Source organism: Mus caroli, unplaced genomic scaffold (genome assembly GCF_978045245.1).
Source record: "Mus caroli unplaced genomic scaffold, Mus_caroli_1 scaffold_15, whole genome shotgun sequence".
Taxonomy (NCBI): Eukaryota; Metazoa; Chordata; class Mammalia; order Rodentia; family Muridae; genus Mus; species Mus caroli.
Window position 1 is genome coordinate 59316310 of NW_028227270.1, and position 132317 is coordinate 59448626.

Genomic DNA, 132317 nt, shown 5'->3' on the forward strand with positions numbered 1-132317 from the left:
TAGAAGCTAAAACAACACACACTCCTTACCTCACAGGTTTTCATCTCTGGACTCTACCACAGCATCCTAGAACCTCAGCTCAAAGTCTCCCAAAGATGATGCAGGTATCTATGAGACTGAGTTTCATTTGGAGCCTCCAGGAAAGGACTCACATCTCAGTCCATTCTCCTTGACAATACTCAGTTCCTTCCAGTTAAAAGACAAAGGTCCTATTTTCTTCCTGTAAATTGGCCAGGGATTTTTTTTGTCAGTTTCAATGTGAACCTCTTCATTTCTAAGGAAAATTTTGGTGATGAAATATTTCATGTTTTTAAATTTCCTTTGCAGTTAATTTATTATTTGAGGATTTTATATGGGTACATGGTGCCTTGTGTCCTACTTAGCCTTTATTTCCTTTATCAAACGTCCTCTTCATGTTATACTTGTGTATAGAGCATTCTAGTCATACCTCCATCCTTCCTCATCCTTACCTTCCTCCTTACCCCTGTCAGTTGCAGATTTCCATTCATTTCATGGCCATCTTGCCATCTATCTGTCCTTTCCCACTCCTCAATTTTACACATGAATGTAGTGTATTATGTCACATGCACCCCGCACTCCCATCAACCCTTCCCCCTCCCACCTAGGCTCCATCCCACTGTTGTTCCAGAAGCACATGCTGCCTGGAAAGTAGGAATGGAATGTGCAAGGTCCAAAGCTGGAAAGATCACTGCTGCCTTTTCCCTGCCAGCTGCTTGCACAGCAACTTTTGGTCCTGTGTCAGCAGTGAGGACATTTCTAGGAGAGTTTCTGGATATTCGGCAACTAATTGTGAGGTTTCCTAAGAAACAGTCTGATCATCAAGTTTCAGTGGCCAACCAATGACCATGACCATAACTTTTATACCTTTGGCAGTTCTTTACTCATAACTCCAGGGGTGCTGCAACACCTCCGTCTTCTGGGAACAGCAGCATCGGGGCCACTCGCGTCTAGAAATTCCATCCAAATTCTTTTTTTAACTGTCTTTAAATGTGTTTATAATGTAGTGGGTTCCCACGTCCCTTTGAGCATCTGGTTTTGGATGACCCTTTCCCTACACCACAGCACATCACACTCTGGCCGTCCCACTCCTGCTGGCGATTTGTCACTCTGATGATGCCCTTCTTCTTTTGTAGCACATGTGTTCCACCATCCACACTCTGTCTTTTTTTTTTCCTTTTTTATTAGAATTTTATTTATTTACATTTCAAATGTTATCCCCGTTCCTAGTTTCCCCTCCAAAAATCCCCTATCCCCTCCCACCTCCCCATGCTCACCAAACCACCACAAAGGTCCAGGTTAGTCTTCTGGTGGAGTTCATATGCCCTTCATGGCCCATAATCCTTCCTCCTATTCTTCCATAAGAATCCCCAGATTCCATCCACTGTTTGGCTATGGGTGTCTGTATCTGAGTCAGCTGCTGAGTGGATCCACTCAGAGGACACGATGCTCCTGTCTGCAAGCATAACAACCTATCATTAATACTCTTAGGGGCTGGTATTCACAATGGGATGGGTCTCAAGTTGGGCAGGATTATTGTCTTGCCATTCCCTCGATCTCCGTTCCTTCCCCCATAACTGTATTTCTTGTAGATACGATAAATATTGAGTTGAAAGTTGTGTAGGTGGTTTGGTGTCTCTATGGCTCTATGGGGGTTCCTGACTGGCTACAGGTGGCCTCTTTAAGTTACATAGCGGGCTGGAGAATGGCTCAGTGGTTAAGAGCACTGACTGCTCTTCCAGAGGTCCTGAGTTCAAATCCCAGCAACCACATGGTGGCTCACAACCATCTGTAATGAGATCTGATGACCTCTTCTGCGGTTTCTGAAGACAGGTACAGTGTACTTACATATAATAAATAAGTAAATAAATAAATCTTTAAAAAAAAAAAGTTACATAGCCCCAATGTAGTGAGTCACAGCTAAGGTCACTCCCATTGACTCTTGGCACCTCTCTTATTCCAGATCTCTGACTCATCCTGGAGATACTCTTCACCTCCTTACCCCTGTCAGTTGCAGATTTCCATTCATTTCATGGCCATCTTGCCATCTATCTGTCCTTTCCCACACCTGATGCTGAACACCCCATTCCCCTCCTTATCCCCCATCATTCCAAGTTCCCTCTTATGACTATTGTATTCCCCCATTCTAAGTGAGACCCCAGTTTCCTCACTTAGGGTCTCCTTTGTCAGCTTCTTTGAGTTTGGGAAGTGTAACATGGTACCTGTATTTTAAGGTTAATATCCACTTACAAGTGAGTACATATCATGCATGTCCTTTTGGGACTAGGATATATCACTCAAGTTCTAGTCTCATGATTTGTTTGTAATCGCTGAATAGTATGCCATTGTATTCTTTATCCATTCTTCAGTTGAGGGACATCCAACTGAGGTTATTACCAGTTTCTGGCTATTATGAATAAAGCTGCTATGAACATAGCTGAGCACGTGTCTTTGTGAGATATTGGGACATTTTTTGGTATATGCCCAGGAGTGGTATAGCTGAGTCTTGAGATAGAACTATTCCAAGTTTTCTGAGAAAAGGCTACATTGATTTCCAAAGTGGTTGTTCAAGTTTGCACTCCCACCAGTAATGAAGGGTTCCCCTTGCTAACTGTGGAACTTTTTTGAGGTGAGGTAAAGTACACTGCACATGGGAAGAAGACAGAAAATCTAAATCTTTTAAAAATAAGAAATTTGCCCTTCCGGTCCAGCCAGCACCTGGGTAGCTAGGGCGCGAAGTCGGCTGATACCCGCCAATTACCCACAAGACCTGTCACGGGATCTTAAGACCTCTGGTGAGTGGAACAGAGCATCTGCTCCAAACCAATCGCGGGAGACCTGAGACTACATTAATTAGGGAAGCAAAAAACCCGGCCTGATCAGGGGGCACAAGTTCCTTCCGGTCCAACCAGTACAGGGGTACCTTGGGTATGGAGTCTGAGGACACCCATAAGGTATACACAGGACCCTCCATGGGATCTTAAGACCTCTGTGGGTGGATCAAAACTTCTGCCAGGAGGCAGGTTCGAACACCAGATATCTGGGCAACTTCTCTGCAAGAGGAGAGCCTACCTGTAGAGAATACTCTGAACACTGAAACTAAGGAGAGAGCTAGTCTCCCAGGTCTGCTGATAGAGGCTAACATAAACACCTGAGGAACAAGATCTAACCAGAGACAACTACAAAAACTAACTCCAGAGATTACCAGATGGCAAAAGGCAAATGTAAGAATCTTACTAACAGAAACCAAACCACTCACCATCATCAGAACGCAGCACTCCCACCCCACCCAGTCCTGTGCACCCCAACACACCTGAAAAACTAGACATGGATTTAAAAGCATATCTCATGATGATGGTAGAGGACATCAAGAAGGACTTTAATAACACACTCAAAGAAATACAGAAGAACACTGCTAAACAGATAGAAGAGGAAGCACAAAAATCCCTTAAAGAATTGCAGGAAAACACGACCAAACAGGTGATGGAATTGAATAAACCATCCAAGACATAAAAAGGGAAGTAGACACTATAAAGAAAACCCAAAGTGGGGCAACGCTGAAGATAGAAAACCTAGGAAAGAAATCTGGAACTATAGATGCAAGCATCAGCAAGAGAATACAGGAGATGGAAGAGAGAATCTCGGGTGCAGAAGATTCCATAGAGAACATTGGCAAAACAATCAAAGAAAATACAAAATGAAAAATGATCCTAACTCAAAACATCCAGGAAATCCAGGACACAATGAGAAGACCAAACCTACAGATAATAGGAGTAGATGAGAATGAAGATTTTCAACTTAAAGGGCCAGCAAATATCTTCAACAAAATTATAGAAGAAAACTTCCCAAACCTAAAGAAAGAGATGCCCATGAACATAAAGAATCCTACAGAACTCCAAATAGACTGGACCAGAAAAGAAATTCCTCCCAACACATAATAATCAGAACAACAAATAACCTAAATAAAGATAAAATATTAAAAGCTGGAAGGGATAAAGGTCAAGTAACATATAAAGGCAGGCCTATCAGAATTACACCAGACGTTTCACCAGAGACTATGAAAGCCAGAAGAGCCTGGACAGATGTTATACAGATACTAAAAGAACACAAATGCCAGCCCAGGCTACTATACCCAGCCAAACTTTCAATTACCATAGATGAAGAAACCAAAGTTTTCCACGACAAAACTAAATTCACACATTATCTTTCCATGAATCCAGCCCTTCAAAGGATAATAACAGAAAAAAAACAATACAAGGACAGAAACCATGCCCTAGAAAAAGCAATAAAGCAATCCCTCAACAAACCAAAAAGAAGACAGCCACAAAAACAGAATGCCAACTCTAAAAACAAAAATAATAGGAAGCAACAATTACTTTTCCTTAATATCTCTTAATATCAATGGACTCAATTCCCCAATAAAAAGACATAGACTAACAGACTGGCTACATAAAGAGGACCCAACATTCTGCTGCTTGCAGGAAACCCATCTCAGGGAAAAAGACAGACACTACCTCAGAGTGAAAGGCTGGAAAACAATTTTCCAAGCAAATGGTCTAAAGAAACAAGCTGGAGTAGCCATTCCAGCTTGGGATCGAATAAAATTGACTTCCAACCCAAAGTTATCAAAGGCATTATCCTGAGTGAGGTAACTCAATCACAAAAGAACTCAAATGATATGTACTCACTGATAAGTGGATATTAGCTCAGAAACTTAGAATACCCAAGATATAAGTTACAATTTGCAAAACACATGAAACTCAAGAAGAACGAAGACCAAAGTGTGGACACTTTGCCCCTTCTTAGAATTGGGAACAAACCAGCCATGGAAGGAGTTACAGAAACAAAGTTTGGAGCTGAGACAAAAGGATGGACCATCTAGACACTGCCATATTCAGCCCACCCCATAATCAGCCTCCAAACGCTGCCACCATTGCATACACTAGCAAGATTGTGCTGATAGGACCCTGATATAGCTGTCTCTAGTGAGACTATGCCGGGGCCTAGCAAACACATAAGTGGATGCTCACAGTCAGCTATTGGATGGATCACAGGGCCTCCAATGGAGGAGCTAGAGAAAATACCCAAGGAGCAAAAGGGATCTGCAACCCTATAGGTGGAACAACATTATGAACTAACCAGTAACCTGGAGCTCTTGACTCTAGCTGCACATGTATCAAAAGATGGCCTAGTCGGCCATCACTGGAAAGAGAGGCCCATTGGACTTGCAAACTTTATATGTCCCAGTACAGGGGAACGCCAGGGCCAAAAAGTGGGAGTGGGTGGGTAGGGAGTGGGGGAAGGGTATGGGGGACTTTTGGGATAGCATTGGAAATATAAATGAGGAGAATACCTAATAAAAAATAAGAAATTATAGATATTTTTCTCATATGGAAACCTCCATCACCTGAAGAAGCATACCCCTTGATGTCAGGAATAGCCTCTTCAGTCTTGTAGAAATGTCTCTTACCTAGCCATGGATATAGAGCATCAATGATATCCTAGTGCTATTAAGCACTTATTTAGCCTGTTCAGGGTTTTAGAGTGTGATGAATATTACATCTGGCTTTGCATAAAAAGAAGTTTACTTCTTGGCTCTATAAGATTTTGGAATTCAAAATTGTAAAAGCATAGACACTCTGGTTATTGTTATTACTGTGAGTTATAAATTTGCTTTCATCTCTAGAAAAAAAAAAGATGGGAAGTTTACTTGGGGGCATATACCTAATGAGTGATTTTTTTCACTGCCTGTAATTGACATGTGATGGTGGTATGCAGGAAAAAGAGCAGAAAATATACGTGAAAATGTATAGGAAATTCCCAACGGTGGTGTATAGAATCTGAAGAGACCACCTCAAATAGGTAGACATAGCCTCCAGTTGAGGGACAGGACCACCTACCCCATCTCAAAATTTTTGACCCAGAATTGTTCCTGTCTAAAGGAAATGCAGGTACAAAAATGGGGCAGAGACTGAAGGAAAAGCTATCCAGAGACCACTTCAAGTTGGGATCTATTCCATCTACAAATACCAAACCCCAACACTATTACTGATGCCATGTTGTGCTTGCAGACAGGAGCCTGTCCTCTGAGAGGCTCTACCAACATCTGATTAAGACAAATAAAGATACAGACAACTATTGGACTGAGCTCAGAGACCCTTATGGAAGAGTTAGAGGAAGAATTGAAGGAGCTGTAAGGGATTGCAGCCCCATAGGAAGAATAACAGTATCAACTAACCAGACCCCTCAGAGATTCCAGAGACTAAGCTACCAACCAAAGAGCCTACATGGGCTAGACTGTAGCTTCCACTACATATTGGCCTTGTATGGCCTCAGTGGGAGAGGATGAACTTGGTCCTTTGGAGGCTTGGTGCTCCAGAGAAGGGGCATACTAGAGGGATAATGTGGTGTGTGGTGGGGGAAGCACCTCTTAGAGGCAAAATGTAGTAGGAAGTTTGTGGAGGGGAGACTAGGAAGAGAGATAACATTTGAAATGTAAATAATCAGAATAATTAATACAAATATAAAGAAGAAAAAACTTCAATAAAGGACAATATTGAGATAACTGGCAAAACTGATGACATGGGTATTAAATAAAAGTAGTGATTCAGTAGAAAGAAAGGAAGAAACAAAGAAAGAAACTGTATAGGCAGATGAAATTGTATAGGCTCTTAGAGAAGGCTCAGTAACTCCTTATCTCTGTCTAAGCACACCTGGGTTGTTCTGACTCAACACGACAGATGTGTCCTTACCACAAGGTTTCTTTTCCTTTCGGCTATGCTGTTTCCTGTTGACAAGATTCTTCACTTTGGCCTCACAGAGTTCTTTCCCTCAGGGTTCAGTCTCATGGGTCATGGAAATTCCAAGTGGCAGATGGTGATGTATAGACCCCTGCAGATTAGTCTTCTTTGTCAGTACCCAAACCAATGCTGCCATTGTATTCTGACCAATTTCTCCTCATAACTAGAGTTACTCACAGGGGATACAATTCTGTATGGGGTAGAGTTTGGTGGTCATCTTTTGGAGCTGATGCCTGTATGTCTACATTGGGAAGACAGCAAAATAAAGAACATTTACATTCAGGGATGAGAAAGAGATATGAGAATAGAATATGGACTTAGTCATATGTAAGGAGCTACATGGATGGTACGTGAGTACAGATACAGTGTGACCAGGTCATCATATAGACATAGTTTTATGGTGAACAAGAGATCAGAACTTATTATTCTATCCTGCTCAGTGACCCTACTTTCTTATTCATTGGAGTGTGGGAGCTGGTGAGTGTTGTAGTAAAATTTAGCTGGTGTACATATATTCACAGAGTTGTGACAAATGGATTTTAACTACATAAAAAGGTAGGTTAAAACTTTAAGAGCCTCACCAATCTCTTATGAACTATTGGCTCTGGCTCTTCCACTGGGTTGGTAGTAGAGAAGACTGGAGAGTGGTAAGAGATAACAGGCCACAGAGATGTTCACCTACTCAGTGCTTCCAGGTTCTTGACACTGCCTGAGAAAAATTCTAGGAGTCAGGAGTAAAGGGTTTGAAGATGGAAAGACTCCCCATGCGCATGTATTGCTGAGATTAACTCTGCAAAAATCACCACTTGTCTTAGTTAGGGTTTTACTGTTGTTAACAGACCCCATGACCAAAGCAAGTCTTAAAAAGGACAACATTTAATTGGGGCTGGCTTACAGGTTCAGTCCATTATCATCAGGAACATAGCAGTGTTCAGGCAGGCATGATGCAGGAGGAGCTGAGAGTTCTACATCTTCATTTGAAGGCTGCAAGCACAATACTAGCTTCCAGGTAGCCAGGAGGAGGGTCTTAAAGCCCACCCTCACAATGACTCACCTACTTCAGCAAGGCCACACCTACTCCAACAGGGCCACACCTTCTAGTAATTCCACTCTCTAAGCTGAATATATACAAACAATCACACCACCCTACTAATAGTAATATATGACTTCTAGGATGCACCAATTAAAATTCCAGTGTCACTCTCCATAGACATAAAAATATTAAAGTTAATACTGAAACACCAAAGACCCTGGATAAACAAGGAAATTGAGAAGGGGAAAATTGCTGCTGGAGGTATCATCATCCCTGATTTGAATGTATACTACATAGCCATGGTAATAAAAAGAGCCTGGTACTGACACCAAAGCAAGACATATAGATCAATGGAATTGAATACATGGACTAGAGCAATCACTGGGTGCTTGTATTGGGGAGGTAATTTTCCTCAAAGATTAAGGAAAGACTGAGTTGCCCATGCTCTAGTATATAACTTCCCTCACTCATGCAAGAAGCTTTATTTAATCCCAATGAGTCTAATATTAATGTTAGTATTAATATTGTATTAATATTAAAAATAATGATAATAATAGGATTGGTTGCATGCTCAGTAGATAAAATTACTTACTGCTTAGTCTGACCATCTGAATTATTCCCTGAGATCCAAGTTATAGAAGAAGAGAAACAATTCCCACTGGTTTTCCTCTGACCTCCATACTTGGGCTGTCACACACACACACACACACACACACACACACTCTCTCTCTCTCTCTCTCTCTCACACACACACACACACAAATATATGTAACAAATTAAAAATATATGTTTTTAATAAGGCTTTTTCATAAGAAGGATTTGATTTTAAGTAGAACCAAGAGGTGAAGGAGAAAAGGTAATGGAAAGTAAAAAATAAACAGAATAATTGAGTACTATACATTTATAACAATGTCAAAGAATATACTTTTTTAAATTAAGAGATGCTTTATTGTATTGTATAGAGCAAAATACTCACCTAAGGAATAAGTGAGGGATCTTAAGACAATTTTCTTGGTGGACGTTATACAAAATCTTTGGAAAGTTGTTGAAAAGAGCAGGAGTTATTTATTGACTAGTATGACCTGCTAGAAAATACCTCATTTCAGTAATGTGTTGAGTGATGGCCAAAAGATAAGAAGTAATTTCCTGTCAACACAATCTCTGCATTGTGATCTCATATCAGGACCATATTTGATGTGTAGACTGGGTCCTGCCTTCACATTCCTTGTGATTTGTTGTGTCTTCCATTTTACCCCTACTTGTCTCTCTGGTGAGATCCAGTTTCAGGACTTACCTTGGAAGTACCTTACTTACCTGTAGTGTGCCACAGCCACACAGTATAGCCTTTTGTCCCCATATCTTTATTTGCAAATGTTCACTGCAGTGAGTCACTGGTCTGGATTGAGGCCTCTGGCTTCTGCTATACCATCAATATTGGATCCTCGCAGAGACTCTTCTTGAATATCCTATTGTTGCCCTATGTCATGGAGATCCTCCAGCTTTGCATCTGCAGGACCAGCCCTTTCACATGCTCTAGCAGTTCATAGATAGGGTAGATGTTTCAGTGTGGGTCTACTCAAAGCTCTCTATGTCTGATCTTTGTCTGAGGGGTTGCTGACTTGGTCAGCCTGCCAACTCTCCAGAAGCCACACCATAAATCTCTTCTGGTCTCATGCCCTCAGGGCTGACTCACCCTCACCTTCTCTACCAGGGTTAGGCTTTATCTTTTTAACAAGTGTTGTTAATTGAAATAAAATTACATCAGTTTCTCCCCCACACCTATTTCCTTACATCAGCCCCACCCAGTTACCTCCATAGATCCCCTCCCATCTTCCCTCAACTTGATAGCCTATTTATGTTTTATAATTGATATGTATATGTGTGTACACATATTTATGTGTGTATATGTATATTTGTGCATATACTGAATACATACATAATATACACACACATATACATATACTACTGAGATATTTTCTGTTGTTAGCGTGTGTATGGTTTCAAGGCTGATCACTTTGCATTGGACAAACAATAAGGGGTTTCATCCCAAGGATGAGTTAGTTCTCATTCTCCAAGCAGTCATTAGTAGCCTGTAGATCTTCATCTATAATGAGACCGTGGGAAATTTTCCCTTCTACATTAACATTTCTATTGATATTGCTATTTTCCACTATTGATTATTGAGCAATCTCTAGGAAAGACTGCTTCACAGCAGACATCCTGGTAGTCTGGCTCTTTTAATCTTTCAGTCCCCTCTTCTGTAGTGTTGTCTGGGCAATATGTGCAGGAAATGTGATGCAGATATATCTTTTGGGGCTGTGAGTTCCCACAATCTATTGATCTCTGCATTGTAGTTCTCTGTGATGGTCTCCATTTGCTATAAATAGATACTTCTTTGGTGAGAGTTGGTAGCTGCACTTATCTGTGGGTATAAGGATAAGATTTGAAATATAGTAAGGAATTATGCTGGTCTTTGGTTGTGAGCCTAGCCTTTAATGGCTGAAGCATCTTTCCAACCCAGTAGGTTGTTTTCTAAGGGCCAGGATCATACCAGCCCCCAAGAAGCTGCCTAGATTCCCAGTACCAGGCATAGTTTCTCTCCTCCTGAGTGGGTCTTAAATACAATTGAACAGCTGTTTTGGGCCACTGATGTGAATGTCAAACAATCCATGGTGTCATTAAATGATACAGTGTAGTTCATGGATAAGATACTATATTTGTGTTTCTACATTTGAAACAGAAGCACTGAGTTTCCAAGAGCTTTATAAACCCATGTGTCCTGTATTTTCATATAACTTATATATAATTTAATTCATAGTAACCTTAAAATGTAAAAGTTACATTAAAGCACATTAATACATTTAAGCATCATATTTTTATACAGTCACGATTTGGATAAATGTGATATTAAAGCAATAATACCTTGAAGTTTTAATTGTAATAGCTTTGAAAGTAAAACAACACCCCCAAAATATGGAAGTGACAATAAAAAATCACATTGACTTTTGTTTTTTAGTTTTTAATTTACTGTTTTTCTTTTATTGAAAATATTCTTTCCGCATACAACATATCCTGATTATAGTTTTCTCTTCCTCTACTTCTCCAAGTTTCCTGTCCTCCTCAGTTCCCCTGCAGATATATTTCATTTCTGTCTTTCATTACAAAAGAACGGGGTTTTAACAGATAGTAACAAAACAGAATTAAAATATAATAGATAAAAGTGATCACATTGAGGCTGGACAAGGCAACACAACAGAAGGAAAAGAGCCCCAAGAGCAACCACAAAAATCAGAGAATGACTCATTCATACAATGAGAAGTCCCATAGAAATAGTAAGCTGAAAGCTATCATAAATACTCATAAGACCTGATGCATAACCATGTGGGTCCTGTCCTTGCCCCGTCAATGTCTGGGAATTCATATGAGCCTTGCTTAGCTGATTCAGAGGGACTTGTTCTCCTGGTGTCTCCATCTCTCCAGGATCTTGCACTCTTTTTAACCTCCTCTCCAATGGGTTTCCCAGAGCTCTAAGGGGAGGAATTTGATAGAGACATCCCATTTAGAGCTGGGTTTTCTTTCCAAAGATTTTCTGTGTAATATCTAGCCATTGGTCTGCATTAATTCCTGTCTGCTGCAGTAGGAAGCTTCCCCAGTGCTGACTGAATAAGGTGCTGATCTATGAGTATATCGGAATACCTTTAGGAGACATTTTGTTGATACATTTTTAAGACCAGTAATTTTTTACTTTACCCTAGGTCTCTGGTCTATCTAGTCTCTTGTTATTGGTCTTCCAAGCAGTACTGGATATAGGTTTCATCTCATGGACTGGAACATCGGTTGGCTGTTAATTCATATACTGTTCCACAATTGCCTGAGCATATTTTGCAGGCATAACAGATTGTATATCAAAGGTTTTGTGGCTTAGGTGGTGTTTCTGTGTCTCTTTTGGTAGCCTGCAGAATATTTTCCATCAACAAGAATACTAGAAATTAGGAATGAAGGTTCCCTGTGAACACCAGTTTGACTTCTCCATATTCAATGAGTAGTGTGGGTGTTACCATCAGCAATGGGACCCTGCTGTCAGTTTGTGAAGACTGTCTTTGCAACACCTTGAGTTTTTAGCTATTTTCATGGAACACCATTAGCCAACATCTCAACTAAATGCAACCTAGTTCCAGTACTAGAAGCCCAATTTGGTGACAAGAGTTTGGCCTGTTGGTACTCCATATTCTCCAGTATTAGGATCACCACCATTTATTTTAGGATATTATCCAATGAACTTGTAACTTGAGCTGATTGTGGCTTTTAAAACCCTAGGGAAGGGCCTTGTGAATCTTGTAAGTTTCAGAAGTTTTCTGAACCTTGTAAATATCTCTTATTCCCCAAGTTTTGAAGGAAGTTCCAGGGATGCAATTCTTTAGGTTATTACCTAAGATGCTGTGGGATTTTTGGATGGTATATGGCTACTTAGAGTCTCTCATTCTCTGGGAAATAGCCCTTCATCCAAGCTTAAGTAATCAACCCAATAAACTTAATAGTTTGATATTCTTAGCTTAACTGTAATCATTTCTTTGATATGTTGCTGGTGCTCCATCAAGTACAATAGGCTTTGTCCTCCTGTTCATAGAAAAAGCACAGAGCATTTGTCCTGCAGGCTTCTGAAATATAAGTTGAATTTTAGCGTCTTCAGTGTCCACCTTCCATCTAACAATATCATTTGCTTTCCAAACACAATTCTAGGATCATGAGGAACCAGGGGAAGATCACAACTCTTGAAGTTATAGGAATTGAGGTTTCAGGATCACCCAGAACATGACCTTTTTTATTAAAGTGTCTGATTCTCTAGTGAATTACAGGCAAAAGAAAGGGTAGTGAACTATTCTTTAAGAGGAATTAGGTCATAATTTCTTAATAAAATAAATAGGAATTGAATAATTACTTATTTAAAATATCTAGGTAAGCTATACTCAAAGAGGAGGCTATAGCTACAGAAGTCATTTGTATGGAGTCCTACAGTAAGAGAAGAGAGTGTTTGATGTCATGTATAGATGGATATGTAAATTTTATTGCAGGGAGTAGACTGTTTCTCAGTAGATTGAAAATTGTTAAGAAGGAGATTATGAGTAAACAGACATACAGGAATCTTGCTGTTGGCCATGTGAGGAGACATAACCTAGGGCATAGGTGGAGAAAGAGACTCTTGATCACGTAGGGAGGATTAGCAGATAGTAAGGACAGAGGTTTATGCTAAACTGACATAATAGAATTGTTGGCTGAAACAGGATGATACAAAGACTTGCATAGACAGGCTACCAACTATATTTAGAGACCTTAATTAAGATTATATAAGTATAACTTAAAAATTTTGTTTAAACAAGTATCCCAATGACTTACAACAAGTCTCGAGCTTAAACATCCATCACTGTTTTATCTTGCATTACAAATTCTTTGGATCAAATTTAGTCTTTGTGCATATTTGGTATTGAAGGGGAGAAGGGATTATATCTTCTTTCTCCACTTACATGAAAAGCAACCAAATGTTCATGAAATATTATACAGAAAAAAATGGTGTTAAATGTTCATAAAATATTATACAAAACAATAATTGGTGTTTCTATGTGCATCAGTTACTATTCTGTTGATGTGATAAAACACCACGACCAAGGCAGCTTATAGAAGGAAGGGTTTATTTTGGCATATGATTCCAATGGATTAGGGTTCATAAGAAGGGAAGTATCATGGGAGATAGTGGGAAACATGACATCTGGAGCAGTGACTGAGAGCTTATATCTTAGAACACAAACAAGAATCAGAGAGGGCACACTAGAAATGAGTACATGGCTTTCAAATGCTCAAAGCCCACATTCAGTGGTATATTTCCTCCATATACGTGTGTGTGTGTGTATGTGTGTGTGTGTGTGTGTGTGTGTGTGTGTGTGTATACATGCACATACATGAGTGTGTGTATGTATGTATTTGTAATTTGGGGGAGGGCATGTGTGTGGAGGTCAGAGGACAGCACACAGGACTCGGTGGTTTACTTCCACCATTGAGTCACTTAACTTCAGGCCACCAGGCTTTGTGGAAGATGCCTTTACCTTGCAAGAATTATCTTTCAGGCCCACTGTTTATATGTTTTGATGGGCTTCTAAGATGCTAGTGTACCTAAGTGCCTTACCTACAATACTTAAAATGGGAACTTTCATCCAATGCATGTGTCACAGAATGAGAGTGAGAGGTCAAACAACACTCTGGGTGGTGCGCAAACAAGTTTCAATCAAAACAGTCTGTAAATAATGATATATATGAAATATGTAAATTTTGATTTAGTTTTTAGTGAATAGTAAAAGTATTCATTGAAAACATTGTGGAAGTGGCAAGGTAGTTGTATTTCCTGAAAAGGATTTCGATAATGAATATGTGTGGTATATATATATATATATATATATATATATATATATATATATATATACATACATATATAGGTGTTTATGGTATTGAGAAAATCACAATGGTTTGGAACATTTCTGAACCTTTTTTATTAATAGAAAATAGATTCTTCTCTCAAATAATATATCCAACCACAATTATTCTCCTCATTTCTCCCAGTTTCTCTCTACCTTCCCTCTGCCCTTATTCTCCATTTCCCTTCAAAAAAGATCAGGCCACCAAGAGATGATAGCCAGATAAGAAAAAACACATCACAGTAAGACAAGCCCAAAACCTTTGTATTGAGACTGGACAAGTCACCCCAAAAGGAGGAGAAATGTCTCCAAAACAGGCAAAAGAGTCAGAGATACACTTGCTCCCACTGTTGAGAGTCTTTCAAGAACACCAAGGTAACAGCCATAACTTACACACAGAAGGTCCCATACCCTGCTTGCTGCATCATTCTCTGTAAGCCCATATTAGCTCTACATAGTTGATTTGATGGTCCATGTTTTTCTCTATTTAAATCTTGGATTGTAGTAGTTAGTGGTTATGTTTATGTACCTGTGTTTTCTTCTACATGAAACCCTCTTACATTCTCCTTGTTTTACATTTTAACATTGAAGTTTAAGAAGTGTCCTAACTTAAACCTCAAGATGAACATGAGATTTCCATAAGGAAAACCCAGAAAGAGCAACTGAAGAAATTTCCATATTTCTCATTTTCCCTCACCCATTTATCAGCAAAGCCTTTTAGTAAATGATTCATATATCACAACTCAATCACTAAATCACTATGAAAGAATAAAATAACTCTGAGCAAGTAGACTAAAAGGAAGCATCAGCAGGGGAAGCATCTTAGGAGGCCTTCATCTATGCTTTTCAACCCCTGTCCTACCCAAGGATTTGCCTTTGACTATTCTTTGTATCAAGACAGGCTTGCCCTAACTATTGTCTTTTTATTATTACTATCATCATCATTATCATCATCATCATATCATCATCATTATTATTATTATTTAATCCTCTTTTATAGTACAGTCTTCATTCCCCTACTGACCTGGCCCATGACCACTCCCAATTTCCTCCCTCTTCCCCTCATCTCCAAGAGGATATCCCTACCACCCCACCCTCACCAAACAAGACCTCCCAACTCTCTGGGGCCTCAAATCTCTTCACAGCTAGGTGCATCTTCTCTCAAGTAGGCCAGATCAGGCAGTCCTCTGCTGTGTATGTGCCAGGGGCCTCATATCAGCTGGTGTATGCTGTCTGTTTGGCAGCTCCATGTCTGAGAGATCTCAGGGGTCCAGCTCAGTTAAGACTGCTGGTCATCTCATGGGGACATTCTCCTCCTCAGCTATTTCCACCTTTTCTAAACAACTTTTATTTAACTTCGTTTTACGTTTATGTGTGCTTTACCTGTTTCACTTGAGAGGCTAGTGCTCAAAGAGGCAAAACAATAGGACAGTGTATTCCCTGAAATTTTAGTTAAAGATAGTTGGGAGTTCCAAGTTGGTCCTGGGAACTAAATTCAGGTCTTCTACAAGGTCAGTAAGTGCTCTTAACTGAAAAGCCATTTATCTAGCACCTCCCCTAAGTATTTTTGTGAGATCTACCTGGATGCAAACCAGATATCAGAGAAGTATCCTGGGGTATGTATTTCCAAGAGACATTAGACTTGAATGAGCTGACTCATACTGCTCCAGGGTGTTTGATGCTCCACGTTAAAACCATAGTTGGACTAAAAAGCCTCTCAAAGTTAACTAAAGCCACTTCTTCTTCAGCATCCCACAAAACACAGCATTGAGGGTACTAATAAGCCAAGGACCTCAATGTTCATTTCCAACCTTCCTCTAAAACTGACTCATGCAAATCTCTCCCATAGTCCAATGCAGCAATCCACACTTCATCCTTCAATTTCGTAAATGCCTGGAGTCCTAGAGCCTGGGGCCCAATGGTGTCATCAACACAACCAATCATAAAAACTTTAGGACTTATGGGTGGTGCTTAGTAGCCAGAAATTAGGGATTTAAAGACTGAAGGGTATGCAGCTCAGCTAGATTCTGGATCTCCAGGGACCTCTGAAGAGCTGAACCACTGGAGTGCCCAGCACAGCATTGGACATCGCAGGTAAGGTCCTGACTCTGCCAGAGCAGATTGGGAACTTGAGGAGTGCTCTGAAGAAACTCCCTGGAGAATGAGGCACAAGAGAAAATCTGACCATCAGGAGCCTTGGTGTTGAGAAGCAAGGAGGATAAGTGGAAGATCCAAAGAAAAAACAGGCCCCTCATGCATAAAACTTTGTGCTAGATCCCTTTGAGTATAAGTCTGAGCCTTGTTACAGGGAGTTCCAGTTGGTGCCCTGAACAATGGCAACCATACCCAGTACTACTCAGTTAGGATCACTTTTTTCCATAACAACACAATTTAAATCCATTCCTGCAAAAGGAATACCAGGCAGCATGCTCCTTACTTGGTGTCTTGGGGGGAATTAAACAGAAGACCTAGAAAATCTTGACCTGAAAATCCTGGGAGTGTCTACTTTATACCAGACTGCATGACCTTGAGAAGACCACTTTCTCTGTGGCAGTGAGTAGAGACTCAGGAGCTACAGTGACAGTGGTGTGTCAGATGGATCAGCAGATCTTGTCATTCCTGCCTTCTCCAGGAAGGACAGACTAGACTGTTACCATTCAAAAGGGGAGAGTCCAAGACATATGGTAGTTCATGCTGTATAATAGGGAGGAAGATGATGTTCAGTGTCCTCACCTTTTGAAGTCTCATTAGTCTTTATAAATCCTAGACGAGATCTGCCTTAAGTCCTCAGTTACAGCAATAGCTTTTGGAATCTTGATGTACATGAATATCTGTCTGAAAGCTGAAATTCACACTGCTTAGCTATTATCATCACTAGAACCATGAACAGCTACTAACAAATACCTGAATATGTTTTCTGCAAATAAACCACATCCTTAGACTTTTCCACATTGTTTAGATAAATACTTGGAATATTTCAAACAATCTTGATCCATCATAGATGCCTTAATTTCTCAGTTTAAAAGAAAATAGTAACTTTGAAATATTTAGACAGAGATTTATCCTTTTTCCTCTAGGTACTTGAGACATGACTCCTACAATCTTCCTAGTCATCCTATGCCTGGGAGTGGCCTCAGCTGCTATAGTCCCTGATGCGCAGTTGGATGTTGAATTTCAAGAGCAGAAGGTAACATATGAGGAAACTGACAGGCTGGTTGGTCACATGGGAACTGTCCAAAGAGATCCCAAGGAGAATAGTCCTTGCTATTAGGAGTATATAGGCATAAAAGAGGTCTTAGTGGTCAACCAAGGAGATTCTTAAAATTGTGTACTATGAATACAAGGAGGCCAACATTTCCAAAATGCAGAGTGCACAGAAAGGATAGTTATAGTGTACAGTGATCCCTCCCCAGGACTCCTCTTCACCTCTCACTGTAAATCTACTTGTTCTGCTTGAGTGTAGAGTTAGTATGAAGGAAATGCTGTCACTTGTGTTCATTTATAGGATAAAGAAGTTCTCATAAAAGCAGTGTGGGGTAAGTTTATGAAGACTAACAAACTGCACAATAGCGAAAATGACCAGGAGATGGAAGGCTCCAACATAGAAATGAGTGCCTCCGGTCAGCTAGTAAGTTTGACTTGTACAGTTTAACTATTTCTTCACTTCAGAACTTTACAGTTAGTCTGTTAGTTTTCAACTTTTTGTTTGCTTTTCCTATGAAGACTGATGAAGAACTCATGAAAATAATGACTACTGTTTTACACCCAATGTTTAAAGAGGAGCAAAACAAACCACAGCCAGTTGGTCACGTCCCTGAATTTGAGGATTACGCAGAGAGTGGCGATGGGTTTTTTGTACCAAATCAGGTATGACAGTGTCACATTCCCACATGGAAGCTAAGAAGGAACTGAAGCCCTCATTTATATCCGCTGTGGGACAACATGCAGTCCACTGTCTAAGTGTTCTAATCCATGCAATGTGGCTGGAGTTGATAAGTGGTTGTAAGTGACTACCTTCCCTTCTTGCTCATGGTACATGTACTGCTTGCTGAGCTTTAGACATGGCTAATGCCCTTGAAGGGCAGACATTCCAGGAGATACTATGATAAATCCACTGAGCTACATTTTTTTTCTAATTGATGCAACATGTGCTTTACTTCTAGCCACGGTAACATGGACAGCAGTATGAAGTTAGGCAACGAGTGAAACAGCCACTGTGCCATTGTCTAAGAAATGTCTGCCCCAACATATGAACGGCCTGATGGTGAAAAAGAAGATCTGAACTGGGGCAAGGGCAAGCAAAAACAGCAGGAACTTCCCCAATTCAGTATCCTCTGACAAGTGGGATCCTGCACTCAAGTCCCTTAAATACATACTATGATATGAACTCCAAAGCATGTTCACACTAATAAAACCTTACCATTACCTTAATCCATGCTCTCAACTCATTTATATAAATGATCTTCAGAATCATTTTTAAATTTAAAATTTAAAAAGACGATGCAAGTCTATATCTTTAAAATAAAACTATTCAAAAGGCAGTGTTCTGGTTTCTTTCAGGTTTTGTGGAGGCAAATTGGTAGGTGGATAAGACATAGTTTGGAGCTGTGACGAAAGGATGGGCCATCTAGAGACTGCCATATCCAGGGATCCACCCCATAATCATCTTCCAAACGCTGACACCATTGCATACACTAGCAAGAGTTTGCTGATAAGACCCAGATATAGCTGTCTCAAGTGAGACTATGACGGGGCCTAGCAAACACAGAAGTGGATGCTCACAGTCAGCTATTGGATGGATCACAAGGCCCCCAATGGAGGAGCTAGAGAAAGTACCCAAGGAGCTAAAGGGATCCGCAACCCTATAGGTGGAACAACATTATGAACTAACCAGTACCCCGGAGCTCTTGACTCTAGCTGCATATGTATCAAAAGATGGCCTAGTCGGCCATCACTGGAAAGAAAGGCCCATTGGACACGCAAACTTTATATGCCCCAGTACAGGGGAACGCCAGGGCCAAAAAATTGGGAATGGGTGGGTAGGGAAGTGAGGGGGAAGGTATGGGGGACTTTTGGGATAGCATTGGAAATGTAATTGAGGAAAATACATAATAAAAATATTAAAAATTTTTAAAAAAGACATAAGTTCTGTGTGAAGGCATCATTGACTGTGCTGGTGTTCAGAGAAGAGTGTGAGTGGTCGTTTCCATATAGAATCAGTATTCCATCCTTGATTGTGTTTTGTTTCCAGGGTTTTAGGTACACTCTCTCAATAATTGTGTGAAAGTCTAATTAAAAATTTCAGGAATTCAATTATTTTAATTCCCATTAATATGATAGATTAAAATTGTTTGCATTCTCTGTAAAGTGATGGCTCCTTAATCTGTTAGACATCTCTGCACCTGTGCAGGGGAACTCTTTCTACTTCATTTTATGAGATTCTTTTTTTTCCTACTTTTTTTTTTTTGGTTTTTCGAATTCTATGAGATTCTAATTACATCATTTACCCCTCTCCTTTCCTCCCCACAAACTCTCCCATATACCTCTTCTTTCTCTCTCCCAAATTAACTGCCTCCTTTTTAAATTAAATGTTGTTTAATGTATTCCAAAGTATGTAAAAGCAAGGTGCTAAAGTCAGTATAATGGTAATTGTGTGTATGTTTTCAGATCTGAGTTTTTGTTATCAAATAACCAATTTTTGAGTTCTTTTTCTGGGGAAAAATATTTTTCTTATAGCATTCCTGAGTGGCCTAATTTTACTATATACTTTAATAAGTTTACAATCATTAATTTGAGAATAATGAATAGTATTTATAATTAAATTATTATCAAATATTACAAAACATAGCAGAATTCTTGCTGTTTATTAAGATGGTGTCTTAAATCTCTCAAGGTTCAAGATTCCCTTAGTCTGTGTTTTGAGTCAGATTAGACATACTGAAAAGGTTTTCAAGATCTGTGAAGAATTGTGTTAGAATTTTGATGGGGATTGCACTGAGTCAGTAGAGTGCTTTTGATGGGATAACCATGCTCACTATACAAATCCAAGCAATCCATTAGCACAGCACATCTTTTCATCTTCCAATGTTTTCTTGAATTTCGTCAACAATTGATAATTTTGATGATTTCCTGCCACCTACTCCTTTTGGGATTATATCTTCTTTTTATTCTAGAACTTTCAGGAGTAATATTTAATTATTAGAATAAGATTGTTGCGGGAAATATCTAGAGCTAGCCCCTGTGCCAGGTGATATCACTCACTTGGTCTCTCGGCCCACCAACTAGACAGCCCTGCTAGGCCACATAGCTCCCAAAAGGCAATCTCACAGACAGGGGCCCCCAAGTTCCTCTAGCTTTCACGTGATACCCCATATACCTCTGGTTAGCCATCTCAACACCTAATTAACCTCTGGAATCAAGACTCTTAATGCTTAATTAGCCTATCAGATTTATGTACCAATAATGACACAATTTACAAGATGCCAATACAGTAACTTCAGAGCCAAATGATAATCATAAAGCTTTAACATAATTATTCTAACCTTTTGATAACACCACATCAGCCTCCATTCTGGTTCTCCCTCTCCTCCTCAGACTCCCCCGCCTCTCTCTCTCTCTCTCTCTCTCTCTCTCTCTCTCTCTCTCTCTCTCTCTCTCTCTCTCCTCAACTCCTCCATCTGCCTCCCTTTTCCTGTCCAATCACAAGCCTCCCATGACCTAATATGATTGGATGGGGAAAACTGCAAAATAAGATCACTCAAAATTTTATGTAAGCACTTAGGGCTATGAGCTTAGATCTCTTAAACCCACCTTCATTTGTTTCCCATAACTTTGATTATGTCATGTAATTAATTTAAGTCTAACAATGTTTTGATCTCTTTTTTGATGTCTATCTTGACCCATTTTCATTCACTATGATTTTTTTTTCATTTCCAGGTGTTTATAAGCTTTCCATTGCTTTTGATATCCTGTGCTACTCCATGGTGCTCAGAAAGGATGGAGGTGTTATTTCAATTTTTTGTACATCAGTTGAGAATTGATTTATGTCCAAGGATATGGTCAGTTTTGAAGAATGTTCCATGAGTATCTTAAAGAATGTAGCAGAAAACGTGAACCAAAGGCTACTATACCTTGACCACAAATGTGAAGAGATTTCTATCATTTTAATTGTAATGTATAACTAAGCTGAGTTGCTGCTATCTGTGTACAATAATTCTCAACTTAGATTCCCAGTTTGACATGGAGAAGTCTATGCATGTTTTAGGAAATTATTCATCTATCCGTTCAATTCTTCCTGTAATACACATTCAATAATCTTCAAATCTCAATTATCAGGCAGACAAGAGTTTGGTACAACTCTGGAGAACATCAGAGGAAAATGGCCATGCATCGACTGACTTACCTTTCATATGTTATATCAAAATGGAAACAAACTTCTCGTCACATGTAGAAATTTGTATCCTCTGTATTTTCTCAGCCAAAGACACTGCAGTCTTTTCTGACTTTTGTTACATCTGCTTTGTAATCATAGGCTCAACAGTGCTTGTCAGAGTAACTGAGAAGTTCACACAGGAATATCCCCATGTCCAGTGAAACCCCTGCATGTCCAGTCAAACACTTCAGTTGCCCCATCAAACCCTGCAGGCCACATATGCATCAGGCATATTTTGTTTGGTTTGGGTAATTCTAGCACTTTTCCTAAACACTGTGAATCCCTGAGCTGAGACACTGATGTTCAGGGGAAGTGATAAGTGTTTCAGATGTCTCTGTTTATGAGTGGTTGTTTCATCCTCTCTGAAGGTGCTTCTGTCAGTCTTAGGCTCTGTTTTAAGCAAGACAGACATGGACAGGTACACACTGCTTGATGCTCTATCTACAGATGCAGAATCTGTAGCTCTCCCCACTGACTTCATCCTGCCATAATTGTGTTCTCTAATAATAGTTATCTATAAAAAAACAGACATCCTGGGAGTCTTGGCATTCTCAGAAAAGTTGCATCCTTGCTGTATGAGTCACCTTGTTCCTTGGGTCTGGTCAGTCTCTAGATGTTTTCCTGTCTGTAATAACTCCTTAGTGAAGCTGGCTTATGACATCTCCTCTGTGGGCCAGACCAGGGCTTCAGGAAAGAGTTACCCAGTGATCCAGGCAGGAAAAGGTGGAGCCACAGGCTGCTCTCCTTATATACCACCAGCCTCCTTTGTCAGTTGCTCTTCAGAGACCGTGGACAACAAAGTTATGGCTTCTATCTGTGAACAGAAGCTGCAGCACTTCAGGTGAGAGCAGAGAAAAGCAAGGTACACAGGCCCCCTACCTACTAACTCATTTTCAACAAACTTCCTCACAGCTCTACTCTGGTTACCTGAGACATCTCCTATTTTGTAGGTTTTATGCACTGTTTATTTTTGCTTTGTTTTCTTGTTTGTCTGTCTCTTACTTTTTTTGTGATAATAATAGGATTACATCTTTTCTCTCCTCTTTTTTCTGCCTCACATTCTCAGACATGCGCTTTCTGATACTTTTTAAATTCTGTCCTCTTTTTTCACTCATTGTTATTACATACATATATGCACATAGATATATATTGCTAAATAGAGCTTAGACAGTGTGTATAACATTACTTGTGTTTATCTTTTGGGGCTGACAATAGTATTGGACAACAACTCATTGTCTATGTTTTGGGAACCCAAATAGTGCTGTATTCCTGCTCATCCTCTGCTTGGGAATGATGTCAGCTGCTCCATCCTCTGATCCAAGTTTGGATAATGAGTGGGAAGAATGGAAGACGAAATTTGCAAAAACCTACAGTCTGGTTGGTAAAATGGGCACAGTCTAGAGGGATCTCAGAAAGAAGGACTCTTGCTCTTAGGAGTCTGTGGGCATAAATATGGCTGTGAAGACAAGCCATCACTAAGGACTTGCCTAAAGACATGCATTATGAACCCAAGGTGGGCAGCTTTGATGACCCTTTGGGTGAGGAGAATGGCTGACAACAGTGTCATAAGACCACATGCTATGGCTCCTCTGTCTCTACATACCATTACCGAAAATTGCATGTGGTGTTAAGATGAGAAATGCTATCTGTTGTACTCATTTTCAGGATGAAGAAAGACACAGAAGACTAGTGTGGGAGGAGAATAAGAAGAAAATTGAGGCGCACAATGCAGACTATGAGAAGGGCAAGACCAGCTTCTCCATGAGCCTGAATCAATTTAGTGACTTGGTGAGTGAGACACTGATCGTTAATTCTGTTTTTTCACTCCATTTCCTTACCGTTAGTCTCTTGGTTTTAATGTATTATTTGCTTATTTATAAAGACTTCAGAAGAATTCAGGACAAATTGCAATAGAAACTCAATGTATAGAGGAGAAATGGCTCCTGATTTGCCTAAATATGAAGATTTGGGAAAGAACGGCTATCTGACACCTGGAAGGGATCAGGTATGACAGAGTCACACTCCCACCCTCAGCTGCCCACAGAAAGCTGAGAAGGAACTGAAGTCCTCACTTGCTTTAGTAGTGAAACAACATGCAGTTCACTGTTTGACTAAGTGTTCAGCTCTTTGAAATGTGGGGAGAGTCTTTACTATGTTGTGGCTGACAACCTTTTCTTCCTGATTGATGTACTGTATTTTGGCATTGAACATGGTGAACATGAAAGCAATATATGTCAGGGTAGTATTGTGACAAAGCCACTGTACTGCAGCCATTCTAATTAATGTGATGTGTGCTTTTGTTCCAGCCAGAGTAACAGTTGTGGCTTGACTGGTAGCAATAGCATAGGCTAGGAGTGAAGCAAGCACTCTGCCATTGCCTTGGAAGTCTTCTGTCTCCTGGTATGAATGGAATGATGCTGGAGAGGTTCAACAGCAGGAGGCAACCCATCACAGCTTCCAGCACCTGCTGTGTGTAGTGCAACATTGAATTCATGTAAGATCAACACTGTGGTGTGAACTCTGAGGCACATTCATGCAATAAAACTATCAGTTTTGGCAGTCTCTAGATGGTCCATCCTTTCGTCTCAGCTCCAAATTTTGTCTCTGTAACTCCTTCCATGGGTGTTTTGTTCCCAATTCTAAGAAGGGGCAAAGTGTTCACAGTTTGGTCTTTGTTCTTCTTGAGTTTCATATGTTTTGCAAATTGTATCTTGTATCTTGAGTATTCTAAGTTTCTGGGCTAATATCCACTTATCAGTGAGTACATATCATGTGAGTTCTTTGGCCTGGCAAAACAGAAGTGGATGCTCACAGTCAGGTATTGGATGGATCACAGGGCCCCCACTGGAGGAGCTAGAGAAAGTACCCAAGGAGCTAAAAGGGGTCTGCAACCCTATAGGTGGAACAACATTATAAACTAACCAGTACCCCCAGAGCTCGTGTCTCTAGCTGCATATCTATCAGAAGATTGCCTAGTCGGCCATCACTGGGAAGAGAGGTCCCTTGGTCTTACAAACTTTATATGCCTCAGGACAGGGGGACGCCAGGGCCAAGAAGTGGGACTGGGTGGGTAGGGGAGTCGGGGGGGAGGGTCTGGGGGACTTTTGGGATACCATTTGAAATGTAAATGAAGAAAATACCTAATTTAAAAATAAATAAATAAATAAATAAACTACCAGTTTTTTGCCCAAGCCCTAAATTGTTTAAATGATTCTCATAATGATCTTTAATTTTCACTTTAGTAAAATGAATATATACTATGATGCCTTAAAATTAAAGCTAGGTATTAAATTAGTATTCTGCTTCTTTCCCATTTTGCTTCAGTAAGTTTTTATGTGTATAAACACGGGTATAAGGCATGGTGTTCTAACAGAAAGAATGCATGGTTCTCTCATTATGGGAGTCAGGTTTCCTTTTTGAGTTGATGCCATTAACCACCCCAGTTGGGTATGGGGCTCCCTTAAATAAGGGTCCTCAAAGCTAGGTGGGTCAGGATTCGGCAGTGAAAAACAGAAACAAACACACAGGCAGTTTGAATCTGAGTGTATTTTGCAGCTCTCAAGCAGGGGGTTTTATACATAAAAAAACCCAAATATTAAAACTCTTAGAAGATATGTTCATAGAAGCAATCACAAATACCATCGTTATTTGGAACATTAAAGCACAAAAATCAAGCAAGCATTACAACTCTGAAAAGATGTATTCAGTGAATCATAAACAGAACAGGTAACATCATTATTAATAGAAATCATCTTAATGTTAACACTCTGAAAGAACATATTCAGTGGAGTGGTCATCAAAGGCTAGTGGCATATTTCCAAGAGTAGGTTAATAAATCTTTATGAACAATTATTTTTAACATCTAATGCCTGTTTTTTTTATAAATCTTCAATGCATAAATTTAAACTATTTTTATTCTTTTTATTTAAGGCTTTGTTATCCATATACCAAAGCCTACTTCCAATGACACGCATGTAGCCATATGAAATTTTATTGTTTGGAAAGTTTTTATCTATCATAATACTATGATATAATTTTGTAAATGATTTATGAAGTAAAGCATTGGTTTCCCCGGAGATATGGTCATGTTAGTGACCCCCATCTCAAGGGATGGTGCCTTACCCATTATTCTCACCTAAGATTGTAGCCTAGGCTACCAGGAACATGTCATAAATAAGAAAAAGAGTAAGAGAAAACAAAACAGATAAATTGCCATGACAACTACAGATCAATATTTTGTGCCAGGCAAGAGTTCCACAACCAGTTCCAGAAGGCCTCCTTCATTTGAAGTATTCACCTCAGTCTGTAAATCTCGTCACACAGGTTCTACTGGAGTTGGTGTGGATTGTTGAACTTGTTCCAGGATGTTAGAGCCTACTTTTATCAATGATTTGAAAGTCTATATTGAATTTTCTCAGATTCCCAATTGCTAACTCCCATGGATTCACAAAGTATACTGGCAACAGGAAAGAAGATTAGTGCAGAGGTGTCTCTTACTGCCCCTCTGCTCTGTTCCTCCGCCATGAAAATTGTTTCATATGGACATACCACAGTTCTGTACCATGTACTGTGACCACATAGGATCCATTTACAGGATGATGTTTGTGGTAACTGAAGTGTAGTCTATGTTCCAGTGACCCTTTCACAACCCAACAGAGCCCAGTCATGCAAAATAGTACACAGCCATCTCTTGCTGCATATTGCTTTAGTACAAACCTCAAAAGTCATCATATTTCCAGAAGTGTTCAAACCTCCTGAGCTCATTCTTTTGCTTAGACGATTAACTGTGACTACCTGTAAAATTAAACAATAGTGAGTCACATCAGTATATTTGCTACAGTTCCTCTCTGGGATAGAATGTTATCAAGGATTGCCCTCTTTTACACAGAATACACGTTTCTGGCAAAGAATACAGAACTGAATTCTTTGCATACCTGTTCTTGCTAACTCCCCAAAGCTGTTTACAGGTCAGTCAACACTGCTTTCCTCGTGGTGCCAGTTGCATGCCAGAAAAGTATTGAACAAATACATCTCCAAAACCAGAAATTTCCTCAATCTTGGCACAATATCTTGCACTTTAGGCTGGACTGTACCTATTACCCAGCCCTCTGTCCTACCCCAGGGTTTTTAATAAACTATTCTTACTTTTATGGCCTAAAGTGTGAGCAAATCCACCACCCACAAATCCTTTTCTTGGTCTCCTAAATTGATGACACCTGTCTTCTATTTCAGTGTCTCCCTTCTCTGTCTTGACCCACCTGTGCCACCTTCACACACACACACACACACACACACACACACACACACACACTTAAATCCAAGTCCAACATATCATAATACTCATGCTTTTAGTCTTTAATACTCTGGTTTTATTTTCTCAACACAATAAACTTCTATGACTTTCCTAAAAAATGTCATGATGTAATTTTTTTAAAGTCTGGATGATAATCTATTGAGTAAATGCATTGCATTTTCTTTATTCATTCACCATCTGGGGACTAAATTGCTCCTGTGTCTTAGATTTTGTGAACAGTGCAGCACTACAAACAGGCATAAGAATGTATCAGATATGTTGACACAACATCTTATGGCTTCCTAAACTATATTTCAGTTGTCGTTTTGTTTCTTGAGAAACCTGCACACTGAATTCCCAGTGGCTGCAGGCTACAGTCCCAATAGCAGTGAACACTGACTCTTTCCTCAGACTTGTCACATGTCCTGCCCTTTGATTGCCTTGCAATAACCACAGTGACTCTGGTAGGAGGCTCAAAGGAGTTTGAATTTGCTAAGGACACTGAACATTTTTAACTATTTACAAACCTTCTCAGATAACTCATCAGTTCATTGGCCATATTTAAAGATTATATTTTTCAGGTCAGAGTGAGGACCACGGGGGCAGACAGCTTCTGGGACAGGCGGGAGCCACAGAGCTGCTGAGGCAGCACCCTTTAGGGGCCGCAGACATCCGGCACCCTCCCAGTCGGAGGACAGTGACCTGCCCTGCAGGGAGCACCATCTTGGCTCCGGGACTCCGCCGAACTTAGTCTGTACAGGTCAGAGTGAGGACCACAGAGGCAGACAGCTTCTGGGACAGGCGGGAGCCACAGAGCCGCTGAGGCAGCACCCTTTTGGGGCCGCAGACATCCGACACCCTCCCAGCGGGAGAACAGTGACCTGCCCTGCAGGGAGCGCCATCTTGGCTCTGGGACTCCGCCGAACTTAGTCTGTACAGGTTAGAGTGAGGACCACAGAGGCAGACAGCTTCTGGGACAGGCGGGAGCCACAGAGCTGCTGAGGCAGCACCCTTTTGGGGCCACAGACATCCAGCACCCTCCTAGCTGGAAGACAGTGGTCTGCCCTGCACAGGAGCCCTCTGCCTCAGGAGCAGGGAGCACATCTTGGATCCAGGACTCCACTGAACTTAGGAACTTAGTCTGCACAGCTGAGAGTGTGTACCACAGAAGCCTACAGCTTCTGTGACCTGCCAAAGCAACACAGCATCTGGGAAAGGTCCTGTTTTCCACCTTCTTCTTCGGCCAGGAGGAGGTCCAAACCCCAGATATCTGTACACCTTCCCTTTAAGAGGAAAGCTTGTCAGCAGGGAGTGCTCTAACCACTGAAACTCAGGGGAGAGAGCCTGTCTCCCAGGTCTGCTGACAGAGGATACTCAGAATCCCCAGAAGAACAACCTCTGAACAGAGACAACTATAACAACTCCAGAGATTACCAGATGGCGAGAGGTAAAGGTAAGAATCTTACTAACAGAAACCAAGACCACTCACCATCATCAGGACCCAGCACTCCCACTTCGCCCAGTCCAGGGCACCCCAACACACCTGAAAAACTAGACCTGGATTTAAAAGCATATCTCATGATGATGGTAGAGGACATCAAGAAGGACTTTAAAGAACTACAGGAGAACATGGCTAAAGAGTTACAAGTCCTTAAAGAAAAACAGGAAAACACAACCAAACTGGTAGAAGTCCTTAAAGAGAAACAGGAAAACACATCCAATCAGATGATGGAAATGAACAAAACCATACTAGACCTAAAAAGGGAAGTAGACACAATAAAGAAAAGCCAAAATGAGGCAACACTGGAGATAGAAACCCTAGGAAAGAAATCTGGAACCATAGATGCAAGCATCAGCAACAGAATACAAGAGATGGAAGAGAGAATCTCAGGTGCAGAAGATTGCATAGAGAACATCGGCACAACAATCAAGGAAAATGGAAAATGCAAAAAGATCCTAACTCAAAACATCCAGGAAATACAGGACACAATGAGAAGACCAAACCTACGGATAATAGGAGTGGATGAGAATGAAGATTTTCAACTCAAAGGACCAGCAAACATCTTCAACAAAATTATAGAAGAAAACTTCCCAAATCTAAAGAAAGAGATGCCCATGAACATACAAGAAGCCTACAGAACTCCAAATAGGCTGGACCAGAAAAGAAATACCTCCCGACACATAATAATCAGAACAACAAATGCACTAAATAAAGATAGAATACTAAAAGCAGTAAGAGAAAAAGGCCAAGTAACATATAAAGGCAAGCCTATCAGAATTACACCAGATTTTTCACCAGAGACTATGAAAGCCAGAAGATCCTGGACAGATGTTATACAGACACTAAAAGAACACAAATTCCAGCCCAGGCTACTATACCCAGCCAAACTCTCAATTAACATAGATGGAGAAACCAAAGTATTCCACGAGAAAACCAAATTCACACATTATCTCTCCACGAATCCAGCCCTTCAAAGGATAATAACAGAAAAAAACCAATACCAGGACAGGAACCACGCCCTAGAAACAACAAGAAGGTAATCCCTCAACAAACCTAAAAGAAGACAGCCACAAGAACAGAATGCCAACTTTAACAACAAAAATAACAGGAAACAACAATTACTTTTCCTTAATATCTCTTAATATCAATGGACTCAACTCCCCGATAAAAAGACATAGACTAACAAACTGGCTACACAAACAAGACCCAACATTTTGCTGCTTACAAGAAACTCATCTCAGAGAAAAAGATAGACACTACCTCAGAATGAAAGGCTGGAAAACAATTTTCCAAGCAAATGGTCTGAAGAAACAAGCTGGAGTAGCCATTCTAATATCAGATAAGATTGACTTCCAACCCAAAGTCATCAAAAAAGACAGGGAGGGGCACTTCATACTCATCAAAGGTAAAATCCTCCAAGAGGAACTATCAATCCTGAATATCTATGCTCCAAATACAAAGGCAGCCTCATTCATTAAAGAAACTTTAGTAAATCTCAAAGCACACATTGCACCTCATACAATAATAGTGGGAGACTTCAACACACCATTTTCACCAATGGACAGATCATGGAAACAGAAACTAAACAGGGACACAGTGAAACTAACAGAAGTTATGGATCAAATGGATCTGGCAGATATCTACAGAACATTTTACCCTAAAACAAAAGGATACACCTTCTTCTCAGCACCTCATGGTACCTTCTCTAAAATTGACCACGTAATTGGGCACAAAACAGGACTCAACAGATACAAAAACATTGAAATTGTCCCATGCATCCTATCAGATCACCATGGACTAAAGCTGATCTTCAATAACAAAATAAATAATAGAAAGCCAACCTTCACGTGGAAACTGAACAACACTCTTCTCAATGATACCTTGGTCAAGGAAGGAATAAAGAAAGAAATTAAGGACTTTTTAGAGTTCAATGAAAATGAAGCCACAACATACCCAAACTTATGGGACACAATGAAAGCATTTCTAAGAGGAAAACTCATAGCTCTGAGTGCCTCCAAAAAAAAAAAAATAGAGAGAGCACACATTAGCAGCTTGACAACACACCTAAAAGCACTAGAACAAAAGGAAGCAAATTCACCCAAGAGGAGTAGACGGCAGGAAATAATCAAACTCAGGGGTGAAATCAACCAAGTGGAAACAAGAAAAACTATTCAAAGAATCAACCAATCAAGGAGCTGGTTCTTTGAGAAAATCAACAAGATAGATAAACCCTTAGCCAGACTCACTAGAGGGCACAGGGAAAGCATCCTAATTAACAAAATCAGAAATGAAAAAGGAGACATAACAACAGATCCTGAAGACATCCAAAACACCATCAGATCCTTCTACCAAAGGCTATACTCAACAAAACTGGAGAACCTGGATGAAATGGAGAAGTTCCTAGACAGATACCAGGTACCAAAGTTGAATCAAGATCAGGTTAATGATCTAAACAGCCCTATATCCCCCAAAAAAATAGAAGCAGTCGTTAATAGTCTCCCAACCAAAAAAAGCCCAGGACCAGATGGGTTTAGTGCAGAGTTCTATCAGACCTTCAAAGAAGATCTAATCCCAGTTCTTCACAAACTATTCCACAAAATAGAAACAGAAGGTACTCTACCCAACTCATTCTATGAAGCCACAATTACTCTGATACCTAAACCACAAAAAGACCCAACAAAGATAGAAAACTTCAGACCAATATCCCTTATGAATATTGATGCAAAAATCCTCAATAAAATTCTTGCTAACCGAATCCAAGAACACATCAAAACAATCATCCATCCTGACCAAGTAGGTTTCATCCCAGGGATGCAGGGATGGTTCAATATATGGAAATCCATCAACGTAATCCAGTATATAAACAAACTCAAAGACAAAAACCACATGGTCATCTCGTTAGATGCGGAAAAAGCATTTGACAAGATCCAACACCCATTCATGATAAAAGTCTTGGAAAGATCAGGAATTCAAGGCCCATACCTAAACATGATAAAAGCAATCTACAGCAAACCAGTAGCCAACATCAAAGTAAATGGTGAGAAGCTTGAAGCAATCCCTCTAAAATCAGGGACTAGACAAGGCTGTCCACTTTCTCCATACCTATTCAACATTGTACTTGAAGTCCTAGCCAGAGCAATTCAACAACAAAAGGAGATCAAAGGGATACAAATTGGAAAAGATGAAGTCAAAATATCACTCTTTGCAGATGATATGATAGTATATATAAGTGACCCTAAAAATTACACCAGAGAACTCCTAAGCCTGATAAACAGCTTCGGTGAAGTAGCTGGATATAAAATTAACTCAAACAAATCAATGGCCTTTCTCTACACAAAGAATAAACAGGCTGAGAAAGAAATTAGGGAAACAACACCCTTCTCAATAGTCACAAATAATATAAAATATCTTGGCGTGACTCTAACTAAGGAAGTGAAAGATCTGTATGATAAAAACTTCAAGTCTCTGAAGAAAGAAATTATAGAAGATCTCAGAAGATGGAAAGATCTCCCATGCTCATGGATTGGCAGGATCAACATTGTAATAATGGCTATCTTGCCAAAAGCAATCTACAGATTCAATGCAATCCCCATCAAAATTCCAAATCAATTCTTCAACGAATTAGAAAGTGCAATCTGCAAATTCATCTGGAATAACAAAAAACCTAGGATAGCAAAAACTCTTCTCAAGGATAAAAGAACCTCTGGTGGAATCACCATGCCGGACCTAAAGCTCTACTACAGAGCAATTGTGATAAAAACTGCATGGTACTGGTATAGTGACAGACAAATAGACCAATGGAATAGAATTGAAGACCCAGAAATGAACCCACACACCTATGGTCACTTGATCTTCGACAAGGGAGCTAAAAACATCCAGTGGAAGAAAGACAGCATTTTCAACAAGTGGTGCTGGCACAACTGGTTGTTAACATGTAGAAGAATGCGAATCGATCCATTCCTATCTCCTTGTACTAAGGTCAAGTCTAAGTGGATCAAGGAACTTCACATAAAACCAGAGACACTGAAACTTATAGAGGAGAAAGTGGGGAAAAGCCTTGAAGATATGGGCACAGGGGAAAAATTCCTGAATAGAACAGTAATGGCTTGTGCTGTAAGATCGAGAATTGACAAGTGGGACCTCATGAAACTACAAAGCTTCTGCAAGGCTAAAGACACCATCAATAAGACAAAAAAACCACCAACAGATTGGGAAAGGATCTTCACCTATCCTAAATCAGATAAGGGACTAATATCCAATATATATAAAGAACTCAAGAAGGTGGACTCCAGAAAGTCAAATAACCCCATTAAAAAATGGGGCTCAGAACTGAACAAAGAATTCTCACCTGAGGAATACCGAATGGCAGAGAAACACCTGAAAAAATGTTCAACATCCTTAATCATCAGGGAAATGCAAATCAAAACAACCCTGAGATTCCACCTCACACCAGTCAGAATGGCTAAGATCAAAAATTCAGGTGACAGCAGTTGCTGGCGAGGATGTGGAGAAAGAGGAACACTCCTCCATTGTTGGTGGGATTGCAAGCTTGTACAACCACTCTGGAAATCAGTCTGGCGGTTCCTTAGAAAATTGGACATAGTACTACCAGAGGATCCAGCAATACCTCTCCTGGGCATATATCCAGAAGATGTCCCAACCGGTAAAAAGGACACATGTTCCACTATGTTCATAGCAGCCCTATTTATAATAGCCAGAAGCTGCAAAGAACCCAGATGTCCCTCAACAGAGGAATGGATACAGAAATTATGGTACATTTACACAATGGAGTACTACTCAGCTATTAAAAAGAATGAATTTATGAAATTCCTAGCCAAATGGATGGACCTGGAGGGCATCATCTTGAGTGAAGTAACACAATCACAAAAGAACTCACACAATATGTATTCACTGATAAGTGGATATTAGCCCAAAACTTAGGATACCCAAGATTTAAGATACAATTTGCTAAACGCATGAAACTCAAGAAGAATGAAGACCAAAGTGTGGACACTGTGCACCTTCTTAGAATTGGGAACAAAACACCCAGGGAAGGAGTTACAGAGACAAAGTTCGTAGCGGTGATGAAAGGATGGACCATTTAGAGACTGCCGTATCCAGGGATCCATCCCATAATCAACTTCTAAACGCTGACACCATTGCATACACTAGCAAGATTTTGCTGAAAGGACCCAAATATAACTGTCTCTTGTGAGACGATGCTGGGGCCTAGCAAACACAGGAGTGGATGTTCACAGTCAGCTATTGGATGTATCACAGGGCTCCCAATGGAGAAGCTAGAGAAAGTACCCAAGGAGCTAAAGGGATCTGCAACCCTATTGTTGGAACAACATGATGTACTAACCAGAACCCCGGAGCTCTTGTCTCTAGCTGCATATGTATCGAAAGATGGCCTAGTCAGCCATCAATGGAAAGAGAGGCCCATTGGACTCGCAAACTTTATATGCCCCAATATAGGGGAATGCCAGGGCCAAGTGAATGGGAATGGGTGGGTAGGGAAGTGGGGGGCGCTATGGGGGACTTTTGGGATAGCATTGGAAACGTAATTGAGGAAAATATGTAATAAAAATATTAAAAAAATAAATAAATAAAAAAAAGTTTAAAAAAAAAAGGAAAAAAAAAAAGAAATTTACCTGCCAAAAAAAAAAATAAATAAAGATTATATTTTTATTAAAATTATAGTATAACTATAACACTTCTCTCTTCCCTTTCCTTCCACCAAATTTCTAATACACTCCCCTGCTCTTTGTAATTTATCATCATTTTCGTTATTTGTTGTTATATACAATAGTATATGTGTATTCATAAATATATACATACAACTTGCTCAATTTGTATAATATTACTTATATGTTTGTTTTCAAGGCCCACCATTTCTAATTAAATAACCAGTTGATATGATTTTCCTTTGGAAAGACTATTTTCCCTGCTCTCCACATTCATTCGTTGCTGTAATACTGTGGGATTCCATCTTCAGTGTCTTTTCTGCATTTACTTTGCCATGTCTACTACTGTCATGCCTTTTAGGTCATGTTTAGGCAGCCATATTAGTGAAATTTTGTGGATATAACAATTGACATTTCTAGGAAACAGTCTCAAAAAAAAAAAATCCCTGTTTCTCTGCTTCTTACTTTCTTTCATCCCCCTGTTCTGAAATGATCTCTGATCCTTAAGAGCAAGTATTGTTTTAGAGGTATACCAGCTGGGATTAGGATTCAAAACTCTGCACATTGATTGCAGTTTTCTGTAATACTCCCTGTCTTTTGCAGGGAAAAGTTCCCTCGATGGGGGATAAAAAAAAATACACTTATAGGACTGTTTGGGTCTGTTGGTATAGGATAATTATTAAAATGTAGTTAGTAATCGTGCTGGCTTAGTAAATTACGATTTCAGATTCTCCCCTTATCCATCGTTTCCCCAGCCTTGGGTAGTTGACTACGTGTCCAGTACAAGGCGTGGTTTCATTCTTCTTGAGTGGATCTTAGGTTCAATTAGGGAGCAGCTGGGTATCCCCAATATATGTGTTCTACTAATGCACTCTCAGGATTATCTTGTCATCATGCCATATTATAGGTTACCACAGCAGATAAGCCTGCTTGTTGCTTGCCTCATTTGTAAGCTTGGATGTTCCCTTCTCATGCCATGAAAGCTAGTGCTCAGAGAAGTGGCACTATAGTCAGTGTCAGGTTAGGGGCCTTGGGGCCTTTTGTCTGAAGTGCATGGTGACTTCATAATATTTAACTTTAAAAAATTGAAATATTGAGTTTTGCAAGTAAATAAATGGAACTAGAAAAGACCATACTGACTGAGGTAACACAGACCCAGAAATATAGATGTGTTTTCTCTCTCATCAAAGAGAGAAGCTCTAAATCTTTCAATGTATTTAAATTACCTAGAGTAACTGTAGAGATCAGAAAAAGATAAAGATACCATTGTTGGTTAGGGTTTGGGAGGAAAAAGAAAGAGGAGACTAGTAAAAGAGAGATCAATATCTTTGTGTCAGTATCTGAAGAGGGAAATAGAAAAGCAGAGGGGTCAAATTAGGGAGAGAGACAGAGATAGGAAAGGAGGAAGAAGGTTAAGTAAAAGAAAGGATATCTGAAAAAGTCAAAAGAAGTTAAATATTATCTAAAAAATAGCTATGGTGCAAATAAGCTGGTGTATACATATATATATAGTTTAAGTAAAAATTTACCATCTGGACTGACAGTGTTCCCTCCAAGAGCCAAGATAATCTAACAAAAATCCAAAACACCAGATCGAGGAGTCTTTGTTGGACTTCTTGGTCAGGATTTCAAGAAACTCCCAAGACATTATAAGCTGTTTCTCTTGCTTTGGCTGCCCCCAGGAAGTGGAAAATAGCCAATATTTTGAGCAGCTGATTATCTCAAGGCTTACCTCTTGAAGTTGTATTGGGGTACTACTATTCTGCCTTACAATTGCTAGCAAAGAATTTTCCCATTCTGCATGCTGTATCTTCGGTCTGTTGATTGTCATCTTGGCTGTACAGAAGCTCATTAATGTTTTGCCATCAACTGTGTCCTTTTCTGCAGTGATATCCTGTGTTATCAGCCCTTTCAGATAGTCCAGCTCTGCTTGATCTTGGGGTGTTCTTCCATTACTGTGCAGTAGTTTAAAGTCTTGGCTATTACACTAAGGTCTTTGCTCCTGTTGAACTATCATTTGATTGTGTACTCACAGTGTGATCTACACAACTTGCTTCTATCATTTACAAATAGATATCGTACTTTCCCAGCACCATTTGTTGAAGAGGTTGTCATGTTTATAATACATGCTTTTAACAGTACTATTAAACATTAGAGGACTTGGGTTATATGTGAGACTTGAATTCCATTCCTTAAGTTCATAGGTTATTTGGTCTGATATGCTGATGTTGTCATTGTAGCCCTGTAATACAAGGTGATATAAGTGAATGTGATACTTTACCATTATTCAGTCCAAGAAACTTTTAGACTAATTATTTTTGTGCTTCCCCAAAAAATTTACAATTGACATTCAAAGGTTTTAGAAGATTGTCACTAAAATGTTAGGAAGAACATTACTAAACTTCTAGTAGTTTTCTGTTTTGTTTTGTTTTGTTTTGTATTTTATCTTTATCTTATTGCTGTATATTGTAAACCTTCTTGCTTTGAAATATGGCAAATCTTATATATTCTATTTGTAAATTACTTTTATTAGATAATTTCTTCATTTACATTTCAAATGCTATCCCCTTTCCTAGTGTCCTCTCCGAAAATCCCCTATACCCTCCCTCATCCCCCTGCTCCCCAACTCACCCACTCCCACTTCCTGGCCCTGGCTTTCCCCAATACTGGGGCATAGAATCTTAACAAAACCAAGGGCCTCTCTTCCCATTGATGGCTAGGCCATCCTCTGCTACATATGCAGCCAGAGACATGAGCTATACGGGTACGAATAAGTTCATATTTTTGTGCCTCCTATAGGGCTACTGACCCCTTCAGCTCCTTGGGTACTTTCTCTATCTCCTTCATTGGGGACCCTGTGTTTCATCCAATACATGACTGTGAGCATCCATGTCTGTATTTGGCAGGCATTGGCATAGCCCCACAGGAGACAACTATATCAGAGTCCTGTCAGTAAAATCTTGTTGGCATATGCAATATTATCTGTGAGACAGTCTCTGGATAGTCATTCCTTCAGTCTCAGCTCCACACTTTGTCTCTGTAACTCCTTCCATGGATATTTTGTTCCTCCTTCAAAGAAGGAACGAAGTATCCACACTTTGTCTTCCTTCTTCTTGAGTTTCATGTGTTTTGCAAATTGTATCTTTGGTATTCTAAGTTTCTGGGCACTATCTACTTATTAGTAAGTGCATATCATGTGTGTTCTTTTGTGATTGGGTTACTTCACTCAAGATGATATCCTCCAAAACCATCCATTTGCCTAAGAATTTCATAAATTTATTTTTTTCAATAAGCAATAATTGTACCTCAGATAAACCTGATTGGCTAGGACACTGCCACTGCGCAAAGCTATAAATTCATTTTCTTAACAGCTGAGTTAGTACTCCATTGTGTAAATGTACTACATTTTCTGTATCCATTACTCTGTTGAGGGACATCTGAGTTCTTTCCAGCTTCTGGCTATTATAAGTAAGGCTGCTATGAACATAGTGGAGCATGTGTTCTTATTACAAGTTGGAATATCTTCTGGGTATATGCGCAGGTGTGGTATTGCTGGATCCTTCTGTAGTACTATGTCCAATTTTCTCAGGAACCACCAAACTGATATCCAGAGTGGTTGTACAAGCTTGAAATCCCACCAGAAATGGAGGGGTGTTCATCTTTCTCCACATCCTCACCAGCACCTGAATTTTTGATCTTAGCCATACTGACTAGTGTGAGGTGGGATTTCAGGGTTGTTTTGAATGCATTTCCCTGATGATGAAGGATGTTGAACATTTTTTCAGGTGCTTCTCAGCCCTTCGGTATTCCTCAGTTGAGAATTTTTTGTTTAGCTCTGTACCCCATTTTTAATAGGGTTATTTGATTTTCTGGAGTTCAACTTATTGAGTTCTTTATATATATTGGCTATTAGACCCCTTTCAGATTTAGGATTGGTAAAGATATTTTCCCAATCAGTTGGTGGCCTTTTTATCTTATTGACAGTGTCCTTTACCTTATAGAAGCTTTGCAAATTTATGAGGTCCCATTTGTCTATTCTTGATCTTACAACACAAGCCATTGCTGAACAAAAGTTCAGGAATATTTGCTCTGTGCCCATATCTTCCAGGCTTTTCCCCACTTTCTCTTCTATAAGTTTCAGTGTCTCTGGTTTTATGTGGAGTTCCTTGATCCACTTAGACTTGAGCTTTGTACAAGGAGATAAGAATGGATCAATTTGCATTCTTCTACATGATAAAGGCCAGTTGACCTAGCACTATTTGTTGGAAAGTCTGTCTTATTTCCACTGGATGGTTTTAGCTCCTTTGTCAAAGATGAAATGACCATAGGTGTGTGCGTTCATTTCTGGGTCTTCTATTCTATTCCATTGACCTACCTGTTTGTTACTGTACCAGTACCATGCAGTTTTTTTTATCACAATTGCTCTGTAGTAGAGCTTGAGGTCAGATATAGTGATTCCACCAGAGGTTCTTTTATTGTTGAGAATAGTTTTTGCTATCCTAGGTTTTTTGTTATTCCAAATGAATTTGCAAATTTCCCTTTCTAACTCTGTAAATAATTGAGTTGGAATTTTGATGGGGATTGCATTGAATCTGTAAATTGCTTTCGGCAAGGTAGCCATTTTTACTACTATCCTGCTATTCCATGAGCATTGAAGATCTTTCCATCTTCTGAGATCTTCTTCGATTTCTTTCTTCAGAGGCTTAAAGTTCCTATCATACAGATCTTTGACTTAGTTATTTAGAGTCACACCAAGGTATTTTATATTATTTGTGACTATTGTGAAGGGTGTTCTTTCCCTAATTACTTTCTCAGCCTGTTTATCCTTTGTGTAGAGAAAGGCCACTGATTTGTTTGAGTTAATTTTATATCAAGCTACTTCACTGAAGTTTAGGAGTTCTCTGGTGAAATTTTTAGGGTCAGTGATATATACTATCATATCATCTGCAAATAGTGATATTTTAGCTTCTTCCTTTCCAATTTGTATCCCTTTGATCTCCTTTTGTTGTCTAATTGCTCTGGCCAGAACTTGAAGTACTATATTGAACAGGTAGGGAGAGAGTGGACAGCCTTGTCAAGCCCTGATTTTAGTGGGATTGCTTTGAGTTTCTCTCCATTTAATTTGATGTTGGCTACTTGTTTGGTGTATATTGCTTTTATTATGTTTAGGTATGAACATTGAATTCCTGATCTTTACAAGGCTTTTACCATGAAGGTGTTTTGGATTTTATCAAATGATTTCTCGGCATCTAACGAGATAATCATGTGGGTTTTTTTTCCTTTGAATTTGTTTATATAATGGATTACATTGATGGATTTCCATATGTTGAACCATCACTGTATCCCTGGGATGAAGCCGACTTGATCATGATGGATAATCATTTTGATGTGTTCTTGGATTTGGTTTGCGAGAATTTTACTGAGTACTTTTGGATTGATATTCATAAGGGAAATTGGTCTGAAGTTCTCTTTCTTTGTTAGGTCTTTGTGTGATTTAGGTATAAGAGTAATTGTGGCTTCATAGAGCAAATTGGGTAGAGTCCCTTCTGTTTGTCTTTTATGGAATAGTTTGAGGAAAATTGGAAATAGCTTTTCTTTGAAAATCCATCTGGTCCTGGACTTTTTTTAGTCAGTAGACTATTGATGAGTTTTTCTATTTCTTTGGGGGATATGGGATTGTTCATATCATTAATCTGATCCTGATTTAACTTTGGTACTTGGTATCTGTATAGAAAATTGTTCATTTCATCCGGGTTTTCCAGGTTTTTTGAGTATAGGCTTTGTAGTAGAATCTGATGATTTTTTGGATTTCCTCAGATTCTATTGTTATGTCTCCTTTTTCATTTCTGCTTTTGTTAATTAGGATACTGTCCCTGTGCTTCTAGTTAGTTTGGTTAAGGATTTATATTTTGATTTTCTCAAAGAAAAAGCTTCTGGTTTGGTTGATTCTTTGTATAGTTCTTTTTGTTTCTACTTGATTGATTTCAGCCCCGAGTTTGATTATTTCCTACAGTCCACTCTTTGGTGAATTTCCTTCTTTTTGTTCTGGAGCTTCCAGGTGTGTGGTCAAGCTGGTAGTGTGTGCTCTCTCCAGTTTCTTTTTGGAGGCACTCAGAGCTATGAATTTTCCTCTTACCACTGCTTCATTGTGTCCCATAAGTTTGGGTATGTTGTGGCTTCATTTTCATTAAGCTCTAAAATGTCTTTGACTTCTTTCTTTATTTCTTCCTTGACCAAGTTATTATTGAGTAGAGTGTTGTTCAGCCTTTCTAGTGTATGTTGTTATTGAAGATCAGCCTTCATCCATGGTGATCTGATAAAATGCATGGGATTATTTTAATATTTTTGTGTCTGTTGAAGCCTGTTTTGTGACAAATTATATGGTCTTTGGAGAAGGTACTACAGGGTGCTGAGAAGGTATAGCCTTTTTGTTTTAGGATAAAATGTTCTATAGATATCTGTTAAATCCATTTGTTTCATCACTTCTGATAGTTTCACTGTGTCTCTGTTTAGTTTCTGCTTACAGAATCTGTCCATTGCTGAGAGTTGGGTGTCCTTTGAGCTTTAGTAAAGTTTCTTTAATGACTGTGAATGTCTTTGCATTTGGAGCAAAGATGTTCAGAATTGAGAGTTCATCTTGGTAGATTTTACCTTTGATGAATATGAAATGTCTCTCCTTGTCTTTTTTGATACCTTTAAGTTGAAAGTCGATTTTATTCTATATTAGAATGGCTACTCCAGCTTGTTTCTTGAAACCATCTGCTTGGAAAATTGTTTTCCAGCCTTTTACTCTGAGGTAGGGTCTGTCTTTTCCCCTGAGGTTGGTTTCCTGTATGCAGCAAAATTTTGGGTCCTGTTTATGTAGCCAGTCTGTTAGTGTGTTTTTTCTTTATTTGAGAATTGAGTCTATTGATTTTAAGAGATATTAAGAAAAATAATTGTTCCTTCCTGTTATTTTTGTTGTTAGATTTTGTTCATGTGGCTATCTTCTTTTAGGTTTGTTGCAGAATTACTTTCTTGCTTTTTCTAGGGCATAGTTTCCCTCCTTGTGTTGGAGTTTTCCCTTTATTATTCTTTGAAGGGATGGATTAATGGAAAGATATTGTGTGAATTTGGTTTTGTCATGGAATACTTAGATTTCTCTATCTAAGGTAATTGAGAGTTTTGCTGGGTATATTAGCCTAGGCTGGCATTTGTGTTCCCTTAGGGTCTGCTTGACATATTTCCAGGATCTTCTGGCTTTCATATCTCTGGTGAGAAGCCTGGTATAATTCTAATAGGTCTGCCTTTATGTTGCTTGACCTTTTTCCCTTACTGCTTTTAATATTCTTCTCTTTTTTTGTGCAGTTGGTGTCTTGATTATTATGTGGTGGGAGGAATTTCTTTTCTGGTCCAAACTATTTAGAGTTCTGTAGGTTTCATGTATGTTCATGGGCATTTCTTTCTTTATGTTAGGGAAGTTTGCTTCTATAATTTTGTTAAAAGTATTTACTGGCCGTTTAAATTGAAAATCTTCATTCTCATCTATACCTATTATCTTTAGGTTTGGTCTTCTCATTGTGTCCCGGATTTCCTGGATGTTTTGTGTTAGGATATTTTTCCATTTAACATTTTCTTTGATTCTTGTGTCAATGTTTGCTATGGAATCTTCAACACCTAAGATTGTCTCTTCTATCTCATGTATTCTGTTGTTGATGCTTGCATCTATGGCTCCGGATTTCTTTCCTAGGTTTTCCATCTCCAGATTTGTCTCCCTTTGTGATTTCTTTATTGTTTCTACTTTCATTTTTAGATCCTGCATGGTTTTTTTCAATTCCTTCACCTGTTTGGTTGTGATTCCCTGTAAATTTTAAGGGATTTTTTCTGTTTCCTCTTTAAGGGCTTCTACTTGTTTAGCTATATTCTCTTGTATTTGTTTAAGGGAGTTATTAATGTCCTTCTTACAATCCTCTACCAGCATCATGAATTATGATTTCAAATCTGAATTTTGCTTTTCCAGTGTTTTGGGGTTCCAGCACTTGCTGTGGTCAGAGCACTGGATTCTGATAATGCCAAGGTGTATTGGTTTCTGTTGGCACGATTCTTATGTTTGCCTTTCACCATCTGGTAATCTCTGGTGTTAGATATTCTTAATGTCTCTGGCTTGAGCTTGTTTCTCCTGTGAGTCTGTAAGCCTGTACCAGCACTCCTGGGAGACCAGCTTTCCCCTGGCAAGAACAGTGCACAGAGGGCTGGGTGCAGATGTAGGCCTATAGGACCTTGTCCCAGCTGTTCTGCCACTCCTGTGGCCTATGTGCTCCTGAGTGGACCTGCCTTAGAGTGTCACTGGAGAGAAAATGACTATCTCCCCCGAGTCCCTGGGTCATAGCATTCCCTGGAGGCAAGCTCTCCTCTGGCAGGAAAGGTGCACAGAGGACTGTGGAATAGCCCCACCTCCTGGATGCAGATGTAGGTCTATAGGACCCTGTCCCAGCTGTTCTGCTGCTTCTGTGGCCTGTGTGCTACTGAGTGGACCTGCCTTAGAGAGTCACCAGAGTGAAAAATCCTTGAATGTATTCTTAATAGCTATTTTTAAGTTTTAGACTGTAGTTTATCTTTATTGAATTTCTAGTGCCTACTGTAGTAGGATTGCTGGGTTCTGGTAGAGACATACTATTTTTTTATTTTAATTTTTCCATATTTTATTGGTTATGTTATTTATTTACATTTCAAATGTTATCCCCTTCCCAGTTTCCCCTCCAAAAACCCCCATCACCTCCCCATCCCCTGCCTTTATGAGGGTGCTCCCTCACCCACTCACCCACTCACCCACTCCCCCACTCCCCCTCAGAAACCTAATATTCTACTACACTGGGCCATGAAGCCTCCACAGGACCAATGGTCTCCCCTCCTGTATTGGCTGGTTTTGTGTGTCAACTTGACACAGCTGGAGTTATGACAGAGAAAGGAGCTTCAGTTGAGGAAATGCCTCCATGAGATCCAACTGTAAGGCATTTTCTCAATTAGTGATCAAGGGGGAAAGGCCCCTTGTGGGTGGGACAATCTTGGGGCTGGTAGTCTTGGTTCTATAAGAGAGTAGGCTGAGCAAGCCAGAAGCAAGCAAGCCAGTAAGGAACATCCCTCCATGGCCTCTGCATCAGCTCCTCCTTTCTGACCTGCTCAAGTTCCAGTCCTGACTTCCTTGGTGATAAACAGCAGTATGGAAGTGTAGATCAAATAAACCCTTTTCTCCCCAACTTGCTTCTGGTCATGATGTTTGTGCAGGAATAGAAACCCTGACTAAGACACCTCCCATTGATGACAGATAAGGCAATCCTCTGCTACACATTCAGCTGGAGCCATGGGGCCCCCATGTGTACTCTGTGCTTGGTGGTTTAGTCCCTGGGAGTTCTGGGGGACCAGATTAGTTGATATTTTTGTTCCTCCTAGGAGTTTACAAATCCATTCAGCTCCTTCAGTCCTTACCTGAACTCTTCAATTGGAGTCCCTGTGTTGAGTTTGATGGGAATATAGGAGCTGGTTCTTTTAGAAAATCAACAAGATAGATAAATCCTAAGCCAAACTAACTAGAGAGCACAGAGAGAGTATCCAAATTAACAAAATCAGAAATGAAAAGGAAGACATAACACCAGAAACTGAGGAAATGTAAAAAATTATCAGACCCTACTACAAAAGACTCAACTCAACAAAAACGGAAAATATAGATGAAAATGATGAGTTTTAGACAGACACCAGGCACAAAAGTTGAATCAGGATCAGATAAACCATCTAAACAGTACCATAACCCCTAAAAAAATAGAAGCAGTCATTAAAAGTCTCCCAACCAAAAAATGCCTGGGACCAGATAGATGGCTTTAGTTCAGAATTCTATCAGACCTTCAAAGAAGACCTAATACCAATACTTCTTAAACTATCCTATAAGATAGAAACAGAAGAAACACTACCCAATATATTCTATGAAGCAATAGTTACACTGAAACCTAAACCACTTCAGACCAATTTCCCTCATGAATATCAATGCAAAAATAATCAATAAAATTCTTGTAAATTTAATCCAAGAACCCATCAATACAATCATTCACAGTGATCATGTAGGCTTCATCCCAGGGATGCAGGTATGGTTAAATATATGGAAATCCATCAATGTGATCCATTACACAAACAAACTCAGAGAAAAAAACCCACATGATGAATTCATTTCATGTACATTATTTTTGAAAGTTTTGGTCAGGAAAGCATGTTTGCAGCTATTAAAACACTTGTGATGCTTTCTGTGTATAATCATCATCAATATGGCTGCAGTGGACTTAGTAGTGGTAGACTGTTCTGCTTGCAGGGGGAATGTTTCATCATATTACATTGGTTATAGGACATCACTGTTCCTGGGTGCATTTCAAAAACTACATACTCTCCAGCTTTGTACAAAAACAAGTGCTAAAGGCAATGTACTTTGTAAGAACCTTAGAAAAAACTATTTCAGGACTGTTTGATTAAGGCAGTCTTTATTTAGAACTGGCCAGCCACTTGTCTCCGCCAAGGTCGGATTTTCAGAAAGCAACCTCTCACTGGCTTTTGATGTCTCTTTTAGGAGGAAGGGATAGGGTTGATTAAAAAAAAAAAAGTGAACACCCCCCCCCCAGAAAACAATAAACAAACAAAATTTGTTGAGGTAATTGGTTGTCAGCTCCAGGACAAAAGAGTGGGGGGACTCGGGACTCAAGACTCCATGTGGGGTAAATAAGTATGATAGAAATCAACTGTTGGGATACTTGGTTGTTAGAAAGGATGCAATAAAAGGAAGTGCAAGGATATGTCACATGGAAGGGGAGCAACCAAGGCATCTTAAAAGACTCATTTCTGTAAGGCAAAGGGGCAATCATATATTGAAGATTCAGGAGTTCAGCAAGGCAAAGGGGCCCGCATATATCGTGGGGTCACAAGTTCAACATAGGCTGAAAAACACTGTTTGCAGAATATAGTGGGTTTAGGAAACATAAACTTAATGTTTTTAAAGGTATGGAAGGTCCCTGTTTTGGTTTTACAAATTCTTTGGTGGTAATATCACTTCTATGTTATATTGGAGGGCCTTTGGTGGTGCATGGAAATAGTGATTTTTATATATTATACAGTTAGATTAGTGTTTGGTAATGCCTGTTCTCCTGTTGATATCTGAGGATGTGCAGGAGGCACTACTTCTGATTTCTTGCACTGTTAAGTTTGAGGTCTTTCTTTGTTAAAGTATCCAGGTGTTTTTGTACCTTAGTTATGAGGTAGATTTTTGCATGTACACTGATTGTTCCTATTTATGTATTTCATACATAATTTATGTATTTCACAACTCTACTAAGTATTGGTGCTCTATTTTGTTATGTAAACAATAAAAGCTGTATGCATAGGGAAAAATATTTTTTTCTTATTTCCTCCCGAGAAATGAAGACAGTTGTGTCAGGGTGAGACAATTTGAACTATTATTCCAAATATTTACGTAAAGAATGTAAAGAAAGAAGCTATAACCAGACATTATGAAGAGAGTGAGAAATCTTAGAACACTCACTCCTAAGTGGAATGTCCCTTCCCTCAATCCCTTCCCTCAGAGATCAGGAAACCCTGCAAAAAAAGGAGGCACAGAGATATAGTGATGGAGGAAAACAAGAAAACTAAACCCACTAACCTGATCAAAGCTCATATGAACTCACAGAGACTGGGGCGTCATTTATAGGGCTTGCATGGTCTACACCACACCAAGCCTTTGCACATATGTAATGGCCTCCACTTTAGTGTTTTTATGGAATTCTTGAGTGTTCATGAGTGGGTCTCTGATTCTTTTATCTTTTATTGAGCATTTTCCTTTTTTGTTTGTCATGTCCAACTCCAACATGGTACCTTTTATATTACATTAATATATTTATATTATACTACTTATATTATATTATATTGATCCCTTAGAAGCATGTTTGTTTTCTCATGAGAGAAAAAAAGGGAGTGGATATGGATGGGAGGGGAAGTGGGGAAGAATTGGGAGGTAAAGAGGGAGGGGTAACCAAAGTCAGTATATATTATGAAGAAAAAAATCTATCTCCAATAAATGGGAAACAAAGAAAACATGTTTTGTCTTGTGATGTAATCTACCAGGTTGTGTGCATGTACTTTTCCACAGGAGGAACAGTTCTATCGGTAGAATATCTATTCTAATTTGTGATTGGGTTCACCTTGTTCAAGTTTTTCCTCCTAATTTGCCAGTCCCAGAGATACAATAAACTGATTTCTAAACTCAAAGTAAAGAAGAAAGAAAATGAGGAAGAAGTTAAGGCTGTGGTGTCTGAAGCAAGTACTTAGAATGTGTATTAGTCTATATTAGTCTATGTAGTGGCTGGTTTTGTGTGTCAACTTGACACAAACTGGAGTTATCACAGAGAAAGGTGCCTTCCTTGAGAAAATGCCTCCATGAGATCCAGCAGTAAGGTGTTTACTCAATTAGTGATCCAGGGAGGGAGGGAGGGTCCATTGTGGGTGGTGCCATCCCTGGACTGGTAGCCCTGGGTTCTATAAGAAAGCAAACTGAGCAAGGCAGGGAATCAATACAGTAAGCAGCACCCCTCCATGGACTCTCCCTCAGCTCCTGCCTCCTAGTTCCCTTCCTGTGTGAGTTCCTGTCCTGACTTCCTTTTGTGATGAACAGCAATGTGAAAGTGTAAGCTGAATAAACCCTTTCCTTCCCAACTTTCTTCTTGGTCATGGTGTTTTGTACTGGAATACAAACCCTGACTACAACAGTCTACATGTGACTAGCTGCTGCTCTGGGGACTAGGGATGGAGACTGAGCAGGATAAGTTTCAGGTATCACATGGGTCTTCTTTGGCTTCAAATGATACAGTTCTCACTAATGGCTTAAGTAACATATAAAGGCAAACCTATTAGAATTACACCAGACTTCTCACCAGAGACTATGAAAGCCAGGAGATCTTGAAAAGATGTCAAACAGATCCTAAGAGAACATAAATGCAAGTTCAGGCTACTATACCCAGCAAAACTCTAAATTACCATAGATGGAGAAGCCAAAGTATTCCATGACAAAACCAAATTCACACAATATCTTTCCATGAATCCAGCCCTTCAAAGGATAATAAAGGAAAAACTCCAACACAAGGAGGGAAACTATGCCCTAGAAAAAGCAAAAAAGTAATTCTGCAACAAACCTAAAAGAAGATAGCCACATGAACAAAATCCCAACTCTAACAACAAAAATAGCAGAAAGGAACAATTAATTTTCCTTAATATCTCTTAATATCAGTGGACTCAGTTCTCCAATAAAAAGGCATAGACTAACAGATTGGCTACATAAACAGGACCCAAAGTTTTGCTGCATACAGGAAACCAACCTCAGGGGAAAAGACAGACCCTACCTCAGAGTAAAAGGCTGGAAAACAATTTTCCAAGCAAATGGTTTCAAGAAACAAGCTGGAGTAGCCATTCTAATATCAAATAAAATTGACTTTCAACCTAAAGGTATCAAAAAAGACAAGGAGGGGCACTTCATATTCATCAAAGGTAAAATCTACCAAGACGAACTTTCAATTCTGAATATCTATGTTCCAAATGCAAGGGCATCCACATTCATTAAAGAAATTTTAATAAAGCTCAAAGCACACATTGCACCTCACACTATAATAGTGGGAGTCCACTCTCACCAATGGACAGATCCTGGAAACAGAAACCAAACAGAGACACAGTTAAACTAACAGAAGTTATGAAACAAATGGATTTAACAGATAACTGTATAACACTTTATCCTAAAACAAAAGGATATACCTTCTTCTCAGCACCTCATGGTACCTTCTCCAAAATTGACCATATAATTGGTCACAAAACAGACCTCAACAGATACAAAAATATTGAAATAATCCCATGCATCCTATCAGATCACCACAGGCTGTCTCGTACTTTGGTTGAGTCAGTTTGACATAGCGAAAGCTGGGAAGCTGACCGATGAAGCCATGGGTTTCAAAGGGAACTCTCTTCCTGAGGTATGGCATCTTTCTCCCCTAATTTTTATAAATCATAATATCAATCCTCCACTCACCGCTAGTCTGTTGTATGGATTCACGTGCACTCTATTTAGTATTACCTTATTGTAATGCCTTTTAAGATTGAATTCTAACATAGCTAAAGCCTTTCCCAGTGTTCTAAGATCCCAGATAACAGCAAGGAGCTTAACCTATTCAGTAACTAATTAAGCACTGCTATAAAACAATAAAAACACTAGCCATTAATCCAGCTGTCTGCGTAAAGAAGACTAAAAGTCTCACTGAGGTAGAAATCTTTACTACAGGTTACATTCCATGTCAGGAGTGAGTTAATATACTATCCTGATAAGTAAGATAGTCTCCAGACTAGATAAAATTTAACAAGGCCTAGAGAATATCGGGGTCAGTGACACTACATTACTCTTGAAGCCTGTCAAGAGTTAAACCCCCTGGTGCTATTAACTTTAAAGTGTGAAATTCCTGCCTGGCTTTAGGTTTTTCCCAGGCAGGGCTTGTTATCCCTAATGTAAACATTTAACTAGTTCTTGCAAATTCTTTTCTGTTGTATCTGGTAAATTTCAATGTACCTTGTCTTACTTGTGATTTGTAGCTCCTGATAATTCGCTGTAATATAATAGTCTCATGTTTTACCAGAACATTACATTCAGATTCAACACCTCTCTTGTGTGCTTGATTCTGTCTGTCGCCATCTGACTCTTTGCCCATCTGCTTGAGAGACTCCTTCTTACACAGGCACAGGAAAAAGAAGGTCTGCGGCAACAGACTAAGGCTGATCTTCAATAACAACATAAATAATATAAAGCCAAAATACACGTGGAAGCTGAACAACACTCTCCTCAATATTAACTTGGTCAAGGAAGAAATAAAGAAGGAAATTAAAGTCTTTTTAGAGTTTAATGAAAATGAAGCCTGGATGTTTGGGGTTAGAAACTTTTTGCTTTTTGTGTTTTCTTTGACTGATGTATCAATGTTTTCTCTGGTATCTTCTCCACCTGAGATTGTCTCGTCTCTTGTATTCTGTTGGTGATAACTTCTATGACTTCCTTTTTTTTTTCAAGATTTTTATGACTTCTGATCTCTTTTCTAGGTTTTCAAACTCCAGGGTTGTCTCCTTTGTGATTTCTTTCTTGTTTCTATTTCCATTTTTTAGGTCCTTGATGGTTTTGTTCATTTCCTTCACTTGTTTGATTTTGTTTTCCTGTAATGCTTTAAGAGATGTTTGTGTTTTCTCTTTAAGGGCTTTTACCTGAGGTAACAGAGTTTTCCTAATTTCTTTAAGGGAGTTATTTATGTCCTTCTTAAAGTCCACTATCATCATCATGAGAAGTGATTTTTACATCCAAATCTTGCTTTCTTTTCTGGTGTGTTATCCTGGTTGTGTCAGAACTCCTCAGAATCCAGCTGTCTCTGGGATCCTGTGATTCTGGGGTCCTGAACCCCTGGTGTATCAGAGCTCCTGAGAGTCAAGCTGCCTCTGGGCACTGAGATCCCGATGCGGCCAAGCTCTAGAGATCCTGTGATCCTATGATCCTGGGTGAATTAGAGCCCCTTGGAGTGGAGCTTCCTCTGGGTGTTATGGGTCTGGCTGTGTAGTTCACACCCAAGGTCTGCTCAGGGCACCAGCCCAGACTGGAAGGAACCCATGTCACTGGTAAAGGCAGAGTTCCTGTGTCCCTGGATCCCATGGTCCGACTTATTTTAAGACCAGATGTATATTCATTACAGAATTAACTTACAGCTTAAGCTGATTCTGGCTTTTAAAACACTGGGGATGGGCCTTGTGAATCTGGTAAGTTTCAGAAGTTTTAAGACCTTGTAAATATCTCTTATTCCCCAAGTTGTGGAGGAAGTTCCAGGAATCCAGTTCCTTAGGTTATCACCTAGGATGCTGTGGGATTTTTGGATGGTGTGGCTACTTAGAGTACCTCATTCTATGGCAAAAAGCCTTTCATCCAAGCTTAAGTAATCAAATCAAATAAACTCAATAGTTTGATATTCTTAGCTTAGTTATAATCATTTATTTGACCTGTCACTGGTGTTCCATCAATACAATAGGCTTTTGTCCTCCTGTCCATAGAAAAAACACAGAGCATTGGTCCTGCTGGCTTCTGAAATATAAGTTGAGTTTTAGTGTCTTCACTGTCAACCTCCATCTAACAATATCATTTGCTTTCCAAACACAATTCTAGGATCATAAGAGATCATAGGTAGACCATAACTCTTGAAGTTATTGGAACTGAAAATTCAGAATCACTCAGAAGGTGGTCTTTTTTATTAAAGTGCCTATGTCTCTAGTGAATTAGAAGCAAAAGAAAGGGTACTGAACTTCTGTTTAAAAGAAATAAGGTCATAATTTCTTATTAAAATATATTTAGAGATTGAATAATTACTTATTTAAAATATCTAGGTAAACTATATTCAAAAGTAGGCTATAGCCACAGAAGTCATTTGTATGAAGTCCTACAGTAAGAGAGGATGCTTGATGTCACGTATAGATAGATATGCAAATATTATTGCAGGGAGTCCACTGTGTCTCAGTAGATTGAAAACTGTTAAGAAGGAAATGATGTCTAGACAGACCTACAGCAGTCTTGCTGTTGACCATGTTAGGAGACATAACCTAGGGCAAAGGTGGAGAAAGAGACTCTTGATCACGTAGGGAGGATCATGTAGGTAAAGACAAAGGTTTATGCTAAACTGACTTAATAGAATTGTTGGAAGAACAGGACTATACAAAGAATTGCATAGACAGGCTTCAAACTAGATTTAGAGACCTTAACTAAGATGATATAAGTATAATTTAACAGATTTTGTATAAATAGGCATTCCAATGACTTACAACAACAATAGTGTCTTACTCTCTCTATCGTAAGCATCCATTACTGGTTTTTTCTTATATTACAAATTCTTTTAATCAAATTAAGACTCTGTGCATACTTGATAGCATAGAGGAGATAGGCATTGGATCTTCTTTCTCCGTTTACATGGAAAGCAACCAAATGTTCCTGAAATATTATACAGAAAAATATTGGCGTTAAATGTTTATGAAATATTATACAGAAAATGACTCGTGAAACATCATGACCAAGGCAACTTATAGAAGGAAGGGTGTGCCTTCGCATATGATTCCAATGGATTAGAGTTCATAAAAAGGGGAGTATCATTGCAGAAGGTGGCAGACTTGAGAGTTGGAGCAGTCACTGAGAACAATCAGAGAGAGCAGGGGAACACCAGGGCCAAAAAGTGGGAATGGGTGGGTAGGGGAGTGGTGGGGGGGAGGGTATGGGGGACTTTTGGGATAGCATTGGAAATGTAATTGAGGAAAATACGTAATAAAAAATATTTTAAAAAAAGAAAAATAAGAGAGTACAATAGAAATGAGTACATTCTCAAAGCCCACATTTAATCATTTAATAATATCTTTTCTTCGGATAGATAGATAGATAGATAGATAGATAGATAGATAGATAATAAATAGATGATAGATAGATAGATAGATAGATAGATAGATAGATAGATAGATGATAGATAGATAGATAGATAGATAGATAGATAGATAGATAGATAGATAGGAGAGAGAGAGAGAGAGAGAGAGAGAGAGAGAGAGAGAGATCTGTGTGTGTGTGTGTGTGTGTGTGTGTGTGTGTGTGTATTTGTATTTTGAATTTAGGGGAGGGCATGTGTGTAGAGGTCAGAGGACAGCACACAGGAGCCAGTGGTTTTTTTCTACTAGTGAGTCACTTAACTTCAGGCCACCAGGCTTTGTGGAAGATGCCTTTACATTGCAAGGTTTATCTTACAGGCCCAATGCTTATATGTTTTAGTGAGCTTCTAAGAGACTAGTGCCACTGAGCTCTTGACCTACAATACCTAAAATGGGAACTTTTATACAATGCATGTGTCACAGAATGAAAGTAACAAATCACATAACGCTTCTGGGTGGTGCTCAAATGAGTCTCAGTCAGAAGAATCTATAAATTATGATATGTATGAAATATGTAAATTATGATTAAGGTTTGAATGAATAGTGAAAATATTCATTGAAAACATTGTGGAAGTGGTAAGGTAGTTGTTTTTCTGGAAAAGAATTTCTATAATGAATGTGTGAGATACAGATATAGGCATATATAAAGATAAATAGCTATATAAATATATAGATGTATAGCTATTGCATAGATACATACATACATACATACATACATGCGTACATGATAGATAGATACATATACAGATACATAGATAGATAGATAGATTAGAGAGAGAGAGACATAGAGACATAGATATAGGCAGAGACCTAGAAATAGACATAGATGTAGACATAGATACAGATATATATACATATATACATATATATGTGTGCGTAGGTGTGTGTGTTTATGCTATTGATAAGAATACAATGATTTGGAACATTTCTGAGCCTTTTTAATAGAAAATAGATTCTTCTCTCATACAATACACCCCACCACAATGACCCTTCTCCTTATTCCTCTCAGCTTCTCTCCACCATTCCTCTGCCCCAGATCCACTTCTCCACCATTTGCCTTCAGAAAAGATCAAGCCTCCAAGAGATGACATCCAGACAGGACAAAACACATCACAGTAAGACAAGCCAAAAGCCTCCATATTGAGGCTGGACAAGGCAACCTAATAAGAGGAGAAATAGACCCAAAGCAGGCAAAGGAGTCAGAGATACACTTGCTTCCACTGTTAAGAGTCTTACAAGAACACCAAGCTGACAGCCATACCTTATTAACACAGAAGGCTCCATGCAGGCTTGCTGCTTCAGTCTCTGTGAGCCCATATTAGTACTTGATTCAATGGGCCATGTTCCCCTGGTTGCAAATCTTGGATTGTACTAGTTAGAGGTTATGTTTATGTACCTGTGTTTTCTTCTACCTGAAACACTCTTACTTTCTCCTTGTTTTACATTTTAACATTGAAGTTTAAGAAGTGTCCTAACTTAAACCTCAAGATGAACATGAGATTTCCATAAGGAAAATCCAGAAAGAGCAACTGAAGAAATTTCCATATTTCTCATTTCCCTTTATGCATTTATCAGCAAAGTCCTTTAGTAAATGATTCATATATCACAAATCTATCACTAAAGACATGAAAGAATAAAGTATTTTTGAGTGAGGAAACTGAGATGAAGCATCAGCAATGGAAGTATTTTAGGAGAGCTTCATCTGTGCCTTTCATCCCTGGTCCCAGCCAAGGATTTCCCCTTGACAATCTATTTGTTTCAAGACAGCCTTACCCTAACTATTGTCTTTTTTTATTATCACTACTACTACTACTACTACTACTACTATTACTACTACTACTGTTGTTGTTGTTGTTATTATTATTATTATTATTATTATTATTATTATTATTATTATTATTATTTTATAGACCTTTTATAGACCAGTCTTCATTCCCCTCCTGGTCTGCCCCATGACCACTCCCCATTCCCTACCTCTTCCCCTCATCTCCAAGAGGATTTCCCCACCACCCCACCCTCACCAAACCAGGTCTCCCAACTCCATGGGGCCTCAAGTCTCTTCATGGCTAGGTGCATCTTCTCTCACTTAGGCCAGATCAGGCAGTCCTCTGCTGTATATGTGGCAGGGGCCTCATATCAGCTGGTGTATGCTGTCTGTTTGGCAGTTCCATGTCTGAGAGATCTCAGGGGTCCAGCTCAGTTTAGACTGCTGGTCTTCTCATGGGGTCCTTAAGCTATATACACCTTTTCTAAGCAACTTTTATTTAACTTTGTTTTACACTTATGTGTGTTTTACCTGTTTCATTTATGTGTCTAGTTCTCAAAGAGGCAAAAACAATAGGACACTGTATTCCCTGAAACTTTAAAGACAGTTGGGAGCTCCAAGAAAGTCCTGGGAATTAAATTCAGGTCTTCTACAAGATCAGTAAGTGCTATTAACTACAAAACCACTTCTCTGGCCCCTTCCCTATGTATTTTTGTGAGACTCACCTGGATCAACTCAGACACTGGGGAAGTATCATGAGGTCTGTATTTCAAGAGACATTAGGCTTGCATATGCTGACTCACACTGCTCCAGGGTGTTTCTTCCTCCAAGTCAAAACAATTGTTAGAATGAAAAGCTACATAAAGTTACCTAGAACCACTTCTTCTTCAGCAGCCCACAAAGCACAGCATTGGGGGTACTAATGAGCCAAGGACCTCAATGCTCATTTCCAACCTTCCTCTAAAACTGACTTATGAAAATCTTCCCCCATAGTCCAATGCAGCAATCCACACTTCATACTTCAATTTCATTAATGCCTGGAGTCCTATAGCCTAGGGCCCAATGGTGTCATCAACATAACCAATCATAAAAACACTAGGACTTGTGGGTGGTGCTTAATAGTCAGAAATTAGGGATTTAAAGACTGAAGGATATGCAGCTCAGCTAGATTCTGGATCTCCAGGGACCTCTGAAGAGCTGAACCACTGGAGTGCCCAGCACAGCATTGGACATCGAAGGTAAGGCCCTGACTCTGCCAGAGCAGATTGGGAACTTGTGGAGTGCTCTGGAAAAACTCCTTGGAAAATGAGGCACAAGAGAAAATCTGACCATCAGGAGCCTTGGTGTAGAGAAGCAAGGAGGATGAGTGGAAAATCCAAAGAAAAACCAGGCCCCTCAAGCATGCAACTTTGTGCTAGATCCCATTGAGGTTAAGTCTGAGCCTGGTCACAGGGAGTGCCAGTTGGTGCCCTGAACAATGGCAGCAGCCACACCCAGTACTTCCCACTTAGGATCACTTTTTCCTGTACCAACAAAATTTGAATCCTCTGTGCAGAAGGAATACCAGGCAGCATGCTCCTGATTTGGTGTCTTCTGGGGGAGTAAAACAAAAGACCTAGAAAATCTTGAGCTTAGAATCCTGGGAGTGGTCTACTTTATACCTGACTGCATGACCTTGTGAACCTCTTTTTCTCTGTGGCAGTGAGTGGAGACTCAGGAGCCACAGTGACAGTGGAGGGTCAGAGGGATCAGCCGTTGCTGTCACTCCTGCATTCTCCAGCAAGGACAGACGAATAGACTGTTATCACTCAAGAGGGGAGAGTTCAAGACATGGTAGCTCCTGCTGTGTAATAAGGAAGAAGATGATGTTCAATGTCTCTCACCTTTTGAAGTCTCATTAGTCTTTATAAATACTAGACCAGATCTGCCTTAAGTCCTCTGTTACAGAAATAGCTTTTGGAATCAGGATGTACATGAACATCTCTCTGAAAACTGAAGCTCACACTATTTAGCTATTTCTGTCACTAGAACCATGAACAACTACTAACAAATACTTCAATATATTTTCTTAAAGTAAACCAAATCCATAGATTTCCACAGTGTTTAGATAAATACTTGGAAAAGTTCAAACAGTCCTTATCTACCATGGGTGCCTTGATTTCTCAGTTAAAAAAAAAATAGTAGCTTTGAAATATTTAGACAGAGATTTATCCTTTTTCCTCTAGGTACTTGAGACATGACTCCTACAGTCTTCTTAGTCATCCTGTGCCTGGGAGTGGCCTCAGCTGCTATAATCCCTGAACCGACTGTGGATACTGAAATACAAGAGCAGAAGGTAACATATGAGGAAACTGACAGGCTGGTTGGTCACATGGGGACTGTCCAAAGGGATCTCAAGGAGAATAGTCCTTGCTATTAGTAGTATATAGGCATAAAAGAGGTCATAGGGGACAACTATGACCAAGAAGTTGATTAAAGTTGTATACTATGAACACAAGGAAGCCGACATTTCCGAAATGAAGAGTGCAGAGAAAGGCTAGCTACAGTGTACAGAGATCCCTCTCCATGGCTCCTCTTCACCTCTCACAGAAAATATACTTGGTTGACTTGAGGGTAGAGTTAATATGAAGGAAATGCTGTCACATATGTTCATTTCTAGAATAAAGAAGGACTCAAAAAAGCAATGTGGAATGAGTTTTTCGTGAAACTGAACAGTAGCAAAAATGACCAGGAGATGGATGGCATCGACATAGATATGAGAGTCTTCTTTGGTCAGCTGGTAAGTGTGATTTGGACAGCTTAACTCTATTTCTTCACTTCAGATCTTTACAGTTAGTCTGTTGGTTTTCAACATTTTATTTGCTTTTCCCATGAAGACTGATGAAGAACTCATGAAAATAATGACTAACATTTTCCACCCAATGTTGGAAGAGGAGAAAACACACCCAGTTGTTGATGTCCCTGAATTTGAGGATTACGCAGAGAGTGGCGATGGGTTTTTTGTACCAAATCAGGTATGACAGTGTTACATTTCCACATGGAAGCCAAGAAGGAACTGAAGTCCTCATTTATATCAGCAGTGGGACAACATGCAGTCCACTGTCTTAGTGTTCTGCTCCATGAAATGTGGCTGGAGTTGATAAGTGGTTGTAAGTGACTACCTTCCCTTCTTGCTCATGGTACATGTACTGCTTGCTGAGCTTTAGACATGGCTAGTGCCCTTGAAGGGCAGACATTTCAGGAGATACTATGATAAAGCCACTGAGCTACATTTTTTTCTAATTGATGTGACATGTGCTTTCCTTCCAGCCACAGTAACGTGGACAGCAGTATGAAGTTAGGCAACGAGTGAAACAGCCACTGTGCCATTGTCTAACAGATGTCTGCCCCAACATGTGAACTGCCTGATGGTGAAAAAGAAGATCTGAACTGGGAAAAGGGCAAGCATAAAACAGCAGGGGCCTCCCCAACTCAGTAGCCCCCTGACAAGTGGGAACCTACATTCAAGTCCCTTAAATACATACTATGATAAGAACTCCAAAGCATGTTCACACTAATAAAACCTTACCATTACCTTAACCCAGGCTCTCAACTCATTTATATAATGATCTTCAGGATCATTTTTAAATTTAAAATTTAAAAAGACGATGCAAGTCTATATCTTTAAAATAAAACTATTTAAAAGGCAGTGTTCTGGTTACTTTCTGGTTTTGTGGAGGCAAATTTTTAGGTGGCTAACACATAGTTCTGTGTGAAGGCATCATTGACTGTGCTGGTGTTCAGAGAAGAGTGTGAGTGGTCGTTTCCATGTAGAATCAGTATTCCATCCTTGATTATGTTTTGTTTCCAGGGTTTTAGGTGCACACTCTTGATAATGATCTGAAAGTCTATATGAAAATGTCTGGTATTCAATGATTTTAATTCACAGGAATTTGACAGGTTAAAAATTGTTTGCAAAACTTCAGTGCAAAGTGATGGCTCCTTATTCTGTTAGGCATCACTGCACCTGTTCAGGGAATCTCTTTCTACATCATTTTATAAGATTCTATTTTTTTATTATGTATTCTCTTCAATTACATTTCCAATGCTATCCCAAAAGTCCCCCATACCCCCCCCCACTTCCCTACCCACTCATTCCCATTCTTTTGGCCCTGGCATTCCCCTGTATTGGGGCATATAAAGTTTGCAAGTCCAATGGGCCTCTCTTTCCATTGATGGCCGACTAGACCATCTTTCGATACTTATGCAGCTAGAGACAAGAGCTCCGGGGTACTGGTTAGTTCATCATGTTGTTCCAACTATAGGGTTGCAGATCCCTTTAGCTCCTTGGGTACTTTCTCTAGCTTCTCCATTGGATGGAGCCCTGTGATCCATCCAATAGCTGACAGTGAGCATCCACTTCTATGTTTGATTGGCCCCGGCATAGTTTCACCAGAGAGAGCTATATCTGGGTCCTTTCAGCAAAATCTTGCTAGTGTATGCAATGGTGTCAGTGTTTGGAAGCTGATTATGGGATGGATCCCTGGATATGGCAGTCTCTAGATGGTCCATCCTTTCATCACAGCTCCAAACTTTGTCTCTGTAATTCCTTCCATGGGTGTTTTGTTCCCAATTCTAAGAAGGGGCACAGTGTCCACACTTTGGTCTTCATTCTTCTTGAGTTTCATGCGTTTAGCAAATTGTATCTTATATCTTGGGTATCCTAAGTTTTGGGCTAATTACATCATTTGCCCATTTCTTTCCCTCCCCACAAACCCTCTCACATACCTCTTCTTTCTCTCTCCCCGATTCACTGCCTCTTTTTTTAATTAATTGTTGTTTCATGTATTCCAAAGAATGTAAAAGCAAGGTGCTAAAGTAAGTATAATGGTAATTGTATATATGTTTTCAAATCTGTCTTTTGTTATCGAACAACTAATTGTTGAGTTCTTTTCTAGGAAATAATATTTTTCTCACAGTATTCCTGAGTTGCCAGAACTTATATATTATATTCTAATAAGTATACAATCACTAATGTGAGAATAGAAATAGCATTTATAATTAAATTATTATCTAATATTACAAAACATAGCATAATTCCTGTATCTATTGGGCGGTAAGATGGTGTCTTAAGTCTCCCAGGGCTCAAGATTCCCTTAGTCTGTGTTTTGAGTCAGATTAGACATACTGAAAAGGTTTTCAAGATCTGTGAAGAATTGTGTTAGAATTTTGATGGGGATTGCACTGAGTCAGTAGAGTGCTTTTGATGGGATAACCATGCTCACTATACAAATCCAAGCAATCCATTAGCACAGCACATCTTTTCATCTTCCAATGTTTTCTTGAATTTCGTCAACAATTGATAATTTTGATGATTTCCTGCCACCTACTCCTTTTGGGATTATATCTTCTTTTTATTCTAGAACTTTCAGGAGTAATATTTAATTATTAGAATAAGATTGTTGCGGGAAATATCTAGAGCTAGCCCCTGTGCCAGGTGATATCACTCACTTGGTCTCTCGGCCCACCAACTAGACAGCCCTGCTAGGCCACATAGCTCCCAAAAGGCAATCTCACAGACAGGGGCCCCCAAGTTCCTCTAGCTTTCACGTGATACCCATGAACCTCTGGTTAGCCATCTCAACACCTAATTACCCTCTGGAATCAAGACTCTTAATGCTTAACTAGCCAATCAGATTTATGTACCAATAATGACACAATTTACAAGATGCCAAGAGCCAAATGATAATGATAAAGCTTTAGCACAATTATTCTAGCCTTTTGATAACACCATGTCAGCCTCCATTCTGGTTCTCCCTCTCCTCCTCAGACCTCTCTCTCTGTCTTCTCAACTCCTCACTTTGCTTCCCTTCTCCTGTCCAATCACAAGCCTCCCACTGCCCTAATGTGATTGGACAGGGAAAATTCTACAAAACAAGATCACTCAAATTTTTATGTAAGCACGTAGCTATATGAGCTTAGTTCTCTTAGACCCACCTTCATTTGTGTTCCATAACTTTGGCTATGTAATGTAATTAATTTAAATCTGACAATGTTTTGATCTCTTTCTGATTTCTATCTTGATCCATTTTTATTCACTGGAAATTTTTTGTTTCCATGTGTTTATAAGCTTTTTGTTGCTTTTGATATCCAGCATTACTCCACAGTGCTCAGAAAGGATGGAGGTGTTATTTCAATTTTTTGTACATCAGTTGAGAATTCCTTTGTGTCCAAGTATATGATAGGTTTTAAAGAATGTTCCATGGGTAACTTAAAGAATGTAGCAGAAAATGTGAACCAAAGACTACCACAACTTGACCACAAATGTGAAGAGATTTCTTTCATTTGAATTGTAATGTAGAACTAAGCTGAATTGCTACTATCTGTGTATATCAATTCTCTGCTTAGATTTTTATCCAGTTTAACTTGGGGGAGCATATGCATTTTTTTAGAAAAGTATTATCTATCCATCCAATTCTTCCTGTAATACACATTCAATAATCTTCAAATCTCAATTATATGACAGACAAGAATTTGGTAAAACTCTGGAGAACATCAGAGGAAAATAGCCATGCATCTACTGATTTACCTTTCATATGTTATATCAAAATGGAAACAAACTTCTGATCACATGTAGAAATTTGTATCCTCTGTATTTTTGCAGCCAAAGCCAATGTAGTCTTTTCTGACTTTTGTTAAATCTGCTTTTTAATCATAGGCCCAACTATGCTTGTCAGAGTAATAGAGAAATCCACACAGCAATTAAGTCATGTTCAGTCAAACCCTGCAGTTGTCCCATTAAACCCTGCAGGTCACAGAGCTTTGTATGCATCAGGCATCTGTTGTTGGGTTCAGACAACTCTAGCATTTTTCACAAACACTGTGAATTCCTGAGTTGAGACACTGACGTTCCAGGGAAGTGATGAGTGTTTCAGGCTACTCTGTCTATGAGTGGTTGTTTCATCTTCTCTGAAGGTGCTTCTGTCTGTCTTAGGCTGTGTTTCTAGCAAGACAGACACAGACATGTAGACACTGCTTGATGCTCTCTCTACAGATGCAGAATCTGATGTAGGACTGTGAGACACTGTAGCTCTCCCCACTGACTTCATCCTGCCATAATTTTGTTCTCTAACAATTGTTAACTCTAGAAAAGCAGACATCCTGTGAGTCTTGGCATTCTCAGAGAAGCCTCATCCTTCCTGTATGACTCAGCCTGTTCCTTGGGTCTGGTGAGTCTCTAGATGTTTTCCTGTCTGTAGTAGTGAAGCTGGCTTGTGATGTCTGCTCTGTGGGCCAGGCCGAGGCTTCAGGAAACAGCTAGCCAGTGCTCCAGGAAGGAAAAGGTGGAGCCACAGGCTGCTCTCCTCATGCAACACCAGCCTCCTCTGTCCTCTTAAGAGGCCCTGGACAACATAGTTCTGGTTTCTTATCTGTGAACAGAAGCTGCAGCACTTCAGGTGAGAGCAGAGAAAAGCAAGGTACACAGGACCGCTACCTACTAACTCACTTTCAGCAAACTTCCTCACAGCTCTACTCTGGTTACCTGAGACACCTCCTATTTTGTAGGTTTTATTCACTGTTTTGTTTTTGCTTTGTTTTCTTGTTTGTCTGTCTCTTAATTTTTTATGATAATAATAGGATTACATTTTTGTTCTCCTCTTTTTTCTGCCTCACATTCTCAGACATGCCTTTTCTGATACTTTTTAAATTCTGTTCTCTTTTTTCACTCATTGTTACTACATACATACATACATGCACATACATATATATTGCTAAATAGAGATTAGACAGTATGTATAACATTACTTGTGTTTACCTTTTGGGTCTGACCATAGTATTGGACAACAACTCATTGTCTATGTTTTGGGAACCCAAATAGTGCTCTCTTCCTGCTCATCCTCTGCTTGGGAATGATGTCAACTGCTCCATCCCCTGATCCAAGTTTGGATAATGAGTGGGAAGAATGGAAGACGAAATTTGCAAAAACCTACAGACTGGTTGGTAAAATGGGCACAGTCTAGAGGGATCTCAGAAAGAAGGACTCTTGCTCTTGGGAGTCTGTGGGCATAAATATGGCCGTAAAGACAAGCCATCACTAAGGACTTGCCTAAAGACATGCACTATGAACCCAAGGTGGGCAGCTTTGATGACCCTCTGGGTGAGGAGAATGGCTGACAACAGTGTCATGAGACCACATGCTCTGGCTCCTCTTTCTCTACATACCATTTCCTCAGCTTGTGTGTGGTGTTAAGATGAGAAATGCTATCTGTTGTACTCATTTTCAGGATGAAGAAAGACACAGAAGACTAGTGTGGGAGGAGAGTAAAAAGAAAATTGAGGCGCACAATGCAGACTATGAGAAGGGCAAGACCAGCTTCTCCATGGGCCTGAATCAATTTAGTGACTTGGTGAGTGAGACACTGATTGTTAATTCTGTTTCTTCACTCCATTTCCTTACAGTTAGTCTCTTGGTTTTAATGTATTATTTGTTTATTTATAAAGACCCCAGAAGAATTCAGGACAAATTGCTGTGGAAACTCAATGTGTAGAGGAGAAATGGCTCCTGATTTGCCTGAATATGAAGATTTGGGAAAGAACAGCTATCTGACACGTGGAAGGGATCAGGTATGACAGAGTCACACTCCCACCCTCAGCTGCCCACAGAAAGCTGAGAAGGAACTGAAGTCCTCACTTGCTTTAGGTGTGAAACAACATGCAGTTCACTGTTTGACTAAGTGTTCAGCTCTTGGAAATGTGGGGAGAGTTTTTACTGGGTTGTGGCTGACAACCTTTTCTTCCTGATTGATGTACTGTATTTTGGCATTGAACATGGTGAACATGAAAGCAATATATGTCAGGGTAGTATTGTGACAAAGCCACTGTACTGCAGCCATTCTAATTAATGTGATGTGTGCTTTTGTTCTAGCCAGAGTAACAGTTGTGGCTTGACTGGTAACAATAGCATAGGCTAGGAGTGAAGCAAGCACTCTGCCATTGCCTTGGAAGTCTTCTGTCTCCTGGTATGAAAGGAATGATGCTGGAGAGGTTCAACAGCAGGAAGCAGCCCATCACAGTGTCCAGCATGTGCTGTGTGATATGCAAAACTGAATTCATGTAAGATCAACAGTGTGGTGTGAACTCTGAGGCACAGTCATACTGAGAAATCATTGCCAATTTTTAGCTCTGAAGTTCCTTAAATGATTCTCACAAGGATCTTTAATTTTCACTTTAATAAGATGAATATATGCCATGATATCTTAAAATTAAAGCTAGATATTAAATTAGTATTCTGCTTCTTTCTGGTTTGGTTTATGTGTACAGACACAGAGTTCTGCTTGAAGGTATTACTACTGCCTGTTGCATGGTGTTCTAAAAGAGAGAGTGCATGGCTCTCTCATTATGAAGGCAGGTTTGTCTCCTGGGTTGAGCTTGTTTCAAGGGTTTTAGAGCCTACTTTTGATAATCATTTGAAAACCTATATTTAATTTTCTGTGAATCCCAATCATTAATTCCCATGAATTCACAAAGTATCACTGGCAACTGGAAAGTAGCTTAGTACAGAGGTGTCATCTCTGTATTATTTATGAAGACTCCTGAATAATTCAGGACAAATTGCTGTGGAAGCTCAATGTATGCCCCTCTACTCTGATCCTCAGCCATGAATCTCATTTTATATGGACATACCATACCAGTGCTTTGTATTGTGTACTATGACTACATAGAACCCATCTACAGGATGAGGTTTGTGATGACTGAAGTGTAGTCTATGCTCCAGTGACCCACAACCCAACAGAGCCCAGTCATGCAAAATAGCCATCTCTTGCTGCATAGTGTTTCAGTACAAACCTCAAAAGTCATCATATTTCCAGAAGTGTTCAAACCTCCTAAGCTTAATCTTTTTCTTAGACCATTAACTGTGACTACCTACAAAATTAAACAAATAACACCACATTGTAGACTTCCAACAGACAAATACATGGAGTATGAATTTCCATTCCAAAGTGGAATTATGGGGACATGGGAAGGAATGGCAAGTCCAAAACAGGACAATTACACATAGAGAAAAGGATCATATACTAAATATCAATGCTGACTCAGACAGCTACGTGTCTAAGCTATGATCCCTGTTGACCATGCAGACTCTTTCTTAGTCTGACTCTTTCCATATGTTTAGATTTCTTTGGTGGATATCCACAGTTCAGGCCTTAACAGCTCCTGTGAACTCCATTGCAAGTTAGAGTTCATCTTCAAACTTCAATGAGGGGCCCGTCAGAGCTGGTTTAAAGGTGCTGTGACCTGAGAACAAGTGACCAACATCAGTGTCTCTCTGAATCCATACCTCACCAAATTTGGATTCTTCATTTCTATAGCATCAGTTTTTCACAAATGCACTGCTTGATTTTCAGCCACCATAGGGTAAAGCTTAGCACTTTTGGATCTTAAATCCATCACCTTCTGTGTGCTGATATTAAGGACTCAATTCCCTCAAGTGTAGTTTTCACAGATCGATGTAAAAGTGCCACAACCAACCCACCCAAATTCTCAACATGACCCTTGTAAAGACACATGGATAGTTACAAGAAAATAGAATATTTATTAAATGAGAAATAGCCAAGTTCTTGTAGGTGCATTAGAACGTAGACTAGAAGTATCCAGTCACGCCTCTCCACTAAGAAGTCCACTGCAGCCATATTGGTGATGATTTTCCACACAGAACACCCGAAGCATTTTAATTGCTGTAAACATGCTTTCCTGACCCAAACATTGAACAATAATGCACATAAAAAGGTAAGGATTCAGAGCCTTTGTGATTTAAATCTCAAATGCATGTTATTTAATGGAATCACTAGAAATTATTAGCAAATTAGAGTTTTTAATTCTTCTTTTTTATATATTTTTATTAGGTATTTTCTCCAATTACATTTCCAATGCTATCCCAAAAATCCCCCATACCCTCCCCCCAACTCCCCTACCCACCCACTCCCACTGTTTGACCCTGGTGTTCCCCTGTACTGGGGCATATAAAGTTTGCAAGTCCAATGTGCCTCTCTTTCCAGTGATGGCCGACTAGGCCATCTTTTGATACATATGCAGCTAGAGTCAAGAGCTCAGGGGTACTGGTTAGTTCATAATGTTGTTCCACCTATAGGGTTGCAGATCCCTTTAGCTCCTTGGGTACTTTCTCTAGCTCCTCCATTGGGGGCCTTGTGATCCATCCAATAGCTGACTGTGAGCATCCACTTCTGTGTTTGCTAGGCCCCTGCATAGTCTCACAAGAGAGAGCTCTATCTGGGTCCTTTCAGCAAAATCTTGCTAGTGTGTGCAATGGTGTCAGCGTTTGGAAGCTGATTATGGGATGGATCCCCAGATATGGCAGTCTCTAGATGGTCCATCCTTTCGTCACAGCTCCAAACTTTGTCTCTGTAACTCCTTCCATGGGTGTTTTGTTCCCAATTCTAAGAAGGGGCAAAGTGTCCACACTTTGGTCTTCGTTCTTCTTGAGTTTCATGCGTTTAGCAAATTGTATCTTATATCTTGGGTATCCCAAGATTCTAGGCTAATCCACTTATCAGTGAGTACATATTAATTCTTCTTGTAACCAAAATGATCTTAGTGCAATTCTGTACTACATGTTTTTAGGGAGAAGAGTGAGGCAAACATCTCAGGTGTAGGTCAGCATAGTAAGTTTTAAAGGTTATTGTAGGACCATATTCTTGATATCCTGACATCACAAATAGCCAGCTGTGATGGTACCTTCCACACAATGTCCCAATTGACATATCCTAAAGTGGGGATTTAAGGAGCCTGTTCTCCCTCTCTACTTCCATGTCCTCAGCACTTCACAGAACCTCCTAGTGAATCCAGCTTTCTTCCCTCAGCCCATCTCTTTGTGTCAGCCTCCCATATCAGGTGGCTTCCCTGCCCAGGAACCCACTGGCCTTCCTGGCCTAGGAATCAGTAACCACATCAAACCTAGATCTAAATGTGTAGAAGGCAACACAAAGCAAAGAACAGAACATCCACTCAACAGATATAAGACCAGATATCAACACCTAGAGTCACAATCATCCCAAACCCAGATGCCTAGACACCAGCACAAAAACATAATCATCAACATTAGAATAGAACCCAGCAACCCTACTACAGTAGTCACTAAGAAATACAATAAAGCTAAACTACAATATAAAACTTAAAATGGCTATTATAAATATGTTCAAAGACCTTAAAGAGAATGTGAATACATGTGGTAGTGATGTCTGTGAAATCACACACATAGACACACACATGTATGCATGCACACATATACAATCAGTGAAATGAAACAATAAAAACAGTGTAACACAGGAAAGTAAAAGTCAAATCACAAGGGGAAACCTAAACCAATATAAAACTGGAAATGAAAAAATTAGGAAGTGAAACAAAAACTGTGGAGGGAAGAGAGAACAACACATGGAAGGGAAAATCTCAGACAGCGAAGACAAGGTAGAAGAAATGGACACCTCAGTCAAAGAAAATGTTAACTCTAAAAACATCCAGGCAAAACACATTCAGAAAATGTTGGTGTACTGGCTGGTTTTGTGTGTCAACTTGACACAGGCTGGAATTCTCACAGAGAAAGGAGCCTATCATGATGAAATGCCTCCTTGAGATCCAGCTGTAAGGCATTTTCTCAATTAGTGATCAAGGGGGAGGACCCAGCCCATTGTGGGTGATACCACCCCTGGACTGTTAATCCTGGGTTCTATAAGAAAGCAAGCTGAGCAAACCAAGGTAAAAAAAATCCAGCAAACAGCACCACTCCATGACCTCTGCATCAGCTCCTTCCTCCAAGTTTCTGCCTTGTATGAGTTCCTGTCCTGACTTCCTTTAGTGATAAACAGAAATGTGGAAGTGTAAGCTGAATAAACCCTTTCCTCCCCAACTTGCTTAGTGGTCATGATGTTTTGTGCAGGAATACAAACTCTGACTAAGACAGTCAGTAACTATGAAAAACCAAATATGTGAGTAATAGGAACAGAGCAAAGAGGAGAAACCCAAGCCATAAGCACAGAAATTGTTTTCAACAACATCATGGAAGAAAATGTCCCTAACCTAAAGAAGTTGCCTATCAAGGTGCAAGAAGCAGATTAAACACTAAGACAGGACCAGAAAATAAATCCTCCTATGACACATACTAATCAAAACACTAAACATACAAATAAAGGAAGATGCTAAAAGATGCAAAGGGCCGGGCGTGGTGGCGCACGCCTTTAGTCCCAGCACTTGGGAGACAGAGGCAGACGGATTTCTGAGTTCGAGGCCAGCCTGGTCTACAGAGTGAGTTCCAGGACAGCCAGGGTTACACAGAGAAACCCTGTCTAGAAAACCAAAAAAAAAAAAAAAAAAGAGAGAGAGAGAAAAAAAAGAAAAGAAAAGAAAAAGAAAAAGAAAAAGAAAAAGAAAAAACAAAGACGCAAAGGAAAAAGACCAAGCAACATTTGAAGGCTGACCCCTTGAAATAAATCCTCTCTTTGGAGTCTCAGTGGACACAAAAGCCATTTTGCAATTAAGGTCTGTTTGGATTTTGAAAGTAGCACATTCCTCACTAGAATGTGTCACTCTAACCTACATATCACATGACCCTGAAAGCTGCTAGTTATATATGCAGCCAGGACACAGCAAGTGTTTTCAATAAGTCTAGGCTTCTGTGTAGACTCTTCTGTCACTTGATTCATGCAATGCAAAATACTTGATTAGACTTCAGGTTTCAGTGCAAAAAAAAAAAAAAAAAAAGAATGTTGCCTGGAGTCTATGAGTCTATGGCAGGCCCCATAGCCCCATAAGTGATTTTCAGGAGAGACCCTTAAGAGTTTGGAGAAAGGTCCTGGGATCATTTGTAGGCAATTTCTCTCCTCTGAAAAACAACTATGGGCTTGCTATTTGGCCTTAATGGAAACTGAGTATTAGCCAACAGAACACCAAGTTACCATGTGATCTGAGCATCACTTTATGAATTGACATTTATTGGATTCACTAAGTAGAGAAATTAGACATTCATAGACCTAATTTTTTTTCATTGAACTGTGGTATATATGGTTAGGTTTTAGCAGGTCCTTTGGGAACAAACAGCTTATATAAAGAAATGGTCCAAGTGCTATGGTTTCTAGATCTGTGACAATGCTTTTCTATATCAAATATGTCTCTCTAGCCTCATAAAATATGCTTTAGGAATGACTGAGTGAGAAAAAGAAGGTCAGGGTACGGCACAGATGGTTCTTCTCACTAAGCAGGAATCACCCAGAAGGATACATCTAGAGTATTAGAGCCTTTGCCGGGACAATGCTGAAAGTACTGGTGAAGGGACATCTTCACAATGGGCAGAATCTGGACAAGGTACATAGTCATACATTTTGCTTGGAAGAAAATACCATTTGTGCAACTCTATGCTACCTTGTGCACCATATCCAATGGAATAGCTATACATCAAAAATGTAGGAAGAAAAGTAAATAGAAAATTTGGTGAGAAAAATACTCAGAGAATAGGTATTGTTACTGGAGTAGTCAAAACACATTAAAGGAAAATTATTTCCTTCAGTTCCAACTTAGAGGACCTCTTGTGTGGTTGGACCCTAATATTCAATTTGGGCAGGTCAATTACCTATCTAAGGGGCCATCCCTCTGGGAGGCAGGACTACATCTCTGGACAGCAGAACCTTCTTAGGCCATGCTAAGAAGACAGGAAGAGTAATTTTCCCTTTAATGAGATGAGGACTCTGCTTTTGAGAATCCCCTCCCCACATCACAGTGGCTCACAGACCTGCAGCCCACAAGTGGCTTTGCATTTCTGATTTACACAAAGAAGTGTGACTTGTCCTTATCATTTTTGTTTTTTTGCCCCTGTTTCAAGCCTATTAAATCTGAAATAAAAGCATTGGCATGATCTGATGCCACCTGAGGTCATAGGTCTTTGCCTCCACCTTGGTGGTGGACATGGAATCCTAGTCTCCCTAATGGAGTACCCACTTTTATTCTTCATATCACCCAGAGGTTCAAGGTGTGCAGATCTTGTAGTTCAATTGCAGTCACAAGACTCATTGAAATTGAGACCAGACCATTGTAATTTGATCTTATAGCTTTTATAACTTTGAAGAGTGGGAAGGATAAGTGACTTTTACATGTTTTGGGAACTACATAGTCTTGCAAATTTTTTATACCCTAGGTAATCCAAAAGTCTCTAGAGAAGTGCCATGAGTCACCCCCCATGCTAGGGTGGTCTTGGCAGTGATGCATCTGCCTTTGAATTACCCATGCTTCTATAACTAACTCCTCTGCCTTGATTCTCTACAACCCATCAATAAATCAGCCAGTCTTGGGTGCAATCTGGTCTTTAGTCTGTTTATGACTCATCACGTACAACAGACATTCCTTCATCCTCCTCATGACAAGTCACACATCACCCTGCAAACCTCAGACATGGAAGGTGAATTTTAGAAACTGTCCACCTCATCATCTCATCTAATCCTCATTATTTGCTTTACACATGGTATCATTAGGTCACCAGAACCAGGAGATCATAATTTCTAATGCATTGGAATCTCGTGCTTCAAGGCCTGCCAGTAACAATGTCTGCCTTTAGCAAAATTATCTGTTCACCAAAGGAAAATAATAAAGAAAAGATGGGTGAGCTGCTATTAAACAGAAAATTATTAGTTTATGATTCTCATTAAAATACAGCAGGAGAACTTTGTTAAGGACCATGGTGATAGATATGGGGATCACTGCCAGAAGTGAGGGAGAGAGAGAATAATCAGCCACACTCAGCTAGTGAGAGGCTTTATAGCCAAGGAGTAGAGTGGAGCTTGGTATTATTAGGGGAAATCATAGCTTAGTTCCTGTGCACTGCAATGAGTGGCTGCAGACCTAAGAATATACAGGTGGCAGTAATAGGACTTCGTGGGTTTTTAAATGAGGACATACTGATTGAGTGTGTAATGGAGTGGACCTAAGAGAAATGTGGGGATGGGTGATCTGATCAAAATACAATGTGTGGAATTCAAAAAGAACTCATAAAATATTTTAAATATGAAATGGGGAAGCATCAGTAGAGAGGGGCATTCTGGACAGCATGGATGGATAGGATGTTGCTGCACACAGGTCAGGATGAACAGGGCTTACCTGAAATATGGAGGGTGACCAGATAGCCAGAGGGAGTTTGTGCTGAGCTGAAATGTCAGAACTGTGGGCTAAAGTGAAATCATACATACTGTTACATGGATAATTTTTATAAAAATCCAGATTTTCTTAAACTTTTTAAATTTTATTTTACTTTTAATTTATTTTTTACACTCCATATTCAATTCCTTGTCCCCAATCCACCCTCCGACTGCTCCACATCCCACACCTCCTCCTTACCCCACCTCCACGTGAATGCCACCACACCCCACCTGACCTCTAAACTCCCTGGGGCCTCCAATCTCTTGAGGGTTAGGTGCATCATCTCTAAATGAACACAGACCCAAAAGTCCTCTACTGTATGTGTGTTGGGGGCCTCATATCAGCTGGTGTATGCTGTCTGTTTGGTGGTCCAGTGTTTGAAAGATCTTGGGGGTCCAGATTGCTGGTCCTCCTACAGGATTGCCCTTCTCCTCAGCTTCTTTCAGCATTCCCTAATTCACCAAGAGGGGTCAGCTGCTTCTGTCCATTGATTGGGTGCAAATATCTGCATCTGACTCTTTCAGCTTCTTGTTGGGTCTTTCAGAGGGCAGTCATGATAGATTCCTTTTTGTGAGGGCTCCATAGCCTCAGTAATAGTGTCAGGCCTTGGGATCTCCCCTTGAGCTGGATCCCACTTTGGGCCTGTCTCTGGACCTTCTTTTCCTCAGACTCCTCTCCATTTTCATCCCTGTAATTCTTTCAGACAGGAACAATTATGGGTCAGAGATGTGACTGTGGGATGGCAACCCCACCCCTCACTTGTCCTGTCTTCCTGCTGGAGGTGAGCTTTATAAGTTCCCTCTCCCTACTGTCAGGCATCTCATCTAAGGTCCCTCCCTTTGAGTCCTGGAAGTCTCTCACCTCCCAGGTCTCCGGTGCATTGGGGGAAGGGTTGTTAGCACACAGAACAGTTCATTGGGGACTGGGGGGAAAAACATGTGTCACTAAGAAAATGTCTCCCAAGCTGGATTGATGATGGAAAACATCTTTCTCCAGTAATTTTAAACAGCTCCTGCTTGTCGTCTCCCAGGGAAAACGTCCTAGTATTGACATATGTAACCACCATGACACAAAATGCCTTGTGGTGTAAGAAAACTCTAAATTCATTTTATATCTTCCTCCCCTTGTACCACCAATATAGTCTTAAATCCCTTGAAACCAGAGGCCTGTTGGAACCTGATCCCCACAACTGGTTTTGCCAGTCTATTGGGTGGTCTGGACTTTTTTTTTTTTAAGATTTATTCATTTATTATATGTAAGTACACTGTAGCTGTCTTCAGACACACCAGAAGAGGGCATCAGAATTCATTATGGATGGTTGTGAGCCACCATGTGGTTGCTGGGATTTGAACTCTGGACCTTTGGAAGAGCAGTCGGGTGCTCTTACCCACTGAGCCATCTCACCAGCCCCTGGTCTGGACTTTGAAGTGGCATCATTAAGTGTCCTCAAAGGGAGGAGGAGACCTTTATAAAAGACTACAGATCTTCACATTGAGAGCTCTGCTGTTTTCATTTCATTTCATGAAAGTCAGGATTGGTGTGTGAAAATTTGTTAAACATCCTAAATGTGAAGCAATAACCCTCACTTTAAGCTATCCCCCCCCCCTTTCAAAGCATCAGATGAAGATTTCATTGGGCTTTATGGTGGTTTTCTGATCTTGGCAGTCTGTACAAGAGAGGATTTTGGAAGTCCTATATCATTAATGATTATCTGTCTGTGTCCTATCTGAAATAACATGATTATTTATGAAAATATCTTTAATTACAATGGATACAGTCTGGCTTGAAAAAAAAAAGAAGAAGAAGAAGAAAAAGACTAGATCATCCGCATGCCAGAGAGTGTCACAAGTCTGCTCTAGTTCCAGAGAGCTTACCAAGTCTGCTCCAGTTCCCTCCGTGATTGACCAAAGACCTCCTGATTAAAGATAGTAGAGACAGTCTTCTTGTAAGACTATCGGTTCTCAACTTATGAGAGCCTTTGGGGGTTAAACATCCCTTTCACAGGGGTAGCCTAAGGTCATCAAAAAACACAGATATTTACATTAAGATTCAGAACAGTAGCAGTATTACTATTATGAAGTAATAATGGAATATTTTTATGGCTGGAGGGAAGGTCACCACAACATGAGAAACCATATTAAAGGACTGCACACAGCCTTAGAAAGATTGAGAACAATTGCTCAAGACTCTTGTGAAATACAATCATAGCACACTGGACTTGAATATAATAAGTCACAATTCCAGAATACTTTAAGCAAAAACATTTTTTTTTCTAAAGTAAAATCAAAGTTAGGCTGAAGTTCAGCAGACTGATTTGGGAGCCACTACTCCTTGCCCCAGCACTAAGGGATAGTTAGGTCCTTCAAGCTACCAACTTTGTGTCAGGTTCCAGTGAGTACAAGCCTGGGTCTAGCACAGGGACATTCAGGGATTCCCTAAAACCTACTCCCAGTCCCTAGGCTAAACGGCTCTTCCTCTTGGATAGTACCACAAGATGGTATGCTCTGGTCTCAACTGGTTTATACAAAAGAGAATTGCCTGTTTTGCCCCAACCAAAGAAGAAATCAAAGATAAATCAAAATTTTAGAAAAAAATGAATTTGGAAGAAGGTGAAAAAGCCCTAGGTCACTACAAGTGTTTGGGAGGTGTCCAGGAGTCCTTGCTCTGCACATGAGTCTCTGCCACTGATGCTGTGCTCTGCCTTATACTCCATCACTGTCTGCCAAAGAAGTAACCTCCGGTCTGTCATTTCCTCCAAAGGTTCCCAAATGTGGTTCCCAAACTCAAGTTTCAAGAACATTGCATGACTGAATACAGAAGTTATGAGAAATTTGCTAACTTTAAAACTTTTCTGGATGTGAAATGACCAAAACCAATTTCAAAATCATACACATATTGAAACCAGGTTGTTTCTGTCACCCTTACCCATGGCTAACAATGCAACTTTGCTGTCTTCCTGGGCACCCTAGCCTATGGCAAACCATGCAACTTCACTGTTCTCAGTACTAAAGCCAGCATGGTCAGTGTTCGGGGCATCTACAATGAAAATAAGTGCTGACAAAATACCTCCTCTCAGATTGGGGATGTTGTCTGTCAGGGTTCATAATATTTTCATCTATACAAAGTAGATCCACTGAGGCATGATAGATCAAGTATTGTTTTAGTGACTCTCTCTTGCTGTGATGAAATATGTACCAAAGTCAACTAGAAGAGGAAAGGATTCATTTGGCTTATAAGTTACCATCCCTCATCATGGAGGCCAAGAGGGAACCTGGGGCAAAGATAGAAGCAGAGTTCACAGAGTAGAGCTGCCTACTGGCTTGCTCTCCACAGTTTTCTCAGCTTGCTTTCTTATTCACACTATGACCAGATATGGCACTGCCAGTTGTGGGCTTAACACTCCCACAAAAAAAAAAAATTAATCAATAAAATGCCTCACAAACATCCTCACAGGTCCACCTGATTTAACAAGCTCCTTGGCTGTTGTTCCTTCTTCTCATGCAACTCTAGATTGTATCAAGTTGAAAAGACTAACCAGGAAAAATGATCCTGTGTCATCAGGACCACAAATACACCATTATTAAACTACTGTGTCCACTTCCTTGTGAATCCCATAGTCTAATGATAATAATAATATCACAACAGAAATCATTGTCCAAATCTAGGAAATTTCACCATCCTTAAGAATTTCAACACTTTAAAAGTTTGATTTTTTTTAAAATATCTAACATTTCTTCCTAGACTCCTATAAAATACAGAACTAGTTGCATAATTTCTTACTCCAAAAATGATGAAGAAGGGCACAGTTACAATCAAATCAAAGCAATCCATCATTAAAGTGTAAGATACTCAGGGTCCAACCCCTCTCATGATCTTCTGGGATCCAGAAAGCTGAAGTGACTCCACTTTTTTGTCTCTGCCATCTACAACAAATGCAGCTTGTCCCATACACTCAAAGCAGCTTCACTTCACATCTGCTGCTGTCTTTAGCGGTCACCCCAATGGGACCAGCATCTACAAATGGTTTATTTGGATTTTGGGGCCTTTTGTGAGCATCATTCTCATGGCCATCCCCAGGTAGCAACAAGCATGAGGGATTGCAGTGTAGTTGGTATTTGACAACAGAGAAAGAAGTCCATACTACATTAAAGGCAAGATGTTGAGAAGCTGCACATTATCAACAACAACTAGTAGAATCAATACAAATCAATGCAATGAAGCCTAATGGGTCATATGTGGTAAAAAGAACTCAAGTACTCAAGTTGCGTGAAAGACTTCAGTTTAGAGATTCCACTTGTGTTGAGGTAAGCTTTTCTATAACACAACTGCTTTTCAGTAATTCTGTTCCTGTAAGAAATCACTCAACCATAACACTGTGGGTAAACCCAATGAAAACACATTGGTTCACCAAGCTGGATGTTGGTACAATCCTCATTTCTTTTGTCTGCCATGGGTTTCCTTCCTGGTGAGTGTGTGTGTGTGTGTGTGTGTGTGTGTGTGTGTACATGACAAAGAGGAAAAAAGACAGAGAAACAGACAGTGGTGGCACACATCTTTAATCCCAGCACTAGGGAGGCAGAGGCAGGCAGATTTCTGAGTTCAAGGCTAGCCTGGTCTACAGAGTGAGTTCCAGGACAGCCAGGGCTACACCGAAAAACCCAAGACACACACATACATACATACAAAAAAAATTGTCCTTTTGTCTTTTCACTGTTTATACTTCTTGAGGTAACTTGGATATTACCTCCAGTCCCTGTGAGGAGTCCCTTGGTCTATTTGGTTTTTTTTTTGTTTTTTTGTTTTTTTTTTTTTTTTTAGCATGCACCAGTTTTTGCATGGTCAGGGTCTTATTGTATCATTGCTTGGAAATTTCACAGGCATTTCTCCTGCAATGATCATAGTTGTTCTTGCATACTTTTGTCTTGAGTGGGGAACAAATACTGTTATCCCTGAACAATGTTCTGATCAAGGAGATGTGTATTTTAATAGTTACGAATAGCATTTAGAGGCATGTCATCATTCCCTGAGTCCTTATTGAGATGAGGAACAAAGTGTAATATATTGGCTGTCTCTTGGCTCTTCCATCCTCAGGCTCTGGCCTCCCTGTTATCAGTGAGCAGAAAAAAAACACAGCAGTTAGTTTTACTAGTTGAAGTAGGAGTCTGAGTATTATCTTCTCTCTTCTCTCGTTTGTAACTTTAGATAACACTTAGCCACTCAGAATATTTTATACTCTACATAAGTCATATTTTAGCTATGTACTTATGATATTAAAAGAGTATGATTAATTCTTGCATACACAATCTCAATTCAGAAAAAAATCTGATGTTAGATAATGATCTTTGGGGTCTAGTTGCCATAGTAGAGACAGAACAAGAGTAGACACAAACCAACAACAGACATACTTTGTGGCCAACGCCTCTAGGTTTTGGTCAGAAATGCAAGCATGTACTCATTAACACAGAAACTCACCACAATAAATTCATCTTACTCTTGCACAAGGTGGGCCCCAAACTTTTGGAAAAAAATCATCCCCATATTGTTTGACTCTGTTTTCTACCTTATCATGTTATAAGCACATCTTAGGGGTTGAAACAATACTCAGTGATAGCAAAGTGTTTAGGTCTAGTGCTTAGGTTTAATGGAGGGTTTTGTTTATGTTTTTTAACAGTTTCGTGTGAAGCCTGTATACCTTTACATGTGTCGGGGAGCCCCAACCCCAACAAGCTCAACAAACTAGCCTAGGGGCAGCATGAGCACCTCTTTTGTGTACTTTGCAAAAAAAAAAAAAAAAAAAAAAAAAAAGATGCATGAGTTTATCTTAACCCAGAAACAGGTTATGTTCCTGTGATTGATGCTCTGTGATCCTATGGAGTGTTTGGGTTTTACATCTCCATCAATAGTTCTCTGAAGACTTGAGTTTACAAAATTGATGATGCTGGTACACAGTGAAACACTTCTTTCTTCTCTCTGATTCCAAGGACCTTAAAGGTTTTGTTTTCTTCCTCACTCAAAGGACTACTGGAATGTGGTTTAGAAATAATGTAACAGATGCCAAATGAGTAAAGGTAATAGAAATGTCTCTCAAAGAGCTGAAGTAATTGTGTCTGGTTTTTCTCTTTAGTCAGTTTTATTGCCCATGATGTTTCTAATGTTTTCACTTGGTAGCTTTTGATTTTAAGAAAATAATATCTTCATCAGTGCTTTAAAATGAAATGGACAGAGGAAAAATATCACTGAGCTATTCTCATGCAGAAATTGTTGAACCAGTGTGAGATGTTAAGACTTAAGTGGCAGAATTTGCTTTATTATTTTTACAAATATGTATATTTTTATGAATGTGTCTGCATCTCAAGAATGAGCCAAAAACTAATTTTGTATTTTAGACTAAGCTATAAACGTGTCTGAAGATCTTTATTACTACTAACATGTAGAATTGTGCAACTGTCTTATGACATCAATAGGAAACCTTTGTTTTTAAAAAAAAATAAAGTAATTAAAAGAACTTTAAAAAGAAATATTTTTTCTGCCTATTGAAATGTATTATACAGCTCAAGATGGGATTCACAAGTCAGAAAGGTATCTACATACCTTTATTCTGTGTGTCTGGGCTCAATGCAGCCTGATACTGATACCTTTCCCCATAGCTTGTCAGCTGCTGTTGAGTTTTGGTCAGTTTTGGTGAATCTTGAGTAACAGGAGGTAGCTGTATACATCCTATAAACGCTCACTTTACAGGACCACTCTTTTTCAGATTCTTCTTCAGAGAAACTTCTTCTTTAACATAATTGCTATAAATTTATTACAACATAGAAATGTCAGCAGTAATCCTTAACAGTTCTCCACTTCTGAAAAGAAAATTTGGGTATGCTACCAGAGAACAGAAAAGAAATCAGAGGAAGCAAAAACCAGGCAGAGAACTATAGGGTGAAGATGTCCTGCCTCCATGAAATTGGGGACTGTTTCATTTTCTTTGCCGCGTAACCAATGTGTAGTTTATAGCACCTTCTAATGCCTTGGATACGTCATCTTTTCTATTGTATATAGACTGCTTTTCCTTGAGGGCGGGTTTCATGTTGTCTTCCATCTCTGCTGTTCTGAAAACTCACTGTTCATCTTTCTTCTTTTACTATATGCACCATTTGATCAAGAGATAGCCACCAGTCTGTCAGTTCTATAAAACTTTTTTCCCTCATTTTTTGGATACTGTATCCCTGTATTGCCTGCCTCTGGCATTTTTGGAACTCTAGTTCTTCAGTTAATTCATTGTATTTTGGGGGAGGGGGCATCTCCACCTTATCTTAGGATTCTATTTTCTAGAAGCTTCCTTCTATTCTATTATTGCCTTTTTAAAAAAAAATCAATTTATTCTCTCCTATATTGCATCTGGATCACAGTGTCCCCTCTCTCCTCTCCCTCCAGTGCCCACCCCAATTCACTCCTCCAAGGGCAGGCCTCCCAGGGATATCAACCACACACAGCATTTCAAGTTGCAATAAGACTAGGTACCCCCTCATATCAAGGCTGGATGAGGCAACCCATTAGGAGGGGAAAAAAGTACCAAAAGCAGGCAAACTCCCCAGAAATAACCCATTGTCCTTCTGTTAGGAGTCCTACGATAAGACAAACTACAGAGATGCAGAGGGCCTAGGTCAGTCCATGTAGGCACCCCAATTGTCAGTCCAGTTTAGTGAGCCTCTGTGGGTTCAGGTTTGTTGATTCTGTGGGTTTTCTTGTGTCCTTGACCCTTCTGGCTCCTACAATCCTTCCTTCCATTCTTCAGGATTCATTGAGTTCTGTCTAATTTTGGCTGTGGGTCTCTGCATCTGTTTCCATCAGTTGCTGGATGGAGCCTCTCTGATGGTAATTTTGCCAGGCTCTTATCTGTATTTGTTGCCATTCTGAATTCCTGATGATGACCATTCTGACCGGAGTTACACTGAATGAGTTAACGCTGGCCCAGACAGAGAAATGTTCCATGGTCTCTCTTCTACGTAGAGTCTAGCTCCCAGTCTGTCGCTATATGTGTCCAACTTGGAGCACACATAGAAGCCAGGAACCTTTCTCTCTTGAACCCAGACACACTGCCACATGAAGGTAAACTCAACAGAGACTTAATTCAGAAACAATGGTAACTCAGTCACTGGGTGGAACAACTAAAACCTAATCTTGTAAGCCCTATTAAAATCTGATTCCTCTGGTGGAGAATTCTTGCGGATCCACCATGATACCGGGAAACTCTAACAGCTACATCTTACCGCTCTGCTGTCCTGTTTCAAAGAGCTCAGAGAAACTTTTTGTGCTATGAGTAGAAATTGCAACTACCACTAATGAACAGAATGTCCCCTAATGAAGCAGGAATGACTGTCTCAGGGGAAATGACATTGCATCACTGATGCAGCTGGGTCCAGTCAATCAAATGACTGATCTGTGATCATCTAGAGACTGTTCTAACAACATTCTCGTATTCCCCACCAGCTAGCCCAGCACTAAGCAAGGGAATCAGTGTTAGTTGCTTGACAGAAAATAAGAGAGTCAAACAATACTACAGTTAAAGAAAGCTGTTGAGGGTCTACATATAAACAAGAAACAGAAAGCAAAGACCTTTAAATGTAAGCCTAAGTGGGTCACACCTGGAAGAATAAACTAATGGACGTTCACCAGGGAGTTTCCAATGGATTATTGTTGTGAGACACAGAAGAAGATATGTGCTGTATATTCATATACAAATATAAAATATGAAAAAAAGAGATTCCCAGTCTCTTTGGGGTCCCACAGTAAAGACTTTGGGGGATCCTTCATTGGTGACAAACCAAACTCCTTAAGTACTTGTATGATATTATTGTCCAGTGAGAAACTTGCAGGCTTTTGGGGAATTGATACAGATGTAAGAAAGGACTTTCTGAATATGACTCCATTCACTCAGGAATTAAGGTCAACCGTTGACAAATAACACTTCAGAAAACTAAGCTGGTTCTGTATAGCAAAGGCACTGATCAATCAAGTGAAAGGATGCCCACAGCATCAGAGAGAGGCTTTGCCAGCCAAACATCTGAAAGTCCATTAATATTTAGAATACACAAAGAACTAAAAAACAAAGTGTAAGGAAGACAAATGAAACCACTGAAAATCGGGTACAGTTTGACCAAAGTTCTCAAAATATGAAATCTAAGCTGGCTAAGAAAGACCTTTTAAAATGCCATCCAATATCTTTCTTTAGCAATAAAAGAGATGCAAATGAAAACTACTTTGAGATTTCATCTTTCCCCAATCTGAATGGATAAGGCAGGGAAAAGAACTGATAGTGAATGCTTCTGAGGGTCCAGAGGAAGGGAAACCCTCACTAGTTCCTGGTGCAAGCTGGTATAGCCACTATGAAACTCAGTGTAGAGAAGTCTCAAAAAGTTGACATTACGTAGATCTACCATATCACCCAGACATACCAATTCTTGGCTTATGCCCAAAGGATTCAACATACTATTCTTCATTTGCTCTCTTTGCCAGGTTCACTACCATTCTATTCACAATATCTAGGAAACAGAAACAACCAAATGCCCTTCAACTGATAAACAGATACATGAAAATGTGTTACATATTACATACATTGAAATTATATTTTATATTCATATATATGTATATATATGTATATATTCAATATATACCCAATAATAAAAGAAAAAATCAAGTCATGAAATTTGCAGGTATGTGAAGAAAATTAGAAAACAGTATGCAGAGTAAGGTGATGCCACCTGTTCCTCTCTTCTTTGTACCTATAACTCCTTGGATGTAAGTATATAATGGAGAATACCAGGAAGTAAAAATGAGTCATCAGGACAGTGAGAGAAGGAGCCTCAGAGACATTGATGGAGACAGCTACTATAAAGGGAAAATGAGGGGTGAGGAGAAAGGAAAGGGGACTTTGAGTGAGGAAAGAAGCCAGGGAAGCCAAAGAAAGCAGGAGGGATTACAGTACACACAGAGAGAGAAAAAGAGAGAGAGAGACAGAGACAGAGACACAGAGAGACAGACACAGAGACAGAGTCAATGGGATTAAATGAGGTTAGTCCTTTTGATGATAATTCTCCCCCAAGATTTATAGACTACCAAGAACCTTTATATCAGACATGGCAAACCTCCCTTCAAGTTGTTGGGCAGGGGAATCCAAGAGACAACCCAGGGGACATCTCTGAGACTAGCTGGAGGCCTAGTATGAGAGAGGCTACAGGGAGTCTGTGGGGATGCCCCTGGTTGGGATTCCTACCAGTGAGGGATGTGGAGACTGAGGTGGCCACCTCCTGTAGCCAGGCATGATTTCCAGTGGGAGGAAGGGAACATCAACCCACTCATAAAACTTTTAAACCAAAGTTTGTCCTGCCTACATGATGTGCAGGGGTGGGAATAGAATGGAGACTGAGAGAATGGCCACCGATGACTGCCCCAGCTTGAGACCCATCCCATGTGAAACTATGCCAACCCCTGACACTATTAATGATACTTTGGTATGCTTGAAGACATGAGCCTAGAATGAATGTCTCCTGAAAGGCTTCATCCAGCAAAGGATGGAGACTGATACAGAGACTGAGAGCCCAACATTGGGCAGAGCTTGGGCAGTCTTATAGAGGAGCGAGCGATAGAACTGAGCAAGCCGGAGGAGTACAGGGCACCACAAGACGACCTACACAGTCAACTAACTTTAGCCTATTGGAGCTCACAGACTAAACCACCAACCAAAGAGCATGCAGGGGTTGGGCCAAGGCCTCCTACATATTTGTAGCCGATGTGCAGCTTGATCTTCATGTGAGTCCTGTAACAGTTGGAGTGGAGGCTGTCTCTGACTCTGCTGCTTGCCATTGGATCCCCTTCCCCTATCTGGACTGCCTGGTTAGGACTCAGTAAGAGAAGTTATGTTTAGTCCTTCTGGGACTAGATATCCCAGGGCGAGGTGATACTTTCTCTTCTCTGAGAAGAGGGGGAGAATAATGGAGGAAGAGATTTATGCAGACAGGACTAGAGGGAAGAGAAGGGAGCCTACAATTGGGATGTAAAGTGAATTTAAAAAATAAATTATTGCAACAATAAGGGAAATAGATTTGACAGTTTTAAGACAAAAAATACTAAAGTTTCTATCATATTCTCCTAAGTATTTGAAATACACCCACATTGGCATATATTAAAGAAAGCCTTAAGGACAAATTTCTTTCCCATTGCCTGCTACAAAGAGCCAGTACAGGTCTTCTGAGACACTCATGTTTATGGTTCTTACCATTGTCCACCCTGCCCTTTAAGCTGATGCCCTCTGCATTTCAGTGTGTCTAGTGCCCAACACTAAGACAAAGCATGCTGAACAAAACAGCACACAAAAGCACATACATGAAAGCACATAGCTGTTTTCTTTGGAGTGGTTGGAAGTAACCAACACGAGTTTTTTCCTTAAAAAATAAATGCATGTTAAAATTTCTAAAATGGTAATCTGCATAATGACAGAAAGTTATTACCAAAGGATGCATTCCTAAAGAGAATATGTTGTAAGAATCACCCTCTATAAGCCACCCAGAACAGGAAAATCAGTTGACAGACATATTAGCACTTATGGAGGGCTAGGGGCCATGGGGACATCAAGTGAATGCTAGTAAGGTTTACTTTGTTTTGTTTCTGGTTTTTGCTGGTATGATGAAAATGTTCTAAAATTAGATAATAGTGATGGCTTCCCAACTGTGCAAATACACTGTAAAGCACTGAACTATGAGGTTTAAATGGGGACATTTATGAAACATAAATTATGTCTTAACTAAGTTGTTAAAAAAAAAAAAGACAACCCAAACGATATAAGCTATTTCTATTTTCCTTGATTGACTCGCAAAGCATGAAGTTAAGACATATTTTGGACACATGACGTTCACTAAATAAGAAGCAGTCATGAATTTCAGAGTGAGTAGGGACACAGGAGGATCAAGGTGGGGAGGGGAATGGGTAATAAATGAAAGTGTCAAAAACATGAGTTTAAAAATGATTAGGGAAATTGGCAGACAACAGAAAATATGTGTGGGGTTAACACATGGGAAATTGTGAGTGTTCCATAAAGAATGTGCTTATCCTAGATACATAATTGTGCAGCTGTTTTGAGAAATAGAGACTTTAAGTGAACATGGGTCAGAGCAAGTCCATGCTCCTCCCTTGTCATCCTGATTCCAAAAACTCCTTTGTATCCTTTGTATTCCAGGGAAGAAGGATAGAAAGACCACATGACTGACAGCATCCCATGTATAGTTAGTTCTTGGAGGACATCACAGGAATTAGAACCACAGTCAAACTTTCTGCAAGATTAAAAAACGCTTATACCCCAGTTAATATGCAGTTCCTGTGTTGTTAGTATGTGGCCCTTCACTATTTGGAAAGCAGCATGGGCTTTCTGCTGAAACCTATATCCAGATCAAGGTTGTACTTTCAGTTGTTGCCCCATTCTCCTTTTCCTCTTCCTCCTCCTCCTCCTCATGCTCTTCTTCATCCTCTCCCTCCTCCTCCTTTTCATCTTCCTCCTCCTCTTCATCCTCTTCCTCATCCTCATCCCCATCCTTCTGTTCCTCCTCCTCCTATTTAGCTTCCTCGTCCTCATCTTCCTCCTCTTCATAATCCTCCTACTTCTCATCTTCCTCCTCCTCTTTCTCATCCTATCCCTCATTCTCCTCTTCCTCCTACTTCTCAGCTTCCTTCTCCTCTTCCTCATTTTCCTCCTGTCCTCTTCCTCCTCCTACTTCTCCTTTTCCTCCTCCTTCTAGTATGTTCTCCAACACATTTCTAATATACAGGCTCCATGGCATCATACAACACTCTGTGTTTTAATTCTATAGTGAATTGTTGCTGCTGAATAAACATACTTGTAAAAATTAAAATAAGTCTTGTTGAGAAGGGTTTAGTTGTGTCCTTCAGGATTTTGCTGAAGACAAGCCAGGTGATCAGAGCTTACCCCAGGGGCATGTTGAAGGAAGGAAGATCTTCATCAAGTATGGAAGGTGATCAGATAGCCAGCTGGAATTCTTGCTGAACTGGTTTGTCAGGCTACAAGGAAGTGGATGGTCAGAATTAACACCTGACTCCGGGGTCTGAATTGAGATGCCCTGAGCACTGTTTATCAATTTTGTAAAGTAGTTTTAGTAACTTACAAACAGGCAATGTGTTACTCCCTGACTTAAGATTCTTTTACTGGTTTTTGTGGCATGTATGAGGTTCTTAGTATAACTCTTGATTTTGTGTACTTTGGTTAGTGTAGGGGAGACAGGTACCAAATCTATCTTCACAAAACACAGAAGAAGAAAACAAATGCCACAAAGCAATAAACAGATGAGGGAACATGCTGTTGCAGTGGAATAGAATACTAATAACCTTAGGCATCAGGTAAATAGTGGCACATGCTTTAGGGTCCACTTGATCGCTTAATGCTTCTATTTTTTCATGATATTATAAAAGCAATTACATTACAACATGGCTGTGGTAGGAGGCAAACAGCCCCTAGAAAGAGGTGAATCTTCAAACAAACCAAATACGAGATGGTGGATAACAGATTTGAGAGAACAAAGTGGAGGATTACTGTTCAATGAGGACAGTAATTAAAATCCTTGAGATACACAATGGTGTTTACACATCAATGTGACTGTCCCTACTGCCACTGAACTGAACACATACCATGGCTGAGATGAGAACTCTTATCTTAAAAATAGTGTGCCACATAAAGAGAGTGATAGTTCAGATTGCTGCTTCTAGATGGGGATTAGTTTAACCTCAAGCAGAGATTAGCATATAATGCAAGTGCACAATGATTTCACTGTTTTCAAGCAAGGCAAAATGTGCTTCAAAACCACATGAAATCACATGATGAACTAATTGAACAATACCTACCATGAGTAGGTATTTAATATAATTATATATCTGTAATATTGAGAAAATTACAAACTATTTGATTTGGGGCTGTCTTCCTGATTTCCTGACTTGTAGGAGCTAAAATTTACATGCATATTTTTATCTACTACTATTTTTATCTGTCTAAAATCTCTTCAGTTCTCTTTGTCTTAAATTCTGATATTAAGACTCATGAGGGCAAGTTTTCTAGAATTAAACTTCTGAATGATTTTTTAAGTTTATTTGTTTTATATAAGTGCACACTATGACTGTCTTCAGACATACTAGAAGAGGGCATCAGATTCCATTACAGATGGTTGTGAGCCACCATGAGGTTGCTGGGAATTGAACTCTGGAAGAGCAGTCAGTGCTGTTAACTGCTGAGCCATCTCTCCAGCCTCAGAGTGAATACTGAGAAAGGAAAAAAAAATCAAAACACAGAGAAAAAAATGAAAGCCATTTGTCAAATGTCTGTCACTTTTCTCCATTTACCCATGACTGTTTGCAGATGACTCATATTTCATGACTTATTTGATAAAGCAAGGGAGGAGGAATTATTCCCAAGTGAGGGGACAGGAAGAAGACATTCCAAGTACCAAACAGCATCGAGAGACCTGTTACCCCATCTGTTCCTTTTCCATCTGGGATGACCTTCTTGTCACTCCTGATTGGAGATGATCTTCTGTTAAGACTCTTAGACATCTATCTGTGTCCTACCCAACACTGAAGTCAATGCTCTGCAGCATCTGTACACACACAGGGTTCAACCTTAGTTTAAACGAGAGATACTGCACTAGACTGTAGAGACACAGCCACTCCAGGATATCTTAACTGAAATCACTTTCTCTAAAGGAAAAGTGGTGCTGGGCTAAAATTAAACAGAGAATTATCTGTAAACATTTTTTTTTCTTGATAAACCCTCCAAACACAATGTCAGTACTCAAGATCTCAAGGATGAATTGTCACATTGCCTGTCAGTAACAGCCTATGAATTGCCCCACTCTATGACAAGATGGGATCAGTTGTGGCTACATTCCTGGAATGTCAAGGTCTACAGGACCAGTTTACTCTCTGACACATCCAGTCACAATAGGAGGGGACTCAGGGGTGGAGCTTCCTAGGCAAAGACTCAGATGTCAAGGTCTAAGGGAGATGCAGCTGAAACAGATCTGGAGAACCCAAGATCCTCTGAAACTCAAGCCCGAGGAAATCGTCTAAGGAGCAGCAGACACCCCAGGTGAGCCCACTAGGACAGTGAAGGTAGATGGGGAACTTACAGGACAACCCTGGACAGATTCTCTTCAGAAAACAGGCTGATCCCTCAGTGGTAACAACAACCCTTCAACCTCTATACTCTCAGTGTAGAGGAACTGGGGAGGTTAGGAAGAAAAAGCTAAAGGATAATCAGAGGCTCCACCCACCCACCCCAAAGTCTCAACTCTGCACTGGTTCCCAATGAGAAATCTGGGCCTAGCCAAAGAGACATTCAGGGCATCCTCTGCTCACAAGAGCTGTGTCCTTCAGTCCTGTGTCAATCACCTATGCCATGCCCCTGCGCTGGCCATCCCTGGAGTGTTGAGAGTGTGGTCTTGAAAGTGTCTTGCTCTGTGCATCACTTACACTGATGTTTCTGGATTCTGGATTCTTGGCCATATGAACTCTTTCCACAGTTTAAAAGTGAGTGTGAAGTTTCCAGTACCATCCCAAGTATAGAACAGAGGAGCTAGTGAATGCTGTCCTTCTGTTCTTCTTTATGGAGGATATACCAGGAAGATTTTATTCCAGAAAAGTTAAAGGACACAGTGTAACTCCTACTCTATGTTAGTCTGGAAGGATGTATTATGTGTGCCTGGACTTCCCTTTGTGTGTACTTCGGGTCAAATGTCATGCTAGAAAAGCTTTGTTTAGATGACCTCAGTACTACTGATCCAGATATTAAGCTAAATACAACCTTAAGTATTTACTTCAAGCTTTAAACTTCTGAATCACAAGTGACATCAATCTATTCTGGTTATAAAAGTTCACAACACTCACACAATGAACAAAGACCGAGGAAACAAAAAAAATTAAATTAGTAAGATCCAATGAAGAGTAAGATGTTGCACTGGCAACTTGTTGGTTAGTGGAAGAGGCAACCCTGAATACCTGTTTAAGGGAGCAGGTAGTGTGCTTAAGGAAGGTTTTGCCTGGTGAATACAGGTACTTATCTGAACTTAAGCATGGAGTCCCTTTTGAAAAGAGAATGTGAATCCTCAGCTGATTAATTGTTTCAGAAGATGTTTACTGTTTCTCATTATGAATGTCTTCTGAAAAAGAGTATCAATACTAGATAAGGAGTATTAATTTTTTGGTGTTTGAATTGGCCAAAGCTAGTAGAATTATCTTATATTCCTGGTTATACTTTGCTTTTGGGTGTTTAGAAAATATAAGTGGTCACAAATTAATGTAATATACATATATATATATATTAGTGTAATATATTACTGTGATAAATATAACATAAAATAATATTATACAGAACATATAATGAGAAAAAAACTCAATTATTTTAAGTAAATCTTGATTTTGCTAAGAATATTCACTCAAATAGTTAAAACCTAACAAAACTGGCAAAATCACAAGTAATTATGTTGATTACACATACAGTTTTGTTTTTAAGTTGAATTTTGTAAAGGTTAACATGAGCAAAGTGATATCTTAAGAGAATTCCATGTATTTAAATATAAGCTTGGTATCAGTACCCTGCACTTTGACCTTAGAAACTTTAACAACCTTTAATCATCCACTCTCTATCATCCTTAAGTCTCACCTGCCACACGGACTCAGTGCCACCTGGCACAACTACTCAGACTTTTTCCAACCTGCCTTTAAGCTTTCTTGGTATTCCTCTCATAATAGAGCTTTCTTCGCAAAAATTCTTTTATAGCACAAAATCCACTCTTTTCTAAAACGATCTTTTTCCGTTTTACTCTGCTCTTTTAAGGAAATACAACCTCATTTCTATGTCCTTAGCAGCACAACTCTTTCACTCACTGTTACTTTTTCTCTCTCTCTTCTCTCTCTTTAAAGATTGGATTTTAATACTTCTTATTCCCTCATCTTTAAAAAATTAATATAATTCTCTTCTCTTTTCCTCTCCTATGTCTTTTCCCTCCAAATGCTCCCCTGCCCCCCTTACTTTCTCTCGAATTCACAGACACTTCCTGTGTATATATAAATATAACCTGCTCGGCCCATTACATGTTGCTTGTATCTATGTGGTTTCAAAACTGCACCTAGAACTCTGAGATTGACCAGCTCTTATGACCTCCCCTGCACTGGTGGCTCTGGCATTCAGGATCTCAGTCATGACAACTCACTGAGGCAGCAAACTGGATTTTTCAGTCACATTCCAAAGTAAAGGAAATAGGAACCAATGAATGTTGTCTTTCTCTGATTGTCTACAGATAATGTTCCAGCAAGATTTCTAAAGAGAGTGAGCAGAGACATCTCCAGGCCAAGAAAATGATATCTTGTGACCCCCAACTCTTGGCACTGCGTTTCTCTCTATTTCGGATCATATTTAGTACTAGTGATATTTTGCTCATGTGACCTCAGTACCAATGGCACAAAGTCTGAGCCAACTATGTCTGAAGTCTTTGCTTTAAATTTCTGAACCACAAAGTGAATCCACACCCTGTGATGAGCTAAGCCAGTTACTATTCATTTTAGTGAATAAACAAAATTCCTCTGTGTGTCTGCTTTAAGACAAACAGATCTTTAACTTTTCTCATACTACATTCTTTAGAAGAACAGTTTTAATAATTTTACTACACCATTATGATAGTAATTTCTAGGTATGGATAAGAAGGCTTTTCTGAATCACCAATGTAATCAGAATCTCATGTCTTCTTCTCTAGGTGTATGAGACATGATTGCTGTTCTCTTCCTAGCCATCTTCTGCTTGGAAATCGACTCAACTGCTCAAACACTAGATCCCAGTTTGGATGTTCAATGGAATGAATGGAGGACAAAACATGGAAAAACATACAATGTGGTTAGTAACACGGAAATTCCCACAGACAGTTGTAGGCATAACTTTTTGCAACATACTCTTAATAAGCGTTCAACCTCTCCTGTAGCCCATCACCCAGCAGAAGTAGTGGAAGAGAAAACTTATTAGGGGGAGCGTGGACCTGTTCAGCAATGGTTCTTTGGTGGTGAGTTCAACCTTCTGAGGCAGCAGTTCAGTCCCGTAGCAAACACCAAATATGACTCAGCAACTGCAGACCAGTCCTCTAAGCAGTCAGACACCAAGCATGAGCCAGGAGCCGTAGTTCAATACTGAGGAAACCATCCACGGGGCTTACCAACCAGCCTGGGGTGGGGGGGAAGCTGTGGGAGAGACAAGCTGCCACAGGAATTTCACAAGCAATTCTTGGGTGAGTTTCTCTCAATGGTGGCATAGTTCAACAACGCTATGTAAGGTGAACCAATACATGAGTTTTATTAGTGAATAGCGAGGCGGAGCAAACCAAACCAATGCTCAGTGCCCCTCTCCCTCTGTCTGTGGGGTCATACTTGTACTTCTTCATCAAGTAGCTTTTCAAGTGTCTGCTATATCAAAATATCCTTTCACCTGTGTCTGCTTCAGGAAAGCATTCTTTCCTTTGTCTGCTTTAGCAAGACATCCTTTCACCTGTGTGCCCCATTCAAAAAAAAAAAAAATCATTTGACATAATTAAGTTTCCAGGCTTTGTGTATTTATGTATGTTTGTATTGTGGCCATACCATGAAATGAATGAATTCCAGAATCTAGTTCAAGACTTAATCTGAAAGCATGTATTGTGTATATTATGTGACAAAAATCTCTATTGTTACTGGATGTGGATAATGGCTTCCAGAAGAGTACAACCATCCTTTGCCATGCATGGTTCCTCTTCATCAGTGGGTCCACTGAGTGAACTTGGGTTGGACGTGAAATAGAAGGAAAGATCACAACTTATATTTTTTCCCCAGAATGAAGAAAGATTGAGGAGAGCTGTGTGGGAAAAGAATTTTAAAATGATTGAGCTGCATAATTGGGAATACCTTCAAGGGAAGCATGACTTCACCATGACAATGAATGCCTTTGGTGATTTGGTGAGTGTGACATGACATAAATTGCATAACATAGACATTCTACTCTTCAGTTCTTTATAAATACCCTCAATGATTTGTTGACTTTTCTTGAAGACCAATACAGAATTCGTGAAAATGATGACAGGCTTTCGAAGGCAGAAGATCAAGAGGATGCATGTATTCCAGGATCATCAGTTTCTTTATGTCCCCAAATATGTGGATTGGAGAATGCTTGGCTATGTGACTCCTGTGAAGAATCAGGTATGGCAGCATGACAGTCACGACTTATACCACTCACAGAGAGCTATGAAAAAAATGTCATCTTTGATTTTTCTGAGTTTGGAGTAGCATGCAGTTCACTGTTTTATAAAATGTATGAAGTGTGAATTGTCCACAAATATCTGATATTAGCCTTGTAATGACTCATAGCTCTTTTTTTTTCTCATCCCTTAGGGTCATTGTGCCTCCAGTTGGGCTTTTAGTGCAACTGGATCCCTAGAAGGACAAATGTTCAAGAAAACAGGGAGACTGATCCCTCTGAGTGAGCAGAACCTACTGGACTGCATGGGATTTAATGTTACCCATGACTGCAGTGGTGGCTTCATGCAGAATGCCTTCCAATATGTGAAAGACAATGGCGGCCTCGCAACTGAGGAATCCTATCCATACAGAGGACCAGTAAGTAGAACTCCTGTGCTGTTGCCATTCCAGCTCAAGCTGTAGAAAGCATAACTGCAAAGACAATCTGAAATACTGTCTGAAAACTCGCATTCTTTTTTTTCTTTTTTTTTAATTAGATATTTTCTTTATTTACATTTCAAATGCTATCCCAAAAGTTCCCTATACCTTCCCCCCCCCCCCCCCGCCGTACCCACTCACTCCCACTTCTTGGCCCTGGCGTTCCCCTGTACTAGGGCATATAAAGTTTGCAAGACCAAGGAGCCTCTCTTCCCAATGATGGCCAACTAGGCCATATTCTGCTACATATGCAGCTAGAGACATGAGCTCTGGGGGTACTGGTTAGTTCATATTGTTGTTCCACCTATAGGGTTGCAGACCCCTTCAGCTCCTTGGGCACTTTCTCTAGCTCCTCCATTGGGGGCCCTGTGTTCCATCCTATAGATGACTGTGAGCATACACTTCTGTATTTGCCAGGCACTGGGCATACCCTCACATGAGACAGCTATATCAGGGTCCTTTCAGCAAAATCTTGCTAGCATATGCAATAGTGTCTGCGTTTGGTGGGTGATTATGGGAGGGATCCGTGGATGGGGTAGTCTCTGGATGGTCCATCCTTTCCTCTTAGCTCCAAACTTTGTCTCTGTAACTCCTTTCATGGGTATTTTGTTTCCTATTCTAAGGAGGAATGAAGCATCCACACTTTGGTCTTCCTTCTTCTTGAGTTTCTTGTGTTTTACAGATTGTATCTTGGGTATTCTAAGTTTCTGGGCTAATGTCCACTTATCAGTAAGTGTATATCAAGTGACTTATTTTGTGATTGAGTTACATCCATTTGCCCAAGAATTTTATAAATTCATTGTTTTTAATAGCTGAGTAGTACTCCATTGTGTAACTGTACCTCATTTTCTGTATTCATTCCTCTGTTGAGGGACATCTGGGTTCTTTCCATCTTCTGACCTATTATAAATAAGGCTGCTATGAACATAGTGGAGCATGTGTTCTTATTACCAATTAGAACATCTTCTGGGTATAGGCCCAGGAGAGGTATTGCTGGATATTCCGGTAGTACGATGTCCAATTTTCTGAGGAACCACAAGACTGACTTCCACAGTGGTTGTACAAGCTTGCAATCCCACCAGCAATGGAACAGTGTTCCTCTTTCTCCACATCCTCACCAGCATCTGCTGTCACCTGAATTTTTGATTCTAGCAATTCTGACTGAAGTGAGGTGGAATCTCAAGGTTGTTTTGATGTGCATTTCCCTGATGATTAAGGATGTTGAACATTTTTTCAGGTGCTTCTTAGCCCTTTAGTATTCGTCAATTAAGAATTCTTTGTTTATCTCTGTATCCCATTTTTAATGGGATTATTTGAATTTCTGGAGTCCAGCTTCTTGAGCTCTTTGTATATATTGGATATTAGTCCCCTATCAGATTTAGGATTGGTAAAAATCCTTTCCCAACCTGTTGGTGGCCTTTTTGTCTTATTGACAGTGTCTTCTGCCTTACAGAAGCTTTGCAATTTCATGAGGTCCCACTTGTCAATTCTTGATCTTACAGCACAAACCATTGCTGTTCTGTTTAGAAATTTTTCCCCAGTGCCCATATCTTCAAGGCTTTTCCCCACTTTCTCCTCTATAAGTTTCAGTTCTCTGGTTTTATGTGGAGTTCTTTGATCCACTTAGACTTGAGCTTTGTACAAGGAGATAAGAATGGATTAATTCACATTCTTCTACATGATAACTGCCAGTTGTGCCAGCACCATTTGTTGAAAATGCTGTCTTTTTTCCACTGGATGGTTTTAGCTCCCTTGTCAAAGATCAAGTGACCATAGGTGTGTGGATTCATTTCTGGGTCTTCAATTCTATTCCATTGATCTACCTGTCTGTCACTGTACCAGTACATGCAGTTTTTTTCACAATTGCTCTGTAGTACAGCTTTAAGTCAGGCATGGTGATTCCACCAGAGGTTCTTTTATTGTTGAGAATAGTTTTTGCTATCCTAGATATTTTTATTATCGCAGATGAATTTGCAAATTGCCCTTTCTAACTCAGTGAAGAATTGAGTTGGAATTTTGATGGGGATTACATTGAATCTGTAGATTTCTTTCGGCAGGATAGCCATTTTTACTATATTAATCCTGCCAATCCATGAGCGTGGAGATCTTTCCATCTTCTGAGATCTTCTCTGATTTCTTCCTTCAGAGACTTTGGAAAACTCACGTTCTTGCTGATTTATTTATTTAACTCTTAGAGAATCACATGCATGCATGTTCTGGTCAAATTTACACCATTTCTTTGTCTCCAATTCCTCCTCTGTCTCCCCAAAACATTTTTCCTTCCCAACTTCCTGCACTATTGTTATTATTGTTATTATTATTATTAATTATTATTATTATTATACTTGTGAGCCCACATAATATTTCATGTGTATACATGAGTATAAGAGCATTGACTGAAGCATAAGTAAGCTCTCTCGGGGGCCATATCCATAAAGAAACCTTACTCTTCTTCTAAAGAAGCTATCAACTGTCAAAAGCTTTTCAGCCAGGGATGGGACTTCATGATCCTCCCACTGTCCATGTTGATATTTTTCCAGGACGGACCTTGTGAAGGTCATGTGTGTAAAGCCATAACTCTGATTCCATGAGTGCAATATCTCTCACATGTCTCAATACATAATTCTTATTACACATGCTCACTATCTCTTTTACAATCATTTACACAGCACTACAACCACCCCCTTATGAAGTGATGCCTAAGCCTGAGCTAGCAACCGTATGTGAGGGGGACCCTGATACAGTTGTCTCTCTAGATATCACTTACCTCACTCAGAATTATTTCCAATTCCACCCACTAACCTGAACGTCATAATTTCATTTTTCTTTATAACTGAAACTATTCCATTGGGTATATGTACAAAGTCTTAATTATCCATTTAGCAGTTGAAAGACATCCAGGCTGTTTCTATTTTCTGGCTATTATGGATAAAGTAGCAATGAACATGAATGAGCAAGTCCCTCAGTGTTAAGACCTAGACCCCATGGTTATATGCCCACAAGTGTTGTAGCTAAATCATAGGGTAGATCTATCTCTGAATTTTTGAGGAAACTGTACTCTAATTTCCAAACTTCCACCAACAGTGATAAGTAACCCCCTTTATCCACAGTTATACCAGTTGATTTTAGTCATCTGTTTATTATCTTAGCTATTCTGGTCAGAGCAAGATGGAATTTCAAAGCAATTTTAAAGTTGTAGTTACTTGATGATTTAGGATATTAAACATTTTAAAAAGCATTTCTTGGCTCTCTTATTCCTTCTTTTGAGAACTCTGACTATTTCTAACCCTTCCAAACTTAGTTGGCTATGTGTTTTCTTGGTGTTGGGTTTGGTTTTGTAATGGTTTTGTTTTTATTTTTTGCATGTTCTGTATATTAATCATTTGTCAGATGTATAGCTGGTAAAAAAAAAAATCCATTCTGGAGGATGCCTCTTTGTTTGGATGATAGTTTCTGTTTCTATATTGAAGGGTTTCAGTTTCCTGAGGTCCTCTGTGTATATTAATGTAAGATCACATTTATTCATTGAATTTCCATGTAAAATTTTTAGAAAAAATGTTTTATTTAAGATAAAAATCCACTTAAACAGAGTTTTAAAACCTTTAAAAATATAAATGTGATGTTATTTTTAAAATACAGATTACAAGCATAAGAGGAAAAACATGACTTTACTATGACAGGGAAACCTGGAGGTCATTATTATTTCCAAAGGACAGGGCAGAAGGATGAGTTTAGTGAAGCACACTGGAAACGCAATTAGACATTTTCCCACATTAGTTCTGACTCTCCTCTAGTATCTGTTCTTTTTCTTCATGTAAAATTTATTGAAAACACCCTCCCTTGTACTTCATAAAGTGATTAATTAGTAATTCCATGCATTTGGTGAGATTCTTCACCAGTTTCTAAAATGCATTTTCTTTGCTTTGGTTCTGAGATGGCATCTTACTATGGAGCCATGGTTGGCCTTGATCTTGCTCAACAGACCAGGCAGGCTGGCTGTGAACTAACACAACTCTCTGCTTGAGTTTGTTGCCAACAGCATAGTCTGAAAAAGAACCACATCCTGTGTCTAGGGGCTCTCTGAACCTTGCCACACTAAAATCAAAGGGAAATGATCTATGTAACAGCCATTTCCACCTCAAGGGCTTGAGACTGTACTCTTTCTTAAGAGGTATGGGCTTCTCCCATTGTTGTTCTCTTATGTTTTTCTACCCACATTTCCTTGATTTTGTTCCCCCTAATGATCTGTGAACAAAACTTTTCATTCCCTGTAAACACAGTTTAATGGTTGCATAGTATCTTTTTGTTTGTTTGGTTTGGTTTGGTTTGGTTTGATTTGGTTTGGTTTTGGTTTTTTCAGACAGAGTTTCTCTGTATACCCTGGCTATCCTGGAACTCACTTTGTAGACCAGGCTGGCCTCGAACTCAGAAATCTGCCTGCCTCTGCCTCCTGAGCGCTGGTATTAAAGGTGTGTGCCACCACGCCCAGCTTGCATAGTATCTTTTTTAATTAATTTATTTATTTTTTCATTGTACTTCTCAATATCAGGCCCCTCTCCTCCCAGCCCCCCTTCATCTCCTCCTCCCATTCCTCCTCCCATTTTTCTCTGAGAAAGGAGAGACCCCACACACCATCCTCCCAATCTCACCACCCTGAATCCCTACCTCCTATACCTTCATACCCCATACCCACACCACACCCAGCACACGAGTCACTGCAGAACTAAGCACATCCTCTCTCACTGAGGTTTGACCAGGTGGCCCAGTTAGAGAAACAGGATCCACAGGCAGGCAACAAATTCAGGGACAGCCCTACTCCAGTTGTTGGGGAACCTGCATGAAGACAAAACTGCGCATCTGCTACATTGTGCAGGGGGACCTAGGTCCACTCTTTGGTTGGTGATACAGTCTTTGTGAGCACAAAAGGGTCCAGGTTAGTTGACTCTTTTGGTCTTCCTATGGAGTCCCTATCGACTTCAGGTCTCTCAATCCTTTTGCCTGATACTTCAAGACTCCCCAAGCTCCATCTAATGTTTGGTTGTGGGTCTCTGCATCTGTTTCTGTCAGCTGTTGAATAGAGCCTCTTAGAGGACAGTTATGCTAGGATCATGGGTGCAAGCATAATAGATTATCACTGATAGTGTCAGGAAGCGGTTCTTGCCCATGGGGTGAATCTCAGTTTGGGCCAGTCATTGCTTGTCCATTCTCTCCATCTTTGTCCCTGCACAGAACATGTTTTAGGTCAGAGGTTGTGTGGGTGAGTTGCTGTCCTTATCCCTCCACTGGGAGTCCTGCCTGACTAGAGAAAGTGGCTACTTCAGGCTCCCTATTCCCCACTTCTAAGAGTTTCAGCTAGAGAAACCCCCATGGCCACTCTGGGGCCTAGCCCCATCCCAGGTCTCTGTCATGTACTAGAGATGTTTCTCCATCCACATCCAGTTGAGTTCTCTCTCTTCTGTTTTTCCTACACTTGATCCTCCCTTCCCACTCCCATCCCCATTCTCTCTCCCATCCAATTCCCTCTCTCCATCCACCTCTGATATCTATTTTATTTCCCCTTCTGAGAAAGAATCAACCAGCCTCCCTTTGCCCCCCCCCTTATCATTTGGGTTCTTTGGGTCTGTGGAATATAGTGTGGCTATCCTGTACTTTATGGCTAATATCCACTTATAAGTGAGTATATGCATGCATGTCCTTTTGGGTCTGGATTACCTCACTTGGGATATTTTCTAGTTCCATTCATTTGCCTGAAAAATTCCTGATGTTCTTGTTTTTAATAGCTGAGTAACATCCCATTGTTTAAAAGAATATTTTCTTTATTCATTCTTCAGTTGAGGAATATCTACATTGTTTCCAGTTTCTGTTAAGGAAAAAGCTGCTATGAACATAGTTGAGCAAGTGTCCTTTTGGGAAAAGAGAACATCTTTTGGGCCTATGCTCAGGAGTGGTATAGCTGGGTCTGGTGGTAGAACTATTATCAGTTTTCTGAGAAACTGACAAATTCATTTTCATAATGGTTGTAAAAGTTTTCACTGCCACCAGCAATGGAGGGGTGTTCCCTTGCCCCACATCCTTGTCAGTATGAATGTGGTTATTGTCTTGTCATGTTGAAGGTGTCCTTTGACTTACAGGAGATTTTCAGTCTGATGAGGTCCCACTTATTAAGTTTTGATCTTAGTGCCTGAGCCATTGGTGTTCTATTCAGGATGTTGTTCCTGTACCAATAAGTTTCTCAGTTTTACGTTGAGGTCTTTGATCCACTCCATCTTGATTTTTGTGCAGGGTAATAAACATGCTTTTTTTTTTTTTTTTTTTTTTTTTTTTTTTTTTTTTGGTTTTTCGAGACAGGGTTTCTCTGTGTAGCCCTGGCTGTCCTGGAACTCACTCTGTAGAACCATATGAATCCCTTAAATCTATAAGAAAGCTCTTCATCCAAATTAACAAAAATAAAATGAAAGTAGACCAAAATTATTAAAATTAGGGTTGGAAAGGGGAAAATTACAGCAGCCACTGGAAAAATTTATCAGTTCAGGAGCTAGTCATTAAAATTTTTTATTCCCCTATCCTGGAAAATATTTTTTAAAAAATGGTTAGGCATCTAGATGCATGTGACCTATCAAAGTTAAGTCAAGCTGAAGTAAATAATCTATATGAACTCAACAACTGACATTGATTCTGTAATTAAAATCTCTTAGCTATAAAGAAGCCCAGGGCCAGATGGATTCAGCATAGTGTTCCTTCCACAGAGAGCTAACAGTAATTCTCCTCAAATTACTCCATCAAGTATAAAGGAAGTAATATTTCTAAATTATTAAGTGAAGCTAGTGGTACCCCAATACCAAAACCAGACAAAGGATAAAGCAAAAGGGGGGATTATAGGCTAATCTCTCTAATCAACTTGGAAGCAAACATTCTCAGCCCAATCCTGGCTATCTAAATTCCAGAATACATCCAGATGATCATATATCACAATCAAGTCAGCTTCACCCCAGACATGCAGGATTCATACATATATTTAATTAATAAGTATAATTCACCACATAGACTCAAGGAGAGAACCTACATGATCATCTCATTAAATACGTTTAACAAAATCCAATGTTGCTTCATGATAAATTTTCCAGAGAATCTGTGGATACAGGGGACATAGCTCAACATAATAAAAAAAAAATTATTGTGCTGGAATGACTTGTAAACCACCATTACTGTCACTGACAGCATTAGCCTTTGTATGGTTACTTGAGGGGAGCTTTCCAAGGACCCCTTCCTGCTGCTGTGAACACAGAGAATAGGAAAGCCACTCCACACAAGACACATCTCTCCACTGTGAATATTTGTTATGGACAGAAGACCTATGAGTATCACTGAACACAAGTAAGCTAATCTTCAGCTCCAAATCTCCCAGTAGAACCTCTCTTCCTGGAAAGTTTTATAAGAACAGTGAATTGAGGATCCTCTTCTGCAATTGTGTTTGGTTCTGTGGTTCTAGCTCATGTTCTCCAGGAAGTAGATGCAATAAATGAATCTCTTTCCCCTTAACTTTAAAAGGGTAGAAAGTGCAGGTACCATGCTGAGAATTCTGCAGCTACTGTCAGAGATTTTGTGCAAATCCCAGGAAGCGAGGAAGCCCTTATGAAGGCAGTGGCTAAAGTGGGGCCCATCTCTGTTGCAGTTGATGCCAGCCATGGTTCCTTCCAATTCTATGACAGTGGTAAGTATCTTCCTTCTAGTAATCTATGCATAAACATTGTACCACTGCCATGACAAATTGATCTTTTGATTTCTTTGTTACATAGTATTTGATGTAAACGTTTCCATTTGTGGATTTTATGTTCTATATGAGGAATGTTTTATATATATATATATATATATATATATATATATATATTTACTTTACAATACTTAAATATAATTCCATGAGTCCACATCCTTAATATTTTTAATTAGCTTTATGTTTCACGTGGTATAATTTACTTAAATTTTCTCCAGTTGTTTGATCTTTAAGACTTTAATCAGATATTTCATTTATGTAGATAATTCTTTTTTTTATAATTTTTTAAGATTTATTTATTTATTATATGTAAGTACACTGTAGCTGTCTTCAGACACACCAGAAGAGGGCGTCAGATCTCATTTCGGGTGGTTGTGAGCCACCATGTGGTTGCTGGGATTTGAACTCTGGACCTTCGGAAGAGCAGTCGGGTGCTCTTACCCACTGAGCCATCTCACCAGCCCGTAGATAATTCTTATAAAGGACTTTTCCATTGCATTACTTTTTGTTTTCTGTGGGGTTTGCTTGGGCTAACCTACAAGTAAGTCAATAAGATTTTTTGTGTGCAACCAAGCAACTGTCTTTACCAAAGGATTTATGCTAAATTTTACTTCTAATGCATTTATCTGAGAGCGTATAGTCTTAGCCCTGATAACAGTGAAGACTCTTGTGTCATCTTACCTTGTGTATGTAATCTCAGGTAATTGAAGAAATGCCTCTCTTACATGTTGATGAGGTGAGGTCCCCGGAGCCTCTCACCTCAGCTTTGATTTTATTCCTTTAGGCATCTATTATGAGCCACGGTGCAAAAGGGTCCACCTAAACCATGCTGTTCTGGTGGTCGGCTATGGTTTTGAGGGAGAAGAATCAGATGGCAACAGTTATTGGCTGGTCAAGAACAGGTATGAATTTCAGAATATATTTGTATTTAAAATTCAAAAGAAAGTTACTGTGCACAGTATTCAAATATATATATATACAGCATTCTACATCCCCTAGAGGTTGAATGCAGAAGTTCTAGTGTATGAAAATAACAGAATGATTCTGTGGGGTATTGGGCTATGTACAGTCTGGTCTCCAGTTGAGCTGAGGTCTGAACCCCAGAGTGGTGATAATTCACCTACATGTCACGGTAGGCATTCCCTCATGTCTCCTGGACTCAAGGCTTCTGTCGATGTTACTGCCCCCACAGGAGAAGCGTGACTAGTAGTCACGTAGACAATGTCCCAAGCTTCTGGCCTTCAGGCTAAACTCCTCCCAGTTACCTAGCAACAGTAAAGATAACAACCCACCATAAGAGGGGCTGCTTAGCCCCACCTCACTCTCTTACTCCCCTCTCTCCTCGTTCCCTCTTACTCTAGCCTTTCTTCTCTCTCCCTTTTCCCCTTCTCTCCTCTTCGCCATGGCCAGTCTATCTCTCTCTTTCCACCTTCTCTCCTCTCTCCCTGCCTTTCTATAATAAAGCTCTAAAACCATAGACTGTCTCTGTTCATCAAGGCCCACTGCCCTTGGATGATGGGATAGGCTTTCCTTTAATGAGCCATTTCGGATCTCCCAATGGCAGGCCTTCCTGTGCTCCAGTCAAGGCCCAGACTAAGGACTCTCCCCTACGTGGGAACCTTTCCCTCAGCCCTCTCTCTCATAACCCCAGAGCCAAGGGTGTTGCCGGGGCCCCTGGTATCGGGGTCTGCCCCTTGTCCACCCACCACCCACCCCCACTCCTGTTGAGTAGGGTCAGTGGCTTAGATGCCCACCCCGGCTGAGTAGAAAGTGTCTGGCAGCCCTCCCACATCTGCCTGCCCAGAGCATAGGAGGAACTCTGACTGGACATGAGCTATCTTCCCCTCCGACCCCCGCCTTCCTATACACCCCCTTAGTTCCCAACATGATTCTGACATGGTTTGGGGCAGAGATTAATAATGGAATTTGAACAAGTTTGTCAATCCTGACACATTCTAGTTTTATACCTATGTAGATAAAAAGACATCCTGTCCTATCTCTGTGATGTTTTTTCAGTGGTATGATTCAACTTTCGGTATCCAGGAGACAAACCTCTATCTTTTCTGAATCTTTCTATTAAGTGTGTTTTCTGGCTTGGTGCTTAAGTGGATTTATTGTAGCGAAGCTGCTGCACACTGTGTTCTTTCTATTTAATTTCTTTCAGCTGGGGTGAGGAATGGGGCATGAAGGGATACATAAAGATTGCCAAAGACTGGAACAACCACTGCGGGATTGCTACACTCGCCACATACCCCATCGTCTGAGCTGCTGCACAACAAAAAGGAAGGAGAGGACTGGGAATGGAATGTACTGAGCAGGGTTTCTCCTCTGCTGTGGGGGCAGAGGGAAGAGGCAGCTGAGTCACTGAGGATCCACACTTGATGTGAATTAAACTCATAAACATTAGTGCCATTAACAGCTTTTATTAGTGACTCTCTTATTTAAAAAATCTGAATTTTCATTTTAAAATGCTGTACAATTTTACATATTCAAAATAAAGCTTGATTTCAAAAAGATAGTAGGACTTCTTTTTTTAGTTCACTACTTAATTGAACATGAGGACATAAATTTGTGTGTGTGTGTGTGTGTGAGAGAGAGAGAGAGAGAGAGAGAGAGAGAGAGAGAGAGAGAGAGATTTAAAATAATGCAGAAGTATCTTTAACGGGGTTAGTTTTTTGAGATTCTCTATGTAGTCCTAGCATTTACTCTATAGACAAGGCTGGCCTCGAACTCAAATAACCCACCTGCCTCTGCCTCCCAAGTCCTGGGATTAAGGCCCACCCCGGTGTATACCCCATCTATGAACTACGATCCAAAGCTGCAGAATCTCCTTGACACAAGGCAAAAAACAGGATATCCAAGGAGTCATGGTGAGGATCCAGTATTGATAGTGTAGCAAAAGCTAGAGGCCTCAAATCAGACCAATGACTCATTACAATGAACATTTGCAAGTAAAGATGTTTGTACAAAAGGGCATACTGTTGCTTCTACAGCAAGATTTTGTTTTATTTCTTTTGTTTTATTTTTTTGTTTTATTTTTTTGTTTTCTTTTGGGAGGTTTCAAGTGTAGAAGGCATGTGAATGGACAGGGAGATGAGTGGGATTTGAGTACATGATATGAAATTCACAAAGAATCAATAAAAAAGTTATTTTAAAAATGAATACAAGAATACTTGTGTCCTCTAATTTTAGATAAGGACACTCACTCAACCTGTGTCCAGCATGGATAGTGTAATAATGTTAAAGAGTTGTGGATGTGATTATGACAGGCTAAATTGAACATCTATCTGAAGATAAAAGTAAAATAAAATAAAAATTAAAAATAAGTAAAAATGATACAGAGAGGAGAAAAGAAATCAATGTGTCCATATAGAAACTCTTATGATGTTGCTCATTGGATTGAGTGGTCTAGTTCTCTAAGAACAGGTCGTGTCAGTACCTGAGCATCGTTCATGATAAGGGATATCATCTATAACCTGCTAGGGTGAAATGCCTATTGTCTAGTCAGGACGTTAGAGCAGCAGTGATGCACCCCTTTTGCCTTTTCCATAGTTATATGAAATGATGGTACTCCTTGTGATTGACAGGTGAACACATAGAATACTTTGTGTAACAAACAAGGTGATGAAATTACTCAATGCTTTGTAGTTGGTAGGCTGAGCCCACTTGAGCAAGAGTCAGTAGAGAAGTGAAAGTACACAAAGAGAGGGTAGACCTGAGTGACCTACATTTCAGGTCCATCTATCTCCATCTCTGGTCACCTGGATGGCAATGGCAGCCAAGGGGAAGCTTGCTTTCCAGAAGACTTCTTTGTCTCTTGATTGGGTGTTTTACTGTTAATTGCCCCTTTCCATTTGGGCTCAGGGAATTGCCCTCTTCCGATCTATCTGGATCCAGAATCTTAAGATACAGTCTCAGAGAGGTTGGCTTTCTTTTATAGACCCAACCAGGCCTTTGTTAATTGTGAGTGACTAAGCCAATGTCACTAAAATATAGCTCTGTATACTCTGACCACCGTATCCTCACTGTTTGTATATTGACAAGGGCTAAAATTCTCTCAAGGGTTGGGGTGGGCATGAGTGCTTGAGATCAAAACATGAATTCTTAGGTTAGAAAAAAATAGCAAGATGAAAAGTTAGATCCCTTGAGACAACAAAAAATTCAAAACTATACAATGAATTTTTTTCTAGATACAAAGACACAAAGATAAGATATTAACATGTGCCTATATGAGTGTGTGGACATCTTGTTACATGACCAGAGTGACAGGTCTGTGTTTGACCCTATCACAGTTAGTGAACAAACTTCTCAATGCATGGAAGGCATTCAGAGGCAAGTATCCTACAGCATGTAAGTGGGTCACCTTTGCTTACAGTATTGTGGGAAAATGATGTCAACCCCAGGAAAGAACAACGTACAGTTCAAGTTGCCCAGCAATTCCCTTTTTAGTTACTGGCTTTGACTTTTAAAGTAAAGGCAAGGAGGTCTCAAGATGAAATAGACAAATAGACACCTTGACCTGCCCAGTGTATCCAAGGTCTTGATACAAGCTCAGAAAGAATTAATGGAAGAGTTCAACGTACTGGAACTGAGAGGAAATTATATTATAAAGGTATGGTGTGTGATGGTGAGCATTATGTTTAGAGGATAATTTGCTGTGGCTGGAATGAGTTGTAAAAACAAAATTGATTTTAGTTTATAAGCCATGGGGAAGTTGCTCCTATCTTGAAAAAAAAAATGTACCCTCTCGCTAACTTACCCCAAATGGATGACTTCCCTAAGCAATCGGGCTATTCTTATAAACTGCTGATTGTTGTAAAATCTTTCTCTGCCTCAGCTGTTCTTACAGGATAATTGGCCACAGGGCTAACAGGCTAACTGCTAAGTTCCACTTGTGTATGGAATGCTTGCTTGCTTAGGATAACTCACACATCTGTTACAAAAAAGAAAAAAAAATTAAGCTTTGTTTGCATTGAGACAGCATATGAGTCAACTTGACCCACAAATTGTAATTTTATGGGATTTGCCTATAAAGGACTTAGAATAACAATAGCTGAGGCCTTACCCAGAGAACTTTGAGTCTCTGGTTGAGTCCTGGCCAGTAATTTTAACTTAAAAAAAAAAGCCTCTTCTTATTAAAATCATAGTCTCTGCCAGATTGGTGACTCTCTGAACCATATCAGACACATAGCAAGCAAAGTACCCAAGCAAGGACTTAGGGAGGGATTCTCAAGAGAGAATTAACCTCACAGGATTTTTTTAATGTGCTTTGTACTAAATGCTGGGTAAGAATGGTTTATGAGTTGTTTTTAACAAATGAAGAGAAGTATTTAATTCATTACCATGGCAGCATGCTTGCTTGAAGGTCAGAGGCTGTGTGGTGGTGGTTGTGGTTGTTGGTTTGGTTTAGTTGATTTGTTTGTTTTGTTTTGTTTTGTTTTGACATAAGGTTAATTTCATGATTGCTGATGCCACACTGAAATAGTACATGGAATTAAGGCTACAGGTGACTACTTTCACTCGTCTTCTTGATTTGTTGTTTTAGATTCTACTCTCTTACTCCTTCCTGTTTCCTGGTTAGTTTCTATTTCAAGACCAGTACACTGAGGTGTTAGCCTTCTATATTGAGGTGTGTTTATTCTTGTTTGTTGATTGTGGCTTTTGCTTTGTCTTTTATTTCCTTTGATACCAGCTTCTAGGGGATTGTGGCCAAGCCACTGGTTTGCAGAGGCCTTCCTTATAGCGGCTTCTATGGCTAGGAATGGAAATAATTACTAGAGATGATAAAAAAAATATGCCCACTGCTTGTGTGGAATAACTATCCCTTTGCCGAAGCCACATTGTATATTTGATGCATCTGGACCCAGAAATCACATGTATCTATGCTGTGGGGCTATTTGTCAGCATCATTCTCGTGGTCACCACCAATTAGCATTTGCAGAGCATCAAGCATGGGGATCACAGTGCACCTGGTTTTGGGGGGAAACAACAACAGTAAAAACATGTCAAACACATCACAGTTAAAGTAAGATGTGGAAGAAATACAAACACAAATCATAGAACTTACAACAGTAAAAGCAAGCCTACATATGTCACAAATAGCATAATAAATTCATTAGCAAGGTGAATACCTTGGATCTTCCAATGACTATTATAAAATGATCATCCAATATAGAATCTAAGGAGAAGGGTTCCCAGTGTCATTGGGGTCTCACACTAAAGGATTAGAAGCACTTTTATTGGTTGAAAAACCAAACTTTCCAGTGTTTTTCTCATGTCATTGTCCTTTGAGTATCTAAGGATTTGGGGAATTAGCACACTCCATGGAAGATCACATGAATCAGCAAAAAATGAAATAACCCAACCCAAAAATGGTGTATAGAACTGAGAATTCACAACTGAGGAATCTTGAATGGCTGAGAAACACCTAAGGAAACGTTCAAAGTCCTTAGTAATCAGAGAAATTCAAATCAAAATGAGTCTGAGATTCCATATTACACCAGTCAGAATGGCTAAGATCAAAACCTCGGGTGACAACACATGTTAGAGAGGATGTGGAAAGAGAGGAACACATTGCTAGTGGGATTGCAAACTGGTACAACCACTCTGGAAATCAATCGGGAAGTTCCTCAGAAAATTGGAAATAGATCTACCTTAAGACCCAGCTATATCACCCTTGGGAATATACCCAAAAGATGCCTCACCATGCCACAGGGGCACCTGTTACTATGTTCATGGTAACCTTCTTTGTGATAGCCAGAAGCTGGAAAAAAACAAACGTTCCATGACAGAAGAATGGATACAGAAAATCATTTACACAATGGAATACTACTCAGCAATTAAGAACCAGGACATCCTGGCTTTTCTAGGCAAATGGATGGAACTAGAAAATATCATCCTGAGTGAGGTAACTCAGACCCGAAAGGGCACACATGGTATGTACTCACTAATAAGTGGATATTAGCCAAAAAAGAAAGAAAGAAAGAAAGGAAGGGAAGGGAAGGGAAGGGAAGGGAAGGGAAGGGAAGGGAAGGGAAGGGAAGGGAAGGGAAGGGAAGGGAAGGGAAGGGAAGGGAAGGGAAGGGAAGGGAAGGGAAGGGAAGGGAAGGGAAGGGAAGGGAAGGGAAGGGAAGGGAAGGGAAGGGAAGGGAAGGGAAGGGAAGGGAAGGGAAGGGAAGGGAAGGGAAGGGAAGGGAAGGGAAGGGAAGGGAAGGGAAGGGAAGGGAAGGGAAGGGAAGGGAAGGGAAGGGAAGGGAAGGGAAGGGAAGGGAAGGGAAGGGAAGGGAAGGGAAGGGAAGGGAAGGGAAGGGAAGGGAAGGGAAGGGAAGGGAAGGGAAGGGAAGGGAAGGGAAGGGAAGGGAAGGGAAGGGAAGAGGAGAGGAGAGGAGAGGAGAAGAGGAGAAGAGAAGAGAAGAGAAGAGAAGAGAAGAGAAGAGAAGAGAAGAGAAGAGAAGAGAAGAGAAGAGAAGAGAAGAGAAGAGAAGAGAAGAGAAGAGAAGAGAAGAGAAGAGAAGAGAAGAGAGAGAAAAAAAACATACAAAATACCCAAGATACAGTCCACAGAATTCAAAGGCTCAACAAGCTGAAGTGCCCAAGTAAGGATGCCTCAATCCCACTTGGGAGAGAGAAAAAAGCAATCACAAGTAGGGCAGAAGTGAGGGAGGGAGGGAGAGAGGGAGGGAGGGAATGTGGATGGGGTGGGGGGGTGGGGGCATTGAGGGATAGAGGGGAACCTGATCTGGTATTGGGTGAGGGAAAAGGACTGAGGGCCAACAGAAAGAATGTAAACAGGCAATCTCAGGAAATAGGAGGTTGGGGGAACCCCCAGAATGCACCAGAGACCTGGGAGGTGAGAAACTCCCAGGACTCATAGGGAGGGACCTTTGATGAAATGCCTGACAGTAGGGAGAGGGAACTTATAGAACCCACCTCCAGCAGGAAGAAAGGGATCAAGTGAGAGATGGGGTTGCCATCCCACAGTCACACCTCTGACCCATAACTGTTCCTGTCTGAAAGAATTACAGGGATGGAAATGGAGAGGAGCCTGAGGAAAAGAAGGTCTAGTGACAGGCCCAAAGTGGGATCCAACTCAAGGGGCGGTCCCAAAGCCTGACACTATTACTGAGGCTATGTAAAGCTCACAAAAAGAGATCATGACTGACCCCCGGAAGACCCAACAAGCAGCTGAAAGAGTCAGATGCAGTTATTTACACCCAAGCAATGGACAGAAGCAGCTGACCCCTGTTGTTGAATTAGGGAAGGTGGAAAGAAGCTGAGGAGGAGAGCAATCCTGTAGGAGGACCAGCAGTCTCAATTAATCTGGATCTCTCAATTAACCTTGTGATCTCTCAAACACTGGACCCTCAAACAGACAGCATACACCAGCTGATATGTGGCCCCCAACACACAAACAGTAGAGGACTTCCAGGTCTGTGTTCATTCAGAGATGATGCACCTAACCCTTAAGAGACTGGAAGTCCCAGGGAGTTTAGATGTCAGGTACGGTGGAGGTGGGGGCATCCACGTGGAGACAGGGTGGGGTGGGGAGGACTGTGGAATGTGGAGCAGTCAGATGGTGGATGGGGAGGGGCGGGGAATGGAATATAGAGTGTAAAAAATGAATTACAATTAAATTAAATTTTAAAAGAGATCCCATGAAGTTAACACATACATAAAGCAACAACACATTCATCTTTTTTTTTTTTAATTTGTTACCACCTTTGTAATTATTTTATGTCACATTATACAATGACTTTACACTATGATGGATAAAAATATACTTGTGTGTGTTATGATTGCATCAGAATCTCGGTATTACTTTTTATCTTTAACACATTCATCTTACACAAATCATTATATAATTGCATAGACTATATAATCATTATATAATTGTGTGTCCATAGTGGAGATATAAGGGGAGCAGTTGAATTAGAGCAAGACCATGTTCCTCCATTATCATCATTCTGATTCCCAGTTGCTCTCTCCTGCTTTAGATCCTTTATCTTTACTTCTTTCCTGAGATAGAAGCAGAGTAGAATGAAGTCAGAATGGACATAATCTTGTCTGTGGCTGCTTGAAGCACAGGAAAGTGGCAAGCAATTCAAGTTCTCCACAAAATTCAAACACTGACACCCTTATTAGTATGCAGCTTCTGTGTTCTAATGTGGGTCCATTTATTGTTTGGAAAGCAAGATGGGGTTCCCTAGGGACTCTACAGACAAATAACCCTAACATTCCACTCTATCTCTGCTTCTTTTTCCCTCTTCTCCTACACATTTTGAATATGGGTGCAACAAGCTAACATACAGGGTAGACAGGCCAAGAAATACATGAAATGACAGTTCAATTTTTAACAATCTGTACACATGGATATGATAATGCCTCTGGATTTTTGGGTTGGAAACTGGAAGCAAAGAGTGTTGAAGCAGCTTGTCTAAGAACTCAGAAATATTTCATCTGTTTTTCAATCACAGGATGAAATTGTGACTTTCCCTTCCTATAATTACTATGAAAAATAAATGAAACTCAATCTAAGCTATATAGTAAGTGCCCAGATCATGAGTTCTCAGCACAGAAAATTAACTTTTAATATCATATTTTAAAAACAAACAGCATTTTGATCGATGCAATATTGAATAATACCTTGAATTTATAGTGATAATATTTTTTAGATTAAGACAAATATTGAAATTGAAGTAAAAAATTACACCAGAGGTTGCTTACAAAATAAGTTATTTCATAAGGTTGAAGAGATGGACATCCACCCATTACATGTTGGAGTATGCTTGAGACCACTCTTCCACAATAGCCATTTCCATATCAAGAAATTAAATTATGATAACATTTGCCCTTTAAAATTAAGTTACACTACAATGTTATTTGTTGTGGCATCATTTGAAAATAAGAGAAAGAATGATGTGTCCATTGTAGGAAAAAGAGAGTTTATTAAATTGATAAGAATTCTATGTTGAAATGGTATAAATTCATTGAGGGGGAAAAAGATATCCATAGGACAATATGGAAGCTGAAATAGAAGCATTTACATGATCTGATATCACCTAAGGTCATGATCCTATTCTCCATGAAGCACCCATAGTTAGTCTCAACATCACTCCAAAAGGACACTGTATAGGATCTTTTTTTACTTTTTGATAGAGAACTTTTATTCTATAATGGCTTTACTAATGCCTTGAGAATTTTATGCGTCATATTTTTCATTTCATTTCCACATCTGCTCTATCCATTGCATTTCATACCCACTCTATGTTTTCATTTTTTAATACTATCAGTTTCAATCCATGGTGTGTGTGTGTGTGTGTGTGTGTGTGTGTGTATATATATATATATATATAGTCTTAAGTATGTGACCATTCACTCAAGTATGTTAGCCTGACCAAGGGACAGAACCTTTCCCTTTAGGAAAACTAAGTACTGGAAGTCTTCTCTTGGGAAGCTATCAGTTACCAATAGCTCTCCTCCTAGGGGTAGGTCTTCATTCCCATTTTCCTTCTCTATGCTATGAATTTTGTCTGTCCTGTGTTCATGTGTGTCATCTATGCTGTCAGAACTACTGTGCATTGGTTTGTGCAGCTGTCATAGTGTATATATAAAACACTGTTTATTTGTAGTAATCAACCACCTCTGGGTCTTACACTATTTCCACCAGATCTTCCTCAATGATCCCTGAGCCTTGGTGTCTTAGTCAGGGTTTCTATTCCTGCACAAACATAATTACCAAGAAGCAAGTTGGGGAGGAAAGTGTTTATTCGATTTACACTTCCATACTGCTGTTCATCACTAAGGAAGTTCAAGACTGGAACTCAGGCAGGTCAGAATGCTTCTGCAGAAGCCATGGAGGGATGTTCTTTACTGGCTTGCTTGATCTATCTTGCTCAGCCTGCTATCTTATAGAACCCAAGACTACCAGCCCCGAGGTGGTCCCACCCACAAGGGGCCTTTCCCCCTTGATCACTAATTGAGAAAATGCCTTACAGCTGGATCTCATGAAGGCATTTCCCCAACTGAAGCTCCTTTCTCTGTGATAACTCCAGCTTGTGTCAAGTTGACACAAAACTAGCCAGTACACTTGGGAAAAGAAGGGTGTGATATAAATGTCCCATTTAAAGATTAAAATTCTCTATCCTTTCTCTTAATAGAGCCTCCAAACACAATGACAAGATTCAAGGCTTCAAGGCTGGTTCAATATCTTCCCCAATAGAGACACTTGGCACTTGCCTCTCTCACTGACCCCATAGAACAGAGTGGGATGAGATCTCAATATAGAGTTCTAGTACCTGAAGGTTCAGTCTACTGACACAGCCAGTTACAATGAGGACAGCATTGAAGTATGGAACATTACTGCCAGAAATTTGAGATCTAAATTCTGAAAGAGTTGAAGCTGAAACTGATCCCTGGATGCTGCCAACCTCTGGATATCCATGTCTGTAAAGCCTACCTGCCAAGCTGCAGACCCTGAAAAGAGGCCATTGGTCCTGTTAGAGTAGATTGGCAATTCACACTGAAGAAATGTCCTAGAAGGACTCCCTGGATAAAGCATTCAGATCTTTCAGAAATGGCAACATTTCAACCTCAGAATCTCTGGTGTAATATACCAGTGAAGGGTGGAAAAAGAAGGCTAAGTAATCAGACCCAGATCCAGTAAGAACAAGTTTAGGCCTGGCCACACCAAATTCCAGTGGTTTACTCTATACCGGAGCTCTGTACATCATTCTTCAATTTCATCTTCTTTGTACAAAGGTGCTTGGTTGTATTCATTCCGAGTTATTCTCTGAGGCTATTGCGAATGGTACTGTGTCTCTCATTTCCTTCTCAATGTGTGTGTTTCAAATGTAAGAAGGTTACTGATTTGTATGTGTTGATTGTGTATCCTCGTTCTTTGTTGAATGGATTTATCCAGTGTAAGAGTTTTTGGTAGAGTTTTTAGAATCTTTCATGTATAAAGCATATCATTGCAAAAAGGGGATACTTTGAATTACTCTTTACCTATTTGTATCCTCCTTAATGCCTTTGCTTGTGTTTCTTCTGGCTAAGACTTTTTTTTTTTTTTTTTTTTAGATTTTATTTATTGATTGTATGTAAGTACACTGTAGCTGTCTTCAGACACACCAGAAGAGGGAGTCAGATCTCTTTACGGATGGTTGTGAGCCACCATGTGGTTGCTGGGATTTGAATTCTGGACCTTCGGAAGAGCAGTCGGGTGCTCTTACCCACTGAGCCATCTCACCAGCCCTGGCTAAGACTTTTAAGTGTAACCTTTTTTAAGGAAATGAAAAATTTGTTTCTTCAAAAAAATTAACAAAATTGTAAATATTTTACCTAAAATAAATAAAAGAAAGTGATCAAAGAGCCAAATTAATAAACTAGGAATAGAAAGTGAAGCATTACAACAGACACTGAGGAAATTTGAATGCTCATAGGACATGCAAATCAACTTTTATCTCACTAAATTGAAAATATAAAAAAGGATGAATTTCTAAGTTCATATGCATGCCCAAAAAAAGTCAAGATGAAGCAACTGATTTAAATAAATCTATAACAGCCAACATAGAAGCAACAAAATAAGATGTGCTGATTGTAAAAGCTCAAGGCCAAATAGACTTAGTGCACAATCTACTATCCCTCCAAAGGACTAGCAACAATTCTTCTAAAATTAGTCCACAAAATAGAAAAGAATGGGACATTTCCAGATGATTTTCATGAAACCAGTAGTACCCCAAAACCAAGATCAGAGTAAGACCAAAGAAAATGATAGATTTATGTACTAAAGTTTCTTATCTATATAAATGTATGAATACTCAATAAAACCCTGACCAACTGAATCCTTTAAAGGATCATCCACCCTGATGAAATCAGCTTCATCTCAGAGATCCAGGGCTGATGAATATACAAACATCACCAAATGTAGCCAACCACATAGACTCAAAGACAGAAAACATATAATCATTGCATTCAAGGCAGGGAAGGCCTTTAACAAAATCCCACATTGCCTCACAATAAAAGTTATGAAGAACCTAGAGATACAGGAGACATAGATCAACGTAATAAAGTTAATGTGCAGCAAGCCCATAGCCAACACCATTATAAATTAAAGAAAGCTTGAAACACACCCACAAAACTCATAACCCCACGTTTAGATCTTAGAAGCTCTCTGCAATCCTTGTCAGCCTTTATTTGTTTATATGAGCTCAGTTTCCATGACCTCTTCTTGCTTCTCTGACCACAGAAAAAATATGAAAGCTGGTCTATAAATGATGCAGGTTTTTTCTATCATTAACATTTGTTCTGAACAGAAGACTTTTAGAGTATCCTTTAAGATGTGTGAAGTGTTTCCGTCTCAGATCTTCCAGTATCATTGTCCTTTCAGTGATGTTTAATAAGAGAACTTAGATATCCTCATCTGCAATATGCTGAGTGCTGTGGTTCTAACTTATATTCTGCATGAGATGGACAGCAATAACTGAATTTCTTCTCCTTTGACTTTATTAATCATTTTAATTGTTTACATTTCAAATGATATCCCCTTCCCAGTTTCCCCTCCATAGACACCCCATCCCATTCCTCTCCCCCTTTGTCTCAATGAGGATGCTCCCCCACCCACTCACTCACTCCCACCTCACCTCTCTAGCATCCCCCTATGCTGGGGCATAGCACCTCCACCGGACCAAAGGCCTCCCCTCCCACTCATGTCAGATAATGCCATCCTCTGATACATATGAAGCTGAAGCCATGGATCCCTCTTTGGTTGATGGTTTAGTCACTGTGAGCTCTGGGTGGTCCAGTTAGTTGATATTCTTCCTATGAGGTTGCAATCTCCTTCAGCTCTTTCAGTCCTTCCCCTAGCTCTTCCTTTCAGTCCATTCAGTCCTATGGTTGGCTGTGAGCATCTGCACCTGTAGGTATGATGCCAATAACAGACATTGAACAAATCCCAGGGACTGGGGACTCCCCTTTGATTACTGTGGTATAGATGAGTCCCATCTCTGTTGCAACTGACACCAGTCATATGCCCTTTCAGTTCTATTATCATGGTAAATGAAGTTCCTTCTAGTAACTCATGAAGTTGTCCCATCAACTTTAATGTAACTGTTTCATTTGTGGTCTTTACACACTACAGCTGAAGTACCTGAAGGTGTTGTTTCTATTTGACATTTATTAAGTAGAATTCTACAATTGGAAGTTCATTGCAGTATTTAAATCAGCTATTTTTCATGTGCATTAGTTTACCTGATTTTCTCCATTTGTTGAGATCTTTAATATTTTAAATAAAAATATTTCTTCTGTAGTTAGGTCTAGGAGGAACATCAATATGAACTAACCAGTACCCCCAGAGCTCCTTGGAACTATACCACCAATCAAAGAAAACACATGGTGGGACTTGTGGCTCTAGCTATATATGTAGCAGATTATGGCCTAGTCGGTCATCATGGGAAGAGAGGCCCTAGGTCCTGTGAAGTTTCTATGCCACAGTATAGGGGAATGCCAGGACCAGGAATGGGAGTGGTGGGTTAGGGAGCATGGGGGGAGGGGATTGGGGGTTTTTTGGAGGGAAAACTAGGAAAGGAGATAACATTTGAAATGTAAATAAAGAAAATATCTAATAAAAAAATAAAATAAAATATAGAATCACAAAAAATGAGAGATTCTGGATTCCAGTAATTTTGAATTCCATTTTATTTGTTTGAACTGATGTTGTAAAAACCAATAGAGGGATATGATTTCTTACATCTTAGATAAGGCATCTAAGCAGGTGTCCATCCTATCAATGGATTTATGCTACATTTTATTTCTAAAATACTTTCTTGAGAGCTTACATCCCTAACCCTGATAACAATGAAACATCTCAGTAAATCTTATTTGGTGTTTGGATTATGCTAATAAGCTTAGAAATGTTTCTACTATTAGTGACAGTGGTCACCATCAGATCACTGGAGCCTGCAACCACTGCTTTGATTTTATTTTTCAGGTGTTTATCATGAGATAAAATGCAGAAGCCATTTCCCAGCTCATGTTGTTCTGGTTGTTGTCTATGACTTTAGTGGAGAATATTGGCATAACAATCCATACTGGATGGACAAGAACTCATACTTAATACTCAAAATTAAATTGCTGTTTGCAGTCAGTATTTAGATACAGGGGCCAGAAATCTTAATCTTACAGAGGGTAAACACAAAAGTTTCAAGGTGTGATTATAATCTCAAAAAAATAGCTATATAGAGATGTTAAAGTTAGGAAAAACATATGAAAAAAGGAGGAAAAAAGATGCCAGAGGCCACTGAGAAATATGCTGTCATGGTTAGGAGATGTTTATATGGAATTTGTACCATCTCACTTGTAAATCCTGACACATTTCTTACTTCTGTATAGCATGTGGGTGAGAAGATGCCCTGTCCATCTTCTGCTGTGATGTTCACAGACCTGTGTGAGATCACTGTTGGTATCCAGAGCTGAGCCTCTGCCTTCTCAGATCCTGTTGGCTAAGTGTGCCTGTGGCTTCGGGTTTAAATGGGGTTAATGCAACCAAACTACTATGATATGTTCTCTCTACTCAATGGAAAAGATGCTCTTCTTCCACTCAGTTGCTACGTAAGTCATGTACCCTATTGTGTGAGCTGCCTGATAATGACAAGGAAAGAGTGAACTGGGAACCGGGTATCCTGAGAGGTCATTTGGCCTCACACCAACCAACTTGTTCTGTATAGAGTATAACACCTGATTCATTGAAGATCCAAATTCCAGGACATTTTTACTTTAATTAAATATTAGTCAACTGCTATCAACAGTTCTGAATTGATGAATCCCCTAAACATTTTAAATTGGTATTTTTAAGGAATGTACAAAATTAGACCTCTGCAGTGAGATGGCACCTGACTCTATTTCATTGCATTAAGCCTGAGCTATGAATCATGCTTTAGTGAGCACGTCAGTATTGTGCACACACTGTACTGTGGCCATTGAAAAGGCTTGTAAATGGTCAACTCTGTGGCCAGCAGACAGCAATGACACTTGGATAACTCAACATCTTACCCTGCAAGAGCAGTGATATATGCCATGCTATAACAAGCTGTTGGCAAAACCGTCCTGTCTTCATATTATTACTGTTAGTAATCCCTTAGCATGCGAAATGAATATGCTAAATGTAAAGTAGGTAAGAAACAATAGTGTAAATACTAGCATACATATATTAGTATATGTATATAGAGAGGTACACAAATATTTATATGTGCATACATGTACACACATACATACACACATACACATTAGTGCTATCAATAGTTCACTCATGAGTCTTACAATGTATCACTAAGGATAAGAAGGAGCCATCATAGACAGACTTTATGCAGCAGCCCAGTGACTATACGTTCTTTATATTTTTTCTTGAAACAAAATTTTGCATATAAGGTCCATACAGGGTTGAGTCGAATAGGACCAAACATCTGGCTCTTTGCAGAAAGGATTTCTAGCCCCTAGTGAGCATGGTGTGCACTACAGTAAAGTAGCATGATACGAGATTCAGTTTGGGGTGTGAGCCCATTATCATCCCACCAACAAGGAGGCACCTCTGGTGAGATGTAGGACCTGATACCTGAAGGTCAGGAAGCAGCCACTCAGAGGGAGGACTATGGAAGGCAGAGGAAGGATTGCAAAAGGAAGACAGATGAGCATGTGCAATGGGCCTGAGGAAGTGACAGTTACCCTTATCCATGAAAGGGACAAGCAGAATAGTGACTGTGCCAGGACCAGAGCTTGGGCATGGAGGTGCAGGTGCTGAGTGCTGTGGTTCATAGTCAGAGAGGCAAGCACAACTCACAGGCTAGTGGAAGAGTCTGTTTGGTCAAGGCAGTCAAATATGACGCTTGCCTTAGGTCTAGTTCTCTCTCAGACCCCCTCCAGCTTCAGTGTTAGGGTCCAGAAGAGAAGAAGAGAGCCCTACTATCAGGAGTTACCGACAGCCAGACAGAATGTGCTGGGCTTTGTTAGGGCTGTGAAGGATTTATCTTCTACTCTGAGAACCTTCTGGAGAAAACAAATGGGAGCTGACAGTCCAGGTTCTAAAGCAAGTGATTAAAGCTCTCCAACAAGTGAGCACAGCTTGTCTGCCACATCACCCTTCATAGCAGCCTTGGAGTTCTAGCTTACAATTCTTCTGCATCCCTTGGTGTTGGGAGCTGTGTTCTCTTTTTCTCTATATCTATGTCCAATCTTGTGAACCCTCCAGCCTTATATGTATACAGATCTCACCCAAAAACCTAGAGGACACACACTGAGAAGGTTGCTGACAAAATCTGTGTAGCAGTTACTCCATCTCATAGTCCCCCTAAGGGTGTTTGGCAAGCTTCTGCCTGATCAGCCAAAGGAAGAGAACTAGGGCCACCTTGTGGCAGGCCTCCTCTTGAAGCTGTCTGGTAGATTTTGCTGAACAGGAAGCCTGGGTGGATTCTGTGCTGCACTCCACAAAAGTCGACTTTTGTCGACTACTTTCTGAGGAAGAGGCTCTGGGCCCTCTCTTCCCTGCTCTTCCATCTAGTGGTGAAAAATGAAATCAACCACCCACTTGCCACCAATTAAGGGGAAACTGAGGCATGTGCAGTATTGTTAGACTCTCTGGTGTTCTAGGATTGGGGGCAAAACACATGAAACTCAAGAAGGAGAACCAAGTGTGGATACTTCGCCCCTCCTTAGAATTGGGGACAAAATACCCATGGAAGGAGTTACAGAGATAAAGTTTGGAGCTGAGACGAAAGGATGGACCATCCAGATACTGCTTCACCCAAAAGTCCATCCCATAATCAGCCACCAAACGCAGACACTATTGCATTCGCCAGCAAGAATTTGCTAAAAGGACCCTGATATAGCTGTCTCTTGTGAGGCTATGCCAGTGCCTGCCTCTGGCAGAAGTGGATGCTCACAGTCATCTATTGGATGGAACACAGGGCCCACAATGGAGGAGCTAGAGAAAGTACCCAAGGAGCTGAAGCCAGGAGAGGCAAGCTAGTAAAGAACATCCCTCCATGGCCTCTGCATCAGCTCCTGCTCCCTGACCTGTTTGAGTTCCAGTCCTGACTTCCTTTGGTGATGAACAGCAGCATGGAAGTGTAAGCCGAATAAACCCTTTCCTCCCCAACTTGCTTCTTGGTCATGATGTTTGTGCAGGAAAAGAAGCCCTGATTGAGACAAATTGGTACCAGCAGAGTGGGGTATTCCTCTGACAACCTGACCATGTTTTGGGGAGAACTGTAGAAGGATTTTGGAACGTTGGGCTTGAAGATCCTTTTGTTGTTAAGAGCTCTGTCAGATGTTGTGTAGGAGCTTGGAAGATAATGTTGAGAACACTGCAGAAGATGGAGGTCTGGTTTGTAAAATTTCAGAGGGAAAATTAAAGACTCTTTTCAGGGCCATTGCTGTTTTGATTGTGAAGATTCTGTGGTTCTGGTTAGCTGGGGCTGAAGAATCAGCTGTGATTAACAAGATACCAGAACTACTAAAGCAAAAACTTTGCATTACTGGGACTATTGATGCTGGTTAGCTGGAGCTAAGAAATTAGCAGTGATTAAGAAGAGACCAGCATCACTGAGGTGACACATCTTCTGGGAAGTGTTTTCTGAAAGCACAAAGAGGCTGTGTTCCAGAGATAGCTAAGGTTGTACTCCTGCTGGAGTAGGACTTGGTAATGTGTAAGGGTCACCCAGGTGGTACTGGTTTTGAAGGCATGAAGGTGTCATGAAGAACAGCTGAGGCTCGACACTGTGAGAGGCTATGGAAGGCCATTGGTGAAGGTGCAGCCTCAGTTGCTATTGAAGGCCCAGGACTGAAGGGGTCATGCAGTGTTTTGGAGATGCCAGTACCATGAGATGACCACCAAGAGCAGCAGCAGCAGTGGAGTACAGGCATCTGGAGCCTAGAGGACGACACGTGTGCTACAAAGGGTATGGCTGGAGAAGTGACCCAAGCCCTTGGAGGGACCCAGAAGATCGTGAGTTGGACCCCAGACATTGGTAGGTTGGAGATTGATTTTTGCTTTTGATTGTGACTGTGCCCTGATATTTTCCCTCTTGAAGGAAGAAACTATTTTAGTGGAGCCCACAGTTAAGAGACTTTTAATTCTAAAAAGACTTTGGATTTTAAAAGAGATGGATATTTTAAAGAGATTGAAATTTTAAGAATACGTAAAGACTGTGGGATGTTTAAAGTTATTTAGACCTTGGGGATGAATAAGAATGTAAGGGTTGAGGCTTACTAGTGATGTGTTTGTGTGTCAAGTTGACAAGGGGTCAATTGTACTGGCTAATTTTCTGTCAACTTGACACAGCTGGAGTTACCACAGAGAAAGGAGCTTCAGTTGAGGAAATGCCTCCATGAGATCCAGCTGTAAGACATTTTCTCAATTAGTGATCCAGGGGGAAAGGCCCCTTGTGGGTGGGACCATCTCTGGGCTGGTAGTCTTGGTTCGATAAGAGAGCAGCCCGATGGGGCTAGTGAGATGGTTCAGTGGGTAAGAGCACCCAACTGCTCTTCCAAAGGTCCGGAGTTCAAATTCCAGCAACCACATGGTGGCTCACAACTATCCATAACTAGATCTGACTCCCTCTTCTGGAGTGTCTGAAGAGAGCTACAGTGTACTTACATATAATCAATAAATAAATCTTTAAAGAGAGAGAGAGAGAGAGAGAGAGAGAGAGAGAGAGAGAGAGAGAGAGAGAGAGAGAGAGAGAGAGAGAGAGCAAGGCCGAGCAAGCCAGGAGAGGCAAGCTAGTAAAGAACATCCCTCCATGGCCTCTGCATCAGCTCCTGCTCCCTGACCTGTTTGAGTTCCAGTCCTGACTTCCTTTGGTGATGAACAGCAGCATGGAAGTGTAAGCCGAATAAACCCTTTCCTCCCCAACTTGCTTCTTGGTCATGATGTTTGTGCAGGAATAGAAACCCTGACTAAAAATATACACTAGCAAGAGTTTGCTGAAAGGACCCTGATATAGCTGTCTCTTGTGAGACTATGCCGGGGCCTAGCAAACACATAAGTGGATGCTCACAGTCAGCTATCAGATGGATCACAGGGCCCCCAATGGAGGAGCTAGAGAAAGTATCCAAGGAGCTAAAGAGATCTGCAACCCTATAGGTGCAACAACATTATGAACTAACCAGTACCCCGGAGCTCGTGACTCTAGCTGCATATGTATCAAAAGATGGCCTAGTCAGCCATCACTGGAAAGAGAGGCCCATTGGACATGCAAACTTTATATGCCCCAGTACAGGGGAACGCCAGGGCCAAAAAGTGGGAATGGGTGGGTAGGGAAGTGGGGGGGAGGGTATGGGGGACTTTTGGGATAGCATTGGAAATGTAATTGAGGAAAATACCTAATAAAAAATATAAAAGAAAAAAGAAAAAAAACTATTTTCATTAAAAATATAAATAAAATAATTTAAAAACTAATGAATAAGTCCCCACGATAGCTTGACCATAACATACCCCTAGTCCAAAGTATATTCACCCCTATAACATAAAAAATAAAAATATGTATTTAAAGAACAAAAAATTAAATTACGTTTAAACACACAGATGAATGTCTGTCCCATTTCCTTTTGTGTACATGTCTGTGTGCTTATGTCAAGTCCAAACCATTTTGATGTTGTTGTGATCTATTTTTTTATATTGATTCTTGTGATGGTCCAGCTTGATTCTTACACTCTAGATTGGGCTCAGTATGGTGGGTGTTTGATGGTAGCATGTGAGTTTTGGTATTGTGAGTTTTTCCTTCCTTTTCAGGTTTGGGAAAACTGTCCTTTGCATTTTGAGGAGAATTACATTGAAACTGTAGATTCTTTAGGTAATATGTTTTAGTATTTGTTTTTCCAGTCCATGAGCATAGGCTCTCTCTCCAGTTTTGTTTTATGTTGTTTCATCAATATTCAAATTTTATCTCATTATTTTTCATTTCCTTGCTTTATTAGTCATGGTTTCCTAAAAGAGAAAGAAAGAGAGAGAGGGGAGGGGGAAGGGAAGAGAAGAGAAGAGAAGAGAAGAGAAGAGAAGAGAAGAGAAGAGAAGAGATGAACAGAGAAATTGAATATATTTAAAGGAGAGTGTATTGGATTGGCTTACACGATACAGTGTGAGAAGTCTGTCAATGGCTGCCTCATGCCAGAGAGACTGAGACTCCAATGGTCGCTCAGCCCATTAGGCTAGAAAGCTCAGCAAGCCCAGTCTGGCACCAAAAGCCTAGAGGTTTTCTAGAGAACTACTGGTCTTCAGTCTGCTTTGGAACCTACACAAAAAGCTGACTCTAACCCCAGCAAAGCATGCAGCAACAACAGGATAGATGAATTTGCCAGCCAGAGCTAAAGCAGAGGTTCTCAAGCATCCTGATGCTGCGACCCTTTAATATATTCCCTTAGGTGGTAGTGACCCTCAGTCATAAAATTAATTTCATTTCTATTAGTTAACTGCAATTTTGCTGCTGTTACAAATCGTAATGGAAATATTTGATATGCAGGATGTGTGATATGTGACCCCTGTGAAATGATGGTTTGACCCCCGATGGAGTCACAACCCATGAGAACCGCTGCTCCATAGCAAGGAGGTTAAAAGTCAAGTGTTCTTCCCTCTCTTCTTTTTTTACCCTCTGTTGCCACACAGAGGGGCTGCCCCCATTTAGGATGAGTCTTCATACTCCTGGGCATCCCCCATGGCTTTTGTCAGCTGACTCCAGATCCAGTCAAGTTGACAACCATTATTAACCATCATATTTGCTCAAATTTGTCTTGTGTTTAGTTTCCATTTATGTGAGAATTTCCTAGGCCTTCACTTTCAGACTTTATATTGGCTTTTACATGTGAAGTAAGTTCCCTTTTTTTGATCATAGTAATTATTTGTTCAACCACTCAATATCTTTTGACTGTGCACTCTTTTACATTCAAACCTTTTACCCTAGGTGATATTTATCCCTGCTGTGTTCGTGTTTTCCAAACATTTTTTATATTATTTATGCCTTCCTTTTGCTGTTCATCTTTGTGACTCAAGTTTTTTGTTGCACTAACTTGTTTGGGATAAAACTAGTCTATATCTTTATTATTATTATTATTAATTTTCATTGCATGCTATTTACATGGTACTGTGTGCATATACTTTAAAGACATTTCACTACAAATCCACCAACACGAGAAATTTCTTTGTTCTTCTCTTAGTCCACTTTGTCACCTAAGACAGTTTCACCTCCACTTTCATGTCACAGAAAAATACACAATTTTATGTATCTGTATAAAATTTGTGAAGAATGAATTAAAGGAAAGGCGATAATCTTTCTGGTACTACAGTTCATGAACACTACTATGAAAAAGACAACCTCTATTCCTACAGATAGAATACTTATATTTTATGGCTAAAATTATCCAATCCTGCATATATACTTTACTGCCTTTATTGCTTCTTTAGCCAGTCTGGTCCCATCACTTGGCTGTTGGGAACAGCATTGTAATGACTGCTGCTGTGCACATAGCTGAGTTTTGCCTTGAGTCCTTCCAGCAGGTCTAGTGTTCATATTTTCAGTTACTTCCCCCACTAGCTTCTATACTAGCCAGACTAGTTTACATTACTACCTACAGTAATTTGTCCACACCATCAGGAGAATTTGTTATTTTTCCCAGATTTGTGCCTGTTCATTTTGTTTTGGAGCTTGGTAGACTCACCATTTGGCACACAACTGAAGGCAGTGATTGTCTCTCCCCAAGAATCCATCACATACACATAATTCAGCAATGAGTCATAGAACTCATGACTCCACCATGGCTACTGATGGGTTTGGTCTTGGGATGACCCCATACAAGCAACCACAGCTAGTATGAGGTCATATCTCCAATGGTGGTGTCCTGCCCTAAATATACCTCACATGTCTTCTCTGGATCTTTCAGCTCTTGGATTCTTCCCAATCCCTTTATACATTATTCTCTATGCCTAGAAGGAAGTCAAAGAACCATTACAGGGTGTGTCCACATGTGGAACTGGACTCCATATAGACATAAAAGACATGAGGAATAATCTTGATGGAGCAATCATAGGTCAGAGAGATTACGGTTAGTAACATGTTGCATAGCAGAAGGTTGGTAAGAGGGTATATTGTGCACGTGCCCAATACCAGAACCTAAGTAGTCACATGATGCTTATGGCAAAGCATTTAAATCTCATTGCTTGACAATGTGCACATAACTAAGATATGTGATTTTCAATTGTGAAACATAATTTAACCTGAGCTGAAGGTGCTGATGTAAAATACTGAATATGTGTTATAGCAAGCATCGTTTGATATAAATGGACAAAAGGAACTCACAGACATTTTTTTTCCTTACACAAAATGCACATGGACAGAAAGCTAAAAACTACTATGAAGGGTAATGAGGTCCCATGTGACTTATCTTCTTTGCCATATGACACCACTTCAGAACCAGTTCACCTAAGGGAAGAGAATAGCCATCTTCCCTCCTTTAAAAATACTCCTGAAAAGGGAGACTGGAGAAAATGCTGCTTGCCATTCTGTTGGGTTCCCAGTCCAACATCAGCAAAGCTGTGACCCTGGAGCCAATCTATCCAAGGCAGTATCCATTTGCACTTGCAAGTTGGTATCTATTTGCTAAGGCCTGGCCCATGCCAGTGCTGAGGCTCTGAGGCAGAATCTGTGAATCGGAAGCATTTGATTCTCCTTCTTGCTTTGGAGAACAAGAACACCAAAGCTGAGGTAGATCAGGAGAAGGACCCCAACTTCCCACACTGAGAAGGTGGGTGTATTGTGGAGCCTGCACAAGCCATCCCAGTTGGCCTAGCTCATGTGCATGGCAATGAGCCCAAGAATCCCAAGTCTACTCCATAATTATCTGCAGGAGGTTCTGCCCACCACATGATAGCCAGTAATTCTCAGGTATCCTGTGAGGCATTCCCTCACCCAGATAGACACCAGAATAGATTCCAGTGTCCAGCGAGGGACTTGTGCTCTGGAAAACCAAAGTTCACTTCCCCTAAAGAAAACGAATACCCACCACATAAACGTCTGACCTCTGTAGCTCGCATTGTGCAGCTGCCAGAAGAGGTCGCCACAGGACAATGTACTGATTCTGAGCTAGCACCTTTCTAGAGACAAGTCCCCTGGGATATTTTCACACATCACCCCACTTTATTCGTTAAAAGATGGGTTTATCCTAATACAGTTATCTCTTGTGAGGGTATGCCAAATACAGAAGTTGATGCTCACAGTCATCTGATGGAACACAGGGTCCCCAATGAAGGAGCTAAGGAAAGTACCCAAGGAGCTAAAGGGGTCTGCAACCCTATAGGAGGATCAACAATATGAACTAACCAGTACCATCCAGAACTGTGTCTCTAGTTGTATATGTAGCAAAGGATGGCCTAGGTGGCCATCAATGGGAGGAGAGGCCCTTGGTCTGGCGAAGATCATATGCCCCAGTACAGGGGAATGCCAGGGCCAGGAAGTGGGAGTGGGTGGGTTGGGGAGCAGGGCAGGGGGAGGGTATAGGGGACTTTCGGGATAGCATTTGAAATGTAAATGAAGAAAATATCTAATAAAAAAAAAGGTGGGTTTATCAAATATCTGTCATCCCCATTGCTCTTTCCTCCTCCTCCTCCTCCTCCTCCTCCTCCTCCTCCTCCTCCTCCTCCTCCTTGTTCTCTTCCTCTTCTCTCTCCTCTCTTCCTCCTTAATTCTTCCCATCCTAAACTTCAAGTCTCCGGCACACTGATATGAGAAACTTTCTACCCACCTCCAGTACCCAGTACAACTCTCCATTCTGCACGTCCAAACTCAGTTTTTAGATTCCATGCATAGGTGTGGTTCTGTGGTATTTGAGTTTCTATGCCTTAAGTCAGGGTCCTCCAGGCCTATTAATGATACTGGTAATGACCAGATCTGTTTTTTAAAGAAAAAAACGTATTACATGGTGCAGATATACCACATTTTCCTTAGTTGATAAATAGATTTATTCCATATTTTGAGCACTGTGAGTAGTATTGCCTTAATCAGGAGAGTAGTTTAGTAACTGTGTTGTTCTCACTGATGTCTTAAGTTTTTTGGAAAACAACAGAATTTCTATCTCCTAGGTTAGAGGTTAAAATTTTTATGTTTACCTTTCTCTTTTAAATTTACAGATGAAATTGTATGAATCTTCCATGAAAAACGTGGCGGTCTGCAGTGCTTCTGCAGATTGGGATAAATAAATCAAGATAATTAATGCAAACAAGATTAAGTTGTTCATTTTTAATTAGCATTGCATCCTTGTATATTATGACATTGCTTATTGTGATCTAGTCCACCTTTTCTTCAGTCTTTTTTTTTTTTTTTTTTTTTTTTTTTTTTTTTTTTTTTTTTTGGTTTTTCGAGACAGGGTTTCTCTGGGTAGCTCTGGCTGTCCTGGAACTCACTCTGTAGACCAGGCTGGCCTCGAACTCAGAAATCCACCTGCCTTAGTCCACCTTTTCTATTTACTCTTTCTTGACCTTCCTACTACCCACTTGTCTCCTTCCAAATATGTAGAAACCCTTTTACATTCAACTCCTTCTCCCACACTCAGATTCTACATAGAAAAAAATACATGTGACCTTTGTCTTTATGGCTGGATAAACCTACATATATATATATTATATATATATATATATATGTATGTGTATATATATATATATATATATAGCACATTTTCTGATCATTTTTTTCCTGTTCATGGCTCCCATGACTGATTCTACAGGGGCTATTGTGAGCAGCACCATGAGAAACACTAGTTTTCAGGCTTCTATAGATCAATAGGACAAAATGACAGCCTACAGATTGAGAACTAATCCTACGTCTGATAAAGGGCTAATATCCAAAATGCATAAAGAGCTCAAGAAGTTAGATTCCTACAAACTAAACAACCCAATTTTTAAAAAAGTGGGGTACAGAACTAAACAGAGAGTTCTCAAGAGGAGACTCTCTAATGACCCAGAAACACTTGAAGAAATGTTTAACATCCTTAGGCGTCAGAGTAATGAAAATCAAAACAACTCTGAGATTCTACCTCACATTCATCAGAATGGCTAAGATTAAGAACTCAAGAGACAGCACATGCTGGCGAGAGTGTGGAGCCGGGGGAACACTCCTACATTGCTGGGAGGAGTGCAAACTTGTACACCACTCTGGAAATCAATTTGATGGTTTCTCAAAAACAGAGAATAGTTCTACCTCCATACCCAGCTATATCACTCTTGGGCATATACCTAAAAGATGCTCCACCATCCCACAAGGACACCTGCTCAACTATGTCCATGGCAGCTTTATTCATAATAGACAGAAACTGGAAACAACCCAGATGTCCCTCAACTGAAGAATGGAAAATATGGTTCATTTACACAATGGAATACTACTCAGCCATAAAAACAAGCACATAATGAGTTTCTTAGGCAAATGAATGGAACTAGAAAATATCCTGAATGAAGTAAACCAGACCCCAAAGGACATGCATATTATTGGGTATTTGTCATAAAGTACAGGATAACCTCATTATAAGCCATAAACCCAAAGAAACCAAATAACAAGGGAAACCCAAGCTCATTGAATCTTTCTCAAAATGGGAAATAAGATAAATATCAGACGTGGATGGATGGAGGGAAATGGGTAGGAGAGGGGATGGAGAGGGGAGTGAGACAGGGTTGGGGAATCACATGTAGGGAGGACAAAGGATAGAGAACAGAAATTGACAGTGGGTGAGGGGGGAAGCATCTCTAAGACATCCCAGAGACCTAGGACTGGGGGAGACCCCAGGGTGGCTATGGTGGTGACTCTAGCTGAAACTCCTAGCAGTGAGGAATATGAAACCTGAAGTGGCCGTTTCTTCTAGTCAGGCAGGACTCCTAGCAGAGGGATAGGGGCAGCAACCCATCCACAAAACCTTCGACCTAAAATGTGTCCTGCCTACAAGATGTGCAGGGACAAAGTTACAGAAGAAATGGAGGAAATGGATAACAAAGACTGCCCAAATTGAGATCCATCCCATGGTCAAGAACCAATCCCTGACACTATTAACAATACTCAGCTTTGCTTGCAGACAGAATCCTCTGAGAGGCTCCATCCAGCAGCTGACAAAAACTTATGCAGAGACCCACAGCCAAACATTAGATGGAGCTTGGCAAGTCTTGTAGAAGAGTTAGAGGAAGAATTGGGGGACCCAAAGAGGAGAGGCACTCCACAGGAAGACCAGCAGTGAATCTAACCTGAACCCTTGGGGGTTCCCAGAAACTGAACTACCAATAAAGAGAACATGGACCAAAACTTGGCTCCCTGCACATATGTAGTAAATGTGCAACTTGATCTTCATGTGTATCTTCCAACAACTGGATTGGGTGCTCTCCCTGAATCTGTTGCATGTCTGAGAACCCCCTTCTTCTAACTGGGCTGCCTTCTCTGATCTCAGAGAGAGAGGATGTGCCTAGTCTTGTAGTAACTGATGTTGCAGGGGATGGAGAGGAAGGATATTGATGAAAGGGCTGGGGACCCTCCCCTGGGGAGGGAAAAATGGGGGGGGAAGAGCTGTGAGAAGTGGAGACTGGGAGGAAAGGGGGCTGTTATTGGGATGTAAAGTGAATAAATAAATATTTTTAATTCATTTCTTTTTTATTACTTATAGTTTTTCATCCCAGTCATTACTTACCATAATGTTCAGCTGCTAGAATTATTTTTAGTGTTCCTTCCTTCCCAGCTGTGCTGTGTGCTCCTCTGATATGGAACCAGTGGATATCCAGTGGTTACCTCTTTCCCAGCCATGCACTCATACCATAGTAACAAACTCTCCCTTAAATGTGCATGATGTAGCATTTGCTATTTCAGGAGCCCAAGGCCCCTCATGTAGATAAATCTCTGTTTGGACAGTTAATGTTCCTATCTAATCTTGTTTCACCTTCACCAAGGCAACCATTATAGACAGACACACAGACTGACATTATAGACACAGCCAGATTAACAGACAAAATAGCACCTAACTTAATTACACTAAATCAACGTGAATTGTTGTGAAACTGAAAGAATCTGTAACATGACTGACTGCTGAGGAACCTCGGTCAAGCAGACTATAAATAATAAATCATCCCTTTTTAGTTAAATAAGGGATCACACTTGGAAAAGTCTTCAGGTCCTGGTGTGGAGGTAATAAGAGCTTGTGCAGTCTAGAAAGAGGAGGCCTCAGATCACACTGCTTGAGAGCAACAGAGCAACAGGAAGAAGAAAGAGAAGAAGAGGAGGAAGAAATGAAGCGGAAATAGAAGAGGAAGAAGAAGGAAGAAGGAAAAAGTAGAGGAGTGGGGTGAGGAGGGAGGAGGAGAAGAGGAGAAGGAGGAGAAACAGGAGGAAGAAGAAAAAGAGACATCCAGACCACCAAGATTCAATACTCCCCTTCAAAGTCAGACCGGGAAGCCTAAGATGGGCAGGAACTGAAGTCATTGCCCACTGTGAAGTTTTTAATGAGTTTTTTTTTTTAATGAACCAACAACAGAATAAAATGGAACTAAAATAGCCATCCTCTTCCACAAGAGGAAAATATTTGTGGCCGACACCCTGAAACTGGGCAGACCCACATCTTCAGTTGCCACTTGCAGAGAACAACTGCTTTTTGCCGACGGCTTTAGACAGGGAGTCATGCTACAATGAATAAGCAGTAAGATTTGGGCAGTGCACCTCAGGGCCAAACTATTCAATGATGTGCAGTCTCGCGGTGGAGGCCACAGGTTGAACACCACATTAAAGTAAAAGTATAAAGGAACAGTGTAGCGCTGACTGAACACTGATTTAAGGGTATACTTAAAACTTTGGGAGTGTTGATTCTGTGGCGATGGGGCAGGTCAAACCAGACTTCATTTTGTCTTGACTCTATCTTCCCTATGACTTTAGGATGTCCTCTCAATGTACAAGACTCTTGGATTGTAGGATCATTTGAAATATTTCCAGGCTGTCAGCTACTCCATGCCAACAATTCACACAAACCATTTTGGTGTGGCTGCAGTTACCCTATACCTAAGTAGCTTATTTTTCTGCATGGTCCCCAGTTCTCTTGAAAAGGGAGTGAGTGGTAGGAATTTGGAGCAAGAAAATAAGGTCATTACGTTGGGAAGGTAACAAGACCAAAAGTTGAGACTAGAAAGTAAATTTGGTCATAGGCATGGGGTGTGAGTAATTTAATGTGTGCCTCAGTCATTATATTGACTTTTTTCTGTGCTGGACAAGAGGATCGAATATCATTCTACCCCCACTTTGATTACTTATGGGACTGTTGAAGTAGTGAATGTCCTAATAGCCTCCAACGGTTCTAGAGTCACGGAAAAATCAATTGTAGTCCCAAAAGACTTCTGGTTGTAATGAAACTCAATTCTTTGTAACCTGCTACATCTAGCTCTCCAGTAGTGGTCATGAAGGCCACAGGGTCTCAGAGACAGAGTTAATTGGCAGAGTTAAGAGTCTAGGTGGTATTTCCAAATTCTTGCCACTACCAGAGACTGAACTCAGTGAGGAGACAAGGAAACAGTTTGGGAGCACTTCATGTGTCTGTATGTACAAATTCAGGTATGTTCATACATGCATGTAGCATATGTGTGTATGAGCATGTGTAGACCAAAGGTATGCTCCTTAGTTTCTCTATATTTCTATTTTTCTGGGACAAGTTGTCTCACTAGACCTAGAGATAGATAACTCAGTTGTTCCAGCTGGCCAGATTGGTGCAAGGAAGTGCCAGCCCCTCCTCTCACTCTCAGCTCCAGTGTCACAGCTCTGTGGCACCACACCCAGATAGTATCTGAATACTGTGAATGGAACTCAGGTCCTCATTCCTGAGCTGTAAAGCACTCTGTGGACTGAGCATGCTCCCTGGAAAAAGCACACACCCCAGGAGTGAGAAAAGGCATCTCTGGGAGTCCACTGCACAGGGTTGGGGGAAGGGAGCATTACTTTGAGTTTAGAGGATGTGCTATAAGGGTGGACACTCTCTCACTACTATGACTTAACAGACAATTCTTTACTTCTTATTTATGTCAGAACACAGGTTGAAAGATCAGAACATAGGCTGAAAGATAGTTCAGAGGTTAAGGATACTGGTTGCTCTTCCAGAAGATCTGGGGCCAGTTCCCAGAGTCCACAACAGCTAACAACTGGGTATAACTCTAGTTCCAGGAGATCTGGAACCCTCACTCAGGCATGCAAGCAGGCAAAACTCCAATCACTATAAAATTTAAAAAATAAAACTTTAAAAATGTAGATCAGATACCTTCTTCCATTTAATATAAAGCTCAGCTAGACACATGTCCACTCACACAGTGGTACTACAGAAGTTTAGACTGTGAGCTCCTGCTTGATTAGTCTTTTATTTATTTATATTTATTTTTATTTTGAGACAAAGTCTCACTACATAGCCCTGACAGGCTTGGAACTCACAGAGATGCTCCTGTCTCTGCTTCCTGGGTGTTGAGGTTAAACGTCCACCCCACTATGCCTACTAATTTTACATGCATCTTGGATTTTGTTGTTTTTCTTCCTTTTGACTCCATTGCCAATAAAATTGGCCACTGTTGGTGGGGGCCCTGTCACCTAAGGTGTTAAATGTCTTTTTGTGAAGCAACATATTGTGACAACTGTACTTGAGCCTCTTCAAACAAATGACTGGTCTATGATAAGGGCCATTTGTCAGCACCCTTATCTTAGACTCGTTCAGTAATGTCTGCAGTAGCACCTTCCATGAACCAACACTGCATGTGGCACCTTCAGAAGATAACAAAAGGAATTTGGCTGATAACATTCCCGGCCTCACCTCAGACTCTGCACTTGACATACCTGTGGCTCCAGGACACCCTGGATCACAAGTAGCATAAGTTCATTGCCACTCAGAATGCAGCTTCCTTGTGCATGAAACGCAGAACCAACTGCAATGTTTCCCCAAAACTCCACTTTCGTGTCATCAGATGCCATATTTAGAGGCCTTATTTGGACACAGAACCAAAATTTTCAGAAACTTCTTATAAGATCGTTGAGCAGAAATTGGACATGCTTAGAAGAGGTACGGGATTCCCACAGAGCAGAAAAGATCCCATGCGTTAAAAACAACAGGGACTGTGATAGTTCCAACAAGTGAATTCCAGAACACACATACCGCAGGAGTTATCTTCGGGAGGTGATTTTGTGATGGGTTTTAGTTAATGCGCCTAGATGTTTCAATTGGAAATTAAAGTCTAATCAAGGCTGTTTTCCCCCAACAGTTGCCATCCTGCTTCCATACTGTCTCCTGTACTTCAGAGCCTCCTCATCCTCATATTTCTCAAAGGACAGAGGCAGAGGAGAAGGAAGACCTGCATAACAAGGTTATGGTGAGTGCTGCTCAAAGCACAGCACATGACTGACAAACACACGCAAGCTTCTAAAAGACCCATCAGGGACCCCAGTGTACATGCACTGTGTGCTGCCCTCCAGGATTTCAAAAGCAAGAAGGGCTCTCCAGAGACCATGTACCCACACCAAGCTTGCCTTCCCAAGATGCCTCCTACCTGGCATCCTCTCAAAAATGCAGGCACAATGTCATCACATAAACAACCCTCAGGTGCCATCAAACTCTGGGAAGCTGTATGGTGCTGGGATTTGCTGTTGAAGATTTCATACATGAGAACTGTAATCTTCATCATATCCTCTTAATTAAATTACCTGTGTCCATTTTTATTATTACCCTGTCAAAGCACCTGTGCCCCACTACCCCCCCTTTCTAGAGCACCCACTTCCTCCACCATGGTATCTTTTTATTTCCCCAGTTACTCCCAGTTACTCCGGGTTATAAGTTCACATCTGAGGGTTCCAAGATGTACAAGCAGGAGAGTGTACAGCATGTGGTTTTCAGGATCTAAGTGAGCTCATGCAGTTTTTTCCTCACAACTGATTATAATTCCACTGTATATATGTACAACATAGTCATTATCCCTTCATCGGATAATAAGATTATGTCTATTTCCTATCTATTGTGTAGAAAAAGTCAATAAATACGTCTTAGAAAGCATTTGTGGAGTAGGATGTTGAACCTTTCAGGCATGTGCTGAGGCATGGTCTAGCTGCGTCACTTGGTAAGTCTTTCTGGCTTTTGAGAAGTCTCCTCACTGATTTTCAGGTTGACTGCACTAATCTTTGCCAACAGCCAGCCCGGCCTGAAATGGTTTGAAGCAGGACACAATGTTGGAGGTGGAGGTAGTTTTAAAGACTGATGGTCTCTGTCCTTCTAGCTCTCTCACTATCCTGAATGCTTACTAAAACTCCCAAACACTTTCTTGCTTATTCTACAATCAAAAAACACTGGCTTGGGAGATTAACACCAGTTGCCTAGCAGCAGGGGAATTAAGTAAAAAAATGTTATTGCTATCAGTCCCTTCTCTGAGCAGGCAGCCAAAAGCACTTCACTGGCCTGGCTGATTAACTCTTTGTGAACCAGAGAGGAAGGAAAGGAAAATAATTAAGATGCTTTATACAACAAATATGCACAGACACATATACATTTATACACACATTTAGATTGCCATTCACATTCTCATTTACACATTAACACATTCGCATTTTTGTTGGGCCCAACTACCTGTCTCATACATGCCACAAGTATTCTGCATGCATACACACACACACACACACACACACACACATATCTACACATGTACGTATATACAAATAGCCATTTACATTTGGATGGATGGATGGATGGGTGGGTGGGTGGATGGGGCAAAGCTCCCCAAGCCAAACAATCTAACCAACAACTTTATTTCTTTTCTCTGTCCCTTTTATACCTTCTTAAACAGAAAGTTTTTAGAAAATTACCTCATAGATAAAATGTTACACAAAATTGGAGTTACACATGATGTTGCCATTAAGTTCAAAGCAGTGTTTCATTATAATATGTTCATTATAAGTTCTAAGCAACAGTTTTCACATGGCCTTGCTTTATTGTAGTGCACACCTGTGGCTATATCCTTGTACCTAAGTGTTTTTACTTGAACACAAATTTATCCTTAGTCTATTTCTCTTGTTAGTATAATTATGAATGCTCATTGTATTTCTTATTATGCAGCCTCTACTTAATATTATGAGGCCTGCTCACATTCTGTTCTTGATTTTAACTTTGTTACATATTTCTAGAAAAGCAGCTAAGACCATCTCTTAAAACTTTCTTCCAAAAATTATTTTAATCAAATCAGGAATTCTATAGAATCAAATTCATTTAAACAACATTAATTCATGAAAGTTCATCTTTATGTTGATCTGCAGGAAATATGGTCAATAGGGTCGGCTAATGCCTAGGGGTTATTATATTAATTTAATAATGACAGGAAGGAATATCCTGAGATGAAGTTTCTTTGGAACCTTGACATAGAGCTCACCCATCGTAGACTATGCTAAAATGATGAGCCACCTCCAGGAAGGCTGCCTGCCAGCCTTAGCCTATCCTAACAAATCTCCCCCCTCCCCTAGGAACAGTGAATACTGGCTCCTTTTTCCCACACCAAACTAGTTCTCATTTGTTTTGTTTTGTTTTTTCACTTCAGCCAATTGATTGGAGTTAAATGAAATTATAAAGTAATTTTAACTTGCATTTCCCTAATTGCTATGTACTTAGGATAGTTTTAAAAAATATTTCTTAACAATTTTTATTTCTTCTTTTTAGAACTCTATGTGCATATCCAGCCCTTTAAAAAAAATGGGTCACAAGATCTCATGGTTGTGAGATATTGTTTGTCAATTGTTGGCCTTAATACTTGTGGGGACAAAGTCCTATTCAGAAAGTCCTTTCCTTTCTCCTATTGCCTGCAACTGTAAAATGCAATCTGGAGACAGCTTGGGTTTGGCTTCAAAACTATAAATATACCTCTCTTCCCACAGTGCTTATAGCCAAGAGGAAAAAAATATATGTGTCAATGCAAAATGCTGTCCAAGGTATTCTTGAATCACTGTTCATAACAACCAAAAACTATAGAGGAAGCAAATATCACTCCCTCCATAAAAGAAGGAATAAACAAAATGTGTTCTCATATAAGTGGATGTTTTTCTCCATGAAAACATACAAAGTACTGATGCCTGCCTCAGTGTGAGTGGGTATCATCTGAGTTCTGTTCTAGCACTTTTGCTTCGTAGGTTTCACATGAAACTCTCAGGATGCTGTCTCTTTTCCTTAATAAAATAAAGACAGACTAGACTTCTCTTACAGAGCATCTCTCTTCAAGGAGCATGGAATGACTACGTGGAAATGTCGCTGTTCAAGGACTCTGAAAAGAGAGAAATAGCAACATTGATGGGTGGGGGGAAGAACTTACAAATCCAATACATTGTTAAGATGGGGTGTTGTTTTTCATGCCACCATTCAGTTTGACTGCAGGTGAACCAGGTACAAGGAATCAAGAGGATTTGGATTATGTTGTCTTCATCAAGAGAATGCCAGGAAAGAGACCCTTCCAGAAAGGTTCCAGGAAATATGAACAGGGGCCATTATTTCCTCAAGCATTCAACTGGTTTCCCTTTTCCTAAGCTGTTTGCCTTCCCAACAACTGTTCATTTTACCGCTTTATAAGAAACATATGTCTAAACATATGTAAAGTATAGACAGTGTATAAGGAATTATGACAAGACATTTCCCAAAAGACCTGGATGTAAGGTTGAGAACCCATTATTTAATTCACTGTGGATTCAGGCCTATTCCTTAAGCTGGTAGGTTTTATGATCTCTAATCCTTCTTGGAAAACCTCGGACTTTTCTAGAGATTCCGGGGGACTCCTAGGAGTGGACAGCTTCCAGGGAAACGGGGTGGATGGAAGACAGCAAGGCTATTATCAAGACTTTCCAGTTCAGCCCATTGTGTCTTCAAGGACATTGCAGAGATCAGACTCAGAGGAAGTGCAGGAAATAAACATGACTCAGGCAAATTTTCTCAGAGCCACCAGGTATTGATGTGGACTTCCTTTGTGTCCAATGCCAATTCTGAAAGATAAATCAACTTGGAAGAGTAAATTGTGACTATGGATGCTTATATATCAAAAGGTGATGTTTTCCACTCAATATTACAGAGCTGTACATTGTATCTAG

General features: G+C 40.1%; 5 protein-coding genes, 1 long non-coding RNA gene and 1 pseudogene across 9 annotated transcripts; 5 read left to right on the top strand and 2 right to left on the bottom strand.

The window, feature by feature from the left end:
* Nucleotides 1–17403: 17403 nt before the first annotated feature.
* Nucleotides 17404–18487, top strand: LOC110307618 (trophoblast-specific protein alpha). The gene is made up of 4 exons (XM_021179854.2): nt 17404–17502; nt 17821–17943; nt 18039–18182; nt 18479–18487. The coding sequence occupies exons 1-4, from the start codon at nt 17404–17406 to the stop codon at nt 18485–18487; spliced, it is 375 nt and encodes a 124-aa protein (XP_021035513.1).
* Nucleotides 18488–22540: 4053 nt separating this feature from the next.
* LOC115029047 (protein CTLA-2-alpha) lies at nt 22541–24297 on the top strand. 2 transcript variants are annotated; one of them, XM_021179851.3, is made up of 5 exons: nt 22541–22588; nt 23007–23124; nt 23413–23535; nt 23630–23752; nt 24054–24297. In XM_021179851.3, exons 1-5 carry the CDS (start codon nt 22551–22553, stop codon nt 24060–24062), a joined length of 411 nt encoding a protein of 136 aa, XP_021035510.2. In that variant the 5' UTR covers nt 22541–22550; the 3' UTR covers nt 24063–24297. The 2 variants fall into 2 exon arrangements, with proteins under 2 accessions (XP_021035510.2, XP_085687149.1); XM_085831023.1 differs by lacking the exon at nt 24054–24297 and having other exon boundaries at nt 23630–23758.
* Nucleotides 24298–37454: 13157 nt separating this feature from the next.
* Nucleotides 37455–37578, bottom strand: LOC147000947 (U4 spliceosomal RNA; annotated as a pseudogene).
* An 18180-nt stretch (nt 37579–55758) lies between these two features.
* On the top strand, nt 55759–59850 carry LOC115029034 (trophoblast-specific protein alpha-like). The gene is made up of 4 exons (XM_085830837.1): nt 55759–55857; nt 56182–56301; nt 56399–56536; nt 59656–59850. Exons 1-4 carry the CDS (start codon nt 55759–55761, stop codon nt 59848–59850), a joined length of 552 nt encoding a protein of 183 aa, XP_085686963.1.
* A 999-nt stretch (nt 59851–60849) lies between these two features.
* LOC115029033 (protein CTLA-2-beta) lies at nt 60850–87569 on the top strand. Of its 3 annotated transcripts, none has more exons than XM_029468664.2 (5): nt 60850–60958; nt 61381–61498; nt 61787–61909; nt 62004–62126; nt 87488–87569. In XM_029468664.2, the coding sequence occupies exons 2-5, from the start codon at nt 61412–61414 to the stop codon at nt 87500–87502; spliced, it is 348 nt and encodes a 115-aa protein (XP_029324524.1). In that variant the 5' UTR covers nt 60850–60958; nt 61381–61411; the 3' UTR covers nt 87503–87569. The 3 variants fall into 3 exon arrangements, with proteins under 3 accessions (XP_029324524.1, XP_021035512.1, XP_085687150.1); XM_021179853.2 differs by lacking the exon at nt 87488–87569 and adding an exon at nt 62428–62778; XM_085831024.1 differs by lacking the exon at nt 87488–87569 and having other exon boundaries at nt 62004–62132.
* LOC110307619 (uncharacterized) lies at nt 74710–98378 on the bottom strand. Its single transcript, XR_002379440.2, has 5 exons — nt 98322–98378; nt 97879–98042; nt 82660–82751; nt 76287–76486; nt 74710–74798 (listed from the first exon to the last, which is right to left on the bottom strand). It is a non-coding gene; the product is annotated as an uncharacterized LOC110307619 (long non-coding RNA).
* On the top strand, nt 87499–99577 carry LOC110307616 (testin-2). The gene is made up of 7 exons (XM_021179850.3): nt 87499–87624; nt 88587–88709; nt 88803–88949; nt 89142–89366; nt 96975–97137; nt 97982–98099; nt 99362–99577. Exons 1-7 carry the CDS (start codon nt 87499–87501, stop codon nt 99459–99461), a joined length of 1002 nt encoding a protein of 333 aa, XP_021035509.1. The 3' UTR covers nt 99462–99577.
* The last annotated feature ends 32740 nt before the right edge of the window (nt 99578–132317 follow it).

Coding starts and splice junctions, on each gene's coding strand:
- LOC110307618 (XM_021179854.2), top strand. CDS start 17,404: ATGACTCCTACAATCTTCCTAGTCATCCTATGCCTGGGAGTGGCCTCA. Junction 17,503..17,820: donor TTGAATTTCAAGAGCAGAAG/GTAACATATGAG, acceptor GTTCATTTATAG/GATAAAGAAGTTCTCATAAA. Junction 17,944..18,038: donor TGAGTGCCTCCGGTCAGCTA/GTAAGTTTGACT, acceptor TTTCCTATGAAG/ACTGATGAAGAACTCATGAA.
- LOC115029047 (XM_021179851.3), top strand. CDS start 22,551: ATGGCTTCTATCTGTGAACAGAAGCTGCAGCACTTCAG. Junction 23,125..23,412: donor TTGCAAAAACCTACAGTCTG/GTTGGTAAAATG, acceptor ACTCATTTTCAG/GATGAAGAAAGACACAGAAG. Junction 23,536..23,629: donor TGAATCAATTTAGTGACTTG/GTGAGTGAGACA, acceptor TTATTTATAAAG/ACTTCAGAAGAATTCAGGAC.
- LOC115029034 (XM_085830837.1), top strand. CDS start 55,759: ATGACTCCTACAGTCTTCTTAGTCATCCTGTGCCTGGGAGTGGCCTCA. Junction 55,858..56,181: donor CTGAAATACAAGAGCAGAAG/GTAACATATGAG, acceptor GTTCATTTCTAG/AATAAAGAAGGACTCAAAAA. Junction 56,537..59,655: donor GGTTTTTTGTACCAAATCAG/GTATGACAGTGT, acceptor TTTGATATCCAG/CATTACTCCACAGTGCTCAG.
- LOC115029033 (XM_029468664.2), top strand. CDS start 61,412: ATGATGTCAACTGCTCCATCCCCTGATCCAAGTTTGGATAATGAGTGG. Junction 61,499..61,786: donor TTGCAAAAACCTACAGACTG/GTTGGTAAAATG, acceptor ACTCATTTTCAG/GATGAAGAAAGACACAGAAG. Junction 61,910..62,003: donor TGAATCAATTTAGTGACTTG/GTGAGTGAGACA, acceptor TTATTTATAAAG/ACCCCAGAAGAATTCAGGAC.
- LOC110307616 (XM_021179850.3), top strand. CDS start 87,499: ATGATTGCTGTTCTCTTCCTAGCCATCTTCTGCTTGGAAATCGACTCA. Junction 87,625..88,586: donor ATGGAAAAACATACAATGTG/GTTAGTAACACG, acceptor TTTTTTCCCCAG/AATGAAGAAAGATTGAGGAG. Junction 88,950..89,141: donor TGACTCCTGTGAAGAATCAG/GTATGGCAGCAT, acceptor CTCATCCCTTAG/GGTCATTGTGCCTCCAGTTG.